Below are 128,374 nucleotides of genomic sequence, written 5' to 3'. Positions count from 1 at the left end.
AGAGTCTAGGGTAACACCCCCTCCCCCCACACCATAAGCTCCCTGTGAAGCTCCTTGAGGTGGGAGGGGGCGTCATCAGCACCTGGAGGCCCCACACACAGCCAGGCCTGAGAGCTTTGGGACAGAAGCCAGCTTGGCCCCTGGGGGCATGCAGCCCCCCTGGAGCACACACCCTGGCGGCATCATCACAGTGGCCATGGGATCAGGGCTGCTGGGCTGGTGGGGGCGGGGGAGGGGTGTGGGCATCGGTTTCCCTTCTCACCCTCACAGGGCCTGGGTAGGTACACTGTTCATGCGGTTCAGATGAGGGGACTGAGTCACAGACCTTGGGTCTGAGCCTAGGGTCACAGCTGGCTGCTGTGAGGTAGGGCATGTGCTCCAGCGCATATGCTGGGCCCCCCAGTTGTGGCCCCTCAGGAGCCACAGGCCTTTCCCCCAGCTCCTGGGGGTCCATGAAGCCCGCTGAGAAGGAGCTGAAAGAGCTCCTGGGGCTCCTGTGGCTGTCCCTCAGTCTCATTCCATTGGCTGGTGGGGAGGCCCTCAGATGCTCCTGAAGCTGGGAGGCTGCAACATGCAGGCAGAGGGCAGGCAGACCCCCAATATGGAGGTAGAGGAGGCACATTCCTGTGGAGGGCCAACCACAGGCTCCTCGTTCCCACGCCCCAAGTGGTGAGCTCCAGCGGTCCTGGACCTTGGTTCCTGGCACTGATGGAGGAGCAACCTTGAGAACCGATTCAGTGGGGATTCCGTCATGGTCACAGGAACACACAGGAACAATGGCCCTTACAGGCCCTTAAAAATCAAGAGAAGACAAACCTGTGAGCTGTGAGGTTTCCCAGCCGGGAAGAGGAGGGCAGGAAGCCTTGGATGCTGGCCAGGCACAGCTGCTCAGTCTCCACCAGCCCTTCCTGGCTGCTGGGGGGTGGTCACCCGCCCAGGTCTGGGTGCACCTTCAGTGGCTTTTGTCCGGGGACATGCAGGGACCGGGGACATGGTCTCACTGTCCCTTAGGACATGCCAGCCTTGCAGACACAAACACTTGCTTCTGCTTTATTGGCTAAAGCACTTTAAGGTTTAAAAAAAACCCACACCACTCCTGTCGGCAATGTAAGGCAATGCTTCCTCCAGCAGTATTGATAGATCTATTCTGACCATATTATTACCCTCTCTTGGGAATGTAATCTTCAGAAAATGTGTTTTTTTAGCTGTGTTTTGGTGGGATTTTTTTGGTTTTGTTATATAATAAAGCCCGGGTTCCAATGACTGACGCTGATGACTGAATCGGATTCAAAGACAAGAGCACAAGTGACTCAAAACACTCTGCGGGCTCCCCATCTGAGTTTGTCCTGTTTTCAGTGTGTGACACACTCAGGAGCCCTCCTCCCTGCACCTCAGAGTCGAGTGCTCCGTGGGGATATGCAGGGACTTGAGTCCAAGGATGACCTGAGGGGTAATACCGGGTTCTGTCCCAGTGCTGCTGGCTCAGCTCACGGGACTGGCTGTGGCCCGGCCACCTCAGGCCTCCTGGGAGCAGGGTCCAGAGTCCCTCTTAGAAAGGTCTCCCCAGGGTCAGTGTAGACAGCCCTCACGCTGTCTCGCGTTGAGGTTCACGTTTCTCTGCAAAACTCAGGAGCTCATCCAGTCAGCCAGGCTCAGTCTCCAGGACACGGGGCTTCATTCTGTCCCTCAGGTCCCAGGTTCCTGGATGTCAGACCTGTGAATGAGGGACTGGGGTCTTGTCACGTCAAAAGGAGCGCTCTCAAAACCCATTCAACCTTGAGACGGGCTCGGGGCTTTCTAGACACGTGGCTGAGACCAAGCAGAACAAATTGAGGCGGAGCCCCGCCCACTACCCGGCCCCGCCCTCACCCTGCCGTCCTGGGCGGGGCTCTTGGCGAGCCCTTCTCCACACACCTCTCAGAACAAGGTGAGATGGAGCTCCGCCCACCTTCCTGGCCCCGCCTCCATGGGCGGGGCTTTTGGCATCCCCCACTCCTCCAGAACAGTCACCCTCCCTGTTAAAACGAAGTGACCCCACCCCATCGCGGTGACAGGAATCCGCATCACAGACGTCAACACCTCAGGACAAGATGGCAACAAGGACTTAATTAGAAAGAGGCTGCCACAGACATGGCGACAGGGTCTTGAAACACGCACTTGGAAGGATGAACACGGTAGTGTTCACGTGTTCAGCACAAGGCGATTTTATTATCTCGGTTTAAAAACTCTTTTCAAAAGTGGAGTTACAAGCAATACACAAGAATTATTTGCAAATATACAAAAACATCTCCAATAGGCTGGCATGTAATTTTAGAAAGAGAGCCTGAGTTCAGAGCATATCTGCCGCCTTGCAAGGCACTGTGCTCTGGGGACAACCTCCCCACTGCCTCCCCACCCAGCAGCTGCCAAGAGAGCGCAGGAGGCCACGGCCCCTTGGGAGGAACAGCATCAGCTCCTTTTCCCACAGACACCCAAAGAGAAAGGCTATCTTCAGGCAAGAATTTAAAAATGATTCATTAATGTCAGTATGGTACATGAGCTTCCCAGGTGGTGTTAGTGGTAAAGAACCTGCCTGCCAATAGAGGAGATGTGGGTTTGATCCCTGGGTTGGGAAGATTCCCTGGAGAAGGGAATGGCAACCAACTTCAGTATTCTTGGAGAATGGTACTTGAACACTTCATAGGAATAGTGCTGCATAATATATTAAGTGCAAACTCACTGATTCTTCAGTAAAGTTGTTTGGCTTTTAAATAATGCTACAGGGACTTCCCTGGTGGTCCAATGGTTAAGATTTCGCCTTCCAATACAGGGGATGCAGGTTCCATCCCTGCTCCAGGAGTTAAGATCTCACATGTCTTGTGGCCAAAAAAAAAAAACCCAAAATGTAAAACAGAAGCAATATTGTAACAAATCCAATATAGAGTTTAAAATAAATAAATACTGCTACAATTGCCCCCAAGGCCCTGGGGAACTTGCAGATTGCTCCGGGCACAGAGTACATTGTCTCAGATGCTGAACTAGCCTTTGCTCTGCTTGCCTCAAGAAGAGGAGCCGCTCAGAGCCGGGGCTGTGACTTCTGCCCAGTTTACATGGTCTAAGTCCTGCCCTGTGTTCTTCCCAGGACCCCTGCAGAAGGGTGTCCCTCACTCACCAGGCACAGGCTCCAGACATAGCAGCAACCGCAGGCTCTGTCTCCTGGCTCTGTCGTTATGCCGTAAGCAATCCCATCACCCTGGTAACCAAACACACTGGGTCTCCAAATGATAATGCCACCTAAGGTCCCATCCCTCTCAGCACCGGGTACCTGGGGATGGGCCTTCAGGTCTTAGGTGGGGCCCCAGGTTCGAGCTGCGTGGTGGTTCACGGTGCTTCTGTCTTAACCGCAGAGATTTCGACTGCTTCCTGCCACAGGTCCTGCCACAGGCTGACCAGCTCCACCAGGACGGTTGTGCAGCTGCAGTCACTGGAAGGGCCCTGGGAGCTTCTCTTACAGGTGATTGCAGGAGCCTCTTTCCCTGGACAGAGTGTGTTTAAACAGAGTTAGGGCAAAAACCTAGATCCCAGCCAGGGTCACGACATTCCTCCTCTGGCTGGGGATATGGGGACATGGAAAGGTCATAGCCTCCAGGGTTGGTGCACCAGGGAGACCCCGCCGCCTCTATTGGACATGTCCCTCTCCCGGGATCACTTGGTCTCCCTCGCCAGTCACTTTCTTCAGGTGAAAAAGTGAAAGTCACTTACTCGTGTCCAACTCTTTGCAACCCCATGGACTGTAGCCCATCAGGCTCCTCTGGTAATGGGATTTCCCAGGCAAGAATACTGGAGTGGGTAGCTATTCCCTTCTCCAGGGGATCGTCCCAACTCAAGGATTGAACCCAGGTCTCCTGCATTGCAGGTGGATTCTTTACCATCTGAGCCACCAGGGAAGCCCAACCAGCCCCAGAAACGGCCCCAGGCAGGAATTCTCCAGGAATTTAGGCTCTCAGCTCCACTCAGCAGCTGCTATGTTTCATTGACTCAGACAATAAATCCATCGTCAACGCAGGAGACCCAGATTTGATCTTTGGGTTGGGAAGATCCACTGGAAAAGGGAATGACAATCCACTCCAGTATTCTTGCCTGGAAAAGCCCATGGATAGAGGAGCCTGGCAGTCTACAGTCCATGGGGTCGCAAAGAGTGGGACACAACTGAACGACTAAGCACATGCTTTCTTCAAGGACATGTGAAATTCGCTCAATCCCAGGAACTTGGAAGTAACTGTCCTGTTACCTGTTTCAAAGCTAAAACACTGTTTATGGCACTTCAGGCAATGGGGTATATTCACATAACCCTAAAGAGACACCTACAGCTGGGTACCTAAAATACATACAAGGCTAATGATTATTCAAAACAAACAACTTTGAAACTGATTCTGGCATTGGCAATTCGAGTTCCACTTTGAAAATGACATGCCCACTGCACTGCCCATAACTTAATATTATTGTTGAAAGTCAGCACAGCCCCAGGACATCCCTGGTGGTCCAGCAGCTAAGATTCCATGCTCCCAATGCAGGGGGGCTTGGTCAGGGAACTAAGATCCCACATGCTGCAGTGAAGAGTCCTCATGCCACAACTAAAGACCCTGAATGCCACACAAAGCTCTAAGATGCCACATTCCACAACTAAGACACAGAGCTGCCAAATAAATAAATATCTAACATTAAAAAATGTCAGCACAGCCCAGGCTCCTGCTGAGAATGTCACCGAACATGAAGGTTCCCGAGAAAGTGTCTGTAGAGCTCTTGGCACGCCTTCAGGAAGCCCCCAACCTGGGAGTCCAGGGAGAGGGGAGAGGTCAGCTGGAGATGCCCAGGGGGACCTGATTATACGCCTGTGAAGGTGCCCCTAGCTGTGCATTTGGAAAGTGGTCAAGGGAGACCTGAAAGGGCAAATGGTTAGAGATGCATTGTCCAGGAGGTGACAGCTTGTACAGGGCGGGGCAGGTCACAGGAGGGGGGACATATGGCACTGACCTTCCAAGCCTGTTTCCACTCTATACTACGACGTGCCATGATGCAGATTAAGCTCTGTGTGTAACGACCAGAAGGCCACGGGGATCTTTGATATAACAACCTACATAAATATAGGAAAAGCACCTTCAGGAAGACAGTTTTTTTAAACATCATTAGGACCAAAGAGTGAATCTCAGTCATCAAAGGGTGAGAAACTTGGCTCTTACCAGAAGAGTCTAAAAGTACTTTTTTAAAAAAGTACAATAGGGACTTCCCTAGTGATTCAATGGTTAATATTCCATGCTCCCAATGCAAAGGTCATGGGTTCGAGTCCTGGTCAGGGAACTAAGATCTGGCAGTGCCACACACAACTAAGATCTGATGCAGCCAAATAAATAAACAAAAGCTTTTTTAAAGAAGTATTTATTGAGCATCTACTGCATACAAGGTGCTGCGCTAGTACGGCCCCTCTGGCGTGCACTCTGAACAGAGCACGGCTGGATCAGAAGAGCTCTTCCCTCCGTCAGAATGAAATACTTTTATGTTTCACAGTTACAACTGGCTGGGGAGTGGAGAGGGGACGGGGGGGTCACCTCCAGTCTCTGGTCACAGATTCCTGTGTGAAGCTGGCTGATGTCCAAGGTGACCAGAGACCCACCAGGGAATTTCATGGTGATCACCACAGTGTCTGCACTGTTTTTATTTTTTATATAATTTTTATTTGTTTATTTGCCAGTGACGGGTCTCAGTTGTGGCACGTGGGATCTTCGTGCTGTCATGTGGGACCTTTCATCGCAGCACACAGACTCTGTAATTGTGGGCTGGGGGCTCAGTAGTTGTGGTACCTGGGTTTAGCTGACTGGTTACACGTGGGATCTGAGTTCACCGACTAGGGGTGGGATTGAACCTACATACTCTGCATTGCAAGGTGGATTCTTAACCACTTTAAGGAGGTCATATCTATTAATAGATAGAAGGATATTTTAAATGTTACAGAAGTTAATCTGGGCAAAGTGTAGAGCTTCTGATATCCAAACAGCAAGTAAGTTTTCTACACAGGATACAGCTTTACAGCAAACAGAAAACTGAGCGGAAAGGGGGTGGTTATGGCTGGTGAACCAGTCCATCTAAATGTGTCTCCTAAGCACAGATGTGTGGTCGCCCGGGGCTCAGTGTGGGCAGTGCTGCACGAGGACTGAGTCACCGTCCTGCCCTGGGGAGGGGCCCGCCTGGCCCAGGACAGCACAAAGTCCCCACCATGTGCAGTAAAGATGCAAACACCTGAAGATCGAATGCCACAACTGAAGATCCTGAGTGCAGGTCACTGCAGCTCAGTGCAGCCAAATAAATTGTGGTTCAGTCGCTCAGTCATGTCCGACTCTTTGTGACTCCACTGACTGCAGCACCCCAGGCTTCTCTTCTATTACCAACTCCCGGAGCTTGCTCAAACTCACGTCCATTGAGTTGGTGATGCCATCCAACCATCTCGTCCTCTGTTGTCCCCTTCTCCTCCTGCCTTCAATCTTTCCCAGCATCAGGGTCTTTTCCAATGAGTTGACTCTTCACATCAGGTGGCCAAAGGATTGAAGCTTCAGCTCCAGCGTCAGTCCTTCCAATGAATACTCAGGGTTGATTTCCTTTAGGATAGACTGGTTTGATTTTCTTGCAGTCCAAGGGATTCTCAAGAGTCTTCTTCAACACCACAGTTGGAAAACATCAATTCTTCAGCGCTCAGCTTTCTTTATGGTCCAACTCTCACATCCATACATGACTACTAGAAAAATCATTTGACCATATGGACCTTTGTTGGCAAAGTAATGTCTCTGCTTTTTAACACACTGTCTGGAGTTGTCATAGCTTTTCTTCCAAGGATGTCTTTTAATTGAGGAGCCAAATAAATAAATAAACAAATACTTTTTAAAAAGACCAAGAGTGATTGGGAGCCTGGAAGTGATGCTTGTGTCAACTACAAATTGGTGCTTGCCATCTGCCTCTGCAGAGATTGAGCCCTGTGTTACTGCAGCTGCTGACCTTTGACACACCCTGAAGACAGTTCAGGGTGGAGAGTGGGGCACTCTATGCTCCAGGGAATCTGGTGGAAAGGTCTTTAGATGGTTAGGTATTTTCAGGAACTGATTTTATGATCAATCTTTGCATCTCTTCATATCTAAAAAGAGCACTAAACCCCTTCATGGTGACATCTACCCCTTGTGACTAGCAGAAAACTTTTTGTAAAGTAAGCATTGATTGCACTGAACTCCCTCTTCACCAAAATCTTATTTATTTACCTTCCCCCACTACCTTTTTGGAGCAGTCTCTCAGGGCTACCTGAGGGTCTCCTGGGCTGCAGTCCTCATTTTACCCCAAATAAAACTGATCTCTCAGCTCTCACATTGTGCATCTTTTTAGTCAACAGCTGAAAACTCAAGTTCCTGGGTTCATGGAAGATTTATTCACAAGAACCAAAATATGGAAGCAATCCAAGTGTCCATCTATGGATGACCACTGGGATAAACAAAATGTGGTCTATTTATACAATGGACTATTATCCAGCCCTAAAAAGGAAGGGAAGTCTGATCACAACTTGAACATTAGCAGACCCTCTCTATTTAAAGAGCTCTCTGGAAAGCGAATGACTACTTTTGCATGGCTGGGAAATGTCTTAGCAGGGTTAATCCCTGCCAGGCTTAAAACCAGGGATCTGTTTACAGAAAGAAAGGAATATTGGATAAGCAGCTGCCCCATTAGTGATCAGCTCCTATTTCTAGATTCTGAATGAAGGATACATTCATGGGTCACAGTTGAGTAAAATAAAGGTGAAGACAAAATATCTCAGGCCAGGGGCTAATCTCCAAGGGAACAGATGTCTCATTTTCACCTCACTATCCCTGGCACCAGAACAAGCCTGCTGTTTTTCACTGGTTGGCCTTAAGTATTTAGTGACTTAAAGTTTGAAAACAAGCTAGAATGTCCTCAGCTTTTAACTGCATTTTTCATCAGAAATTCTCATAAGACAAAACTGATCATTCGTGCATTCCATCAAATACTGCTACATGCCAGGCACGTTTCAGGTGGCCCGAGGCTGGGGAATCTGGACTGGAGAGCACTCTGCACTTAACATTACTGATGAGGGGAGTTGTTATGGGTTGAATCTTGTCTCCTAAAAAATTCATGTGTTGAGGTCCTAACCCCCAGGACCTGTGAATGTGACCTTATTAGGAAACAGGGTCGTTGCAGACGGTAAATGGTTGTGTTAAGGTGAAGTCACGCTGGAGTCAGGCCCTTAGTCTAATAGGACTGGTGTCCTTATAAACAGGGACAGGTGTACACAGGCACACCACCCGGGGAGGTGTCATGTGAAGACAAAGCAGAAGATGGGGTGATGCTTCTAACAAGCTGTCAGCTACACAGTGGCACTTGCCATTGACCTCTGTAAGGATTGCGCCATATGCTGCTGCAGCTGCTGACCTTCAACAGGCCCTGAAGGGGTTTCAGGGTGGAGAGCAGGAATGAGGCACTCTGGGCTCTGGGAAAAATGGGCAGAACAGGCCTTCGGATAGTTAGGTATTTTGTGAGCCCTATCCTCATAACTAGCAAAGCGCTACATCCCTTCGTGGTGACATCAGCTCCCTGTGACTCACAGAAAACTTTTTTGCAAAGATAAGTGCTTGATAACATGAACTCCCCCTTCACCAAAATCACATATACATTGACCTTCCCCTCCCTCAGCCTCTTTGGAGCAGTTTCTCAGAGCTCTCTGAGGTGCTGTCTCCTAGGCTGCAGTCCTCATCTCACCCCAAATATAGCTTAACTCACAACTCTCACGCTGTGCAATTTTTTCTAAATTGACAAAGCCAAGGAGCCCCAGGGGACTGGAGGCTCAGTGAGAGGCCTGGAGGCACCTCCTACACAGCCTGAGAAGGAACCAGCCCTGCCGACATCTTGGTCTTGGACTCCTGGCTTTCAGAACTGGGCCAGTGACTCTGCTGTGTGAAGCCAGCACCTGGGAGACCAGGGCAGTAGTGGCTGCCACTGGGGGTTCTGGCTCTGTTAGGGGAAGCACTGACTTGAACCGGCCACCCTGGCCGGGCGCCATGTAGTAGGAACCATCTACGTGAGTTATGTTACGACAGGAGGTCCTGGTAAGGAACACGGAAGTAACAGGCCATCACCAACCGGAAGAGTTCAGGGAAGGTTAAGAGGAGACACCACGTGTCCGACCACCTCCCAGAATCCTCCTCACTGGCACCCTTCTTGGCTGAGCAATGCATGCGCCACCGGGAAGGACTCTGAATCAGAGTGATTGGCCAAAGACAACCCAGAAACTAATCCCATCATCACAAACACTGGAGCCTGTGAGCCTCTGGGTTTCCTTACCCCACTGCTCTCCAGTGGGGTGCCCCTTCCCAATAAAGTTTCTTGCTTTATCAGCTTGTGTGTCTCCTAGACAATTCATTTCCAAGTGTTAGGCAAGAGCCCGCTCTCGGTCCCTTGAAGGGGTCTCCCTTCCTGCAACGGCTCCAGCCCAGATCTGTGACATTGTCCTAGTGGTCATTCCGCATCACAAACAGCACAGGCCCCAAGGATCTAGCCTCTGCTGCTCTTGAATAAGCCCCCCTGGCTTCCACCCTTGATGCCAAGCAGGGCTCTGTGCGGCTCCTGGGCCTCTCTGTCCCCCATTTCTTATAGGCAAGAGTCCAGCCTACATGATCTTCCCTGACTTCCAAAGGGCAGATTCAACCTGTTGCTAATCAATGGAGGAGCAGCAGCTAGGAAACCACCTGAGGCAAGATAAAAGGGACCAGAGGAGCTCATCAAGATTAGGAGACTCTCAGTTCGGTTCTGACTCTACGACTCCCTGGACTATAGAGTCCATGGAATTCTCTAGGCCAGAATACTGGAGTGGGTAGCCTTTCCCTTCTCCAGGAGATTTTTCCAACCCAGGGATTGAACCCAGGTCTCCTGCATTGCAGTTGGATTCTTTTCCAGCTGAGCCCCAGCTCAGTTCATTTCAGTCGCTCAGTTGTGTTGCACTATTTTCCACCTCAGGAACCACAGCATGCCAGGCTTCCCTGTCCATCAACAACTCCTGGAGCTTACTCAAACTCATGTCCATTGAGTCAGTGATGCCATCCAACCATCTCATCCTCTGTCATCCCCTTCTCCTCCTGACTTCAACCTTTCCCAGCATCAGGGTCTTTTCCAGTGAGTCAGTTCTTTGCATCAGGTGGCCAAATTACTGGAGTTTCAACTTCAGCAACAGTCCTTCCAATGAATATTCAGGACTGATTTCCTTTAGGATTGACTGGTTTGATCTCCTTGAAGTCCAAGGGACTCTCACACCACAGTTCAAATGAAGGTGCTCAACCTTCTTTATAGTCCAACTCTCACATCCATACATGACTGCTGGAAAAATCATCACTTTGACTAGACAGAAAATTTGTCAGCAAAGTAAGGTCTCTGCTTTTTAATATGCTGTGTAGATTTGTCATAGCTTTTCTTCCAAGGAGCAAGCATCTTTTAATTTCATGGCTGCAGTCACCATCTGCAGTGATTTTGGAGCCCAAGAAAATAAAGTCTGTTACAGTTTCCATCATTTCCCCATCTATTTGCCATGAAGTGATGAACCGGATGTCATGGTCTTAGTTTTTTGAATGTTGAGTTTTAAGCCAATTTTTTTCAGTCTCCTCTTTCACTTTCATCAAGAGGCTCTTTAGTTCCTCTTCATTTTCTGCCATAAGGGTGGTGTCATCTGCACTTCTAAGGTTATTGATATTTCTCCCAGCAATCTTGATTCCAGCTTGTGCTTCATCTAGTCTGGCATTTCACATGATGTACTCTTCTTATAAGTTAAATAAGCAGGGTGACAAGATATAGCCTTTCCCGATTTGGGACCAGTCTGTTGTTCCATGTCCAGTTGTAACTGTTGTTTCTTGATCTGCATACAGATTTCTCAGGAGGCAGGTCAGGTGGTCTAGTATTTCCATCTCTTGAAGAATTTTCCAGTTTGCTGTGATCCACATAGTCAAAGGCTTTGGTGTAGTCAATAACGCAGAAGTAGATGTTTCTCTGGAACTCTCTTGCTAACCATACTCTATTTATGAGAGATACACTTTAAATATAAGACACAAATAGATTGAAAATGAATGGATGGGGGGAAATAGAAGCATAAGAAGTTAAGACTGACTATCAGATATCAGATAAAACAGACTTTAAGGCCAAAAAGATAAAAGAGAGAGGTCTTTCATTAATATAAATAATTGACTCATGAGAAAGATGACCATCTTAAATGCTTATGTGTCCAGCAATAGAGCTCCTAAACACATAAAGCAAAATTTACAGAACTGAAGGGGGAAATAGTTCTGCACCACAGTTGGAAGATTTTGATAACCCTTTCTCAGCAGAGGATAGCGGTAAAAATCACCAAACCAAAGAGGATCTGAGGAACTCCTTGGTGTTAGGACTCAGCACTTTCACAGTTGTAGCCCACATTCAGTCCATGGTTAAGGAAATAAGATCTCACAAGCTGCACAGTGCAGCCTAAAAAAGAGAGAGAGAGAGAGAGAGAGAGAGAAAGATGATCTGAATAAGACCATGGGTTCGCTTTACCAAAGTGCTCTATATAAAACACTACACCCAACAGCAACAAATGAAGCAGGGTGGAATTGGAGGCTGCTCCTACCCCAGGGCTGAACCACTCAACAGACAGACTTAAGACACTTGTACCAGAGAGATACCAAAACAGAAGAAGAAGAAATTAGAAAAGAATTTAATAGATCCCAAAGAAAGCATTGGCTCAGTGGGTAAAGATTCTGCCTGCACTGCTACCAAAAAGTCTACAAACAATAAATGCTGGAGAGCATTTGGAGAAAAGGGAACCCTCTTACACTGTTGGTAGAAATGCAAACTAGTACAGCCACTGTGAAGAACAGTGTGGAGAGCCCTTAAAAAACTGGAAATAGAACTTCTATACAACCCAGCAATCCCACTGCTGGGCATACACACAAAGGAAACCAGAATTGAGAATGACACGTGTACCCCAATGTTCATCACAACATTGTTTACAATGGCTAGTTCATGGAAGTAACCTAGATGTCCATCGGCAGACGAATGGATTGTTGTGGTACATATACACGATGGAATATTACTCAGCTATTAAAAAGAATGCATTTGAATCAGTTCTAATGAGGTGGATGAAACTGGAGCCTATTAAACGGTGAAGTAAGTCAGAAAGAAAAACACCAATACAGTATATTAACACATATATATGAAATTTAGAAAGACGGTAACAACGGCCCTATATGCGAGACGGAAAAGAGACACAGGTATAAAGAACAGACTTTTGGACTCTGTGGGAGAAGGTGAGGGTGGGATGATTTGACAATAGCATTGAAACATGTATATTACCATGTTTATAATAGATGACCAGTCCAAGTTCAAAGCATGAAACAGGGCACTCAAAGCCGGTTCACTGGGACAACCCAGAGGGATGGGATGGGAAGGGAGGTGGGAGGGGGGTTTGGGATGAGGTCACATGTACACCCATGGCTAATTCATGTCAATGTATGGCAAAAACCACTGCAATATTGTAAAATAATTGGCCTCCAATTAAAATAAATTAGTTTTTAAAAAAGGATAAAAAGAGGTAAAAAATCTGGCAAAAACAAATAAAGTCTGGATTTTAGTTAAAAAAAAAAAAAAAAAAAAGAATCTGCTTGCAATGCAAGAGACACAGGAAACCCAGGTTCAGTCCCTGAGTCAGGAAGATCTCCTGGAGAAAGAAATAGCAACCCACTCCAATATTCTTGAGAAAATCCCATGGACAGAGGAGCCTGGCGGGCTACAGTCCATGGGGTCACAAAGAGTCAGGCAGGACTGAGCACACACACACATAAAGAAAGCATTAACATAACCATCTGGGAATGACCGATATTTGATTTTCTTACATTTGTTTCATGATTCAGGATTACCCTTGTACTGTCTGTATCTCTAGTGACACGAGGCAGACACCAAAGCCTTTGCAGTGTTGCCCCTCATGCTCTCATTGACACATTTATTCCTACAGGTCCCTCCAGGATGGCACACGGGCCCCTGCTGGCTCTCAGAGCCTCTGATTCCAAGAGGGACCCTCTCCTTTTAGACTCAAGATAACAGTCAGGAGTGGGAACCAAAATGGCAGATTCAACCTTCTGTGAAATGCAGAACCCAGAGCTTCATGTCTAGACATGTCCCTCGAGTGGACCGGAGAAAAAGCAGCAACATGTGACTCTGAAACAGGCAGGAGACCACAACTCAAAACAGTGTTCCAGTTTCCTTTGAAACTCTGAGCTGGGCCAGACCAGTGGATGGTGTGGGAATGAAGACCATGCTGAGCTGTAGGACACATGGGGTGACCCAAAGGGGACTGGACTCTGGGAAGACAACTTGGTTCCTTTGAAAGAGAGTGAGACTGCTTAAAAACACAGCTCTGCCTGCTGCTGGCAGGGGCTGGCATCTTCCAGCTCCCTGAAGGATGGACTGAAAAAATGTAGCCTCAAACTATTGGCGATTTTTAACTTAATTTTTAAAAAAAACTGTAGTTTGAGCCTACATTCTTTCAACCCATCCTTCAGGGAGTTGGAATATGCCAGTACCTGCCGGCAGCAGGCAGAGGTGTGGGTTCGATCCCAGGTCTGGGAACTAAGGTCCCACATGCCAAGCAGTGTGGCCAAGAGAAAAAAAAAAAAAACAACTAAAAAATAGTATGTTTAAAGTGTGGATTTTAACCGAAAAAGTTAAATTTTCACATCAGAGCCATTGATACAGTGTCAGATTTTTAAACAAGGGGAAATACTAAAGATGATGAAAAAAGGAAATAGGAGAATGGGTGGCTAGTGAGTCAGGGCACTTTCCTGTGCTTGTAACATCCTGATATTGTAGTGGAAGCAGTTTCTTCTTCCCCTTCCCAGCAGAAAATTAAGACAGATGACAGGCCCTGTCTCTATGGAGACATCTGTGATGCCATACACTGCTCCCAGGACCCCTTAGGACGTGGAGCTTGGGAAGCTGGTCTTCTGCCCACCTGTGTTTGGACCTGCATGTTCACGCTCGGGGCTGCGACCCGCTCAGCACCCAGCTCCAGACCCGAATCCCACAGGATTGATCCGAGTCATCCTGCAGGTGACCACCCTTGGTCCTTGCCTCCACACTCCTGATGTTACCCATCAGAGCCAACAGGCCCAAGAAGAAAAGTTTGGTGCCCAACTTGATAGAAAAGGGCCTGATTGTCCTCCGGAAGGTGGCCAGCCGGGACGAACAGGCCCCAGAATGGAAATTCAGCCAACAGCAGCGCTCCCAGAGCAAGTCGGCTCAGGCCATCTGCCACTACTACAAGAAGCTGGTACGGGGTCTTGGGAGCATGGACGGCCCTGCCACACACAGTCATCTGGAGATGACGTGCTTCTTTGCTGGATCAAAGGCCTCGAGGGTGGAGGGCCGATGGGGTATCCTGAATCTGCTCGGGCAGTGGGTTGTGATGGAGAGATTCCGGGGGTGGATGGGGTCTGGGAGAGAAGATGATGTGTCTGCCTTGGGCGTTCCTTAGGGGCATTTTTGAGAAGGAGGGAAAGGGGGAAGAGAAAATAAGGAAGAGAATGTGCAGGCAGCAAGTTTCATGTGGGTGCTTTGTGTGGTGGGGGGCGGGGGAGACTGGGGAGCCAGCCCCACTCCCCAGGGGCCCGCTAAGTGGACAGCAGCTCTAGGCTCAGCTGACTGCCACTTCCCAAGCAGGGCTCCCATGGCCCTCATCGAATGGCCAGCTTTCGGGGAGGAGACAGCCTGTGTGGTTGGCACACAGAGCCAGGCCCTGGAGCTCCACTGGTGGATGGGGTGGAGGGCTTCCTGGGCCCCTCCTTTCCTGCTGGTCTCATTCTCCCCGCTCCCCAGAGAGACGTCAACCAGGACGCTAGCCCCCAGGACAGCGGCTTCATGTCTGAAATAGAGGAGCTTCGGCGCAAGTTCCTCAAACGTCCCGGCTGCCCGCAGTTCAGCACCAGGTCCACATCCATGAGCCACTATGGTGAGTGTGTCCGACGGGGCCCTGTGTGCACATCCACCCCCACTCCATCTAGCCCACCTGCTGGAGTCCAAGACAGCCTGCGGGTGTGGCCAGAGGAGGGGGCTTGTGTGGTGGCCGCAGCTGCTGCTTCTGAAACTGGCTCTCAGCTACGGCTGGGGTTGGGCATCGGGGAAGGGAAGGAGGGAAGGTCCTTCTTCCTTCCAGTGGGCACATTTGTATCATTGGTCTCACAGCCCACTTGCTCTCTCTGGCTGTCAATCACCAAGATTCAGTAGGGTTGGGACACGGGAGGAGGAGGTAAAGACTCTGGAAGCTTCAGTGACGAGGTCCATAGGTCCAAAGCTGGGTCATTAGGGACCGAGCCCTGTAAGGAGCCGCAGCAGCCTCTTGTCTCACCCCACGGTACTCTGATTCAGTCAAGAGGCTCTGAGAGGGCAGCTAAGGTGCTCGGCCATCACCCGGTGGCACTGATCAGGCCAGGTGCCATCCCAGACTCCTGCTCCAGGTCCTGGGCTGCTTTTGTTCCCTGACACACGACATTATCCTCACGGTGGTGACAACAAGGCTGAGTGCCTGCAACCAGCAGCTGGGGTCCTTTCTGTGGATCTCAGGTGGCAGTCAGGCAAAAGTGGGGGCTCACCCTACTCGGCAGGCTCTAAGCCTTCCTTTCTCAGTGCCGGAGCCTCAGAGAGTAGCCAGCACTCCAAGACCAGGAGGCTGGGGGTGCCTGGGGTGGGTGGGGGGACCACAGAGCATCCTGGGGGCAGGGCTGAGCTCATATACTGCTCCTAGGGCACTCACCACCATCTGATTTTTGCCGGCTTAGAGGACGCGGGTCTGACCCTTGGAGTGAAGGGGATCCTGCAAGATTTTGAGGAGGAGACAGTTTTACAGGAGGAATGGGGGTCATCCTCTGGGGAAGGGGTGCACTGATTTGCAGTGACTAAGTTGCACCTGGTCTGTTTTGGGGGCACATGCCAGGCAGGCAGGGGGACAGAACCATGTTTCCATTCGGTCCCGTAGTCCAGTCCCATGCATCCACTGAGCAAAGGCACCTTGAACCCCACCCAGTGTTTTGAAGGAAATACAAGTCCCTGTTCAGAGGTCTTGGGGAGACTTGCCTCAGCTGTCCTCCACTTGCCATCCTGCAGGTTCAGCCATGACCCTCTCTCTGCCTGAAGACACAGGTGTCAGCCCTGAGACCTGGAAGGGGGCCGAGAACCTGCTCTCCAGCCAGCAAGGCTTGGACATGAAGGTGGACGGTGAGGGCGGGCCGTGTGGGACACTGGGGTGTGCATGGCCCATGGGGTTCTTTCCTTGGCACCCCAGCTCTGAGGGCCCCTGTTCCCTCCATTCCTATGGTGCCCCATGGAATTGCCTTCCCAGGACCAGCTGCCTGGCTCCGTGTTCCTCACACGGGCCCTGGGACGCATCTGTCCTTTAGTAGAGGGACACCCATGCACCGTTCCTACAGACACATACTTTTGTTTATCCAGAGATGAAATCCACACCCAGAAGTCTGCTTCACTTCAGAAGTGCCCCTGTGCACAGGCGGCATCTTGTCCTGACTCCAGCTCTGGGACCCTGAAGGGGGCTCGGATGCCGCTTATGGACACTGGGCTGGGGGTGGTGGGGATGAGTGCGGGAGAACTGGGAGCTGGAGAGGAACCCAGCCAGGCAGGGAAGGGCTTCTGGCGGAGTCTTAAAAGAGGGATGTTACAGAAGATCCAGGGTCGCTCAGCACGGGAAGAGTCTGACCTTCCCCCCCACCCCCCCCCCCCACCTCCCCTGTTGACAGGCCGCCTCCTTCCCCTTAGCAAGAGTGCCTGTGAATTCAACTACCTACGGAAGAAGAGCAAGTCCCAGGTGCTGAGCCCGACCCCCAGCAGCCCCGACCTGGGGCAGAGCTACCGGAGGAAGCGGGTACCCTGGTACATCTCCGTCATCCATGAGAAGGTATGGCCGGGCACGGAGCCTGGGCACAGATCCTGGTCCTCTTGTCCCTCCTCTACGTCCTGCCAGAGGGGATGCCTGGTCCTCGGGGCTCTTGTTTTAGTCTCTTGTCCCAGACGCAGTCTGAACTGACCTTCAGACCCTCTCTCGTGGCTTCTACAGGCCAGGTTCCTATCTGTCTTCTTCCTCATGGGGAGTAGTTTAGGCTGGCCTGAATGTTGCCCCCTCTTACACAGCTTTGCCCCATGTGTCAAGACCTTCAGCATCCATAGGCTTTCAACCCAGTCATTCCACTTGGGAGACTGTATTCCTTAACACAGTAATAACAATCAGCTTGATGGGCAAAGATCTGCCTATGGGTTCATTCATCATGATATCATCTTTTTCATCCTCGTTTGTGAGAGAGGCTGGCCTGTAATTTACCAGCCTTCTCATCGCATTGTTTGCTTTTGAGGTCAGAGGCTTCTGGCCGAGTAAAAACAGGAAAAGTTGAGAAGCATTCCTTCTTTGTCAATTCTCTGGAAGAGTTCACCTAAGGTTGTTGTAGTTTCTTTATTAAATTCTGATTTCATTATTGAAGTCATCTGTGCCTGGTGATTTCTTACAGGTTTTTTTTTTTTTTTTTAATTAATTCCTTTTAAAAATATTCAGATTTCCTTTTCCTGCTTGTTCCAGGTTTGGAAAGCTATGTTTTTCTAAGAAGGTGTCCAATTCATGTCAGTTTTCAAATCTAGGAGCCTCACTCTGTGCACAAGACTCTCTTAGTATCCTTCCAGTGTCTGGAGAAGATTCTGAAGAAGACTGATTTTTTGTTTCTGACATTGCTAATCTGTGTCTTCTCTCTTTTTCCCTCCACCGGTCTTATCAATGTAAAAAGTCTCTTAGAGTCAGTTTCAAGTTTTTTCAAAAAAATTTTTTTTAGGCTCATGAAGCACTAACAACTGTGGAAATAAGTCACACAAGATGCTGGGTGGTTCGTCATGAGCACACAGTGGGGACTCGTGAGCCCTGATAATATGGGTCCATGAGTATTCATTTTATCTTTATTCCCAAAACTGTACCTGTAATTTTATGATAGATTTCACAATTTGGTTTTTTAATTTTTTAGATTTCACAATTTAAAGAGCATTGATACCATTTGACCAACAATTCCACTTTTGGAAAATAGCCTGAGGATATAATCAGACAGACTTACACAGACATACTGTTCATGGGGTTCTCAAGGCAAGAATACTGAAGTGGTTTGCCATTCTTTTCTCCAACAAACTGTGGAAAATTCTTCAAGAGATGAGAATACCAGATGCCCACACTTGCCTCTTGAGAAATCTGTATGCAGGTCAGGAAGCAACAGTTAGAACTGGACATGGAACAACAGACTGGTTCCAAATAGGAAAAGGAGTACGTCAAGGCTGTATATTGTCACCCTGCTTATTTAACGTATATGCAGAGTATGTCATGGGAAATGCCAGGCTGGATGAAGCACAAGTTGGAATCAAGATTGCCAGGAAAAATATCAACAACCTCAGATATGCAGATGACATCACCCTTATGGCAGAAAGCAAAGAACTAAAGAGCCTCTTGATGAAAGTGAGAGAGGAGACTGAGAAAGTTGGCTTAAAGCTCAACATGCAGAAAACTAAGATCATGGCATCTGGTCCCATCACTTCATGGCAAATAGATGGGGAAACAATGAAAACAGTGGGAGACTTTATTTTTGGGGGTTCCAAAATCACTGCAGATGGTGACTGAAACCTTGAAATTAAAAGACACTTGCTCCTTGGAAGAAAAGTTATGACCAACCTAGACAGCTTATTAAAAAGCAGAGACATTACTTTGCCAACAAATGTCCATCTAGTCAAAGTGGTGGTTTTTCCAGTAGTCATGTATGCATGTGAGAGTTGGACTATAAAGAAAGCTGAGTGTTGACGAATTGATGCTTTTGAAGAAGAGAAGACTCTTGAGAGTCCCTTGAACTGCAAAGAGATCCAACCAGTCCATCCTAAAAGAAATCAGTCCTGAATATTCATTGGAAGGACTGATGCTGAAGCTGCAATACTTTGGCCACCTGATGCGAAGAACTGACTCGTTTGAAAAGACCCTAATGCTGGGAAAGATTGAAGGCAGAAGGAGAAGGGGATGACAGAGGATGAGTTGGTTGGATGGCACCAACGACTCAATGGATATGAGTTTGAGTAAACTACAGGAGTTGATGATGGATAGGGAGGCTTGGCGTGCTGTAGCCCATGGGATTAGGAAGAGTCAGGCACAATTGAGGAACTGAACTAAACTGAACATAGACATATGTAAAAGGATGCTCTCTGCAGTTTTGTCAAGAAAGGGAATTCCAGGGGAAAGACTGCAGGCTGGGTTGTCTCCAGGGTCTCACACCGTATCTTTAGGGTCTTCTTTCTTTCACCTCTGTCTTCATTGGCCCTGTCGTAGGCAGCATCACTTGCAGCAGCAAGTATGTGCTTTTGCAAAGTTAGCATCCCCACTGGAAACCAGCATCGCCTTCCAGGACTTGCGTCTACTCTGGACACATTTGTTGTTATTGTTCAGTCACTAAATTGTGTCTGACTTTTCATGATCCTGTGGACTGCAGCACACCAGTCTCCTCTGTTCTTTACTATTTCCCAGAGTTTGCTCAAGTTCATGTCCACTTAGTTCATGATGCTATCTAACCATCTCATCCTCTGTCACCCTCTTCTCCTCCTGCTCTCAATCTTTCCCAGCATCAGGGTCTTTTCTAATGAGTTTGCTCTTTACATCAGGTGGCCAAAGTATTGGGGTTTCAGCATCAGTCCTTTCAATGAATATTCAGGGTCAATTTCCTTTAGGATTGACTGGTTTGACCTCCATGCTGTCCAAGAGAAGATTCTCAAGAGTCTTCTCCAGCACCACATTTCGAAAATATCAATTCCTTGGTGCTCAGCCTTCTTTATGGTCTTACATCCATACACGACTACTGGAAAAATCATAGCTTTGACTATACAGACCTTTGCTGGCAAAGTGATGTCTTTGCTTTTTAATATGCTATCTAGGTTTGTCACAGCTTTGCTTCTAAGGACCAAGTGTCTTTAAATTTCTTGGCTGCAGTCACTGTCTGCAGTGATTTGGGAGCCTAAGAAAATAAAATCTGTCACTGCTCCCACTTTTTCCCTTTCTATTTGCTGTAAAGTGATGGGACAAGATGCTGTGATCTTAACTTTTTGAATGTTAAGTTTTAAACCAGCTTGGTTCCCCAACCAGGGATTGAATCGATGTCCTCTGCATTGCAAGGCAGATTCTTAACCACTGGACCACTAGGGCAGTCCCTCTATGACAATTTTAACTTAATAGTGTCAGCAATTCCCATATACCCTCCAGATTCTCCAAATGTTAAAATGTTGCCAATTTGCTCCATCCTCCTCTCCTCCCTCCTTTCTCTGTTTCCCTATGTCATTCATTCATTAAAAAAAAAAAAATTTTTTTTTTTTAATTTATTTGTCTGCACCTGGTCTTAGTTGTGGCACAGGGGATCTAGCTCCCTAATGAGGGATGGAACCTGGGCCCCCTGTATTGGGAGCACAGAGTCTTAGCCATTGGACCACCAGGGAAGTCCCTATGTCACACATTCTTGCCCTGATTTTTAAAAATTCCCTTTTTGCTATGTTCTTTAAGTGAAGTTCTTTTTTTCCAGTTCTTTTTTCTGAATGCTTGAGACAGATACTTAGATCATTGATATTCCATTGGTTCCCCTAATTATTGCATTCGAAGCCTATAAATTTGCCCTTAATCACAGTTTTTGCTACACCCCATGTCATGCCATGTCCAAGTATTTGTTATTATTCCGTCTTCAATACCTCATAATTACTTGCGTGGCTTCTTCTTTGACTCGTGGGCTCCATGAAAGCCTATCATTTAATTCTTAGATATCTGGACAACCTCTTAGTTATCTTTTCCTCAGACTCTATCTGGGACCATCTCCCTCTTGCCTGAAGAATCCCCTTTGCATTTCTGTCAGTCGTTCAGCTCTGATGATGACAAATTCTCTCAGTGACTGTCCAAAATCACCTTTATTTGGTCTTCAAGTTGGAATGATGGAGGGCTTTGAGACTCTGAGGGGCAGTAGACCCAGCCCAGACAAGCCCCTTGGAAGTGGTCTTTGGAGGGTGCTGCTGTTTACGTGTCCTAGATCCCACCTGGGGCTGACTGGGCCCAGGGCCTGGAGGGGAGGCTGCCAGGAGATCCCGGGCAAGGGCGGCCCTTAAGCAGGAGGGGGCTGCAGGTGAGAAGCCCTTCACCTTGGGCTGGGGTCGCGGGGTCCTCCTGGGCCCGGAGCCGCTGCTCTAGGGGGCCAGGGAAGGGTGTGGCAGGGGCGTCTGAGTGGCTGAGTGGCCTCCCGGGCTGCCCCGTTTCTCCTCAGAACCAGAGCCTGTTGGCACTGGGGGAGGAAGTCCAACGCCTCTCGGAGATGGAAGCGCAGGTTCAGAAGAGACAGGAAGAGATCCTGGCTCTCCAGGAGGAGAGGGAGGCCCTGAGGAGGCAGCTGAAATGCCTCCTGAAGAGCAAGAGCCTGGAGGCCGTGCGCAGCCACGTCTTGCAGGTGAGCAGCGGCAGGCGCTCCGTGGACTAGCCTAGCCTGCTCTGGCTCTGGGACGGGGCTTTGCCTGTAACGTGGGCATGGCATGCTGACCCCCTCAACCCCAGGTGTAGGGTGGGCACTGGAGGAGGCAGCGTAGGGTGGGGACCCGGGGGCCGTCACCTGGTCTGAGACCCGGTTTCTTTCGCATCTGAGGATACAGCCTGCATTTTCGCTGGATCCACACTTGAAGTGGGGGTAGGGGCTTCAGACCCCTGCTGGATCCTCTGGACACCTCCAGAAAAAGCTACCCAGACACCAGTGGTGGGGGACTGGTGGGCAGGGAGGCAGCAGGAGTCTGGAGAGCCTGGAAGCATGGTCCTGTGTCCCCCCCATTCCCCAGACTTCCAGGGGCTGTCAGCAAGCAGGCAGTGGGGGGCAGTGACCTGTGGGCCTGTTTCAGGTTGGCCCCCCCGAACTCTTCCAAAATAGTATGCTTGTTACTGCTGGGCCACTCACCAGGGCTACCCCCAGGCTGTCAGCTACATGGCATGGGCCCCTGCCCACCGACAGGGCAACCCCACTGGGGGAATGGTGGGCCCCCTTCAGGGAGGACAGGTCTTAGCGACATGGGCCCTGGAGGAGCCGAAAGCCCAGGTTGAAACCCTGAGGCTGCCGTGGGCATCTCTCAGGAGTGGCCGTCGGAGTTTGTGCCGAAGCTGCACGGGAGACAGAGCACCCTCAGAACCTTCCAAGATGAGGAGGACGCGGAGCACTGGCGGCAGGTGTGGGCTGGCCAGGGCCTGGTGCCCCAGGCTGCCCGGGAGATGCCCAGGCCGCAGCGTCCCACCCGCTGTCCTAACCTGTTGGCCCTCACCCAGGCTGAGCCCTCAGTCACATCAGGGGAGGGGTGGTGGGGCAGACCCTGGAGATGTAACCCGAGAGGAGCTGGCCGATGGCCCTGCAGCACCGGCCTCCCAATGCCCCCATGAAGGTTCAAGCCTCCCTCCCGGGGCTGTCCGCAGCCCTGTCCAGCATCCCCTCCCCTCCCCTCCCCCAGCTGCAGGAAGAGTGCAACAGAGGCAAGGAGCTGGAAGGAGGCGACTACGAGGAGGAAGAGCATCTGGAAGGGCAGGCCAAGAGGGCAGCGGACAAGGGGGCAAGGGCTAGAGCCAGCAGGAGGGAAACTCTACAGGAGAGCAGAAGTGAGGAGGAGGCAGTGGCCGTGGTAACCGCGCAGGAGGATGAGGACGAGGACAGGGCCGGGCCCGGGGCTGGGGAGGTGGAGGAAGAGGACAAGGAGGAGGTGATGGAACTGGATGAGGAGAAGGAGCTGCAGGAGGAGGAAGCCATGGCCAGGAGGCGGGGCGGCTTCGTGGACGACACCTTTGAGGAGGAGCTGATGGCCCAGCTGGAGGAGTACGAGCAGCTGATCCAGGAGTTCCAGTTCCAGCTTGAGATCACCAGGACCAGATACTCCCTGGCAACAGGTGGGGTGCCAGAGGAGGCCGAGGTGGGACCCGCAGCGAGGATGCCCAGGACCACCCACTTTGCCCTGGATCCCTCTTGGCCGGGACCATGCGGGGGCAGCACTGGACCCCTGGGATGGGAGCAGGCAGCCACTCCTCAGCTTGGAGCTCTGCAGAGCCCTAGGGGTACAGTGACTGGCCCCCTCCTCCCTTCTTGCTCTCACCTCATGCAGGAGCCATCAAGTCTTTACAGCGACAGGTGGAATTCCAAGAGTCGCAATTGCTGAAAATCAACACGGAGAATGAGATGCTGCAGAAGGAGCTGCGAGAGCGGAAGAAACAGCTGCAGGCCATGTCTGACAAGGTGACGGCGTCCTCTGTCGTGCTGGGACACATGCCATCCATCCCTGCCCCCACCCCCTGACAGAGATGCTGGACTCAGGAGCTGAGAGTGGTGGGCCTGGGGTTCACAGTACATCATGCTCTATGCTGGGCTGCCCTCTGGCCTCAGTGGTCATCTCTATCTCCTGGACCACTAGGCTTCTGGCCATTTCTCAAGCATCTCCCAGTCCATGGTCCCAGGACTGAGAACACCACGACCTTAAGTCCTTGTGAAGTACTTTTATTATTTTATTTTTGGTCATGCTGAGTGTCCTGTGAGTTCTTAGGTTTCCCGATCAGAGATTGAACTGGCATCCTGGGCAGCGAGTCCTAACTACTGGTTGGCCAGGGAATTCCCTGAAGCACTTTTAGTTTTCATTTTTATCCAAGTTTTCCATGCACAAAGCTACATAGTTTAAGGAACCAAGCAATTCTGTAAGCTTATTATGTAAGACAGGAGTCCAACCCTTTTCTTTCTCATTTGCCCATTCCCCAAGACAAATGCTTTCCACTCTTCTAGCTAATTCTTGACAACTGGCTCTCCACGTTTCTAGACAGCATGCTTATAAGGCATTCTAGATATTTCTCTATCTTGGCATTATCTAATGCTTCCCTCTTTCCTCCCCTGCCTCCCCACCCCCAGGAACTCAGCTCTCCATACTATTTCCTCACAGCATGAGTGAGTGGACACAGCATTTATATCACTGAGACAGTTATTGGGCCTGTGATAAATGACAGAAACACAAATCTTGTGAAACAGTATTAAGATCCATAAACCACGTTTTAAAGCTGCTGCCATCAACATCTTTGTTTCTTGGTCTACCCTCACATTTTCACTGGAACACATCCTTTAGTAGTTTTTTGAGAAAGAGGAGTGGAGGTAAAATTTGGGAGATACCATATTCTGCAAATGTCCTTACACATTAACAGAAGTTGGTTGGAACAGAATTCTGGTTTGGCAACTGCTTTTCCTTGGCAGTGTGAAGGCATCACTTCGTGTCTCTGAGCTTCCAGGGTTCCTAGAGGGAAGCACAAACTCAACCTGATTCTTGAGCTTTCTTATGACATAGTTCTTGGTGGTGGTTGGTTCCTCTCTGCGAAGTTGCAAGATCCCATGTTTATCCCTCATGCTCAGAAGCTTCCATGAAAATATTAGTCGCTCAGCTGTGCCCAACTCTTTGCGATCCCATGGACTGTAGCCCGCCAGCCTCCTCTGTCCATAGAATTCTCCAGGCAAAAGTACTGGGTTGCCATTCCCTTCATTAAGGGAATCTTCCCGACCCAGGTATGAAATTCAGGTCTCCTGCATTGCAGGCAGATTCTTTACCATCTGAACCACCAGGGAAGCTGCCATAGGTGGACCTTATTAAGGGTCTGTTCTCATTTGTCCTGGGCACTCAGTTGCCAGCTAGAAACTTGTATCCTTCTGTTCTGAAACTGTTCTCTGTTTACATAGTTTTTAGTCTCTGTCTCTGTTTTCTCTGAACTCTCCTTCTGGCAACCCCATCAATCAGCCAGCAGACCTCCTCTTTAGGGTTCTTTCTCCTTCCTGTCTGTTCCTTTCACTGTGTTGTCATTTTGTTCTACTTTTAGATTACCTTACCTTTATCAGCAGTCCTCTTCCTGAGGATTTTTTAAAAAAAATAATTTTATTTTATTTGTTTGTTTAATTTTTGGCTGCACTGAGTCTTCATTGCTCTACAGGATTTCTCTAGTTGCAGCGAGCAGGGGCTATTCACTAACCGCAGTGAGCAGGCTTCCCATTGTGGTTGTGGAGCACAGGCTCTAGTGCCCGTGAGTTTCATAAACGTATTTACTGAAACATGAGTTTCAGTAGTTGCAGCTCCCAAGCTCCAGAGCACAGGCTCAATAGTTGTGGTGCAGGCTTAATTATTCCGCAGCATGTGGGATCTTCCTAGAGCAGGGATCGAACTCACGTCTCCTGCATGTAGGCAGATTCTTTGCCACTGAGCCAGCATGTAAGCCCTCCTCTTGAGTTTTAACTTTGTTTCATTTAGTTTCTAAGATGTTGCTTTTGTTCTCTGAATGTTCCTTCCCCACTCCTTTTTATTTAGAAGCACACTCGTGTTTTATTTCTTAATGGCCATATGTCTCTGACCTCCTTAACAACTTAAGTGATAGTTATGGGAGATGCCAAAGGGATTTGACTTCTTGTGCTGTTTCTATTTCCTATAAGCTCCTTTTGTAAGTCTGTTTTCAGTTTCTGTTATTCCTTCAAGAATTTTGCTCCAAGGTCAGAGCTGCCTGGAGTCTCTCAAACTGTGGATGACCATTTTGGGTTTCACGGCAGAGAACTGTGCTTGGGTACATCAATGGAGAGTTAGTTCAATGGTCCTGCCATTGGCACCTTCCCCTTGGCTTGCTCAGATTCTCCTGGGATCTGGGAAACTGGAAGAATTCCTTGCCCAAGTGTAGCAGTCCAGCTGCTGGTGTTTCAGGACAAAGTGGAGCAGAGGCTGTAGTCTCCACGTTCAGCCCCACATCCTGCATCTGTCACCAGGGGTCTCCACCGCTTGGCTTGGCATCTCCCAGGCCAGAGATCCTCTCCCCTCCTCCCCCAGCCCCGCCTCCTGTCTCCTGACAGATGGAAAATGGGGCAGGTGCCCGGCGGCTCCAGGTCAGGGCTGAGCCTGTGGCTCCTGATTTCTGATATGATGTTCCTCCTCGTGTCGGCCTCCACGTCCAGAAGAGCCCGGCACCATCCCCCACTTCTGAGATTTCCAGGGACTCTGAGCTGTAAACTGGGCTTGTTTGCAGCTCTCCCCACAGCTGGCTTGGGACTCTGCTTCCTTGGGTTTGCCTCCCGGCTTCCAAAGTGTGTTTGATACCTTCCCCTCCTCCCTTCCCCCTTCATCAGAAATTCCGATGCTTCCCTTCATCTTATTGAGGTTCAAGGAGGCAGTCATCTATCTCCCCCCATCAGCCCTTGAGCGAACCCCTGTTGCCTTGCAGTTCTCCAACCTCCGGGAAGACAAGAAGTACCAGGAGATGATGGGCCTCATCGAGAATGACAACCTCCTCCTCAGACAGGTGCCCTTGGGGTGGCTGGGGGGCAGCCACAGGTCCTGATGGCGGCAGGGAGAGAGCAGCTGGGTGGGGGCCCCTCATTTCAGATGGTATCCTGTTCAGTAAATCCGGAGCCCCAGACACCCACTGGGAAGCTGGCCACAGCCAGAGCCAGGCTGGCTGGAGGACCTCAGGGAAAGGTGGCTGCCTCTGGGGGAAGGAGCGGTGGGGAAGTGGACCTACCACTCCCCGCCCCCCAGCAAGTGTCGGAGCTGGAGAGTGAACTGGCCAAGAGGGAAAAGACCATCTCGGAGCTGGAGGCCAAGGTCAACCAGCTGCAGGACCAGGTGAATCAGAGCCAGAACCACCTGCAGAGGTGGAAGCAGCTCCAGGAGGAGATGCAGAACAAGAACGAGATGATCCATCATGCAGAGCAGCAGGCCCGCGAGGCCCTGGAATATGCCCAGGCCAGGGTACGCCTGACTCCTGCCTCCTAAGGGCCTGCACTGGGGCCCTTGCCCACCACTGCCATCCCTGGGAACCGCCACCCTGGGGACTGTGCACCAAGTGCTCTGAGTGCCCCTCTTGCTGTGTCCAGAAATGCTGGTGGAGGAAGGGGCGAGGGTGTGATGTGGCCATCTTGGTCAGCTGAAGTGGCCGGAAAGAGCTGAGTGCAGGGGCTTCATTTATGGAGGAGCCCCTTGAGTTGTGCTGTGAAAGAGACCCAGGGATGTGGTGGCCAGCCAGGGAGGGTCTGAGGTGGGAGGGGTGTAGTAGTAATAATGCCGTCTATTTATAACTTAGAGAACATTTGCTATGGGTCAGGTGCTGTTCTGAGCATTTATTAAAGTCATTCAACCCTGTTAACAAAGCCATGACGTGGGTACCGCTGGTGTCCTGGCACCTGCAGCACAGAGAACGTACAGCCCATCTGAGGTTCCAGAGCTGCGTGGAGGCGGTGCTGGGGTGTGAGGTCTCAGGTCCTCACTCTGAGCCCCTGATAGATGTGAGCAAAGGTACAGCAGGAAACCATCAGTCAAGAGCTGACTTGCTTTAGAATCTAAAACCAGCAAAGGCAGAGGCCCTGAGTGCGTAGGCTTTTGAAATGACATTTTCCCCACTAGCCAACCAAGAGTGCTGGCTCTAACCAGCTGTGTTCTCCCTTCTGCTGGGGCTGGCCTCCTGCTATGCATGAGGCTGCCGATGGCTGCCAAAGACTAGACAGGCTTGGGGGCTAAAGCTGCTTAACTCCTGGCTAATGCCTGGTTAGTGCAGATGTCCACAGCATGGAGTGCTTCTAGGTCACTTAGAGAAGGAGGATGGGCCGGGAGTATAATGCCCATCACAGGGCTGGCCAAGTCTGCAGGTTGTCTGCTGTGGGTCATTGGGAGACTGGCTAAAGCTCCTCTGGGGGACGGAGGATGGGGGGTCATTCAGAGTTTTGTTTTGACCATGTGCAGGTTTTACTTTTTCAATTAAGAAACAAGCAAACAAACATGGTGTAGTAGAGAGTCTTTGGGTTTTGGTGTTAGGTCTCCTGGGTCTGGGTTTTGATCAGGTCCCTTCCAGCTCGCAGGAGACCATGCTGACCACTCGCACGCTGTTTCCAGCTCCTGAAGCAGGAGAATTGAAGCCAGGTCCACCTCTCCTGGAACCTCAGAGAGGCGGCGGGTGTGGAGAACGCTGTCTCCTCACTCAAGGCGAGCTTGGCTGTTTCTCCTCTGTGCTCACAGCTCGAAAGACTGAGGAACAAGATCATCCAGGCCACCTTCAACACCATAGGGATCAAGAACTTGGCCACTGAGATCTCTGACAATGACATCCTGGAAGGCTTGCAGGTATAAACGGTGCTCAGAGGCCTCCTTGTGCCTGGGGACCCATCTCTAGGCCAGAGCTCCTAGATCTGCAGCTGGGAGCAGAGGGGAGAAGACTGGATGGGAGGTTAGGAGCCCCCATTCTTGTCCTGGTGGTGTCTTGCTTTCACCGTGACCCCAGCATGGCCCTTTCTCTCTGCTCAGGCAGAGGGGACTAGATTTCCCTAAGGGGTTAGGGAACAACATCCTGGAGCTGCTGTCAGTGTTCAGCAACCATCAGCAGCTGCTGAAAACCAACCTGGTGTGGTAGGGAGGGAGCCAAACAGCTGGGTCCTGGGTTTTCCTGCAGTGGGAGCCCAGCCTTAGGCTCTGTCCAGCCCAGCTCCCCCAAGGATGCTTCTTTGCATCTCAGCATGGCCTCAGCTGGAATCGCTGCTGAGCTGGGAGCCTGGTATGGACCCCCTGCCCGGCCTTAGCCCACACCAGCTCCTACCCAACAAGCAGAGGTTTCAGAGGGGCAGGGAGGTTTAGGAGAAATAATATGGCTTTGGGGTTGGCAGGAGTGTCGCCACCCTGGGACCTTGGCTTCACAGCTGTGGGCTGGTCACTTGACTTGCTGAGCCCTAGAGCACCCCCTCTGTACCAGGGAGAGGGCGCCTGCCTTCCAAGCCTCCTCCAACAGCATGGCCCTTGACCCCAGCAGCTATCTGTGACCTGCCACTGGCCCATTTGTCCCTGGGGCCTGGCTCCTTTCTTCTGTGAGGCTGGGTGGGCCCCTGGTTAATAGCACTCTTGTAGGGTGGCCAGTCCTCAGGGCAGAGGGGGACCCCTGCATGGAGACCTGGGGAGAGGTCTCTGTGACTACTATTATTTGGGGCACGGGAAGGAGGTGGGGGGTGGGAAGGAGAAAGAGGAAGGCGAGGGATGAGAGTAGGAAGGGGGAGAGAGGTTATGAGAGGGAGAGAGGGACAGGGGATGATGGGGGTGGGACAAAGAGAGTGGGGGAGAGGATTATGAGGAAGGGAGGGAGGGAAGGGGATAGGAGGAGTCATCACCACCCACCAGTAGCCAGGGAAGAACTCCTTCTCTTGCCAATACCTGCCCCTCCCCACCCCGCACAAACCAGCAAAAGGCCAGAGAGAAGGAAGGAGGCTAAGGAGGGTGCAGGGCAGCTTTCCTGCACAGAGGGTAGAAGAGACTTTGCCCCGAGGGTCAGACTTGACAGCTTCTGATGTCTCTGGGAGTCTAGGCTCCTGGTAATTCCCAGAGGATGAAGAAGTGTATCTGGCCCAGGCTCCAGGAGTGAGCTGGCCTGGATGGTGGGCATCTCTACCCAGCTCTGAGTTCTCTGGCTTCACCCTATAGCTGGATCAGCCTTGGTGGGAGTGGTTTCAGCACAGAAATTGGCAAATGCTACAAAGCAGAGCTTTTCCCCCCCCTTCCTGGAAAGGTTGTAAATATTCACCAGTACAGCACTGTGGCAGTAGGCCCTTCTTGGGGAGAAAAGGGTAGTGTCCCAGGAGCTGGCAAGGCCTGTGTTGACACTGCTGGGTGTCTTTTCTAGAGGATCATCTCAGACAGAATAGACTACTACAACCAGCTGAAACAGAAGGGGGTCAAGGTGCCCCCCCTGCAGCAGATGGAGATCTTATCCTCACCCAACAAGTCCAAGAAGATAAGCTCCAAGGAGGCCCAGCTCAGACCCTAGGTGCAGCCAGCACAGCAGAGGCCAGGGCCCAGCCTGGGTGCACCCTGGGTACCCTCTTTCCCTCCATCACCCCCTCCCCCACCTGTGGCCCCACCCTGGCCCTCGGATTCAGAATTACACTTGCTGCTGGCTGTGGTCTCACCTTCTCCTTCACTAGTGCACAGAGGGGAGCTTGGGTTACATGAACACCCCTTCCCACTCCACAGCTCACTGGGGGTCAGCACAGCAGCTTGCACCCATGGCTCCTCCCTGGGGACACCCCACACTGAACACGGTGCCCTCTGGTGGTCCCAGGTGTAGGAGGCCTGAACTGGGCTCCTGTCCACCGCATTTGGTTCACACCCCCACAGGGGTCCTTTTCTGACGCCAGCTGCACACACCTGCGGGGCTCTCCCGCTGGGGTGCCCCGCCGGGGCACTGCTCTGCTGTTGCGACCCTGCGGAAGGAGGAGGGTTGACCTGCGCACTTCTCTGACCGTCCATGGCTCTGGTGATGACAGCTCTTCAGAGCACCGGCTGGCCTGTCTGTGCTGTACACAGAGGTCTGTGCCCCGCACACAGACACGTGCTGAGTAGACTGGGTCCTCTGCCTCTTCTCTTTGCTCTCCACCCCCACCTGTCCACGCATCCTTTCGTTCCTGCAGCGCCAGCCCGCTGAGGGCGTCAGGTGCGTGGCCGTCGGGCCCAGCCCTTTAGCCTCTCCGAGAGAGCAGAAGGCCCCCAAGACCGGCGCCTAACTGCACACGGCCCGGTGAGCCTCCTCGAACCGCCCAGCGCCTCGGTTCTAGCCCGGCAGGTGCGCCCGGGACCCGCGTTTGCGCTCGAGCCCGGCTCCCGGCAGGGAAACTGCGACAGTGGGGAGACGATCCGGAAATCCCGGTCGCGTCTAGGCACCGCCAAGCGGCGCGCTCAGGCCCCTGCAGCCCGAGGAACTCGACTCCTGGAAGGCCTGGGGCTCTGGCTTGCTCCGCCCCCGCCACGCCCCCAGGAAACGCCCCGCTCCTCCTCCAGGCCCACCCCTGGTTTAGGAGTCCTGCGGCCACACCCATCCACCCACCCACGGCCCCAGGTACGTCTCCGTTTAGGCCCCGCCCAGTGAGCCAACGCCCCGCCCCCTGTCCGGATCCCACCACCCACCGCCTCCCCCAAGGCCCCGCCCCCGCTCAGGCCTCGCCCCGCCCCCGCTCAGGCCCCACCGCCCACCCGACCACGCCCCCTCTAAGCCCCGCCTGACTCCGGCCCGGGACACGTCTGCGGCGCGGAGCGGCTGGGGGCTGTCGAGCCAGGTGAGACGCGGGGTCGGAGTGCAGCTTCCTCGAGTAGCCAGTGGGAGGAGGTGGTGGGCTTGGTTTCTGCAGCCCCCCGCCCTCGGGGCCGCGGTCCCCCTAGCCTGCGAGCGCCGGCCCGGAAAAGTGGAGTTGCTCGGGTGGGGGCGGGGTTGAATGGTCCCCCGACCCACAGACCCCTGAGGCCAACTGCCGGGCGAGCTCCTGCTTGCCACTTGGGACACCCCAGGGCCCCTTTTCCTTCCTTACTCTTGCTCCTCTTCACTTTTTCTTTATTTTCTTTTTCTTTAAGGTTGGAGAATTCTCAGACTCCCCAGACCCGGAACTGCGAGCTGGGAGGTGAGATTCACTGACCCGAGCTCTGACCATCTTCCTGGATCGCAGAGGCCTCAATCCCCTACGTCAGGACTCTCCCCTTGTAAGTCGTGGGCTCCTTGGAGGTGCATTGGGGTGAGGGGGTGTTAATGTTTGTATAGTCCCTGTGTGCCCAGAACTCTGTCCCCACACACTCCCAAGAGGCAGTGGTACCCGTGTGAGTGAGGCTTCCAGGGTTTAGCAGGTGTCCCTGCCAGACAGCACAGCCCCAGGGTCCTGTGACACTGTGGCCATCAGGTGTGGGTTGGTCAGGCTGCTACAGATGAGTGAGCAAAGCCTTCAGACCTTGGCTCCAGCACATCAGCAACTTCTGGTGTCTTTGTCCAGCCAGGTTGACTTGAGGGCCACAGTCCACATCAGTCAGGAACCTGTTCTAACAAACACCAAGACCCCACTATCCCAGGCTGGAGCAGATTGGGCTGGCCATCCTCACACCAAGAAACCCACAGGTGGGCAGTGGGTGTGCATTTGAAGACTCAGCACCACCAGGTAGTGTTGCAGGATATCCAGACTGCAAAGTGGCTGCTCAGTTCCAGCCATCACATCAAGGAAGAGAGAAAGAGGTGGCTATTCTCTTTCACAAAAGCAAAAGCCTCATGCTCCTACTGCTCTCCAGCACCTTGCTCATATCTAGGTGTAATGGGAAGTTCAGTTAAGTTCAGTCACTCAGTCATATCCAACTCTTTTCAACCCCATGGACTGCAGCACGCCAGGCTTCCTTGTTCATCACCAACTTCCAGAGCGTGCTCAAACTGATGTCGGTGATGCCATCCGAAGCAGCAATCAAAGCTTGTCTTAGCCCATGAGCATCACTTGGGGCTGGGACACTGCAGCCTGGAACAAGACAGGGGCTTGGTCACAGGAGGGAGGGGTGGACATTAGGTAGCTCACAGAGCCAGCTCAAAGCCCCTTTGCTGGACACACTGTGGGAAAGCAGAACCCACAGTCAACAAATGTTTGGCCTCCCTGGGGCCTGAGACCTGGCCTGCATGGCTGCCCCCAGAGCACAGGCTCCCACGGGAAGGACAGGCTTTGTGGCTTTGAGACAAGCTCCCTTCCTTCATCCTCTGAGTCTGAGATTTGGGAAAAGGCAACTTGGAGGGAGCTGAAGGGGGTTCAGAACCGTCTGGTTTCGTGAATTTCTGGGTTGGCTTCTTGCTAAGTGGCTCACTGTGCCTTTAAGCCTCTGTGTCCCAGATTACCTGGAAGACAGGTCAGGTTTTCGCAGCAAAGTTTCAGGCCTCTAAAAGTGAGGGGCCTCTCAAGCCCCTTGACCACCAGCAGGGCATAGCAGTAGGTGAGGGAGGGGTTGCAACTGTGACAGGCCAGAATTCACAGCTACTGCCACTGCTGCCAAGCCCTACCAGCTGCCTGCAGGCCTGCCTCTCTGCAGGCCCCAGCCCTTTGCCTCCCAGCCTCCAGGGAAGGCCCTGGGGTCTTATCTGGCAGGAATGGGAGGAGGTCAGGCTGTTATCAGGCTTGGTGACCTGACCCCAGCCAAGGGCCCTGCAGGGTTGCAGCAGCTGTGTCTGCCTGACCCCCAGGGGGGAGCAGGCTGGTGGAAACACAGCCTCTCACATTCCTGAGGGCAGGGTTTGGCAGACTTTCAGACTCTATTGGAATTCCCTCTTTGCCTCCTCCCATGTGACCCTGGGCAAGTGGCCTAACCACTCTGCACCCTTAAAGCCAGATGAAAGGATGTGGTAAGAAATTCTCAGGTGGCACAGTGGTAAAGAATCCACCTGCCAATGCAGGAGATGCAGGAGATGTGTGTTTGATCCCTGGGTTGGAAAGATCCCCTGGAGGAGGAAATGGCAGCCCACTCCAGTATTTTTGCCTGGAAAGTCCCATGGACAGAGGAACCTGTTCATGGGGTCGCCAAGAATTGGACATGACTGAGTGAGCACACAAAGGAGCCAGCCCACCTCAGTGCCTCTCTGCCCTGGCCCTACCCCCGGGCAGACCCTCACCCTAAAAGCAATGGCACATGGAACCGGACCACTGGCCCCCTGGGGTAGAACAGGCTTCAGGAGGCCTCAGCACACTCTCTGTCTCTCCCACCAGAACCCTGTGCCCCCATGATGGAGCCCCAGGAGAGTAACATCAGGTACAGCAGGTGGGACAACAGCCGCCCAGATGAAGTCCATGTGGCCAGCGGGCCCAGCACAGAGGAGGCCTCAGGCTGGCAGAGGTGAGGGGCCAGGAAGGAGGGGCCCCGCCTCTCCCTATGCAGACCCCTCCTGTCCTTCCTGGCAGCCACCACATCCGCAGACCCGGACCCCACACTTTCCCTGACTTGTTCCTTCACTTGCTCCCTCCTGTCTTCTGAGTTCAGAGTGCCCAGGCTGCCCTGCTGCCCGGGGCCTGCTCCTCCTCCTCCCCCAGCTCCCATCCCCACTCCAGTTTGGGCTGCCTGGGGGTCACGTGCCTGCGGTTCTCACCCTAGGGTCTCCCAGAAGCTGTGCTCGGGCAAGCTGGGCATCGCCATGAAGGTGCTGGGGGGCGTGGCCCTCTTCTGGGTCGTGTTCATCCTGGGCTACATCACCGGCTACTACGTGCACAAGTGCAAGTAAACGCTGCCCAGACATGCCCCCAGGAGCAGGGCTGGAGGGACACCCTGTGTGCGAGAACCCTTCCATGTGCATGGACCCACCTGCCTACACAGACCACAGTGTGCTCCAAGTCCTGTGTAACAGCCCTGCTGTCTGTACACAGCCCCGTGTTTATACACAGCCCCCCTGTTTTATACACAGCCCCCCCATGTAAACACAGCGCCCCCGTGTATACACAGCCCCCCCGTGTATACCCAGCGCCCCCGTGTATACACGCAGCCCCCCCGTGTATACACAGCCCCCCTGTGTATACACAGCCCCCCCGTGTATACCCAGCACCCCTGTGTATACACAGCCCCCCCATATAAACACAGCCCCCCATGTATACACAGCCCCCGTGTTTATACACAGCCCCATGTATACACAGCCCCTCCGTGTATACACAGCCCCCCGTGTATACACAGCCCCCCATGTATACACAGCCCCCGTGTTTATACACAGCCCCATGTATACACAGCCCCCCCGTGTATACACAGCCCCCCGTGTATACACAGCGCCCCCGTGTATACACAGCCCCCCGTGTATACACAGCGCCCCCGTGTATACACAGCCCCCCCGTGTATACCCAGCATCCCCGTGTATACCCAGCCCCTCACCATGTATAGAGGTGTTCCTTGCACCAATGCACAGATTCCAGGGACTTGCATGGACACCAGTGTGCACAGCTGTCACAGGCACCCACAGACATACAGCCAAACAGGGACACAGGTACATGGGGGCACACACATGCACGCTTGGCACATACCCACCCAGGGACCCACGTGACTGTGAGACCAGTCCCAACTTGACTGCAGGACACGCCCAGGCTAGGCCTGCAGCCCAGGGCCCCCAAACCTCCCTTCTCTCCCTACTGGGGTCCTCCCTGGGTGGGCTCTGTCCTGCCTGGCAGGCTCCTCCCCTCTCTAGCCCTTCTGACTCCCACTGTGGAAGGATGCCTCTAAGGGCAGGGGTATGTATGCCTCTCTGTCCATCCACCCTCCCCAGGGGCTGAGTCTTTTCCTGAGAAGAGGGTGAGAGGGGCCTCAGCCCTTGTCCAAGACCCACTGCTGTGTCTTCCCTCCAGGAACGTGAGCGTGTTCCCCGGGGCTGTCCACCCCGCCCCGGGGGGCTCTGCAGGAGCCTGGCCCTTCCGCCTGCACCCTGTGGGAGGCCCGAGACCCTGCACTCGGAGGTGGTCATTAAATGTCTGTTGAACAAAAGCATGGATGATGGTGTCTCCTGTGGGCCTCCTCAGTGAGGCGTGACTGATGTGAAACTGGCTGGAGGGCATCTGGACAGCGACTGGGAGGCCTCTCGCTGAGCTCTGGCCTTGGGATGCACCCAGTCCTGGCCAGGCCCTCTGGCGGGAGGTGAGAACACGGGGCAGGGTGAGTTTCCATATGTGGCCAGGCCTACTCCTGCGTCTCCTGACCATGGATATCGTCTCCCTGCCTTCAGGCCCTCCTGTTCCTGGCACCCTTGTGAGAAACACCGTCTTAGGACAAAGTCCTCACTCTAGAGTTGAGGGCGGGAAATGAAGGACAGTCAGGACCCTCATGGGCTCCGCAGACCTGCTCCCATGAGCAGCCAGGGAGGGCTGAGGCCCCATGGGGCTGGCTGCAGGCCTGGGTCAGGTGAGCATGAGGTGGGGCTGCACCACCCAGGTGAGCCCTCGGCTTTGAGTTCCTTGCTGGGCTGGGGTTCCCCCAGCAGTGATGCTTCAGCAGGGCCTGCTGCTGGGGGGCGGGGGGGGGGGGGGGCGGGTAGGAAGGCAGGGTAAGGGGCCATGTTGGAGGGCCTGTCCAGCACCCTGGCCTCTGGGGCCTCAGCATCCACCTCCAGAGAGACACCCCCACCCCCACCCCCCACTCGGGGAGGGGGCACCAGCTGACCCACACCTGTCTGGCCTCTTTCTGATGCCCCCTCTGGGAGTCCCTTCTGGCCATCTCAGGACTAGCACTGGGGTGGGGACTGTGGGGAGGTGGGCAGGGGCCACCAGCCTGGCAGGTTTAGGCTGGGTGGCCTCCCTGGGCTCTAAGTGGTCAGCAGTCCAGTCCAGCGGTGCAGGGGCTGGGCCTCCCCAAGGCCTGCTGTAGCCTTGACCAGGAGCGGGGCAACGGTACAGGACCGAAGGGAGGAGTGACCCTGGCTGTCCCCTGCCCCCCACTCTCTCTCTCTGAGGCCGGCTTGGCCTCCCTGGCTTCTGAGATGGCCTGCAGCCTCCAGGGCCACATTCCTCTGGTAGCCCCCTCCCTCCACCACAGAAGCAGGTCTGCCGATGCACAGGTCAGGAGTGTCTTGCCTGGGGCAAGGCAGGGAGGTGGGCAGGGGCTGCCAGCAGGCAGCTGTACACAGTGCTGGGGTCTGGCCAACCCTACCCCGTGTGCCACCATGACCCAACGGGTCCCAGAATGGAGAGCTGGGGGCACCAGCTCACGCCCTGGTGGATGCTCTGTGCCCTCGGCCCCTGGGCTCTGCTGGCACTGCGTGCCTGGCCCATAGTGGGGGCTGCAGGCAGGGGCACACGGGGCAATCCCCCCTGCCCCACAGGAGCCACTTGAGGCCCCTCCCCCTAACCTCACCCCTCCGCCCAGGGCCCCAGGGTGGAGGCCATGTCCTGGCAGCCCTGGGGGAGTAGGGAGAAGAGGGGAAGGGCTTGGCCCCTCCCTCAGCAGGTCAGGATTGGGGTGGTCTGCTGGGGTCCCAGCCACTTTACTCCTTCGTGTTTGCCCCTGGGTGGAGGTCCTCTGGGCACTGCCACAGGAGCTGGTTCCAGGACCAGGAGGGGGTCGAGGGCAGCAGCCTCTCTGGGCCAGGCCCGTGACAGGAGGTAACTGTGTCTTGTTTTTTGTGGCCAGGGGGCCCCTTGTCCTCAGTTCTCCCACCGATACTCCCCACACCCTCCTCCAGAAACCCTGGGAAGGATTCACCGAGGAGCCCTGATGTTCTTATCGAACATTTTTTATTAGAGGACTGGACTGACAAAAACATCAGAGTTTTCCTGCTGTACATTAAATATGTTTCCAAACCTCACACACAATCAAGCTGCCCCAGAAAAAAGCAGAGGGCTGGCAGCCTCCCCCCCATCAGGGAGATGTGATGACATGTGGCCGCTGAAGCCAGCTGGGAGCCAAGGGAACAGCTTGGCTGTTGCCCCGGCCTAGAGCTCCCTGCAGGGCTCTGCTGTGACGTCCGCGCCCATCCCAGCCACGGCATCAGCGGCCTTGACGGCCAGAGGGTCACAGTGACAACGTGGAGGCATGACGCAGGTGTCCGGTAGGTTTGGGGAACACTGTCACGGGGGCCCTCTTCTGCCTGGCCAAGTGTGGCCGCCCCAGGGCTGATGACCGGCAGTCATGCTGGTGACTGCAGAGCTGGGTCGGGTGTCAGGGCAGCCCTGCCCCATCCTTCCAGGTGGGCTGGCCGGGCCCTGGGAAACCCATGTGGCTGTGTAGCAGGCCGTGTGCGCGGGGGGTGGGCCTCTGCTGCGGACGGCTGCGCACTGGGGTCTGGTGGGGCTCTTGCTAATGCCTTCCCCAAACTGTCATTCTGATAAAACACACTAACTGTCCTTCACAGGTCAAACAGCAGAGAAGCCACAGTGTCACTCCACGATGGGGAAGCTGGCAGGTCCCACTGTCCTGTCCTGGCTGCTCCTGGAACAGTGAAACCTGAGAACTGCCGGCCTGGAGCTGGAATCACCTAGAAGCCTGGATGATGCTGAGTCTCTCAGGGCACATGCCCCGTGGTTCCAGGTGTCAGACTCCTCACGTCTCCTCCAGGTACCATCAGCTCGTCCTGGTTCGAGCTGACCACGGCTGACCATCCTGTCCACGCCAGGCAGCCCGTTTTGTGGTGGGAAACCTACACACTGTCCTCCAGACTCAGGGCATGACACCTGGTGGTGCTGGTTTACAAAAGAGTGAGCGCTCCCTGCCCCCCCCCCCCGCCCCCGGGTCTGGCCAGCGCAATGGGCGGGGTGGGCTGTCACCCCCCGCAGGCTCTGCAGCCCACCCCCAAACCGTCCAGCAGCACTAGAAAGAGAAATGATTTGACCAATTCTAAGGTCACATTAAAAAAATGTTTTTATAAAAAGTTGATGGTTTACGGCACCTGGAGACCCTGATGTTGTCCCTTGTCTCTAAGCTGCAGTGCTGGCGCCAGAGGACTTTAAAAGACCCTGAACTGTAGAAAAATAACTGTGCAGTTCAGTAAAACACACATGGTTCAGTTTCTCAACCTAGAGCTGAACATTCACACCAATTACGGTGTCCTTTTCCCCCTGAATACAGTGATTCGCTGTGTGTCTACATGACTGCAGAACCCTGTGAGCAGTTAATTCCAACATTTGAGTGACTTCATAAGGAGCACTGGCAGTAACCCCGGCTGTGAAGGCGGAGTGACTTGAGCACACAACACCGTGGACTCCCCCCACGGCAGGCGGATGGAGAACTGAACAGAGGGTGCATATATCCTAAAAACACCGAGGTGAAGAACTGTTTAATATCACCCCACGGAAGCCCTGAGGAGTGGCACGGCGGATGGCGCAACCCGGGAGCCTCGGGTGGCAGCCTGGCCGTCAGCGCAGCACGGTCACGTGGGCAGCAGCGAAGTCCAAGTCTGTCTTGGATGGGTACACCACCTTCAGGTGTCCCTCCTCATCCACCACCCGGACCTGCTCCACCACCAGCGGGGTGCCCCCCGCCACTTCAGTACCCGGAGTCGATTTGGGATCCAAGCTGTGTCCAGAGACGGCGTCAGACTCGGGGTCCGAGAGGGAGCCTTCCTCTCTGTTTTCCAGAGTGTACTTGTTGATTTCTGCCATTTTCTGCAAATAAAAAAGATCTTCTTAATCGAGAGACAAGAGCCAACCCAGGGAAGTCATGGTAAAGGGCCATGGATGGGCCATCAGTCCTGTGGGGCCAGCACCTTGGTGGGCGGCGTGTGCAGGGTGGGGCAGGGCTGGCTCACCAGAATGAGTGCGTCCATGATATCCTTGCAAATCTGCAGGCTGGAGGCGCTCGTCACTTCCAGGAACAGATCACTTGTGGTTTTCTTAATCTTAAAAAGAAATTGGGAAGATTTCAGGAAAGAACCAAGTTATCACAAGCAGACACCATCAACGCTGATGTCCCTTCTGCAGAAAACCCCATGGTGGCACATGGGCCCAGACGTGGCCTCCCCGAGGGGTGCAGCGCACATGGTGGGTTGTGGGTGGCCACGAACGCCAGCAGCGACGTAGGTGAACAAGACCCATGACATGGCCTCAGACACACTCCGACGCTGATGGCAGCCCCCACCTTGGTCTTCTCACTGTTCGTGACCGGTGGGAAGGAGATCACGTCGCCATCTGCATCCACGAGGCAGGGGTAGTGCTCCTTCCCGTCCAGTAAGTGCAGGTACCTGGTGGGAGCACAGTCTCAGGCTCAGCAGTAAACACAGGCGGGGGGGCTCTCTGTCAGGGCAAGGGCACGTTCCCTGGGCCTCCAGGGGCCTGATCCCAGCCGCGGGGCTCTGTCCCCAGGCACTGAGTGCATGTGCCAGTGGCCACCCTTCCCCAGACGCGCCTGCCAGGCACTGATTCCCTAAAGCCAGGAGACGCAGTGCTGACAGTGTGAGTGCCCCGAGCAGAGTGAATCCCCGGAGGAGTGAGTCCCCCGCCGACCTGTGCAGGCCCGACACGTTTTGCCGCTTTTTCTGCTTCCTGTGCTCCTCGGCCTCCAGCTGCAGCTGTCGCACCAGGTCCTTGGCCTTGACCTCCCGGCGCCCCAGGGGGATGATCTACACAGGGGAGAACTTCACATTGGCCTGGTGCTGCTGTGGGTCCTAGCGAGAGGGCCAGTTGGCCGAGGATAGCCCGCCCCCCACGTCACGTGCAGACACAAGCCTTCCGAGGTCACCTAGGGGCTGAACCTGAAACCCCTTAAGGCACAGCTGCATCCCCACGATGTGGCTCTGAGGCGGCCATGGGAGGAGACGGGCCGGCAGTGCCTCGTGTAGGAACTGAGGCTAGGAGCAGGACCTTGACAGGACAACGCACACTGCAGTCAGCCCCAGATCAGGGGTTTGCAACTGGGATGTAAATGGCAGTTTTCAGTTAAGTTAATGGGCAAGTGAAGGAGTCACTTTCAAATCACACCTCCTTTGATGAATTTGCTTTTGAAAGTAACTGTGGACACAGCCTGCCTTATCCTCTTGCAGCAGAGCAGGGTCACATTCTAACCAGGGTGTTCTGACAATCGCCCACATGTACACTTCTCTAAAAGCACAGACGGGACACTGGGCTGTGAGCCTCACCTTGAAGTCCTGGGGCGGGCGGGCGGTGTAGAGCAGGGGCCCCCGGACAGCTCCGAGGTCGTGGGTCGCGATGGTGGCCACCGTCCTCTTCTCACAGAGGTCCTCGTGCAGCTTTGTCTGCAGCAGGGGATCCAGGGCGGGAGCTCAGCGTGAGGCCCCCCATCACCCTGGCCTCCAGAGTGGCCCTGCCCGCTGCCTCCTTTCTCTGCCTCCCCAGCCACCTGTTTCTCTTGTGGAGCCTTCCTCAGCGAACTGTTATCTGCTTATTAGCAGGACTTCCTCTTTCCCCAACTCTTACTACACGATGCTCAACACTCCCAAGGACCCATCCCGAGCTAAGTTTCTGAGTGAATGAGCACAAGGGTGACTTCACAAGAAAAAGCAGCCCAGATCTCAGGTCCTGGCTCGGCTCTCTCCCTGAACGCATGGCCTTCCACAGGGGGCCTCAGCCACGCAACCATGCTTGGGGTTTCCCATGGGCAAGGATGTGCTGTTTATTTTAAAACCTGGGCAGCTGTCACATAAAGACAACAAATTCCTCGTCTAGCTAAAGTTTCACAGAAACTCAATAGCTCACCTAAGAATGTACTGGCGGGAGCTGACAGTCCTAATACCAGCTAACGTGAGATCAAGTGTGTCATTTACTACACAAGTGTAGTAGTGACATTTCAGGACTCAGGACGGAGGCCCCTCCCTAGCTACCCAGGCTCAGGCCAGGTCGGGGGGGCAGGGGGCAGCCCAGGCACTTTGCAGGAGTGACGCCCAAGGTCTCCCGGCGCATGGCCCATCCTCCCCGCTCCACGCGCACAGCTGTGGGCACCCACCTGGCAGGACAGGAACCGCTTAAGCGCGTTCCCAGGCCGCAGATCCATGCCCCGCACGACAGCGCCCACGAAGAACGGCCGCACATCCCTGACCTCAGGGCTTGCCCGAATGGTCAGCAGGGCGGGGTTCTCTGACACGTGCAGGACGCGGAGCAGCAGCCGGCTGGCCTCGTCCACTACCGAGTCCGTACCCTCACCACTCTCCCTCTTCTTCCGCTCCCGCCTCTTCCGCCGGCCCTCCTCCTTGTCGGGGCCCTCGGCCTTGCCCCGACACCTGCCACGGCCCCCAGCACGCAGGTACTCCAGGATGGACCTGGTCTGGCAGCCGCTGACCATCTTCTCCAGGCGCTTGTCTCGAAGCCTGTTCCCCCGGAAGTTGATGTCCTTGAGCTTTGGGCAGTCAGCCAGCTCCGCTGGGATCTCGCTCAGCTGGTTGTTGGACAGGTCCAGCGTCTGCGAGGGAGACCAGGACACATCAGACCTCCAGCTCTGCTCTGTTGCTGGGCCATGAGAGGCCAAGGCCCACCCTCCTTGACCGTCTGCCCTGTATCAGCAACACAACACATGCCATGCTCGCTCCTGCCCCAGTGCCCAGTATGGACACATGGACTGTCCATTGAGGGGAGGTGTGGATGGCCTGCCAGTCCTCTCTAAAGTGCTGCTTGACCACTGTGTCCTTCTGGTAACAACTATAGCACAATTTCAGGTCGATGGTTAGGTTGAGGAAAAAAAGACAGCAAGGAAGGAGGGGAATGTTTGGTTAAGAACAAGCAGGAACTTCACACGAGAAACAAATTTCCCACAATAGTGATAAAGTTTTTACCATTTTCAATATTTATTTGGTGGCCTTAGTTGCCCTATGGCATGTATGATCTTAATTTCCAGACCAAGGATCAAACTCACATCCCCTGCATTGCAAGGCAGATTCTTAACCAATGGACCGCCAGGGATGTCCCAAGATGTTTTAAAATTTTTAAGTAAATGAGAAGAGAAAGAACAGAGCATGAGTAACAGTGTCACGCTCCATGCTGAGATGTGATGTTTCCAGCACACAGGGGATTCTCCTGTATCCCCTGATGGATGGTGAGTTTGCATCAGTCAATGCTGGGAGGGCTCTGGGCCCTTTGCTGTGATGTGGGAGGAGGGAGTGGGGGCCACTGCTGTCTGTGCATCAGGAGGCCCGTGAGAAGGGACAGGAAGATGAAGCAGTCATGAGTGTCGCTGACCTGGGGTAAGAGGTGGTGGGTGGAGGGCAGGGTTCTGTGCCCTGGGGGGGGGGGGGGAGGTGGGAAACAACTCAGTTGGTGGTAAAGAGGACAGTCCCTCGCAGGAGACTGGCCACACCACTGTCCCAGGGGCCATCCAGCCCTGCAAGTAAACGGCTTCTTGTGGGCAACTCTAGCGAGACCTTGCACAGCTCTGCTTACACCTGACCCGGGCTTAGGGACTTGACAGGGTGGCCTGGGGAGAAGCCTGCTGGCCTGGTTTAGCTAGAGCAAGCACAGGGGTCTGGCCTTTGATAAGTGAAGCAGTGACGGGTGGCAGGGGCCTCCTGAGGACTGAGGACCACGGAGTGCTTGGGTGAGACCACTGTGGAGCTCCAATGACACCCAAGTGGGCAGGCTCCTCTGGACACTCCTAGAGCAGCACTCACACCAGCGTGGCCTGCGAGGAGCGCGGTCCTGACTGGGACACAGTAGTCCCAAAAGACCCACAGCCGGGGGCAGGGTTGTCACCAGCTGGCATGGTGGGCAGGGGCTCGAATGATGCCGTCTACTGTGGTTACACAGAGGGCACCCCCAAGTTACAAAGGGACCTTTCTTTATCACTCCTGGCTGGGGCCCTCTGGCTCGGCAGTCAGGTTGCAGTGAGGCTGGGACAGCAGTGTGGAGGGGCATGGCAGATGGGTGTGCAACAGAAGAGCCTCTGCCTGGCAGGACCAGAGGCCTGGGGAGAAGGGAGCAACTGCCAAGCAGGCTCTGATCCTGCACTCAACCTGGAAACAGAAAGAAAAGGTGAGCCCAATGCAGTCTCCAGGTGTCACCGGGCTGCAGGTTAACTCAGCAGTCACAGTGCCGCCTCTCTTGGCCTGCCCCTCCATGCGGGTGAGACTGGGCAGGTGGGCAGATGGGCTGAAACGTGGACCTCCAGGTCACCCTGTGACAGCCCGACCCCCCCCCGCCCCCAATAGGACAAGGCGGTGCCCCCGTCCCGCATATGGGCAGTGCTGAGCCCACATGCCCTGCATCAGAAGACGCCTGCTTGGGAGGACTGGCCAGGGCCACCTAGACTGATGTCTGCGTGTGCACACTCGGCCAGGCTGGGGCCAGATGAGTTGGGTCCCGCGCCCGCAGGGAGGCTGTGAGCAGGGACACCTGCTGTTTCACCATCAAGTCTGACCTGCACACCCAGCCTTGGGGTCTCCTGCACCATCCAGAGGCGCTTTGGCCAAACAGCTTGGACTCCACTGGCACCTCTGTGGTGTGAAAGCACAGCCGCCGACGGTGGAGTGCGTCTGCCTCCGTGGTAAGACCCTGAGACAGCAGCAGGGGAGGCGCCAGCAAGGAATGGGGGCAGGAGGGATCCCCAGTCCTAACAGAGTCGTGCCAGGCCAGCAGCCTGGTGAAGGGGTCTCCACAGGGCAGGTGCAGGGGTATCGGGGCGGGGTCGCACAGGGCAACGATCACTAACACTGGGTATTTCTGAGCAGCAAGTGGTGGCAGCTCAGGACCTGCCCTGAGGCTCTGGGCAGAGGAGGGGGCTGGGTAGCTGCCGGGTCTCTGGGGGCCATGCCCAGCAGAAACAGGAGACCACTAACAAGCAGAGACTGCCCCCAGCAGCACCATGTGCCACAACCAGCCCCACCTAAACTGCAGATTTGATGTGGAGTGGAGTCCACAGGTTTCCCAAGTGGACCAGGAGCGCTGGGGAGGTGGGTGGGGGGGGGGATGGGAGGTGGTGTTGGGGCTCCAGGAGATGGGAGAAACCCGGACATAACATCCACACAGGGAGTTCAACTGCACAGGAGGACAGGAGAGAGGAAATGCATAATCACCAAGGGGAGAATTAAGTGCACTTGGAGGCACCTCCTTCAAGGCACCTTCCCAGGACACCCACCCATTCCCTCCCTCCTGTAGGTGACACTGGCTGGGCACGGCCAGTCTCCGCCCTAGACGACAACTTGACCACTGCCAGGCCACGCTGCAGGGGAAGGACCCTAACTTCCTGGCTGAGACCACAGACATACACTATCTCTGGGGGTGTGGAAGAACCCCTCTGCTCCAGGACCCACCATCTCCGGCAGCAACTGAGAGAATAAAAAGCCAATACTTCTTTGTGGAAGCTGATTCTGGGAGGAGTCCTGTTACGTGAGTGACACTGAGCCTGGCACTGGCAGGACTGGGACAATACTCCTTCAGCTGACGAATGTGCTGTCCCAGGACAGCTGGGGGCACGTCTGTCCTGCCCATCCCTCCAGCAGTCCCCAACGGGAGCGCCACGGGTCTGGGGAGTGGTCACTGACAGTGAGGGCAGAGTGCTGTGTGGGGGCCCATCTCTGGCTCATCACAGTCCAGCAGCTGAGTCCATAGGTAATGGAACCCGGTGGGGAGAAGCCTGGCTGGGGGCCCTGAGGCTAGGCCGATGAGGAAGCTGGGCTCTCCAGGCAGCGTGGGCTGGGAAGGGGAGGACAGCTCTCTGTGCAGCCTCCTTGCCACCGGGCTGCAGTGGATATGAGGGTCCGGCCTTCACGACTCCCAGGTGAGTCGACACCAAGGCACTCACATGGGCCCTCTGTGGACTGGGGGGGTGAGCGGGACAAGCAGAGGCTGTGTGCTGTCACTCTGGCGGCCCCTCCCGGTGTCCGCATCCACGTGCTGCGTCTCCCACGATTCTCGACTGAGCTCTGCTTACAGAATCAGCAGGATGCAGTGGACCCAGTGGGCTGCGGGGTCTAGGTCTGCTTCCTGAGAGGGCCTGGCTCCGGAGCCCTGAGCCACCATGTGAGGGCAGACCATCTGGCTGAGGCAGGAGACGTCCCGAGATGACACAAAGGAGTCAGCCGTGTCAGCTGAGCCCAGCCCGAGCCCACAGCAGCTGACTGTGGCCACACGAGACATCAACAGCCAGGCGGCGTTGGTCCAGCTGGGCCGGCCCAGAGTGGATGACAGGGAGCAAAGAAAACCGTTGTTGTTGTGTTAAGTCACAACCTTGGTACGACTATAAAGCCCCGGAGGACACACACCAGCGCTGTCACCACACTTTCTTCTTGACACCACGGTCACCCTCACAGTTCTCACGGGGGAGGGGACGGGCAGGAGCCCAGGGTGCTGCTACAAGACGCTGAACTGAACCCACACTTTCCTGTTCTGAGCTCAGCTGTCCCCCACAGTGTAGGAAGAACAGAGAAGACTGGTGTTCTTGCAGCTCCAGCAGGTGGAGGGACTCTGCTTCACCCAGTTTGGGCAGCCGTTCCCCAAGGAGGCATCACTTTAGAAAGCCTTTAGAAAAGGCCCCCAAAGGACATCCAAGTCCAAGCAGATTCCCAGCAGCTCTGACGTGACGCTCTCCAAGAAATGGCCTCTTCATGTAACAGAGATGGATGGGAATCTAGAAATAGGAACAAGGTGGGCCAGGAAACTGGGGGATGAGCAGTGAGACATTCTCTCTGACCTGAGTGAGGACATTCTGGGCACAAGAAAGACAACTTTACTAAGCAGGTATGCAGAGGTACACAGAACATTAAAGAAACAAAACAAACCCAAACTTTCACCTTCTGTAAAATCAAGAGAGTAGGAGAAGGGTGACGGAACAGAAACGGCTTATGCCATGTGTCACACCAGCCTCTTAGGGAAGTTATGAAGCTACAGCCCTGGGGACCAGTGCCCGGGAGTCGTTCCAGGAGCTTCCTGGGCGCCTTCCTGGAAACACCAGCAAGTGAGCGTCACTCTGTTCTCATGACCACATACACGCACTTCTACCCTGACACAATGTTGTTGTTTAGTCACTAAGTCATGGCGTGTCACTCTGTTCTTGTGACCACACACACACACACACACACACACACACACACACACACACTTCTATCCTGACACAATGTTGTTGTTGTTTAGAAACTAAGTCATGTCCAACTCTTTGCAATGCCACGGACAGGCTCCTCTGTCCTCCACCATCTCATATATAACGAGTTGGTGATGCCATCCAACCATCTCATCCTCTGTCACCCCCTTCTCCTGCCCTCAATTCTGCCCAGCATCAGAATCTTTTCCAATGAGTTGACTCTCCACATCAGGTGGCCAAAGTATTGGAGCTTCAGCTTCAGCATCAGTCCTTCCAATGAATATTCAAGGTTGATTTCCTTTAGGATTAACTGGTTTGATCTCCTTGGTGTCCAAGGGACTCTCAAGAGTTGTTTCCAGCACCACAATTTGAAAGCATCAATTCTTCGGCCTTCTTTATGATCCAACTCTCACATCCCTACATGGCTACCGGGAAAACCACAGATTTGTCTATACCGACCTTTGTTGGCAAGCGATGTGTCTGCTTTTTAATTCTGACACATAGACATTTATAAAATGAGTTGGCAACATCTCAAGAGCAATTCCCACTGCCAAAAGGTCAGTTGCTAAACTGCATACACATTTGATTGTTTAAAAAAAGTCTGCACAAAAGGGATGGAAAACAAGTGAAAGAAACAGAGGCCTGCCTCTTTAAGGACAAGAGCCTCTAGACTGGACTTAGGCCATGGTGCCAGCAACCTCTGCCCTTCTGTCTCTTCGTCAATAGATCTACTAGGCCCTTGTTATGAGCCCAGCATTGTTTGACCTGGGGTCCCTGGATAAATAAAACAAGCAAGCAGTCCCTAGACAAAACAGTATAGATAGAGAATACTGCAAGCTATTCGCTGTGTACTCTGGGCAATCCTTCCCGCATCCTGTAAGACAGGAATAACCACCCCTGCCTTGAAAAGTCGCTGCTGGGGTCAAGTGAACTATCCTGTGAGATCACACGAGGGGCCTTAAGCAAATTCCAGTCACTTCACAGCTTCCTGCCCTGTCTGGGAGGCCCCCGCGCACAAAGCTCACTGTCTTTTCGCAAATATTTGGAGAGAAAAACATTTAGCAATGAGTCCCTGCTGCTGATCTGCTTCCGACCTGAGCGGGAAGCCCACCCAGTTGGCAATCAAGAAACACAATCACTTGTGTTAAGTGTTAAAAGTCCCGCTGTGGGCAGAATGTGATGCAAGCCGCGAGACCGCCAGAGGATGGAGGTCAGGTGAGTGGGAAGGGACCTGGGGGTGAACCGGCTTCCCAGCGGTGCCGACGCTGCAGTGGCCATTCCCTGCCGAGGAGGAACGGTGCGGGAGAAGTTCGCTCACCGCGGCTACCAGAGGGCCCGCCCCGCTCGCCCGCCCGCCCCACTGACCTTGAGCGACGCCAGGTGGGCGATGTCAGGGCTGAGCTCCCGGAGGCAGTTGTCGGCCGCCGCCAGTTCGCTGAGCAACGGCAGCGCGCCCGGGAGGAAAAGCGCGGCGGGGAAGGCGTCCAGGCGGTTGCCGGTGAGGTTGAGGGTCTGCAGCCGCGGCGCGCAGCGCGCCAGGTCGGCCGGCAGCTCGCGCAGCCGGTTGCCGCTAAGGTTGAGGCTCTGCAGCTGCGGGAGGCCCGGCGGCTCGGCGGGGCCTAGGCCCTGGCCCGGCGGCAGCGCCTCCAGCGCGTTGCCCGAGAGGTCGAGCACACGCAGCGCGGGCAGCGGACCGAGCTCGGGACTCAGGCCGGGCCCGAGCGCGTTGCGCCGCAGCACGAGGCTGTGCAGCTGCGGGAGGCCTTGAGCCAGGCCTGGGCCCGGCTCGCGCAGGCTCCCGCAGCCGCTCACCTCCAGGTAATGCAGCAGCGGTAGGGTGAAGAGCCGCGGCGGCAGCCGCCCGCCCGCCGCGCGCACCCGCTCCTCCAGTCCGGGCCCGGTCAGCAACAGCTCCCGCCGCCGCTCCCGCTCCGCCAGGTCCAGCTCGGGCCAGGGTTCCGACACCGCAACCGCAGCCGCCGCCGCCATCGCGCCGCCGCACCCGCAGCCCCTGCAGGGGCACTTCCGGGGCACGTGGCGTAACTTCCGGTCTGAGCCGGAAGGCGCCATCGAGAGCGGCGTGGACGCTAGAGCGCCACCGCGAGCGTCTTAAAGGAGCCGGGTAGGGTGGGGGGGGGGGGGAGGCGTTAATCCCTTCAGCCCCTTGGACCGGGTTCTCGCTGTGGGCATAGGACTTTGGAGCGTCAGGCTGCCGGTCGAGCCTTCCCACCCGCGAGGCTGTCGGGAAGCAGCGGGGACGACCGAGTCCCTAAGAAAGACCGGAGAGCGAATCTGCGGACGCGTCGGCCTCACGGCCCGGGGCAGGTGCCCGGGAACGTCGTGACTCCCCGGGCTAAAGGCCATCTACAGGGCGAAGGGGAGGAGATAAGTGGCTTTTAGGGGAGATGAACGGGCCTTAGAATGACAGACGGGCGGGAGGACCGTGTAACACCGTCTATGTTGTCCTTCCTAGTCCCACGGGGGTCTCGGGCGACTGAGTTCCTTTGGGAGGCTGTGTTTAGGCAAGAAGGGGAGTTCAGACAAGGCTCTCCCTGCATTGACTGATTTTCAGGGGCTCACAGCTCAGAATAGCCAACGTACCGAGGTACACGTTTCCGGGTGGCATAGTCTGCCACCCTTCAAACTCAATCAAGTTCATCTCGGTTGTTTCCCATCTGCTGGCTCCCTTTTCCTGCCCTGTGGCCATAATCACCTCTGTGCGTGCCTACTCAGTCGTGTCTGACTCTGCAACCCCATGGACTGTAGCCCGTCAGGCTCCTCTGTCCATGGGATTCTCCAGGCAAGAACAGTGCAGTGGGTTGCCATTTCCTCCTCCAGGGGATCTTCCCGACCCAAGGATTGAACCCGCGTCTCCAACTTCTCCTGCATTGGCAGTTGCGTTCTTTACCACTGCGCCACCCAGGAAGCCCTATAAAGCCCCAGCCGTCCTGTAATCAGAGTTGAGATGACTTTGCCTTGTCGCAATCGTCAAATAAGTCTTCTTTGCTGTTTTAAACAAGCACCTTGTGCACTTTTTTTCTTCATAGGTTAGTGGTTTGTGTATTGGAGTCACCAGGAAATTACAAATGAATGATGCACCAGCCCCTTGTCCAGAGATGCTGGACTAGCAGTCTGGGCTGCAGCTCGGGTGTGGGGATTTACACGCTCCACAGGCATTTCTGTTGGGCAGGCAAGTTTGTGAGGCTGCTTGGGAGCAGACAGTTTCCCTGTGTTAGGACGCACCAGCGGGAAGTGTTTGGAGGAGGGGGTGAGAGGAATAGTGCTGAGGTCGACTGTACTATTCTCTGCTCCTGTTTTTGTTAACCCCTCACCCCAGCAGAATTGCCAGTTTCATTTTGTTTTGAAATTTCTGAACATTGTATTGAAGGGTGATGGACTTCCAGAAAAGTGTGCACACAGTGTTAAGTGGATTTAGTCCAGACCGAACACATCTGTGAAGCCATCATGAAGCTCAAGAAAACAGTGATCACCAGTCCCTACAAAACCCCCTTGAACCCTGACACTGTAGTTTTGCTGCTTTTTTTGCGCTTCCTGTATATGGTGCAGGGCCAGGCCTAGGTCTGCAGGAGTCATCTGTGTGTGGGTAACACTTGTGCATTGTCTTCTGTCTGATGTTTCAGTACGTTTGAATGAGTGTGTGTGTGCTCAGTCGTATCTGACTCTGAACCCCATGGACTGTAGCCCGCCAGCCTCCTCTGTCCATGGGGATTTTCCAGGCTAGAATACTGGAGTGGGTTGTCATTTCTTCCTCCAGGGGATCTTCAGGACACAGGGATTGGCATCTCCTTCACTGGCAGGCACATTCTTTACCATGGCGCCACCTGGGAAGTCTTGTGAATATACCATGTTTATTTCTAGCAGAGCCTTTGTGCTGCACTGATTTCATCCTTGTCACTCTGTGACCCCACACATTAAAGACACGTTTTTGCCTTGGTCACTGTTGTGACCAGTTCCATCTGTGAAGGACAGGCAGTGACTGTCCCAAGGTCAGGAGAGGTGAGGGTAGGCCCCTAAGATCTCATCCACCCTTGCACTTCCCTCTGCATGCTGCTGCAGCCACACCCAGAAGAGCTTTCAGTCTCCTCAGTGATTTCTTGGAAGATTGTGCATACATACTTAGTATCAGTGGCTTTCAGTTCCTGGGACCTGCATGTCCTCTTGCCTGCTTAGTTTCCTGGAGTAGGTTTCTGGGCGGCTGTGCGACAGCTTGTGCTAACACATGCCATCTTGATACGCAGTGCGGGTAGTAACAGTTGTATGGGAGCTGACACTGGACACCACCAACCACCATCAGCAGGAGGGAGGATAGTCCCTCGTGAGACAAGCTGAAAGCAGATGGCCATGTGGAGAACACGCGCTGAGCTGCACATGGCGGCATGAGTATCAGATCACAGAAGGATGGTTCCGTGTGCACAGCTTAAACGTGTCAGACTCGGATTCCATCATGAAGGGATCCCCGCCTCTGTGGTGAGTCCATGAAGACAGCCGAGGTGGATCCTGGGGATGGTGCGAGCAGACCCCAGCGCTATTGCTGCTCCTTCCCTAGCCTGGCCCAGCTGCTAGGTCGGCCTGTGGGGGCAGCCAGTCCCGCCAGACCCCTCTCCGTCCCCCTCCCTACCTGAGTCCTGGTTCCATCACTGTCCATACCCTGGTTCCTGCCCATGTCCCTGCCCTGGTTGAGTCTGGGGGCTGGAGGCCCTGGGCGCCAGCCTCACTTGCCCTCCTGCCTCTGGCCCAGCTTTAGGATCCCCAAATTTGGTGAACAGCACTCCCAAGTGTTGTCCCCTTACCCCTGGGGGAAGGAAGAGCTCGATCCAGAACCCTCGCAGTGGTGCCAGTGGTCACCCCACAGCATCAGACGGGATGCTGCTCCCCTCCATTTCCAGGACTGGTCCCCGGACACCAGGAGGCACTAATAGTGAAGGCATGGCCAGATGACTGGTGCAGAGGTGGCCGTGGGCTACTCCTGGGGAGCCCTCAACCTGCAGGATAAGGGTTGTGAAAGGGGGCCATGAGGATGAGCCAGACCCAGGCTGCTTGCTCACAAGACCACCACTTTCAGAATCTGACTCTGCTCACCACTTGCCCTGCAGGATACCTCTTGGTGGGGAGGGGCCTGCACACTGCCCCTGCACTTGAGTGTTCAGACTTCGGTGGGGATGGGATAGGGGCTGTGGTGTCCTTCATCCTGAGGCTGGGTGGGGCGGGGGGGGCGTTTGTTCCCTCCCCATTGGGAGGCATCCCCAGATGCCTTGGGCCAGAAGAAAGCCTGGAGCAATTTCAAGGCCATTTGGGCAGGTGGATGGCCCCGCGCCTTCAGTCTCCCCCATCCCTGCCGTGGGCTCAGCACCTTCCCCACCTGAGCTGAAGGAGTGGAGGCTGCCTGGGTGGATCTGCTGTGTGCATGGGGGTAGGTGGGGGCCTTGTTAGCACCTTCCTCTCAACTCCATTCCAAGCGGGGACCGAGGCAGAGACAAGCAAATCTGGACTCCACTGCCTGGAACCTGTGCCCGCACCCCCGTTCCAGGGTGCACGGAGGTGCAGGACATAGCATTGACGTCTGGGTGAGGGTTTGGGTGCTGAACTGGTCTCCCTGCCTACAGTGGAGGTGAGAACAGCTGCCCCGCAGGTCCTTAGAGTTCCAGAACACCCAGATGGGGGCACAGGACCTGCACAGAATTGCTCCCAATGCAGCAGCTCAGGAGGTTGCTGCCTTAAACCCTGACCCCAGACCCAGGAGCTGCAACCCCCACCCAGGGCTTCCCTGCCCCCGGTGGTGGCAGCAGTGGGGGAGGGATGGGTGCAGGCCCCAGGGCTCCCAGGACTCGGCGCACGTTGCTCTGCAGGCTCTTGTTTTTAGTGCTGATCTGGTTTTTAAGAGCAGATGAGAAATGGCACAGATGGACACCTGAGAGCAGGTGGAACCACTCTGCCAGAGTTCACACCAGCTCCCCCTCCCTCCTGTGCACAGGCTCGCTCACACCCCCTGCCTACGCAGGTAAGAACCGATTTTTGCTGTTTAAAGTGTAATGCCCCTAAATTTCAAGTTTATGTATATGTGCACCCGTGTCCAACTCTTTGTTACCCTATGGAGTGTAGCCCACCAGGTTCCTCTGTCCATGGGGATTCTCCAGGCAAAAATATTGGAGTGGGTTGCCATGCCCTCCTCCAGGGGATATTCTTGACCCAGGAATTTAACCCAAGTCTCCTGCATTGCAGGCAGATTCTTTACCTGCTGAGCCACATGTGGAAGGCTTCCCCTTCCACATATAAGGGGAAGCCTTATATATGTGTGTGTGTGTGTATATATAAATGGAAAAAACTAACTTCAGAATGGAAACAGTCATAAAATCAAAACTAGTAAAAGCTTAAAACCAGTCTACAGCAGAGAAAATACTGTTTTACTTACTTGAAAAGCAAAATAGCCTTGCTGGCTGGTAAAAATCCCCTCTTTCAAAAGGAATAAAAAATTACAGGAAGAGATTAAGAGGTATGAACCTCTGATGGGAACACAACTGGGGTGTTTATAAAATGTTCTCTTTATCCTGTAGGATAAAATTGGTCACTATTTCTAATTTATGTGCAGCTTAAAATCTTTTAGCTTCTTCAGCAGTAAACCCACAAATAACTTATTTTAGGAGCTAGACTCCCTCCTGGCAGCTTAGCGCCCCCCGCCCCTTGCCCAACGAACCTCAGCGACTCAGTGGCGTCTCGGGGCTGCATCACGCTTGCATGCTTACACAAGATGTAACTTAACCATAAGCTTTTCAAGTATAGTCTTAAAAGGGACAGAACGTTTAGTAATCTTTTTATTATATTCACATGCTCAGGGTGAGTGCACCCCTAAGCCCTGAAACAACAACAAAAATATATTACTTAGATGTTTTATAATTTTGGTACCCGAAATAAAGACAAATAGAAAACTATGTCAAAACATTAAAAAGTTGCAAATTTTCATTAAAAGTATTTACATTTGTATTCTAATGCCAAATTTATAGATAATTCTTTTAAATTAGAATACTCTGAAATATGAAAATAATAAAATAAATATTGTTAAATAGCCACAACATATTCATGAATGAAATTTCAGTTATTAATTACTGTTCCAAGTTTAGATATTTATGAATGGCCAAGACAGCTTACAGTTCCTTTTTACTTTTTTATCCTTTATTCTTGGTTCCTTAATAGCATATAACTCTGTAAACCTTTTAAATGGCCACTGATCACTGCCAGGAATCATTTGAACATAAACACATGATTCTTCTGTAATCAGCAAGATCGACCGGTTTTAAATGCAATTAATTTTGTCAATCACTAAAAATTAAGTGTTTTTATAAACATCTTCTTTACATTACATGTATGTTTCTTACAAGTTTTGATTGGCGAGAAAAGGATAATTTCTTGGTTAACTTTTTTTGTTCTATTTAAAGGAGTGTTTTATGTGTACTTTAGCAATGGGTTAGAAGGTCATGGCAACACCTTTTTGAACCAGGAAGAATCATTTTATAATTACCTTGGCATCCATACTCTATCTAGTAAAGTTTTACGTTATTTCTCCCCCCGTACTTTTAAATTTTTTGAGAGTATATTTTTGAAGGTAATTCTCTTTGTCAGTCAGCCACATGAGACAGTATCAGTTCACCAGAGACTGACTTCTATAGGTTCACTGTCACTAACTTACCCAGGGAGTACCTTGCTCAAATAGCTATTAGTTTTTTTTTAATTACATATTTTGTTATTTTACATGGTTTGGAATTAAAATTTCTTACATTAACTGTGCAGTACAAATTCCATCAGTTCTGTAGGTTTCTCGTGGGCATCCTAGAAGCCTGCCTGTCACAGAGGAGGAAGGCGTACCCCTGGGCACACGGCTGGGTAGGGAGGGTAGGGTACCCTCTTTGGGTCTCTAGTGGGCTGGGCACCTGGGGACCATAGGCCTGGACATGAAGATGGCCTTTCCAAGCACGCTTTGGACAAACGCTGGCCTTCCATACAGCTACCTGGCTCTGAAGCGGAGCAAGCCACTTCCACAGGCTGAGGGGGTTGGGTTGGTTGGGGGCTGGTGAGGAGAGGTTTGTTTGGTTTCATCATTTTACTTGGCTTTTATTAAAGTATGGTATAATGTGTTGGAGAAAAGAATATACAGTTCCAGTTTCCACAGCTCCCAGTGGGTCAGGATGATGGGCTGGGCAGAGGCTGAGAGGCTCCTCTGAAAGTTACACGGGGTGGGGGTCACTCCATCTGCCCCAGGGGCTTAAGGAAGGGCCTTGACTGGCATACCTGCTCAGGTGAGTGCAGGAGCATCAGGGAACGTCTCATATACTTTTAGGGGTCCATGCATGTAAAGGACTTGAAGCCACCTGAGGAAGGGCCTGCTGTGCAGCCATCAGCATTACCCTCTGATCCCCTTGGGGTGGGGGCCTGCATGGGGGTGGTGGTGTCAGGTGGGCTGCGCCCAGAGCACCGGCAGGTGAGAACTGAGGGGGCTGGGCAGCGACCTTCTCCACCTTGACCTTACTTGCTGCTGCTGTGGACGTGCAGGCTCTGCAGGCTGATGGCGCCCCGACCTTGAGGGGAGGAGGGGCTCAGGGTGACTGACAGGCACCAGCCCACCTTGTCCCCCACGCTGAGAGAGACCCACGTGCAAGAGGTTTAGAGGGAGCAAGGGTTTCGTGGAAATCACTCCCAGCAAATGTGGAGAGGTCGCTCTGCACGAGCCTGCCCGGTGCCGCTCTTTCGGCAGAACCGTCTCTCTGTGTGACCCTGGGCCGGGAGGGTAGAGACCCGACCGTGGAGCCGCAGGGAGACAGGGCCGCACTTGGGACGGGCACAGCCAGGAGCCCGGGGCAGCAGGGGCGGAGCAGGGGTCAGCACGCCCAGGGATGCTCTGAGGAGACACGGCTGCTTCATGGGAGGGGCGTGGCCCTTCTGGAGGCGGGGAGGCGGGCGCTGCGTCGTGTCACCGCTTCGTGTATGTCCTGCTGGAGCTTTTACTCAGGCCCCCCTTCGGGGTGGGGATCTTGCTTCCCACCTTGGATCCTGAGGTCCCTGCCCTGGTGGCGGCTGGGCCTTTACCTGCAGTGGACATGCAGACACACAGCACGGGGGACGCATGTGAGCCAGGGTGCAGAGCCCAGTGACGGCGTGAGTGGCAGGTGTCACCGGGCTCTGGGATGAGGGGCCAAGTACGAGGGGCCTGGATGCACCTACCAGGGGGTCGGCCGCACACGGTGGTCACGCAGCCCACAGGCGGCTGGGCCACCCACGAGGACGCATGTGTGACGGCAGAAGAGGAGGAAAAAAGAGCCAGAGGAGAAGCCTGACGCGTGCTCGGAAGGAAGAACCAAGCCATACACCTCATTTTCAACTTCAAAAACTCGGCTCCCAAGTGAAAAACCAGAAGCCACGTGGCCAGGGCCCCTTCCTGGCTGAGAGGCTGAGGCGGCTCCCCCAGCGTCCACGGTCCTCACTCACCGGGTGGGGCGGGGGAGGCACAGCATCGCATCAGCCGTACAGCCACCCCGCCTGGCACCCCACCCTGACTGAGACGGTTCCTCATGTTCTCATTGTTCACGTGCCCCCAAAATAAAAGTCCGGTATCCAATACTCGCTCAGGTCAAGAATAACCTTCTAATGAAAAATACTAACTTTTCTGTAGAGCATTCTAAATCTGACATAAAGTAGCCAAAACTGATCTGGAATCAGGTCGTGGCGCCATCTGTGGCCTGCTACTGCAGTTCCTGTTTCTGGACACTGGTGTGGGTGGTCTGGAGGGACACCAAGACTTGAGTATGCCTGTGAACACCGTGGTTTGGTTTGGATTGTCAACTCCCCGAGCACCACCACGGAGCCTGGGGGAAGCAGGGTCACACGGAGGGCCTTCAGCCAGAGCCGGTGCTGCAACATGACGAGCCAGGGACCCAGGGACGGGGCCAAGACCGCGTGGACACTTACCTGGTGGCAGCACGGGCGTCTTGTGCAGCACGTGCGTCCGGCGCAGGTTCATGGTGCAGCCGGCGGGGCCCATGAGGTGAGCCTTCCACGCCTGAAATGAGAGGCATGCAGTGTGGCAGCCAGGCCACCCGAGGGGCCACCAGGTGACCAAGCCAGAGGCAGTGACTGCGCATGGCAGTCTCGGGGTTCCCGAGCTTTGTGTGTGTCCTGCCTTGAGCCCCTGAGGACAGTGCTCCCAGAGCACCTGTGGCTTGTGAGCTTGAGACATCAGCCCACACGTCACATGCCTCCCGACTCTTGCACAGCACCACATGCTGAGGCCACTGTCACATGTGTGTGGTGATGCAGGGGGGGCAGGAGTCAAGGGAGGCCCTGCCAGCAAGGAAGCAGGGACCTCAGTCCTACAACCAGTAAGAAAAGGGTGCTGCCAGTGCCTGCAACAGGCCAGGAAGCGTCTCCTCCCCCAGTCGGGCCCACAGATGACAGCATGGCCTGGCCAACACTGGAAGTGCAGCGCTTTGAGACCTTGAGCAGAGGACCCAGCCAGGCCATGCCTGGACTTCTGACCCATAGAAACTGTGACAGAATAACGAGTGTTCAAGCTTCTTGGTGGGTGGAGACTGGTTAAGAAAATATAGAGGAAACAGAGGGAAAAGGAGCATAGCCTGCTGCTGCCTCACCATGTGGCCCGAGGCACCACGTGGCCTGACTGAGGCACCATGTGGCCTGAGGCAGGTGCTGTCCCCTCCAGGCTGGAGCTGGGGTGGGGGCGGGGGTAGGAGGGGCAGAGGCCACTGCAGATGCCAGCACTGCTCAGAGCAGGGGGTCAGCTGGTCTCCACAAGGAGGGGGCTGGTCACATATGACAGTGACAGTGCAAGGTGATGACAACTAAGCGCAGAGGCACCTAACCTGTAAAACTGAACAGGGACAGAGAAAAAGTGTACACATTTGAGAGCTGCCTACATTTAAGGAAAAAATTAAGCCATTAAAAAACCCTTGTCCTGTAAGGAATAGGGAGCAGGGGCAGGCCGGCAGATTCTGCCTGGTCTTCTCTGAATCGGCCTCACTTTACAGACTTCAGAGCCATCTAAATACCTTACATAATTGCAGAACTTGATTTTGAAAACTGCCAGGACCTGAACATAAACTGAAACAATGAGGCTGAACTGTTACCAGCCAGCAGTAGAGCAAGTGTAGCGACCCCAGCGCCCTGAAGCAGACGCCGGAGCCCACGTCTCCAGGGGGACGAGAGGGACAAGAGGAGCTGGGATGGCCGGCAGCATTGCCCTGCTCGTAATGCCCGGGGACCCTGGGGCCAAGAAGAGCCCACCGTATGATGGTCTGATGGGCATCTCTGGGGGCTTTGGGAACTGATTCTCGGCAGGATGAAGACTCTGTCCTGAGACCCATGGGGTTAAAGCAACCCCTGCAGCTCAGATTCTGAATCAGCAATGTCAGTGTGAACTTTACATGGATTTATCTCCATGTTTTCCTGGCTCTGTCTGCAGAGAGGCCCAGAACGGTACTGGTCCACAAGCAGAGAGCACCCGAGGGGGTCATGGAATGTCATTTCCAGTGAAGGGAACCAGGAAGGGAAGGCTCGGTCGGAGCCAGGAGGTTCTGCGTCCCCAGGGCCCGCTCACACTGCCAGGCACCCATCTGCAGAGGCCCCACTGGCCAGAGGCTGGCTCATCCACACACCACTAAGCACTGTGATGCCCACAGCTGAACATATCACATAGCCTAAAGCTGTGGGTTCACAATAATGCTAAGATCCAGACAAATAAGCTACCGCCAGAAGATGCTGGGCACACAGCTAGTTATTCTGAAAACTAGCTGACAATGGAAAGGGAAGGAACTAAGCCTTTATGTACCTTGCACACATAGCCAGACCCATGGCCGGGAGGGCAGAGCCGCCTCCCTGAGAGCTCACAGATGTTCTGGGGTTGGGGGCGCGGCATAGAAACCTGGAGACAGAGCTCCAGAACCACCTCTTCCTGACACCCTGTCTCTGTGCTGGCCCAGCACCATAGCAGCCCTGATACTGATCCTCGAGGTGCCTGGTCACTACCCCCACTTCAGCCCCTCCCCCAGTCCTAATCCCACATCAGCCCCCTCCCCCACACCAGTCCCCGCCCCACGTCAGCCCCCTCCCCGTAACCCTTCACCTCTTCTCCAGGGCTGAAGTTCTCATGGCACAGAGGACACCGGTTTGCCAGCTTCTCTGACTTGGCAGCTGAATGGTTTGAATGAGACAAGGATTTCTGGTCACTCCTGTGGGTTGTGGCTGGGGCACCAGCACCACTGGCAGATGCGGGACCTGACCCCCAGCCCCGCAGCTGGGCCCCCGGGGATGACACAGTTTGGGGTCTCGAGGTCCGCAGGCACTCACGGTTACAGTCTCTGGTTTTGACGTGTCTGGGAAGCTCCTCCTTTGAAATAGCCTCGCTGCAGCGGTAACACCTCCCAAAGCCGTCCTTCTGGTCACACTCGGTCAGCAGGTGCTCCGTCAGGCTGGAAATCTCCACCACCTGCAGACAGAGAGGACACAGCACGTGGCTGAGCACAGGGTGGTGCTGTCCCGGAATTTGCACGAGCGCTGCTTCCTGGGGTAGATGCCTGCCTGTCACATCCATGGTCATTTAGGATACTTTGCTGAAGACCCCCTCGCTGCCCCTGTGCTTGTTATGTGACGCCAGGAGTATCTAGAGGCCATGGCTGGGGGGGAGGGAACGTGAGGGTTCACCCCACAACCCTAACCCTAACCTGAACCTGAAGAGCTCAGAGGCTCTACGTGAGGCCTGGGGTTCCATCCTGGCTCCCAGCCATTTCTAAGAATACGCTGGAAACACAGGAAGAGTCCCTCACACCACTGGGACACCTTTGCCAGGAGCAGCTGGTATGCACCTGAGAGCTTCACTCCACAGACTGGCATACTGCCCAGGAGAAAGGAGCTCTCAGAGTGGGATCTGTCCTCTGCGCTCCCCTCTGCAGGCTGGAGAGCCCTGAGGACAGACAGGGGAGGGGTTCTCTCCTGCTTCTCCTCCTCTGTCTGAGCAGGGTTGGCTCCATCACAGGAGATGAACATCGGGGGCGTGGGAAGTCTGCCTGAATAGGATGTGAAAAGCATTAGCCCTGAAAGGGACCAACAGGGAGGGCAACATTAAAACAAAAAGCTCCCGCACATCAGTGAAAACGCTGGACACAGCGGGCACCGCCCATTCAAGTGTGTCGGGGATGCCTACACATCAGTGATGATGAGTCAGCCAATTCAAAAGCCGGGCGCGACACCGGAAGTGCTTTGCAAAGAGGGGAGCAGCAGGCCAACAGGGGATGCGGCCGCCCCCCTCAGTTTCATCAGGAAAGCGAGACGGGGCACACGGCGGGTGGCATGGCTCTGCAGGAGGGCTCGCTGGACGTGGGCCCACTCCGTAGCCCCACGAGGTGTGCACCCAGAAAGGTGCATCCACACGCACAGAAGATGCACACAAGAGTGGCTGCAGCAACGCTCTTCCTCAGTCTCAACCCCACCACACGCAGGAGAAAGGACGGGTAAATTGTACATTCAGACAGTGGAATGCCGTAAACAAACCCCAAACCCAGCATAGGAGTCCACTTCTATAAAACTCAACAAGTAAGAAGCAGGAATGAGGACAGTGAGGAGAGGAGGGTGGGGTCCGTGGGGTATGTGTCCTGGTGGTGATTACACTGAGGTGTCTGCTGCTGCTGCTAAGTCGCTTCAGTCGTGTCTGACTCCGTGCAACCCCATAGACGGCAGCCCACCAGGCTCCCCCGTCCTTGGGATTCTCCAGGCAAGAATACGGAGTGGGTTGCCATTTCCTTCTCCAACTGAGGTGCCTACTGTGTGCTAATTCAGGAGCTGTAATACCTATAGCTTGTATACACTTATACGTGTGTTACTCTTAAAAAAATCAATCCCAACTAAACAGGGTGATTTACATTCAGTAATTTTCCCCACAGCTTTCCTCTGAAACACTAAGGCCCCTGAGCCTGACCTGTCTGCAGTGCTCGCATCTCGTCAGCATGAGGCAGTGCTTCCAGTAATGGAGGTCCAGGCCTTCTTCGGTGAAGGACTCGTTCCTCTCCCCGCAAAAAATACATAAACTGAAACGAGACAGAATGGTCAGAAGTGAGGCCCAGGTTTAGGTTGGCCGTCCCTATTCTGCTGGCTCGCAGGAGCTTCGTGATCTCCAGACCACAGCCAGTAGCCACGGTCATGGTCCCGAGTGGGCCGCAGCTGGACCTGGAGGCAGGGCCACACCTCACCTGAGGGTCCTCAGGGAGGGCTGGAATGGCTCCCTGTTACAGATGTAAAAAAAGTCTTCACCATGTGGGTGTCTGAGATAAACTAGCTTAGGATCCCTTTGAATTCTGTCAATGTCATTAAGTAGAAAGGATATTTTAAGTCACAAAAGTAGACTCTGTGTGTGTGAGCGCTCAGTAGTGTTTGACTCTGCGACCCCATGGACTGTAGCCTGCCAGGCTCCTGTCCACGGGATTCTCCAGGCAAGAATACTGGAGTGGCTTGCCATTTCCTATTCCAGGGGATCTTCCTGACTCCGGGGTTGAACCTGGATCTCCTCCATGGCAGGCAAGTTCTTCACCACTGCGCCACCAGGGAAGCCCTGAGTAGACCAAGACCTTTTCCTTAAATTCCTTGTAGATTTGTCTTGGCCACTGCACAGCAGAAAGCATTTTGCTACTGTAAAATTGAGCCTGACTATATTCAATACCCTGTGATAAACCATAATAGAACAGAATTTGAAAAAGAATATATATACATGCATAACTGAGTCACTATGCCATACAACAGAAATTCATATATTGTAAATCAATAGTACTTCCATAAAACATCAAAAATTTTTTTGAGTATGTAATAGGTCTTTTGACAAATAGGCTGCTCACTTCTGTCAGGGAAGAAAGAGGTTATCCTGACCAGAGCTGATGCTGCCTGCTTTGGAGGGCCCTTCCCAAGTTTCTAAAGTCACTGAAAAGAGCCAGTCAGTTCACGGAACCCTAATGAGCCAGGGAGAGTATTATCTGTCTCATAGTGTTTTCATGTGGTTGGTCCCTCTAACCACCCCACAGTGGGTTAGAGGTGGCTCTACTCACTTGTCTAAATAGTGGTTATCTGGAATTTCTGGAGCGTTTGGTGGGGCTGCTTTCCTTTCTTGAGTGTCTAAAGAAATTAGAAAACTATTTAAGTAATTTTTTGTAGAAAACTACTTTCACAGTTTTAGTAATCAGCTGGATATGAAATTCTGTTTAAAAGTACAAGTCAGTAACCGGCAATGTTTTACACTTGGCTCTGCAGCATCTGAGACGAAGACGTTTGCTGAATACACAGAGGTGGTTTCCATGCAGGGTTTTCACGATGTGCATTCTACGTACCCTGGTTCTTGGCCTTTGTAGCTTCACTCTCTTTTTCCTAAAACACAAACACAGAAGGCTCAGGTCAGGTGGCTGCAGTGCCTATGAGAGTCTATCCAGAATTCAGTGTGATCCTCAAAGTGTGACCTCAGGGTCTGAGGCAGAATTTCCATCCGCAAACAACATACTTGTCTGAAAGTGTCACCCACACTTGACCTTACACCATCTCCTTCGTCCTGCTCCTCCATGGCCCATCCCTCGAGGCTCCTGCCCTGTCTCCATGGAAACCAGTCTTTGTCAAGGCCACGTAACTCTCTTCTGGGTCAGCTGCTCACCACTGATGTCCCCTGTGGGACATTCTGTGGGCTCCTGGAGGCATGTGGCTCCCCACCCCGCTCCTCTAGGCTCTTCTTAGTTGGGCTCCCAGGGTGCCCCCCGCTCCTCTGGGACTCACTCCACCCCCCGTCTGTCTGTTCAGATCCTGAAGGTGCCCCTGTCCAGTTCCAGGCTGTACACCCACCTCTGTGCTCATGACCTGGATGTCTGTCCTGTCCAGCAGCCTCTCGGCTGCTCAGAACGTACTCGGGTCTCTGATATCATGTGAACGTGACTTGACCAGACCAAACTCCTGCTCCCAGCCCCCTGCCCTGTGCTACGCCCATGCCCGTGCCCTTGCAGCCTCTGGCGTGGAACCCTGCATAGTCAGGAAACCTGGACACATCACGCCTCCTTCCGCTCCCCATGTGGCCTGGCCTAGCCTATCCGCCAGCCTGCAGGCTCTATTTTCACACACCCGGAGGCCTGCCCTTGTCACCACCTCAAGTACATGGGCCAAAGGGACCCATCAGACCCAGTAAGAGATTCACTTCCGCTCAAAAGCCCTGCTGACTTCTGCATCAGCCTCCAGGAGCTACTCCCACCCCAGGCTTTCCTCTCGCACCGGCCAGTCTGCTCGACCTGAGCTGCTAGACCCGCCAGCCTGGGCTGCTTGCTGCCCTGGCCCAGGGGAAGGGTGTCTCACGAGGGCTTGCAGTTTCACAGGAGAACAGAGACGCGCCAGTCCCCTATCCATAGCCTTAACTGCACTGTATAGACACTGTCTATCGTGATAGTAGAAAATCACAGTTTACATGACAGTAAGGAACTTCTTTCAAACTTCATTTCTGAACATAAAAACCACACAAAAATACTATTTTAGGGCTAGGGACAGACTTAATAGATTGATATTGAACTTGCAAATGGGGTTCACATGATTTATACACATATCTAGAGAACGTAAACTTATATAGATGGGTTCTAGGTAATGACGGGTTAGTACATTTTGCAGGGAAACAAACTATGCCCAAAGTGAAATTTTAGTTATAAATTTTACCTTAATCTATGCTTTGAACAGATTAGAAAACTGATTAGTAATTTACATCTTTTCCCTAAAACTCATGAACAATCAGGTGATTTAAAAATATTCTGCCATTCTCAAAAGTTTTGGAGACGGCTGGTGGTGGTGGTGGTGGTTACACAATGAGGTGAATGTGCCTAAAGGCACAAAACTGTAACCTTAAAAATGGTTAAAATGGTAAATTTTATATATATTTTACAATAATAAAAACTAAAAAAAAAAACTGTCATTCTCCTGTGAGACGCCATTAGCAGTCATCTCAGGGCAAGGATAGGGGCCCCTGCGGTGTGGTCCTGGGGCACCTCTGGAGCCCAGGAAGGGTGGGTGCATTGCAAGTGCTCAGCAAACACTGAAGCACACAGAGGAGCCAGTGAGGGTGCTCTGGGGGAGGTGGGGGATGGGCACCCTCGTGCTGTGACCACAGACACTGCGGGGAAGTGGTCACAGCAAGCCCCCAAGGCACGTGACAGGGGCCACGGTGGCTGGACCCCCGCTACTGTAAGATGGAAGAGGCGGAGCTCAGCCACCTCCAGCTCCTGACCTCGTGTGAGCACTTAGCTCTCTGCGCGGTTTCCGCATCTGTATCAATATTGTGATGGGAAGCAGCAGCAGCAGCCTGGCCTGCTCCAGGAGGCCTCAGGGGCCGCTGACCGTCCAGGAAGGTCCCTCGTGGGCACGGGCCTCCTCCCTGTTCCGGCCAGGTGGCCGTGTTCCTGCTCTTCTCGTGGTTCTGATGCGCTAGCGTCACTGTCACCCTCTGTCACAGGCACTTCGACACGTATTCTGCCATGCTTCCTTTCCTTTTCACCATTCTTGGCCACTTATTCTTTTTTACAAAGCGGTGGTCAGAGCACTTCCCAGGAGACCCGCTGTGGACACGACTGGGGACTCCTCGGCTGTGTAGCCAGCTTAGATGCCCATGGCCTTGCCCTCTTACTGTCACCTGAAGGACGTAACCACAAAAGCCAGAGTGATGACATGCGTGTATATGTGCTGCTGAAGCGAGCACATGACAACACGCGTGTAAATCACAGAGGCAGGCCCTTCGGAAGGGACACGCTTCCATGGGACCAAACGCTGTCTGATCCCCTGTGCATGGGGACTAGGGCTTCCTGATGGAAGTGTCTACCTGAAACCTTCTGTTTCCTGCACAAGGAAGGCAGACCTTCGAGTCAAGCTTATATTCCTCCTTAGCCTCTGAAGGAGGCGAGGACCTGTGGGTGGGGGACCTGTCCTTGCCCGTCCACCCCCCGCCCCTCAACAAGTTCCTGCAGGCCCAAGTGTCCTGTCTGCTCTAAACACAGCCAGGCCAGCAGTGCGTTTCATCCCCAACAGGAATGACGAGCAGATGATTCAGCAGGGGAATCCTTTTATTTCCCCCTGAACTCACTGAAGAAACAACAAAGAATAAAGATGTCTGTTTACAGAATCCCACGAAAAGCAGACCAAGCTCGCTGTTCATTTATGTAAGGAAATAACCGCTCACAGGATTTTGACCAAGAGCACAAGGGTGAGAGAGACAGACTCCTGCCAACCTGGACTTCAGCCTGCATCTCCTTTAGGGCCGCCAACTGCCCTTGCAAAGCTTTGATTTCTTCTTTCTTTCGTTTTTCCGCTTCTTCGGCAGCAGCTCTTTTCTGTGCCTGGTATGGAAAGATTTTCCATTAGAAATGATTTTTAGGGTGGCCTTGAAACTGAGTGATAAGCTATAGCATATATATTATGTCTCTCATACACTACAATCCTCACTAAGACATTCGAAATATATAACTAGGATTAAGAGAAAGATCCACCAGGTTCATCTAATAAATGTTTACTGTTTTTCTTTAATTAAATATAAAATGCTTTACTTTATACTGAGCCTAGTTGGTGAACAAGTGGTGCTAAATGTCTACTATGGATAAACCTGAGGATGCCCTCATATGAGGCCACATCACCCCTGTTCACAGACACAGTGGAAGAACAAGGACCAGCGTCCCCTGTGTCCATGCAGCTCCTTGAAACATGCATCAGTTTACTCTGGCACCAGATCACTTCTTAAACATGGGGTCGAATCATAACTCTGGGAAAGTTAGCTCACCCTCATCTCGGCATCTGTGGGTCTGCCGTCTATTTTGGCAAACCCCTCAAAGATCGTTTTGTAGAGGACGTTCCTGCGGGTGGTGCTGTCGTCGGGCGGGAGGTACTCTAGGACTAGGGCCCGGTGCTGCGCGTACAGGTCCAGGATCATCCCCACGGCCGCCTCACGCACCTCTCGCACCCTGTGCTCCAGGGCCTGCACTGAAAACTGGGAAGAGGGCCGGGACGCGCTCGTGTGGCTCAGTTGTAAAACAGCCACGTTTAGTTCTTCTGGCGTAGAAGAAACATAATGTTAAGTCACTCAGTCATGTCCAACTCTTTGTGACCCTGTGGACTGTAGCCCACCAGGTTCCTCTGTGCATGGGATTCTCCAGGCAAGAATAGTGGCGTGAGTAGCCATTTCCTTCTCCACCAGATCTTCCCAACCCAGGGATTGGATCCAGGTCTCCCACACGGCAGATAGATTCTTTACCATCTGAGCCACCAAGAAAGCCCAAACATAGGGTCAATATAAACACTTGAAAATCAAAGAAGACATTGCCCACAGAATTCCAGCTACTAAGATGCAGAGTTTCCCTCACTTATTTTATACTGGAACTTGTGTATACAATTATTGTTTTGCTCTCTCCTACTTCAGATAATAAATGGAAGTTTTAAAGTCATATCCTCCCATAAACCAAGTATTACAAGGCGTGTCTGTTTCAGCTCTTTCTAAGAAACAGAACGCTAGGACCACTGCACAAGACCCCTTGGAAGTCTCCCCAGCTCCCTGCCCCTTCCACCTGCCCCCTCCCCCTCACAGGCATCAGTCCCTGAAGCTGGAGGACACGCAAGGCCCAGACATTCTCTTTAGCTGCACAGCCTACATGCCGTGTGTGTGTGTGTGTGGTGGTACACACAGGCTTTTGTTTGATATCATAAATGGGCTTCCCAGGTGGCCCAGTAAAGAATCTGCCTGCCAACACAGGAGACACAAGAGATGCGGGTTTGATCTCTGGGTTGGGAAGATCCTTTGGAGGAGGAAATGGTAACTCGCTCCTGTATTCTTACCTGGAGAGTTCCCATGGACAGAGGAGCCTGGTGGGCTATAGTCCACAGGGTCGCAAAGAGTGGGACATGACTGAGCACACACATACATAAATGGCTCACTATGCTTAACATTCTGACACTTATTACTTATTCAGTGTTCCTTTTTCAGGATCTGTGCGTGACCTTGAAGTAGATGAAGGATCCGATCCATCCATCCTAAGTGCTTTAGGGTCACACGAACCTATCACAAGACACCAACGTTCCCACACATAATGGCCTTTCAGGCACTGGTCTCTCTTCCTCACTTCCTGTCCCCACCAGCCCAGCCAGGTTTTACCCTGGACCTTGTCATCCTCAATCCTGTAAGAACCTTGAGATGTTCTGACTGCAAGGAACCCGCCACCCCCTACCTGGGATGGTGACCTCCCACCTCCCCAGCCCACTCATCTGTGCTTCCTCCCATCTGTCACCTCCCACGAGGTCCTCCCGCCCTGGGGGGGGTCTGTCACCGAGTGGGCATTTCTGCCCACTCTTAAATCTGGGGTCCCCCTCCTGTTCTGTGTTCACCAGGCGAAGCAGAAGGTGCAGCAGGCTCCAGTGCCCACATGTGTCAGACGAAGCAGGAACGTTCTGAAATCACGCCTCCCCACCCCACCCCCCACTGACTTGCAGCTAGCACTCCCCAGACACCCACGCGCTCCAGCCACCAGCTCGGGCCTGGCTGTGGCGGCCACCCCAGGGCGCTCACCCGCATCACACTGTCCATGGTGAAGCCCGCACCCTCCGTGCCCAGGTCCCGCAGCAGTCGCGCCAGCAGTGCCATCTGGCTCATGGCCAGGTGAGTTGAGGAGTTGGCTTTCAGTGGCTGGACCAGGTAAGATGGGATGACCTGGAGAGACTTCACTTCCTTAAACAAGGCTATCTCCTAGAGAGAACAACAGCATCTGCTAAGTTTTACCGGAAAATGTGAGGTGTAACTTATTGCCAGCTGTAAAGTAAACACTGAGGAAAAAAATGGGAAATAAAAAATGAAAGTGACAAACGACAGTAAAGTCATTTCTCTGTAAGCTCCTATTTCTATTTAAGATATAACAATTAAGAATAAAAGCCTGAATCATCAGAAGTAAGGGGTGAAATCATCAGAAATCATCACCATGATCACTTGGAGATGAATTAAAGCTTTACAGAAAGTGTGATTAAAACCTTAGTTCTTTTCTCAGGATCTCACAACCTCAAGAAAAATATTTTCTAATTTCTAAAATGCTAAAAGAAATTAGTCTTGCTGTAAGAACCTCTATTTCAGTATTTTTAAACTATAGCCAAGCGTGTAACAGGCATATACTCAGATGAACTGATCCCTGATGGGTTGAGATGAAAGAGGGTAAGTGCCTCCACACGCTCTGTTGTCTCCACACAAGTCTTTCTATAATTAAGATATTCTTCACTTAACTAACCAAATGCAGAAAAAGAAAAAAATGATAAAATATTAAAGAAAAAGACTGAAGAAATGATAAAATGTTGATGAAACATGAGCTGTAACAGACAGAAGTCTGTTTTTAGCAGGTATGTGGCCACAGACCCAAACACCTTCTCATTCTGGCAGCACTGTTAGCTCTGGCTCTGGGCCCACGAGTGGTTGGACACCAGTGGGAAGGAGGAGGAGGGAGGGGAGCCCCCGAGAGCAGCAGGAACATTGACCTTCCTGGGACACACAGATGCCGCACACGTGGGGATGCACATGGCAACCTGGCACAGGCCGTCGGAGGCTGGTGCAGGATGGGAACGCCCACACACAGAGGACGCTCAGCACCACTGCCGTCCCAGAGGTGAACGTGGCTTTAAAATAATTAGGGGCACGTTCAACGCATCCTTTGAACGAGTTCCCCCAAATAATACCACTCACTCATTTTCCCTGAATGTTTTAGTTCATTAAATAAAACAAGATCGGTGGTTCTTCCTGGTGGAGAAATTATGGAAGATTTGGCTTCCTTCCCTAGAAAACCGGCCTGCTCATGGCACTGGGTTCACGTTCGGAGGAGCTCACAGATACCTGCACTTTAACCTGAGGTCCCCTGGCCCAGATGGATTCCTGACAAGAGAGCAAAGCACAGTCCTGTGCTGCCTGGCTCAGCGTGGGCCCCAGACTCCCAGCGGCTCACGTGCGCCTCGGCTCCCCCAGCGCCCACGCCAGAGGAGGTGTGATGGTAGAAATAAAACACTTCATCAAGACTGTGAAACGATTATTACTTTTTTTAACTCCACTTTTCTATTCTGGTCTGGCTCTCTCTATATTTTTATTTATTAAAAAAATTAAAAGCCTATGTTAAATAAGAGAAACAAAGAAAAACTGTATACTGTAACCATGTTTAAGGCAGCATTTTGCTGGGTCAGAGGAGAAGGAAGTTATGATGGTGAATCACATGGCATAACCTATGATCGGCTTGAGCAGACGGGACCTTGTAAGGTACTATACTAAGAAAGTCAAGTATCTCCGGTTATGTGTTTATTATTGACGACTTCAAACATCCCGGGGAAATCTGTACCTGAATAAAATTAGAAGCCATAACACGGAGGCGAGCAGAAGAGTCTCCAGTTCTCGTGAGCAAGACAGGAATCGTCCTTTCCACACAGTGAGCCGTCTCAAGCCTGCCCAGTTTGTGTTTAGGAATATACTGTGTAATTATCATTTTCAACAGTTTCAAAGATGCCTGAAAGACCTAAGAAAAAAGTGATAAACATGGATGAGTCACTCTTAATTCCACTGAAAGGAAATATGAAATTTACTCTCAGTAATCAACAGGAACATTATGCTGAAAACTACACGCTGTCTGAAGGAGAGAAAACGGCCAACTGCCAACTGCTGTGAACACAGCTCCCTGCACACAGAGGGCACGGGCTCAACTCCGTGTGGTGCGAGGTCTCCGACACCTCCCTGTGAGACCGAGGGTATGACGTTTCTGCTGAACTGCATGAGGTCTTGCGTGAGTGCAGACAATGTTGTATCTGGGGATGTTCACTCTTACGGCCCTATCAGTTAGGAAAATTCCCCGGTAACTCCAAGCTCCTCAGGTGTCAGGAAGATCAAACACGTGAATGCAGCGTGAATAGCATGGTGGCCAGGCCTCTGCGCACACAAGGCCAGAGGGCACGGCCCATGGGAACAGAGCCGAGCCTCCTCGGCGGCTGGGTTTCTTACCCAAGGTCTTCACCCCAAGTGACCTCGTGCTTGGTGATGACAGTGAGGGGACCAGGCTGCTTCCTGGGCTACCCTGACCTCCAGGGGATGGCCCGGCAGCTCTCGGCAGACATGGGGGCCCCCGCGGGGTGGCGGAACTCACTGGGGTCACGATGTCGCGGATGGCTCTCCTGACGAGGAAGACGGCAGCCCTCAGCGTGCTCTTCAGGTCCTCTTTTGGGGTCCCCAGGGGCGTGTCTGTCAGCTGCTTATGCAGGGTGAGGAGCGCATCCTCCCGGTGCGACCACGTCCTGGAGTAGGCTCCGGCTACCTGGGAGGGCAGGGGCAGCCTTCAGGTGGGCGGTCGGTCCTGTCCCTACCCCAGCACCCCTGGTTTTGGTCTGTTTCAACAAGACACAGCTTTTCTAAACACAGGACCTCCACCCTCTGGGTACATGGGTTTGGAGAGACTGCTCCTAGCATGGAAAGTTTTAAATCTGTGTCCATTAAAACATGGACAGTATTAAAAGCTCCAGCAGGAGAACTTTTCGAGGCCAATGATGTGCTGGTATATTCTGTGCCCTGCTGTCCTCGATCCTGGAGCCAGCAGGGCTCTGGGCAGGAGCTGGGGCCGGGCCCGAGACCTGTGAACACTGCAAGGAAAGGCCCTGACTGGGATGTCCGTGGTGGTCCAGTGGTTAAGAGTCCACCTGCCAGTGCAGAGAATGCAGATTCAATCCCTGGCTGGGGAGCTAGGATCCTCCACAGTGTAGTGTGTGAGCAAATAATTAAAACAGAAAAATATATAGAAACAAAGGCCAGGCTCAAAGGGACGCCATCAGGAGACCTGAAATCCTAGCTGATGCTCGTGCTGTCCCACATGATGACTGATCATTAGGACTTTCCCACTGGACGGTGAGGACATGGGTGGGACTGGCAGAGGGCCAGGAGCCCTGCGGAGCCGCCCGCCCCACCCACTGTCGGCCTCCTTCCTTACCAGGGTCTCTCCCAGCACGTCCACAGCAGAGCTGGCTTCCCGCAAGGCTTTCTCTGTCAGGGGCTCTGGCTCGCCTGTGGTGTCTGCCCTGCAAGCCTCGTCGCCGAGCGCGTCCCTCCTCTCTGCCTCGGAGCCCGCCACCCCAAGCTGCTTGCGGGTCACGGGGAGAGGCCGTTCGTCGTAGGGCAGGGACTCGGGCTGTGGGAGGACAGGGCAGCTGCAGGCCCCGGCGTGGGGTCCCTCCTCACATGCTGATCCCCATCTAAACCCACAGGCTGACTGCTTGGGATGTGTCCAGTCTGAATGACGGTATTTTGCTGAAGTATCAGTTTCATCAGGTTAGAATAATTTATGAATAGGGTGTAACTGAAAAAAATCAGACAGGAGTTTCTATTCCCTTCTAAGCTTGTTACAGACTTAATCAAGAAGCTATCTAGATTCTGCTGCAATTACTGCTTAACCACTAGAGATTTCAACTGCCAGCAGACCACTAGAGTAAAAGTTATTATATTCTTCCTCTGGAAAGACCTCTGGTATTTTCTCAGTTCGTTAGTTTACTTCTAATTATCAAGCCTCCTCTGAACGCATTCATTGTCCAGCAGCCCTGCACTAACATAGGTGGCGGAAGCCGTGGGTCCTTCTGTCACTTCTGTCCAGAGCCTGTAAACCTACAGCCCTCAGCAGGCCTCCTGGGGCCTGTCCTCAGTGACCCACATGAGCAATGAGGTTGGCAGGTGATGAGGCTGGTCTAACCAGGGTAAACCTGGGGCCTGGGGACAGGCTCAGAATGGGACAGATGCCACCCACCCTCCCCCACCTCCCCGATGGCATAACGTACAGACCGGAAGCTGAGGCCCCCGGGACAAGTCCAGGCCACTGAGAGGGCATCCAGAACCAAGAAAATGGACCCGCAAGATAGGAATCAAACCAACCCTGAAACCCATGTGGACTCTTAAGACTCCCATTTATAAACGCCAGAAACCCACTGGAAACAGGCTTTCTGCCACCTGCCACACAGGCAGCTCGAACAGGGACGGCCTCGTACACGACTTGTCCTGAGGCTCTGCTGAGGTCCCGTCAGGGTGGGAACCTCACTCATTCCCAGAAACACCCTCTCCCACACATCAACACGTCTTTGCAAAGAGAGGAGCAGAGGCTCAGAGGAGGCAGAGTCTCAGTCACTGGTGGTATTCCTGGATGCAGGGCGGGAAAGGGGCCCCCCCGCCACTTTTGTTCCCCAATATACTCGTTCCCTAGGAAAGCCCCCACAGGACACAGGGCCTCCATGCCTGCCCACGGCGGGAACCTGAGTTACCTACGTGGGTCTTGGGAGGGGGCTCAGTAGCGGGAGGTGGCCGGTCCACTGTGAGACGCTGAGACACGTCCAGGCGGTGTGAGGAAGGCTTCTCCTGAAGGAAAGGGTCCGCACGCCGGTTTTCTGTCACCCTCTCCTCTGGCTGTGGCAGGGAGCGCATGGGTGGCTGGTGGTGGGGGCTGCTGGGACAGGCCAGGGGCTGCAGGGGCAGGTCGAGAGGCCTTCTCATCTGGGGGAAAATGGGCCATTCAGCTCCCAGGGTCCCCGCCACATAGACCCCGCCTTGTTCTCCAGGGGAGCACTGGCTTGGGAAGACACAAGGTGGAAGCTGCACTAACAAGGCCCACGTCATGGCCCTGACTGCCTGAAGTTACCGTGTGGACCACTCAAGTGACACAGCACCAGAAGAGGGTGGTGGCCCACATAGCGGGCACTGCAGCACGGAGGCTGCAGGTGGGCAGGGGGCACCTGGGCTGGACCCACACGGCCGGTGCTGGTCCCTATGTGTCTGCAGAGCAGGCTACTTCATGTCACTCTAACCAGTGCAGTGGACTCAGTTGTGGTCAAGTGCTGGGCTGGTGGAAAGTGCTTTGGGCAGACGACCAACTCTCAGGTTTCTTGTTCTCACGGCCGTGGAAACAATGGGGAAACTGAGGCCAAGGGAGGCTGAGGAATGAGTCTGAGACCACAGAGCGGGGCGGGTGGAGTAGGGCCAGGGGCCAGCAGGGACAGCCAGAGCCTGCACTCCCCGTGCTGTCCCCTGGGCGCCGGGACTGTCTCCTGGCCTGGAACACAGGTCTGGACACAGGACCCTCCCCTACTGGCCTGAGCTGTCGGGGGGCCCTCTTCTTGTGCTCCCTAGGACCACATGGGCGGGGCTGCCACCGGGAGACACAGCCAGCTGCGGGGAGGCTTCTCTGCCGACCTGCCCCATGGGCACCACTGCAGTCCTCCTGCAGGAGCCTGTCAAGGCTGAGCCCCTGACGCCTACCACGTGGATCCCGAGAACAGCACTCCCAGCCCCTGACCCTGGGCCCCGCTGCAGGCCCTGCCTACCGGCTCAGTGTCCACCAGTTCGTGCAGCTGCAGTTGCTCATACACGCGGCTGCGGAAGCGCTCCATCTGCTGCTTCTTCTCCTTGGCCAGGTCATAGTCTTCCTTCTCCACGGCACAGCGCTTCTCCACCTCATACCTGCCCAGGCGCTCCCCCACCTGGAGCACACAGCATCAGCTCTCGTTTCACAGACTTGCGCCCAGTGAAGAGACCGTTTCAAAGTTAACACTTCAAGGACGGTGTGGGTGACCTCACGTCCGGGAGACAGGGGAAGGATAAAGGGAATGGAGGGAACTGGTCACGGTCGCCTGCAACGCTCGGGGCACCTGCATACTCACAGCCATTTAAGCTTCTCAGCTTCCTGCTGCCTCAGATGGCACGTGGTCCTGAGGAGGGCTCTGCAGGACTATGTGCTCGTGGTCTCTCTCATCTGCTTACACCCCTGAATCCACGCTAACCCCGTGGCCTTCTGAGGCCTGGCCCCTTCTCTGGGCAGGCGCCAGGGTAATCAGACACAAAGCCTATCGTGGGTGACAGAGGAGCTGTTCCCCAGAGGCAGTACCTTCTGCAAGTCAGCGATGGCTTGTTTCAGCTTCTTGGCGTAGTCGTAGCGCTCCTTCTGCACGGCCTCGCGCTTCCGTTCGTCTAACCGGCGGATGATCTGTGCCACTTCTGGGTCCTGGTACATGTCAAAGGCTAAGTCGTCCAGTGGAGAGATATAATCAGACTTCCTACAGGAAAGAATAGAGTATTTTAGAGCCAGTTTTAATCTACGTGATACTGCGGGGGAGGTGCTCCCCCCACACCCAGGGCTAAAGATGGACAGCCCCCGCCCCTATGGCATTTCCTGAGGACAAACCTCATTTACTCACTCACTCTCTCATCTATCACCTGCTCATTCAGTCTCATTCACTCACTCGTTCACGTTCACTCATGCTCTTACTCACTCACTCATCCATCACCCGCTCATTCATTCTCATTCAGTCACTCCTTCACGTTCACTCATGCACTTACTCACTCACTCACTTGTTCATCTATCACCCGCTCATTCATTCTCATTCAGTCACTCCTTCACGTTCACTCATGCACTCACTCACTCACTCGTCCATCACCCGCTCATTCTCATTCACTCACTCGTTCACGTTCACTCATGCACTTATTCACTCACTCACTCATCCATCACCTGCTCATTCATTCCCATTCACTCACTCACTCATTTACTCAGCTCTTTCCCCACACATTCACTCTCTCACTCATGCACTCATTAATATTCACTCATTTCATTCACTCACTCATATTCACTCTCATTCATTCACTCACTCATTCAACAGGTATCTCAAATGCAGACTGTGTCCAGCCCTGCTCTGGGTGCTGGGACAGGACAGTGCACGAGAATCAGCTCATGAATCATTTGGAGCTTTGGGAAACCAACATCAGAGCCGGCCATGACTAGGCCCTGGCCCTGCAGAGGCTGATTCGGGGGGACCCAGGCTGAGTTCAGGCTTCCATTTCATGCCACAGTAACAGTGACAAGCATTAACGATGCTACCACTGGGTTTGTACTTCAAAGTGTCTAACTGTACAACACCATCCGGTACTGCAGATAAAAAAGATCCTTCCTGGAATAAATGATCTAAATGTGATCTGAATGACCTGTTCTCATGAACTCTTACCTCCATTCCTTCCTCCTAGTTCTATGACAGGACAGCAGCTCCTAGGCCTGATGTCTAGAACCATGACACTGATCTAACTCCTCAACAGAAGAGTTAGGGACATGGTTCAGAACCTCCCCAGCTGCGACATCAGATGCAGAAAGACACTGCCTGTTAACTTGACTTGGGAGTCCTTGTACACTGGGAAACTTATTAAAGATGTTATCTGTCATGTTTAGTTGATTAACGATAAATTCAAGCAGGACAGGGGACCATGTCCTACATGTCCTACATCATCCTACTTCCGCATGCCTTGACTCAGGTAGTGGTGGGCAGAGCAGCAGGCATGGTGGCCGTGGCACCTCTGTTAACCTCAGTGAGGACTGACCAGCAGCATGTCTCCATGTCCCCAATGTCATGGTGACTATTTTTACCTAAATACACACCATATTCTCAAATCTAACTTGCTCTGCCCTGAAGTTCCAGAGATGAAACCAACACTTCATTCCACTATAGAACCCTACAAAGGACGAGATGATGTTGGAACACCCAGCATCAGCAGAGCCCACCACCCACTATGCCCCAGTGGTGCCGGTGGACTCAGCCTCAGGTGCAGCCCGTGGCCTGTCAAGACCTCACTTCACCTTCAGGGAAACCCTGGGTGGGGGTGTAGCAGGACAGGAAGCCGCAGTCTGCTGGCCCCCATGGCTAACTTGAAGAAAAACTGATTTAAACAGAAGCCACCATCCCCTAGCGGGCTTTTATCAGAGATACTAAGCCATCAGTGAGCTTGGTCACCTCTGGTCACGAGGGCAGAGCCGCAGGTGGGGCAACCGCAACACTGAAGGTAGTGGAGACGGAACCTGCTGTCAGGGCCCGCCGCCCCCGGGTGCTCCTCGTGCCCACCTGACAAGGGGAGGCATCCAGCAGACTGGGAACAGAGGCGTGGCCTGTGTGGGTGGGATGGGTCGCTCTGTACTGTGCCTTCTTACACTGAGCTGTAAGCGTGGCCTCCACTCCAAGGCCCCACATGTACCACCACCTGAGGCGACCCCTGGCCTGCCTCTCACTCGGGCTGCGGGGCCCAGGAGGCCTAGGCCTGTAGGGGCTGGGTTCACTGTCTGCTGGGCGCACGACTGGTATCGCCATGGCTCTGAGCGACAGGGCAGAGAATCGTTCCCACATTTGGTGCAAAAAGAAAAGTCGGCTGCTCTGACCATGTGCACATGAGCAAGGAACCACCCACACCAAGGTCATGGGCAGATACCATCTACTAACATCTAGGCACCTTATCTTTTCTAAGCATCTTATACTTTCACCCTGGGGGAGCTGCTGTCAGAGATGGGGTCCTGGGTGTCATCTTGAATTCCTCTCTCTTTAGGCCAGGTGGTGTCAGGCAGGGTGCTGAGGACTCGGTCCCAGAGGTGTGCTGGGACACAGGCAGGAAAGAGCTGTACCCTCAGCTCTGCCCTCCTGACCTGCTAAAGAGGCGGCGGGATGGCTAAGTCTGCACAACTGTGTGCATGCAGAGTGTGGAGAGGCGCTCAGGAGAACCTAATGAGACGGGCAGGTCTCACTCCCTTAAGGACTGAAGCTGAGTAGAGGGGAGGTAAAGCTCGGTAACTGACCATCTTGGTCAATTATTCCGTCTATGAATTTACCTGTGCCACTAAAACATCAAAGGATGGCTGATGGCTCTTTTGTTTGGTGATACTGAACCACACAGGAAATGAAGTCCTCTCTGAAGGGTGCCGAATGAAGACGTGCTAAACAGAAGGGTGACCTTAATCTGCAGTGTATTTACAACAATCCCATCAGTGGCTTATTCAGCTCCAGCCTGCACTTTGGGGCCCCTGAGTCCAGGGTCCTTTAGAGCTGGCTTCAAGGGAGGAAGTCACAGAAGTTTACAGCCTGGGGCGGCGGGGCTCTTACCCAGAGCAAGTTCCTTCAAGAGCTGGGTCCTCCGCATTGTGCCCCAGGTAGTGATCAATCAGCTTCTCTCTGGAGGTCTGCGGGGAAGTTCTGCTTAGTATCTCAGAGGAAAAAGGAACAACATAAAACAAACAGATGATATGATATGAAGGGGCTTCGGTGATCCCGTTTGCTGGAGGGACAACTAAACTTCCCGAGTAAAGGAAAGTTAAAAACAGCTGCTGAAAAATCAGCTGCGAGCTGGTCACCAGACACTTCTGTGAAAATTTATAGGATGACACTTTTGTGACAAAAATGAATGACCCTTCCTTGTTAGAAATAAATGTCTCTCTTTAGGAATGAAACTTCCTAAACTTACAATATTGCTTTCATCGCCAAAGTCTGCAGGGTCTCCAATGATATTTACTGCAACCAAAGCAACCTAAGAGAGAATTCACCAACGGAAATTAAGTGTAAATGTTAGATAGGACTTAACCCCTTTATAACACTCTGATTCATCAACATTCATGCATCAAATCGGATGATGCACATCTAAATGCATTAACTGCAAAGTCTCATGCTAACAGAGAATTACTAATGATTTTCAGATTATATAATACTCTAATGTTAAACAAAGTAACTTTTTTAATGTTTGAAGGGTGTTAAAACAGTAACAAAGTTTTAATGCAGCCTTATATTGAAACATCCACCTGAGTTAAGAATGGGATCATATCTACCTGATAGTGGTAAGTTAGACAATGAATGAAAACCGACATTAACATAGCTCAGTTTGTCCAAGGTAGTGATTCTCCTGTGACATGCCCCTGCCCTCAAGACTCACTGAGGCTGAGTTAAAACCCAAGGAACTCGTGGTGAACAAGGAGATGAAGTGGAGGAAAGAGATGGTTCAGGACTCTGCTGTCATGTATGGACAAGGCACCTGACTCTGTCTCAGACCTTCCTCCAGCTCATCTGCTCAGCATAAACTCTGACTGGCTGGAACACTTGCATGCCTCTGGAAGGGGCAAGGAGTGTTATAAATATCTGCTTCAATTAACAAGACTGCTCTGACACCTCTGATTTCCACTGTGTTAATTATGCCAAAGCAACAGAAAGGAATCAGAGAGATTCTGGACTGCATGCCACATGAAACCACCTTCCCAATTTCCATCAGGGGATTTACCTTACAAAAGTCTACCCTAGAACAGTGTCGTCCAATAGAAATATGATGCCACATAGATAATTTTAAGTTTTCTAGTTGGCAGAGTAAAAAAAAGTTTAAAAGAAACAGATAAAATCGATTGTAACAATATATTTAAACTTAATACATCCAAAACGTCTCATCTTGTTACGGAGTCTGGGTGACACACACAGCCCATGCCCGTGGACCAGTCACGCCCCCAGTGTACACGGCCACACGCGACTGGTGGCTCTGAATCGGAGGAACAGCTCCAGAGAGCCTAGCACGTCCCCCAGACACCACCTTGAAGGAAGAGTCCAGGTGCTTTTATGAAGGGAGACACCGCTGAGGGGCAGGCCCATGCGTCTCACCTGGTTATACACATTGTACTTGTTGACGTGGTTTTGGTGAAAGATGAGCTTCAGAAACTGCCCCACTGCGTCCACATACACTGACTTCAGTTCCCGGGCTTTGCAGCCTGTCTTCTCATTGTCACAGAGAGACACATAGCTGGAAGAAAGAACACAAACGTGGAACCACGTCAGTGTAGAAATGTGCTGCCCTCGCCTCCCACTGAACTCCACAGGTTTCAAGGAAAGTTAGGCTTGGAATGAAAAAACAAAACAAAACAAAAAACCTTGGGCAAAGTCCAGAAGTCAAATGCTAAACAGGGTTTGCCAGACAAGTTCTGCATCTGAAAAGCAGCCTGAACACGACCGATCAGTGGGAACGCTGCTCAGTAAAGACGCTCAGCACGCGGCAGGTGTGCAGTAGTGTGTGAGCAAGCGCCACGGCAGGGGGCGATGCTGTAGTGTTTACCCACTTTGGGGCAGAACTGTTCAGGCTAGACACCCCCACCATGCGTGCTAAACTCCACCCTTACCCAAGCCTCCGGAACCGCTCCGCTTGGTACGGCGTGAAGTACTCGGGCAGACTCTCACTGATGTAGAACTCAACTTTGCTGGGGATCATGTACTGATGCGCGAGCAGCTGCAGCTTCCTTATTCGACATCGCTCCACCATCTGAAGAACAATTTCTTGTGGGAACTGGCAAAACCTGAAAGCAAGCACAGTCCTGGTTTTCCTGCAGGATCACCATGGAGGGTTTCAGGCAGTACCCGCCCACGCGTCCAGGTAACGGGGCAGCTCTGTGGGTTCTGATGCTGTAAGGGCCCCGGTCCTGGCCCTCTCAAAGCCTTCCATCACAGCTGGAACTCAGAGTGGGGTCTGCTGGGCCCCCAGAGTGAATCAAACTTGGAGCGGCTAGTCTGTGGTTTGAAATGAAACCCAAAGTTTATCATGAGATAAACACAAGAGATAAACTAGAGGCTGTCCAAGTGAGCCAGAGGATTTCCTGCTGGAACCCACACACTTGAGGAAACCCCTCGCTTTATAGAACCCTGAGTGGAGTGAGCAACGATCAACACGTCGTGAGTGCCTCTCACGCTCCCTCGGCAGCCCGGAGGAGAAGCCTGTGGCTGTCCCCGTTGGAGCATCAGTTTTGCTCAGAAGGCACACAGCCATCAGAAACCTCACGCTGCAGTAGAAGGTCATGACCAGGGAGACAGCACAAGGCTCTGACAGTGGGCGGGGCATGTGCCGAGCAAGCCAGGCTGGGTGTGCCTAGGAGCAGGTGTCCACGGGCTACCGCAGCCGGGGAAGTCCCGAGGATGGGGCAGCAGGCAAGGCCCCGCCAGCACATGTCACGATGCCTGAGAGCACAGCGGTGACCTGGCTGCTGGCCCGCCTGGCCCTCTCCCGCCTCTCCTCTCAGCCGCCCCACTACACCCCTCCAGACAGCTACACACACACTCCAGACAGCCCGGGGAGCCTCCTGTGATCCATCCCCTCTCCAGGCCCCACCTCATTTCTTCGTTGCCCACTCAGCCAACATCACAGGTCACCACTGACCTCCATGAGGCTGAGCGCGACATGCACCTGCTGGTACTGACCTGGCCCTTCCTGCCCTGTCTATGCCCTGGGTAGGGTTCCAGGCTCCCTTCCCTATGCAGACTCACTGTGCATGGGGCATGCCCCCGACCCCACGGCTTTGAAAACTTCCCCTCGGGGAGGAACCCCAAGCACACACCACCCTAAGCCTGAACTTGCGCATCTCATAGATGACCTGACGCTGCACACAGGCATCTGAGAGGCGTAAGACACCACACAGACGAACACGCTCCCCAGCTCCCCGACCCGCCTGCCAGCCTCCTGCCCGTCCTGAGAGAAGGAGAGCACAGGGAGGAACAGTAGGCTGAGCAGATGGGGCTGTGCGCATCTCTGTGTTTGACTGACAAAGTGCGGCCAGTGATGACGGACAGAACGCTCTTATTCTGGGGTGAGATCCCTGGGGTTTTATGATTTTTCAAAATTGCCACTGTTGTTAACAGAGACACATGTGGGGCAGGACAGCCAGGAAGTGGGGAACCTAGAAACTTGAGCTTCACATACCCTTTGGCCAAGCACTGCTATAGACATTTAAGATGTTTACTGTTTCTTAATGCAGGGCACAGACGCTGTTAATTGGTGGTGAGGCCACTCTAGACACAGTAATCTGTGTTTAACAAAATCATTTATTATTAAAGAAAAAAACAGCAACAAAACTGTTTAAGGAAAACTAAGACTACTGACAAGAAGTTGTGTATTTTAAAACCCTTCAAAAAAAAAAAAAAAAAAAAAAAACGCTATGGGAATTCCCTGGTGGTACAGTGGTTAGGATGTGATGTTTTTACTGCTGTGGCCAGAGTTTGATGTCTGTCCATGCCTGTTGGGAAACAAAGATCCTGCAAGCCATGCAGTGCGACCGAAAAAAAAAAAAAGGCTATGATTTAGTTATTCAAAGGTAGCTTATTGAGAGTTTATAGATGAATCAACACTACCCCTCAAACTCATTAAAAGAAAGGACAACACACTGAAAAGCAATGAAGGGAAACCCCATGCAAAATGGAGCCAGAGAAGACTTGAACAGACGTTTCTCCAAAGAGGACATAGAGAGAGCCAACAGGCACATGAAAAGATGCTCAACATCACTAATCATTAGAGCAATGCAAATCAAATCCACAGTGAGACATCACCTCATCTCAGCCAGAATGGTTATCATAAAAAAAAATCCACGAACAATAAACGCTGGGGAAAGTGTGGCGAGAAGGGAACACTCCTACACAGTAGGTGGGAATGTAAATTGCTATGGATACTATGCAGAACAGCATGGAGGTTCCTTAAAAAACTAAAACTAGAGCTACCATATGAACCTGAAACCCCACTCCTGGGCATGTACCTAGAGAAAAACATGATCCAAAAGGATACATGCACCCCAGTGTTCACTGCAGCACTGTTTACAATAGCCAGGACACAGGAATGGATAAAGAATAAATGGATAGAGATGGTACACATATACAATGGAATATTACTCAGTCATTAAAAAGAATGAAATAATGTCATTTGCAGGACATGGATGGACCTACAGAGAGTCATACTGAGTGAAGTAAGTCAGACAAAGAGGAAGAAATATCATATGACATACCTTATATGTGGATTCTAAAAAGAAATGATACAAATGAACTTACTTACAAAATAGAAAGAGACTCACAGATTTAGAGAATGAACTATGGTTGCTGGGGAGGTGCGGGGGGAGGGACAGTTAGGCAGTGTGGGACTGACCTGTACACATCGCTATATTTGAAACAGATAATCAACAAGGACCTACTGCATGGTACAGGGAACTCTACTCAATGTTATGCAGCAGCCTGGGAGGGAGGGGAGTTTGGGGAGAATGGACGCGTGTATGTGTATGGCTGAGGCCCTTTGCTGTTCACCTGAAATTCTCACAACGTTGTTAATGAGCTACACCTCAACACAAAACAAAAAGTTCTAAAAAATCTTTAAAATTTACATACAAAAAATAAAATGGAGCCGGGTCCCTGAGGGAGCCCTTAGGCACGCCCTCCCTTCACCCCAGCCACAGAGACACTGTCACCACCCTGAACTCCCTCTCTCCTCCAGTGGACTGTGGTTCAGAGGAGCCCCCCTCTTCCCTATAAAGTGAGGTTCTTCTCTCTCCTTCGTCCTGACTCACCCATGCTCTCCCCAGCGTGCCTGTCCCAAAAGCAATTCCTCTGCCATTCTGCAATCAGCTCATTCCACGGGTAAAACCACGGACTGACTGCTTTATTTAAGGCTGACGCCACATGGTGTTCAGAAGTGGGGTCTGCACCTCCCAGAATATTGGAAATAAAAGCAAAAATAAACAAATGGGACCTAATTAAATTTAAAAGCTTTTGCACAACAAAGGAAACTATAAGCAAGGTGAAAAGACAGCCTTCAGAATGGGAGAAAATAATAGCAAACGAAGCAACTGACAAAGAATTAATCCCAAAAATATACAAGCAACTCCTGCAGCTCAATTCCAGAAAAATAAAAGAACCAATCAAAAAATGGGCTAAAGAACTAAATAGACATTTCTCTAAAGAAGACATACAGATGGCTAACAAACACATGAAAAGATGCTCAACATCACTCATTATCAGAGAAATGCAAATGAAAACCACAATGAGATACCATTTCATGCCAGTCAGAATGGCTGCTATCCAAAAGTCTACAAGCAATAAATGCTGGAGAGGGAGTGAAGAAAAGGGAACCCTCTTACACTGTTGGTGGGAATGCAAACTAGTACAGCCACTATGGAGAACAGCGTGGAGATTCCTTAAAAAACTGGAAATAGGACTGCCATATGACCCAGCAATCCCACTACTGGGCATACACACCAAGGAAACCAGATCTGAAAGAGACACGTGCACCCCAATGTTCATCACAGCACTGTTTATAATAGCCAGGACATGGAAGCAACCTAGATGTCCATCAGCAGATGAATGGATAAGAAAGCTATGGTACATATAAGCAATGGAATATTACTCAGCCATTAAAAAGAATACATTTGAATCAGTTCTAGTGAGGTGAATGAAACTGGAGCCTATTATACAGAGTGAAGTAAGCTAGAAAGAAAAACACCATACAGTATACTAACGCATATATATGGAATTTAGAAAGATGGTAATGATAACCCTATAAGGAAGACAGCAAGAGAGACACATGTATAGAACAGTCTTTTGGACTCTGTGGGAGAGGGCGAGGGTGGGATGATTTGGGAGATTGGCACTGAAGCATGTATATTATATGTGAAACGAATCACCAGTCCAGGTTCAATGCATGAGACAGGGTGCTCGGGGCCGGTGCACTGGGATGACCCAGAGGGATGGAATGGGGAGGGAGGTGAGGGGAGGGTTCTGGATGTGGAACAAACACATGTGCGCCTGTGGCTGATTCATGTCAATGTATGGCAAAAACCACTATAATACTGTAAAGTAATTAGCCTCCAATTAAAATAAATAAATTAATATTAAAAAAAAAGAAGTGGGGTCTGGCAGAGATGAACCTTGGAACTGCGGGGGGCAGCTGCCCTCGCCCCATGCTCCCCTCCTTCAAGTCCTCCTCCTTGCAGGCCAGCCAGCAAGTCTCCTCTCAGGTCGAGCTCCTCCTTTTGGTTAAGTTCTTGACTTTACCCGGGACACGCTTTTTTTCTTTTGGGGATGGCTTTGTCCTTCTGGTGGGTGGTTGTTGTTCAGTCGCTAAGTGTGCCCGATTCTTTTTGACCCCACAGACTCCCACCAGGCTCCCCTTTGGCTGGTACTCCCCCATTTGTCCTCCCTGCTGGAAGTGTGCTGGAATTTTGGTAAAATTTCATTGAAATCAGACTATTTGGGGATTTTTCTTTTGCTCTTGGAAAAAGCTGAGATATGGGACCCCGGTCACCTAAATACTTCAGGGTCAGCCTTCCTTTCAGGGATCCTGGTTGGTTTTATGTTTAAAAACTATGGTCCTTCCTCAGGCACATTTTTAATTATATGAATTGACTTCACCCTCACGTAATTCAGAATATCAACAGCCATTTTGGGGAACTTTCAACCGCCCCAATCCTGTTTCTCTCAGAACCAAATGAAAAAATCTTATTGGGATGCTTATTCTAATTGATACCTTGGAGCTCCCAAACAAATTCCGGACTCAAAAATTGCCTCTTTATAAAATACCACTCCTAGGCTAGTGGGGACAAACAAACAATTGAAAGAAGACAGGACGTCTTCTGAGGCCCCTCCCCCATCCTGCGCTATCTTCCCTCCCCCTCTGCTCCTCGTCTGCTCCTCTGCACCCCCAACCCCCACCCCTCTGGCTGAACTTCCCTTTTCCTCCAAACCCCTCCCCATTTCCCGCTTCCCTGAACTTAAATCCTGCCCCTTGAAAGCTAACCCTTTTAGGGGTCTGATACTAAATCCCTAGGTTCTTATCGGTCCCTGGACTAAAGGTGAACTTTGAGTTACAGTCAGAGATTCTCCCAAAGGAACTGAGGAACCCCATGAGTTTGCTGAGGAGTCCAGCACACTTCTGAAATTAGCGACCTAGCTTCTCAGGTTTATGTCAATTAGGCCTGACATTGCGTGAAACTTGCCTGATGGGAAAATCCTGAAAAGGATTTGGAGAAACCGACACTGACTGACAGCAGGAAACCCAAGAACTTGCTAGAAATTTTCACTGAGCAGTTTCCAAAGGTTTTCTTAATCCTGATGATTGGAACAAAATTCAGGCTTGCATGCAGAAACTTATGAACCCTGCTCACGACCACTATAGTTGACTTGAGAATGTTGGGTCTTCTTTTGGATATTGAATCCACTTGGGTTGCCTCAAACTCTGTGTTCATGAATAGGCTGAATGGGGATTCTCTTTCAGTTAAAAGGACCATGATGGAATGGAAAACCATGTCCACTCTAGGTCTGGGTTACTTTGGTAGATCAGCTTGTTTGAACCCTGGATGATTCAACCAAAAGGAAAGCCACTAAGATCCTTAATCTTCAACAAACAGAGCCCCCATCACACCTCCAAACAGAAACAAAACCCCTGGTCTCTGCTATTACTGCAAAAAGCCAAGCACGCTGGGGGGAAAAAAAAGACCTTTAGGGCTTAAGCACTGCAGGTGCCTTCCACCCTCCAAACCACCTTTCCATGTCCTCCTAATGCAAGAACCAGGCTCCAAGGAACCACAGGGATTCTTCCCAAACCCCCTTCTAACTGGCTTGGAGAAACCACCCTCCGGACTGGGAAGGAATCTGTGTCCTCACTGACACCAGAGCCACACTCTCGGTGCTCAGCCCACTGCTCTCAGGCAGCTCCTGCCTCAGAGTACTGAAAGTTGAAAAAGCGGGGGATCTCTAACGGACCCCAGAAGGGCCCCATCTTGGAACCTGCTCCCTTTCGTTCAGGCTGTTTGAGAGACATACACTCTTCTTCAGCTCTTTCACCCCTATTTGAGCAGGGGCAGAGTTTCATAGGAAAGTGCTGTGCTGGAATTTCTTTCTCCTGAAGGGAGAAACAGTTCTAGAATTTGAACTGTTGGCCATCAAAATAGCCAACCAGGTGAACTGAATGACCTCCACTATCTTTTACTTGCTCGGTCTCAGATGCATTAGAGCTGATTTCAAGGACACTAATCACTGGTCACCACTGAATCGGCTACTGCTCTCCTTATGTGAAAAATCTCCAACTGAAATTCACAGAATTTAGTGTTCTCCTATTAATATTTAAACATATCCCTCAAAACTTCTCCCCAGAATTAATCAATACCTTATAATTAAATAGAGGTCCTTAGAGGCATCAAGTCCATAGCAGAAGATTTCAAAGCCAGGACCACATGTTCGCTCATACCAGTCCCTGTAGCATTGTTTTGCCCATGAGAAATGCAATGGCTGAGGATGGAGGTCTGTCCAGGATCTCTGGAATCCATAACATCGTTACCCCTGGCACCCCATGGTCCCTAAACCCATCTAAGACGAGCATCTGTTCCTACCAGGAACAGAATCACCCTGTGACTGCTCTGTGGACTGCTTCCTGAGGGTGAGTCTTAACCACTGGACCACCAGGGAAGGCCCTGAAAGTCCCTCTTACTTCTCCAACCTTAAAGGCTCATCTGGACAATAAAGTTTTCTGTAGGCTCTACTTGGTTAAAACATATGGACGGTTTGCTTCTGTGCTCTCTAAAACTTCACAGGAAGACAGCATTCACTTGTTAAACCTTTAAACGGACACAAGGTCTCTAAGGAAAAACTGCCATTTGCTCAAACTCAGGTTCAGTATTTAGGGCACCTGATCTCAGAATGAAGCTACATTTAGATCCCCATAGGCTGCACAGTATTATCAACTTCCCCAAACCTGAAACTCAGCATAATTACAAGGTGTTCTGGGTAGCTGGTTACTGTCAAAACTGAATTCCAAATTTCTCTCTTAAGGCCCAGCCCTTATATGTTTTCTAAAAACCAACAAACCTGGTCTTTTTATTTGGGGAAATCAGGATGATATTGTCTTTGGAGCCTTAAAGAGAAGTTTAACAAGGGCCCTGCCCTTCGACATCCCAGTTATCAGTTTCCTTTCCTCCTCTCTGACATGAGGAGGATGGGAACGCCTTTGGAGTACTCGCCCCAAAACACAGGGACCATCATCGACCTATCAGGTATCACGGCCAACAGCTGGACCCTGTGCCATGGGGACAGCCCCCTTGTCTCAGAGCTACTCTACTCCGGCACCAAAAATCCCCAGGTTCCCTCTACCCATCTCTGTAGCCTGTGCAGCTGACGCTCTCCCGAATTCTCACCATGCTGGTCCGCCAGCCGTCTCACTTCCTGGGAAACCCTCCTTCTGACTGCTCCTGAATAACTCACTCTTGCTGAAATAACCTCACCCCTGCTACTCCTCTCCCGCTTCACTGACAAAACTCCTTCAGACGGCTCACACCGACATCCCCTTTGACTCTCTGTGGTAACTTACAGGAGACTCCTCTGACCAATGCAGATCTTCCATGGCTTACTGATGGTTCTTATTCACAGGATGAAAAGGTAAACATCATGTGGGGTTGCTGTCGCAGTCCCTCTTTAAACTGTCAAGGCAGCACCTATACCCTTGGCTGCTTCAGCCCAACAGGAGGAAGCACACCCTCTCACTGGCATTTATACTCAGAGCCTATAAGCCTGTGCAGTTGCCCATGACTTTGGGACGATATGGAAACAGCAAGGTTGACTTACCTCTGATGGGAATAAAGTTTAAAATGGCTCTTATGCCTGAGATTTATTAGCTGTCATACTCATGCCACCTGCTCTGGCTGCTGTCAAGGTCCCTGGGCATTCCTAACTCGACTCCCTGGAAGTGAAAGGAAATGACCTTGCTGGCATTTCTGCCAAAACGCTGCTCTCAAAGGAACCTCTGGGTAAACCTTTATCATGGTCCAAAGTGACAGTCCCACGTGCCCCAGAGAACATTTTGGGAACATTGACTAGAAATGCCCAACAACTGGCCCCAGAAAAGGAAAAAAAAATATTGGGAACTGAATAACTGTTGGCTTGACAAAAAGAGAACTCTTCTTGGTTTGGGCCAAACCACAGTCTGGTCTGAGCAGAAGCTCCAGAGTCCCCATCACTGCCCACTGTAAACACATGATGCCACTGGTCTACTGGCAAAAACGATACAGCTCACGAGCCAGTGTTGGAGGGGCGATACTAATAAGGCTGTGAAAAGTGTCCCCCTTACTTGTTCATCTGTCTGAAACTTAATCCAGGAAAGCCTGTCTGCACTGAATTAAACTGCTCACAGACCATTTGAGGCCTGGCAAAGGGATTTTATTCAGCTGTTCCCATCTCAGGGAACATAGGACATAACTCAGGACATAAACATATTTAGTTATGAGCTGCATGTTTTTTCACTGGACTGAAACTTTCCCCTGTAGACAGGCTACTGCTTCTTCTGTGGCTGAGATCCTGTTAGAAAAGACCATTGATACCTGGCGAACCCCTTGAACTTCAGTAGCTGAACACTTGGACAGGTGGGTCTGTGCTGTCTGGTCGGTTTTACACTTTTACTGTCTTACCATCCTCAATCCCTAGGGCTAATCTAATGCATTAATGACATTATTAAGACCCAATTGAAAACATTTGTAGAGACCTTCCAAATACCTTGGCCAAAAGCATCGCTGCTGGTCCCTATATATCCCCAGATCCACCCCTTTGGGAACTCAAACGCTCACCCATTGAGATGGTCAGAGGATGCCCAGGACAGCCAGTCCTGCCTCTTCTGACCTACAGCTGATAAACAGAGATGTGCTTCAATACTGCAGGGGCCTTACTGTTTCCACTGACAGTAATCGTGCTTTAATAGCATAACCTTCTCACAGTGGGCTCCCGGGAGATGAATGCTGTGAGCATCACACCTTGCAACCTAGAGATTTCACCTACTGGAAAAGACACCTCCAGAAGGACTCCCTTCAACCTCACTGGAAAGGCCCCATCAGGTTCTTGCTAAACAACCCTTGTGCTGCTAAGCTCCTGGATTCATGTCATACCTAGAGAGAGCACCAAGCCCCAAGTGGATGGCCCTGCACGCCAACAAGAGGTGATGTGAAAGCACTGATTTCCAGGAACGGACGCAGACAACATCTGACGAGACAGATGACCAAGACTGACCAGGCCCACATGCCCTTTTTTCACCACTGCTCCTTACCTTATTTCCCCCTCTCTTCCTTGGGCAGACACCATTTTTGTACACATTCCCCAGTCTACTGTGAAAGAGGGGTGCCTCTCTGATTGCTGGATTTGTCACCAGAAACCTTGACCTGTCCATGACAGCAGTGACCCCTTACACCCCCTGTAAGGAACTTCTCTGGAATCCCAATGCCACTCTGTACCTAACTGTTCTGTAGGTCCCTCTTATAAGGTGAGAATAGTAAATCCATGTGCCCTTGTTCTGTGGCTTAATTCAAGCTCTCTTGGATATACACGCAGAAGACACTGGAGCGGCCGACGTGAGTCAGACCGTGTGTAAGCTGGCTGTCATGTCCCTGTATTTAGGAAGACTCTCAGTATATGGTAACATCATACTTGAGACTTGGCTAAATGACGCTAATGACTCCTTGATATGGACAAACGAGTCCACAAATGCTGCTCCTGAGGAGGCGTCCTATGTCTCCTCCTGGCTACTCTTCCACAGGTGGAGGTCCTGGGAATGGCCCCATGCTTGGACACCTCGTTATCTCCACAGCTGGAGTGTAAAACAGCATGCTTTTGCTATATTCGCTGTTCTACTTTCTCTTCGTAACAAAATAGAAACCCCCATGGGTCCATGCCATTAAACCTCCTTAGCTGCCTTACATGGAGCTTCTCGGAGGCACAGTATATGACCCTGGGTTTGCCTCTGTAGGGAGAGTCCTTCTCCTCCCATCAGAGTAGGTGTCAATGAACATGATTAGAAACCTCTTCCCACCATTAGAAGAGCTGGCCGATTCCACAGCCAAAGGAGTAGCCACCCAATGGTGATCACTTAACTTACTGGCCAAAGAGTGCATAGCCCCCAGTTACCTATTTGCTGAATAAGGAGGTGTTGGAACAACAGCACATACCGCCTGTTACACATGGATAAATGTTCCAGGAGAGGCAGAAACCCAGTTACGCAAAATCAGGGAGCCAGTGCACTGGGTGACAATTTTCACTGGATATTCCATGGTCCTTTCACTTGTTCAGCTGGCTACCTTCAGGCCCACGGTCATGGGTCAGAACCATTATACAATTTGGAACTGTAACGTTACTTTAAATTTTGTTTTTCATAATCATTTCTCAAAAACTGCAGAGGGAAAATGCATCTGAATTTTAAATAGGATTTGCATCCAACTTTTCAGCAACATACCTCCTGAGGAAATGTAAGTCACGGGTACATGACTGAGTATAAATGTCATATAGATTCACACGCTCATGACTTAGGAGCAACAGTCAGCCTTCTCCTGGAACCTGGAACACAAGGCATGAGGAGCGAGGACCCTAGAGGTGAGTGGCCTCAGGCGGCCAACACTGACAACACGCGGGAAGCCCGATCAAGCCCTGGGGCAGCTCAATAACCAACTCTGCCCCACCTTTGGGGAAGAAAGAAGGCTTCTCAGGAAAACGTTTCTGAAAAACACTCACTAGTGTTATATCACTCAAGTAACAAGCATTTTTAAAGGTGTACAAATAAACATTCCAGGCGAATCTGAAAGAGACTTTCTGGGTTGAGGTCCTGTGTTACATGCCAGTGGTGAGATGCAAAATCCTTACCAGCCAGCACGGAGAATGCAGGCTGGCCCTCAATCAGAGAACTGGGGGGTCGGGGTGGGGGGGCGGGCAGTTCTCCTTCTACTTTTCTGTATGTGCACACTTAAGTGAATGTGGGTTAAAGTTACAGAGGAAAAGTTTCAACAGATTTTCATTAAAAACAGAAAGGAAAGAGTCCAGCATGTAACTAGATGGGTGAGGCAGCAGCACAACCCCATCCTTGCATGGTCCTGCGTCTGAGTTGTAACAACATTAGCGCTTAGACCAAGAGAGTCCATGAGCCCCTGAAGACCCACCCTCCATGGCCCCTCATCCCACCCACCTCGGTGACCTCCATCCGCTGACGGTTGGTGCGTGGATCATCAGCTCCCGGGCACTGAAGCCGTCTTCGTGTCCAGATGAGCTGACGACGACGAATCCAATCTTGTGGGGCATTCTGCGAGCTGGGCTGTGTACGAGAGCAGGAGAGATGGCTTCAAAATCGAGGGACTCAGTGGCACAGAGTGATACTGTCACAGGTGTCACTTAGGTGTTAGTTCTCGCCTCGCTAACACACAAGTAATTCATAGCCCAGTCAGACTGTCCCATTGCTTTCAAACAGTCTAGTTCCGACTATGTAATTTCTAAGGCGCCTCTGATGCTACTTAAGAGTATCATTCAAGTTACCGAGACTTCTCCCAAATACGCTAACATGTCCAAAGAGCCTGAACAGCATCGCGGGCTGCACTGTGTCCCCAAAGTGCTCTGAAGCCCTCCCTCCCGGGACCACTGACAGGACGTCGAGGAACAGTGTGGAAGTTAGCAAGTTAAGAGGAGGTCACATGGGGGTAGGGAGGGCCCTGCTCCAACACGACTCTGTCCTTATCAGTAAGGAGACAGGGACACATACTGACAGGAGCCAAGTGACAAGGGCCAAACAGCTGCAGCAACACACCTACAAGCCAAGGCCATCAAGATCCCCTGGCCACCTAAGCTGGGAGGGGCCAGGACAGGTTCTGCAGAGGGAGTGTGGCCCTGCTGGACACCAGAGCTAGGAGGGGCCAGGAGGGGTCAGCAGAGGGGGCGTGGCCCTACTGGACACCAGAACTGGGAGGGGCCAGGAGGGGTCAGCAGAGGGGGCGTGGCCCTGCTGGACACCAGAGCTAGGAGGGGCCACGAGGGGTCAGCAGAGGGGGCATGGCTCTACTGGACACCAGAGCTGGGAGGGGCCAGGAGGGGTCAGCAGAGGGGGCGTGGCCCTACTGGACACCAGAGCTAGGAGGGGCCAGGAAGGGTCAGCAGAGGGGGCATGGCCCTGCTGGACACCAGAGCTGGGAGGGGCCAGGAGGGGTCAGCAGAGGGGGCGTGGCCCTACTGGACACCAGAGCTGGGAGGGGCCAGGAAGAGTCAGCAGAGGGGGCATGGCCCTGCTGGACACCAGAGCTGGGAGGGGCCAGGAAGGGTCAGCAGAGGGGGCATGGCCCTGCTGGACACCAGAGCTGGGAGGGGCCAGGAGGGGCTGGCAGAGGGGGCGTGGCCCTGCTGGACACAGAGCTGGGAGGGGCTAGGAGGGGCTAGCAGAGGGGGCATGGCCCTGTACAAGTGCACCTTGATTTTGGACTTCTAGCCTCCAGAATATATTTCTATGGCTTTAATTCATCCAGTTCATGTTACTCTGTTATGGCAAAAACAAGGTCTTTTGCTAAGATATGAATACAAAGTTGTTAAAATTAGTTGTGAGTGAATTGAAGTGGCTCAGTCGTGTCTGACTCTTTGCAACTCCATGGAGAGGAGCCTATCATGCTTCTCCGTCCATGGGATTTTCCAAGCAACAGTACTGGAGTGGGTTGCCATTTCCTTCTCCAGGGAATCTTCCCGCCCAGGGATCGAACCCGGGTCTCCCGCATTGTAGGCAGACACTTTACCGTCTGAGCCACCAGGGAAGTCCGGGAAACTAATAAACCAGTGTGTCAAAGAGCTATACAAAGATAAGGGGAAAGGGGGCAGTTTAATCAACAGCATAATCATTGCTACATGAAAAAACTGACCAGCAGAGGGAGAGCAGAACCATAGACAGAACCTTCCATGCACAACCATGCTCCTGGAGCCAGGCTGCATAGTCAACGGTGGGGAGATGGGTAAGTATTGCCTGGATGATTTTTCTCTCAGGATGTTTTAGTGTACCTGGCTTGGCTCACAGCTACCTACTATTGTGTTAAGAGTGGCTGTAATGATGTCCAGCTCTGCCCACTCCTTTAAAAACAGCACCTCAACCCTGATTTCCCTCCATGATTCTGCCCTCTCCACACCCTGCACCCCTCAGCCCCCACCTGTGGGGCACATTTCCTGGCTTGGTCAGTTCAAGACTTCCACCTTCTCCTCAGGAACTGACTCAGGGATGGAGTCATGAGAACGGGACCAAGCTGCTCAGTCCCAGGACTCCGCTACGGGGGCTGAGCTGCAGCACAGCGTCAGGGGTAGGGAGTGAGGGTTTGGAGGAGGGTGGCTGCTAGAGCAGGAGGAGCTCTGGACAAGGGGCGGGGCTGACATGGGGAAGCAGTACTGAGAGAGGCAGGGACACCCACGTTGTGAGCATCAGGACTTAAAGCCCAAAGGACTCACAGACTTCCACTGACTCCCCAGTTACTAAGGCTGTTGATGCTCTGCAGAAGGCCAATTTGGATGAAGGGTCAGTATGCAACCAAGAGTCCTCAAAAACAGAGGATAAAGTTTTCTCCAGAAGGTTCTCTGAGATGGGACACAGTATTAACTGAGATTTTCAGGAGGCAGTAACGCATGAGCACACTCCACGTAAGACATGCTTGTTTTAATGTGCTCGGGATGGATCTGGATCCTCCTCTGACTGTTATTGAGACCCTGAAAAGGACTATGTCAACAAATTAATTACTGGCCGGCACTTGCTAAGGTTTCTTGGACTACATGAACAAACACATTAAAAATAGAAAGAGAAACCACTATTAAAGATCCCGGTCATTCGGTATACAAAGCTCACTGAGAGACGTCACAGGATAGCAGAGGAACACCAAACTAACCCAGAAATGGATGAAACGCAGGCACAGAAAACGGACGCGTGTGTGACTTAACCCACAGCAACTGCAGAGCCTGGCCTGTGTTCCAGCTCCCACGCCAGACAGGCACCAGCCTCACCCAGTCTGCAGCTCCTCCCACGCGCTGGGATTCAGGTTCACAGCCAGGGCTGACTTTCCCCTCGGCCTCCATACCTCCCCCAGCCCATCCATTTCTAACCCCACCCCTCTGAGCCAAGTGTCACTGGCCCCACTTTGGAACAATGACTGAATACATCCCCTCTTAGGGATCCCATTGTCTTCTTTAAAAGACAGTAGCCACGCCTCCCGACCTGGAGCACTGCCCTGCCTGAGGGACCCTGCTCAAGCCCAATCTGCCGTTCTAATCCTCTTCAGGTGGTCGACTCTAAAGTCCAGTCAAACTTATTGAAGCTCAGGGTGAGAGCCCTGTGCTGGGGATTCCCCACATCCTTCCAGCATCTTTAAAGGTGCTGTTACTGTCTATCCCACCGTGAACAAAAGAGGTTATCTATTCAATATTCTCACCTGAGTGTGACCATGTACCCTGAAATTCTGCAGGTCTGAAATGTTATTTATTCATCTTGCTATGTGTGTACAGACCGACTTCCTCTCACTGTGTGTCTGCATGCAGATACACGTGTTTACACCCTCATGACAGTTCTGACAGTCCTGATGTAGAGATGATGAAACTGAGGCACAGCGAGGCCTGGCCCAGGGTCATCAGCTATGAAGCCAGGCAGGCTGGGTTTGTCCTAAGGCTGCTCAGGCTCCAGAGTCTCTGATCTTGACCAACACCCTCGGCCATGGCGCTAAGACTCAGAAATGGGGCCCTTTAAAAGGGAATAAAGGATGTGTCCACTATACAATCCGGCTTCAATAAATCCCAAACACAACCCTGGCATCTAGGAGCCAGGTAGGAGAAGTGCCGAGGAACGGCAGAGGCAACGTTATTACCTCGGTTTGGGTATTTGAAAAGGATTCTTTCTCGGCCACCTCCGTCCACCCTGTACTCTAGGATCTCTTCTGCATAATCCTTCAAGTCTTCTGTAAGAGACTTGGGGTGTCACTGAGGACACTAGTATCAGGCACCACAAAATTCACCGTTAACATTTTCGGGAGAACCGGAGCTCTGTCGGGCCCCAGCTGGCCGGGTGCACAGAGGTCTTCTCCCCACAACGAGCGCCGGCTCCATCTCCGGCATCCCTGCGGAGTCAGCTTTTCACTCTGCACCAGGGAAACTGGATAGCTACGTTAAACACTGAAACAATTCAGCAACTTCCGAACGTCTTGCTACAAGGTTTAAGAGACGAAACTTGTACTCACTTTTCTTCTTAGGAAAATGTAAGTAGTACACAGTTAAACGGTTTATGGTAAATAGCACACAGTTAAATGGCTTTTGGTGCAGCAACCTCAAGGTTCGCAAGTGCCCCAGAGAGTCCTCGGAGCAGACGAGGTTCAAGGGCCGGCTCCTTCCCACCTCGCCCCCACGGAGTCGGGGTCGCCAGGCTCGCGCAGCCGCCCAACGCAGGGACCGAGCGCAGGCACCGCGGGCCGCCCGGACGGTGACGCAGCGCGCGAGCCGCGCCCACGGAGGCCCGTGTGGATCCAGCCCCGTCGCTCCGAACCCCGCACGTCGGTCCCGCCCCGGCCCGCTCGGGTACCTGTCAGGACACTCGCACGACTCGGGCTCTCCGCCGGCTCTCGGCAGCGCCGCACCCTCTGCGGAGCTCAGGCAGCGCCTCCACCGCCGCCCCGGGGCAGCCCGCACCCCCGAGCAGCAGCGGCGGTGGCAATCAAGGAGCAGCTCCGGCGGCCAGCGCCCATTGCCCGGGCCGCGGCCGCCGCTCTCATGACAACCAGGCCGGCCCGCCCGGGCCTCCGCGCGTGCGCGACCCCGCCCTGTAGCGCTGCGCCTGCGCACAAGGCCGGGGTGCGCCTCCGCTTTTCTGGCCTTCTGGGTAATGAAGTTTCCGGCGGCGACGCCTGCGTACAAGGCGGGGACGCACCGCCGCCTTCCTGGCCTTCTGGGTAATGTAGTTTCCGAGGGCGGCGCGCGGCCTTGGTTCTTCCGGAACCCGGAGTGGACACCAGTGCGATCCGCCGAGCAGGTGCTGCCCGCGGGACCAGAGTCTCTGAGGATGTCGGCGGTGCTCCGGAAGCCCAAGACGTTCAAGCTGCGGTCCCTGCATAGTGAGAAGAAGTTTGGGGTGGCGGGCAGGAGCTGCGAGGAAGTGCTGCGGAAGGGGTGCCAACACTTGCAGGTGCCCCTGGGGCCGCCGGGTGGGAGCCTCCACTTGCAGGATGGGACCGTGCTGACCCGTCGTCCTGTGGCGTCGGGATTACCCGAGCTCAGGCTGCCCTGAGCCACACAGTAGGCCCCCGAGTCCTAACAGTGGGAGGGGACGCTGTCCACAATCTCTGGGCAGAGAACCTGAGCCTGACCACTGCCGATGGCCACGTGCCCGACCCTGGGCTCTGTCCGGGCTCTTTACATGGCTTTGGTGGAGTTCAGGTGCTCTGCTCTGAATTGGGTGCTTACATCCCCATTTCACAAATGAGGAAATTGGGGCACTGAGGGACTGAGTAATCTGCTGTAGCCACCAAGGAAAGGCCGGTGGTTAAACCCAACCCAGTACTAGGTCCACCCAAAGCCTCTTAGCTGAGCCTCTGATGGTGTGGGCACTGCGGGGAGGGTTGTGTGTGTGATAGGGGGTGGGCTGTGATTGGGGTCCTTCCGGGCTCCTGGGTCCTGGTGCCATGTCTCAGCAGACGGCCTGAGTGAGTGAAGCCTCTACCCCTGCACTCAGGAGCCCACCCGCTTGGGAGATATCTGGGGAGAATAAGAGGCACTGCTTTTGTACTTCCAAACCAGGGATGTGGGAGACATCTGGGTTGCAGAGATCCTCATTTCCTGTGCTGGGGTGAAGTCCCCAATGCCCTGTCTGGCTCAGGGGCCAGTTCAGAGCAGGGGGACTTTGTAGAAAACTAGGATGGCTCTCCTGCCTTCTGACTGCCAGGCTGGGGACAGCTCTGGCCTGAGGTCCAGGGACCTGGTTCTGAGACCCAGGTGCCCATCGGCTCATGGCTCACATGCTCCCTGCCTTGGTTTCCCTGGTATAACATGAAGGGTCAGGCTCCGAGGCCTCTCATGGCCCTTAGGCACTACTGTTCTAGGGCTTTCAGCCATCCTTCCTACCCTTGTTGTTAACTTTCTCCATGGGCCTAGACCAGCGCTGGGTGTGTGTGTACTTGCATGGCATGGGGGGAGGGAAGGAATTAGGTATAAAAACTTATGAAATGGATCAGTGTGGCATGGCAAAGGAGTAAACCTCAGCAGGTTCACAGTCCCGTGAGCTGGTCACACTTTCGTAGACAGAAGAGAGTCCTGTTCAGTAAGTTTCTCCTTAATTAATCAGTGCCAGGGAGAGACTTGAGCCGTAGGTACTGCGTGCTGACACCTCTCAGGCTGTGTGCCTCGTTGATGGGGATGCATTTACAGGCTTAGTGCAAGCAGTCAAGCGTCATTTTTGGAAACAGGCTTGGATTTTAAAGTGCCTTAGGGGAGCTCTGTTTGAAAGGGTCTGAGTGGTGAATCCTGCAAAGCGGTCACCAGTGTATATTCATCTCTGTGACTTTCCAAGTCTTAGAACGACCTATAGTAGGGGCCCTTGATGGACCTGCTCCATACGCGCAGACTGCATCTCTGGCAGGATTCTTTACAACGTGATTCCTTCTTGTTTTCTGTGAGAACTGCAGATGGGAAGACTTCAGCTGGCCACCCAAAGATTGGGCCCCCCTGAGGCCCAGGAAGTGAGCATCCCGCCCCGATCTCACCTCCCTCTTCTCCCCAGCTCCCCGTCCCTGGTTCCCGCCTGTGTCTCTATGAGGATGGCACAGAATTGACTGGAGATTACTTCCGGAGTGCCCCCGACAACTCGGAGCTCGTGCTTCTCACTGCCGGCCAGACCTGGCAGGGCTGTAAGTGTTGGGGATCTGGAGACTGATGGGGAAGTGGGTGTGGTTGTGGAGGTGCAGAGGGTCTGCTAGCGGATGCCAGCCCTGGGAGGGAGGGTCCCTGTGCTCTGGACCCTAAAGGAAAAAGTCCCCAGAGGAAGACTCACATGGCAGAATTGTCCATCCTCTTGGCCAGGAGCACACCTCTCCAGTTGGTTGTTGTATGTGTCTCTTTAGGAAATTCCTTTAGTTTTATTTATGTTCATTTGAGGTGTCCTAATAACTCCTAAGGGCAGAGGGTGGGCTTTGGGGTTCAGGGGCTGCCCAGTTTTACAGGAGAAGCAGAGCCTGAGAGCAAGGTTGTCCTGTTTGCTGGGCTTTGTTGACGAAAATAATCAATAAACAGTTGATAATAAGAATAGGAAAGTTTTATTTGAGCCAAACTGAGGACTGTAGCCCAGAAGACAGTCTCTCAGATCACTCTGAGGATCTGCTCCGGAGAAGCAGGGTTTTCAGCACAGTTTGTGTCTTCAGAACAAAGACTGTTAAGCAAGTCAGGGATGCCTTCCTTTAAGGGTTCAGAAACAGCAGATCAGCATGTGCACGGAGAGTCAGCGTGGCCTTGGTACCGGCAGAGAGTCTTGACCATCGAAGGAGTAACCATCATTGGCGTCCCAGGAACAGGGGCATTTAATCTTTATATACTTACTTTGCTGCATTGCACAGCTTGTGGGATCTTAGTTTCCCAACCAGGAATTAAACCACGGTCCTTGGCAGTGAGAGCTGAGTCCTAACCACAAGATCGTTAGGGGATTCCCCAATCATTTACTTTTAACCTGGACTTTCTTTACTTCTGGTCATTGCACCCTTTTCTTTAATAATTAAGGCAGATGCACACCATATGTATGATCTACCACAGACAGGCTGTTCTAGTTGGCATCAAATTCAAGTTAACTCATGTAGAAGTCCAAACGACTCCCTGTGTCTCGGTCGGTAAACATTTCCTTAATCCATTTTCTAAGGGACGGGCAGGTGACTGACTGTACGCGCAGCGCCTGACCTCTGTCGGGTTGGTGGACACCCATCCATCCTCAGGTTCCTGTTGGCGCTGCCTTAACTGGAGCCAGTGCCCTTGGAGGTGGGTCTTTAGTGATGTCTTTGCTGGGTGACAAGTGCTACTATGGAGCCGTAGGCCCCTGGCCAGGCATGTGCATGTCCCCCAAGAGGGTCGTCTGGCCCCTGCAGAAAGGGGCTTCCGATTCAGGTGCTGTGGGAAGGCAGTGGAACTCTGAGCACTGAGATTATCCCGCCTCCTCTGCTGAAAGGGTGGGGAGAGAGAGAGGCCCAGCAGGAACGTGGATGTGACCTCAGCCCTTGGTTGGGATTCTGCTGTCAGCAGTGAAGGTGACATGTATGGTGTGGTGAGCATCCTTCCTCTGTCGAGCCTTATCCTTCTAGAGAATTAAATCTGAATAATGTTGTTACCAAGAAAAGGAAGGAAACCGCCCCCCCCCCCCCCCCCCCCCCCCGCTTCCCGCCCCGCCCCTGGCCACGCTGCTTTCCAGAGCTATGGTCCTGGCTTATTTCCGCAGCAAGGACAGGAGCAGGCGCCTGTGGCCTCATCAGCCCTTGACCTTGTCACTGTTTCTGCTTTAGCCACTCCGGCAGGCGTGTGGTGGTGTCTGAATTCACATGTCCCTCCCAGCTGATGATGTTGGCCATCTTCTCCTGGGGCGATTTACCATCTGTAAACCTTCTCGCCAAGTATCTTTTGTCCGCTGTGTAGTTGGGTATTTTTCCTGCTTGAGTCTTGCGGGTTCCCCTGGTCCATTCTGGACATGAGCCTTTGTCAGATGTGTGGTTGGCAGATAGTTTCTCTGCAGCTCATCTTTTTGTTTTCTTAACCAGGTCCTTTACATGGAGTAGAAGTTTTTACTTTTGATGTAAAGTACCTTTTTATCTTTCTTTGTTCTTATTTTAGTCGCTAAGGCGTGTCCAGCTCTTGGTGACCCCATGGACTATATAGCCCACCAGGCTCCTCGGTCCATGGACTTTCCAGTCAAGAATACTGGAGTGTGTTGCCATTTCCTTCTTCAGGGGATCTTCCCAACCCAGGGATTGAACCTGCATCTCCTGTATTGCAGGTTGATTTTTTATCACTGAACCATCAGGGAAGCCCCTTTATATTTCTGTAAGTATACTTTTGCAGTTCAATCTGAGACTTCTTTGACAAGCTCTAGGTCTTGAAGATTTTTTCTGTCTTTCTGCACCAGTTGCTGTTATCACATGGCTTTTCTTGCTTAGCCTGTGGAGGGTGGATCACACTGATGTTTGAACTCCTAGCAGCCCCAAGTCCCTGAAATGACCCAAGCGGCTGTGGGGCTTGTTCCTTGTGTGTCTGGATTTCTGCTAATAGGATGAAGATCTTAGTTTCTCACGCTTTCCTGGAGGGCTTGCTGCTTTCGGGTGCGTGTGGAAAGCTGGGGAGTCTGCCGGATAGTGAAGGGATGAGCTGGAGCCTGAGGTCTCGAGTGAGGGCCCAAGACCAGGTGGTTTCACTTGGAGGAGGGGAGGCCGAGTGGGAAGGGCAGCAACTCTCTTTGGTGTGTTTCATTTCCCGTGCCCTCCCCATCTGTCCTCCTCACTGCCACCTTAAGTGTGGGGGCCAGGCCCCAGGCCTGGAGCACTGGGCTGGTGGCTGTCGGGGCAGGGGAAAGAGGCGGTTTCCCAGAGGGTGTGCTCCAAGGCCTGGTGGCCTCTCTGTTTGTCCCCTTTGGTGGCAGTTGTGAGTGACATCAGCCGCTTCCTGAGCGTGTTCCAGGAGCCGCACGCGGGCGTCATCCAGGCTGCCCGGCAGCTGCTCTCAGACGAGAAGGCCCCACTGCGGCAGAAGCTGCTGGCCGACCTTCTGGGCACCGTCAGCGAGAACATCACGGCCGAAACCAGGGCCGAGGACCCGCCGTGGTTTGAAGGTACCTCATGGATTCTGGCCTGGAGGGAGTGGGCGCGGAGGGCTTCCCTGGGACCGACTCTCTGAGACCCGGGCTCTCCATCAGTCCCCAAATCCAGGGGTTTCCCAAGCACGGGGCCAGGGTCCAGGCAGCCCTGGGGTTGGCCGTTTTATTTTTCAATCGTGGAGAAGTAAAATTCACCATATTCACCATTTTTGGGTACATAGTTCTTTGGGGGTATTGAATATATTCCAATGTTGTGTAGCAGCCCCACCACCTGTTCTCAGAGGTTTTCATCCTCCCAAACTGAGGCTCTGTCCACAGTAGGCATCACTCCCCACCTCTCTCCTGCCCCTGGTCCCCCATCTTCCTGTCGCTGGAATCTGACTCCTCAGGAACCTCATTCATATGAGTAAGCTCATGCATCTTCCTTCTTTACTCAGCATAACCTCTTTGTGGTTCATCGTGTGGAAGCAGGTGTCAGGATTCCCTTCCACTTTAAGGCTGAATGATATTTCATCTCATGGGTGGACTATATCTTCTTTATCCAGTCACCTGGACCTATCTCACCTTTTGGACTGGCCTTCTGAGCCAGGAGGAGCAGCCCCCTTGGGAAAGGGGCTCCCCGGTGGCATTTGAGGTGCTCTGTGCTGGTGGACTGGAGACGACTTCCTTTGCAGAAGGAGCAGGTCCCCATCAGAATGTTTCGATGGAGCCGAGTCAAGAGCCCTCCTGTCCGCCCTCCCAGGAGATAACAGCCCCAGGCTCCAGGCATCTTGTCTCTCCTTCCGGCAGGCTTGGAGTCCCGGTTTAGGAGCAAGTCTGGCTATTTGAGATACAGCTGCGAGAGCCGGATCCGGAGCTACCTGAGAGAGGTAGGTCCTGGTGTGCTGGGCAGGTTTAGGAAGCTGGTTCTGCCACTGGGACTTGGCTTCCAGGACCGGCGTGGATGTCAGAGGAGTGAGGGCTGGTGTGGATGTGGGTGCAGGTGAACATGAGCCAGCAATGAGTTGCTTGCCCTGGGAGCCCCCTGCCGTTGCTCCTATACTACATGGTCGGATGTCAGCCAGGGGGTGTCATGTTCCATTCTTTACAGGCCACCCGCTACCCCCACACTGTGACCTTGCTCCCGGTTGTGTGTTCTGGACTAGAGTTTATCATTGGTGGTGCAGAACTGCCCACATGTGCTCTGCTGAGAGCACAAAGGAAACCTCAGGACTGGGGTATCTGAGGCCCTGGGGCCTGACCCAGCCCCCCCTCATCCCTGCTCCCACCCCTGCTGACCGTGGTCACCCTTAGGCTCCTTCTGCTGGTGTAGTGCTCTTCCCATGCTGGCTGAGGGGTGTCTCCAGGGCGTCATTCACAGACCCCGCTGAGTGCCAGCCCCATTCTGTGATGACCCGTCTGCTGTCCTGCTGTCATTCCCACTGGGCCGGGTGGTCCCCTTGCCTCTGCCCGGTGCTCAGTGTGGGCCCATGGGTGCGAGTCCTCACCTGCACTCCAGTGGGTAGTGATGTGGTGGTCGCTTTTCACCTTCACCCTTCTTCTCTGGTTTCTTGCTGCAAAACACTGGGTAGCGCTTGGGAGACCGAGCGGCCAGTGTGCCTGGAGCTTGAGCTTCTTTTCTGATTGTGACCAAAGTTCTGTCTCATGGGCCCAGAGGAACTTCCCAGAGACAGTTATGGGTAGGTGTGAGCTCTGACCCCCTGACCTCAGGTCCCTGCTGGGACCCCAGGGGGCAGGATCCAGACCCTCTAACCTCAGGGCCCTGCTGGGACCCCAGGGGCAGGGTCTTTGAGGGCCGTGGCATTCAATGGACTGGGAGCCAGGCAGTGGTGGGCTTTAGGGTGTGTGGCCAGTGCTCTGTGATGCCCCTGCCTCTCCAGGTGACCTCTGGCGCCTCCCTGGTGGGCGCAGAGGCTCGTGAGGAGTACCTGCGGCTCGTGGGCTCCATGCAGCAGAAGCTCCAGGCCGCCCAGTACAACAGCAGCTACTTTGACCGAGGGGCAAAGGCCGGCCGCCGGCTCTGCACCCCTGAAGGCTGGTTCTCCTGCCAGGTGAGCTGCGGGCATCTCCTGGGCCTCCCTGGCCAAGGCCTGGTGAGCTGGGGCAACCCTCGGGTGCCAGCTTGGACAGAGTGAGAGAATGGTCAGCCCCACCAGTGTTTCCCAGACTTTGGTGGCATCGGAACCCCTGGAGGGCTCATGAGGACGGCTGGGCCCCTTCCGGGGCTGTTGTTCAGCAGCTCCATGGGGCCTGAAAACCTGCCTTCCTGACGAGTTCCCACGATGCTCATGCAGGGAGGGGTCAGGACACGACTACTTGTGAGCAGAGACCTTGTCCTGGCCTCAGAGAAGGGAAGCATTTGTTTGGGTGGTCGCTGATGCATGGTCTGTCCTGTGGGAAAGCCCGGAGGAGAGAGCCTGCCCGGATTCAGGGTCATGGCCAGACGTGACATCTCGTCACTGGTACAGCTTGGTGCCCTGGCGGGGTGGTGTCAGCGGCGTTCTGAGCTGTGGGGCAACGCAGAAGCACCGCTTGCTTTGTACAGCTGTTTGCTGGCCAGGTGTGGGTGGATGTGAGCTGCATGTAGCATTTCCAGTGAAAGCCCTTCCCTGCCACTGGCAGTGGGCCAGTCTCCCCCCCATAGCCCCCCGTGCCTCTGTCCCCCCCCAGGCAGCCCCTTCCAAGGGTGATGTCCCAAGCACCCAGACACTGCTCCTTCCCACCTGGCTTCACGTCACTCTCATCTGACCACTTCCTTGTGACCTGAGCCTGGCAGTATGTGTGGCGGGGACAGTGACCAGAACCTCCACCCCAGCCTGGGCAAGCTCTGGGTCAAAGGCCTATGAGCGAGTTGGGTGGTGGGTTTCTTGCAGAGAGGCTGTGAGGGCCCTCAGGGTGCCGACCAGGTCTCTGGGTGGAGTGCAGCTGGGGCTTTAGGAGGAGGTGATGCTTTAGTGCGTCTGCATGGCCCAGCCTGTTCAGGCAACAGGGAAATGCTGGGACGCCGTGGAGGAGGCAGAAAGGGAGCACTGATGGAGCAGCGTGGGGAGGGCTGGGGGCACAGGAGGCACACAGCAGGGATCCTGGCGTTCCTGGCGGCTGATGGGTTAACTGGTCCCCTCTGCAGATGCACTGCATCACTGGGGTCACCAGGGAGCAGGGTGCCATGCCAGGACAGAGTGTCTGCCTCCTGAGCACAGACTGTGTACAGGGCCTGACCCCCGACTGGGGCTCCTCCGACTTGGGGGAGTGGCTCTTTGGCCTTGGGGCCATCACCTCTTCTTTTCTGTCCAGGGTCCTTTTGACGTGGATGACTGTACCTCCAGACACTCCATCAACCCCTACAGTAACCGGGAGAGCCGTGTCCTCTTCAGCACCTGGAACCTGGACCACGTGTAAGTGCGCGGCGTGGCCCGTGTGGGCACAGACTGCAGAGCGCCTGCTGGCCTGGCCCTGCCCGGCCTCCGGGGCTGATGGTTGCCTGGTGTTCCACACACCTAGCTTCTGGATCACAGACCCACAGATGTCCACCGCTCACCTGTGTGGTGGTGTCTTTCAATGCGGTGGCTCAGGTCCCCATCCGTACCAGTGCAACCCTCCATGTCCCCTCGCCCACCCCCAGCTCCCACCGTGGGCCAAGCCAGTGGTCGGCAGCTGAGGGCCCAGCCAGTTTGGCACCTGTGGGATCCCTGCCTGTCCCAGGGCAGGGGGTGGGGGGACTGGGCAGTGATGTGCAGGGCGTTTCCCGCTTTAGCCAGTGTGAGTGCGTCTTGGGTGGCTGGATCGCTTTTATGTGTATATTAGCTCATTCAAAAAAGAAATGGAAAATTTTACTATTTTAACCAAGACGCTTTTCTTGTTGACTCTTGAACAGCATGGGGTTTGAACCATGCAGGTGCACTCACACACAAGGTTTTTCAGTAGGAAATCCTACAGTTCTCCATCCACGTTGGTTGAATCCACTGATATGAAGGAGGCACAGATATGGAGGAACCTGCAGGCAGAGCCCCCCCATAAAGGTATCCTTGGGTTCTTGCCTGTGTGGGGCGCTGGCTCCTAGTGTCCCTGTCTGCCCCCACGAGTCTCAGGGTTGCTCTGCAGGGTAGAGAGTCCTCGGGCCCCAGCACCCCCCACCCTTGGTGTCTGGATCTTCTGCATGCTCCTCGTCTGCTGGGTGGGGAACAGCTTCTCCGATCACAGGTCAATTGCCTGGTTACTAGGAAGGTGGACTGACCGTTTGTTTGTTGGCCATTCGTGTTCTGTGAAGTGGCTGTCGCTGCCTCTGCTCGTTTTCTGTCTGGATTTGGTCTCCTAATTAATTTGTGGGGATTCTTTCTACATCCTGGACACTGGTTCTTTGAGGGTATGTTTTTGCTATTTGGGCTTGTACACTGGACCCGGGGTCACGTCTCCTGAAACACATCGGTTACATTTCTGCTCTTTCTCTAAATGTATGTACATCCACATAGATACACATACTGGCTTTTAATTTAAAATGTGGTTTTGACCAGGAGGCAGCCAGGGTCTGAAAACATCGGCTTCTTTTCCTGAGATATGGCTTCAGGCCCACCCTGACTCTGGTGGGGCTGAAGCCACGAGCCACATGTTTAAATAGTGAAACACAGAGGAGTAACAGACTCTCAATGCAGCATACATCGTCCGCCCTCCTGGACAGTGTCACCGCAGCCCAGGCCGGGTTCCTTGTCCCAGTTGGTGGCCTTTTCAGGGCTCTGGGACATTTCTGCGGTGGCCAGCTTCCAGAGTCTGCCCTCCTTCCCCACCGTCAGGCCCCCTCACACCACGAGGGTGCGCGCACCAGGTTGCTGTCTGTCCCGGGAGTGATGGCTGGGTGGCAGGGCAGGGGTCCAGGTGGGCTTCAGGTGGGCAGGGCTTCTGGGCCCAGAGGCCTGCTCCCTGCAGCAGGGGCATTGGGAGCATGGGGCCAGTCCCACAAGGGCACCCCATCATGGCCCCATGTTGTGACAGGTCTTCCTTCTGGAACCAGCACTTCCCTTCCTCCCTTCAGAGCTGTCCTTGGCCTCTTCTTAAACTTCATTCAGTTGGCTTTTATTTTTCATTCGTTCTTTCTATTTTAGAGGTTTTTTCTTGCTTATCAGTTACTTTGCAGCTCTCTGTCCTCTAACATACACATTTCAGGTCGGTGTCTGCTTTAGCCACTTCCTGTCAGTTGGTAACTGTATTGTTATTTGGGTCTAAGGACTCTGTCATTTCCGTCGCGATTTTATTGATGCTTTGTGAACTGTTTGGTGTTAGTGTTAGCTGCTCAGTCGTGTCTGACTCTTTGCAACCCTGTAGACTGTATGTAGCCCACCAGGCTCCACTAGCCCACCAGGCTCCTCTGCCCGTGGGATTCTCCAGGCCAGAATACTGGAGTGGGTAGCCGTTTCCTCCTCTAGGGGATCTTCCTGACCCAGGGGATTGAACCCGCATCTCCCACATTGCAGGTGAATTCTTTGCCGTCTGAGCCACCAGGTGTAGAGGTAGGCATGTGTCTTCAGTTGCTGCCGGATTCCTGGCTGCCTCTCCTGGTGCCTGTTCACTGCCGCAGTCACTCACGACTCCTCCGAGCCTGCATGGTGTGAGTGTTTGTGGACTCAGATCCACATGGCCTCAGATATGCACGGCTGGATTTAACCTGATTTGCTACTCCCAGCCCGTCCTGTCAACCTTGACGTGTCCTTTGGTCTGAGGGCTGTCCCACTGGCCATGTTATTGCTCTTATTCCCATGGGTTTGAGACGGTCCCATCTGAGCTGGTAGCTGCCAGCTTTGCCCGTGTAGTGAGGCTCAGTCAGAGGCTCTCAGATAACTGCGTGCTGATTCCTTGCTGGCGGCTTCCATACCACCTGCAGCGGTATGTGGTTGGATGTGTGTCTGCGTGAGAGGTGGGCTGAGGGGCCTGGTTTTCCACATGACTGGAGGTTCACAGGGTGCAGATGGCGCGCTGTGCACAGCAGTTGCAATCCTTACCTCGAGCTTCCTTCCCACTCCCACGTTGCATCTACTTGGCCAGCTGCTCCAGCAGACAGGGAGCCAGGGAGGCCTGGTGTGGGCTCACACATGGGTACGTCCTCTTTGAATGCCATCACCACCACTCGAGGAAGCCCAACCCGACCTGCAGGGAGGATGAAAGACCCTGTGGGGAGAAGGGCCAGCCCCCAGCCAGCCCAGCCACAGAGCACAGCCCTGAGAGTGGCCCACCCCCAGAACCACTAAGGGGGGTTGGTAATTCATACAGAGGCTTTTCCTTCCTCCTCCCGAAGACCCAGACTCTTGACAGCTTTTTTGTGCCTCCTCTAATGTCCAGGGTGGGGGTCTCAGCCCTACCTCTCCTGGCTTTTGGGGCCCCTGGGACTCCAGCAGGACTGGAACCCTGGTGGGCTGTGGAGTGCAGTGCAGTCCTGTGGTCCAGCCATGGTTTCTGTGTCTACAGAGGGAGCCACCTTCATTCTTTTATTCCCAGATACTTACTCACTGTTGCTCAGCATTTCTGTGTCGTGGGGACAGGGCCCTCTGTGCCAGTTTGGTGGCCCCCAGCCCCCATCTTTGTGGTTTCTGGTCCTATCTCTTCAGTGTACAAGCTTCTCCACTGGGTCCGTGAGGTCTTTTGAACTGTTATTTATACATGAAATTGGGTCACATAAAGTGATGTCATAGTTGTTTTAAATGGACACACATGTCTGCAGATAAGATTATAGGATGAGGTCTGGAAAGGCAGATGTCAGACCCTTAACAGGGATTGTCTCTGGGAAGTGAGATTAAAGGCTGTAGTTGGAGGTGACTGTAGCTTTGTTTGTAAGGTTCTATTTTAAAAAAATGCTCATATATCATCCTATAATTTTTTAGTGAATTTGCACATAGATAAAGTGTGAGCTAAGGAAGTCAGAATGTTGTTCATGTGATGGGACTATGGTTGACTCTCATTTTTTCCAGTGTACTTCTCAGTATTTTAACTAGGCACCATCTACTTTTTACAACGTGAGATGGCTGGGTGGCTGGCCCAGTGGGCGGGGGCCATGTACAGCGATGGTGCCCCTGTCATTCTGTGAAGGGGTGTCCCCAGCATATGTCGGTGGCTGCCGGGTGAGCCTGTTCCCAGTGCCCACCCGCCTCTGGCTGTGATGGTCCAAGGGCGGCTCCTCTGCAGAGCTTCACCCTCCCCACCTGTCTCTCCTGGAAGCAGCCAAATCTTGTTTGATGGCTCAGCCGAGTAGACACCTTGTCCACCCATCTCTGTGGTTTAGCAGATGAGGCGCTCACTAAACGGGGGCAGGTGGCGGGGGCATTGTGATGACAGATGACGTCCCTAACCTTGCTTTACAGAATAGAAAAGAAGCGTGCGGTTGTACCCGCGCTGGCCGCGGCCGTCCACGACGCGGAGGGGAGAGAGGTGGACTGGGAGTACTTCTACCGCCTGCTCTTCACCTTGGAGAACCTCAAGTTAGTCCACATCGCCTGCCACAAGAAGACCACCCACAAACTCCACTGCGACCCCAGCAGGGTCTACTGCGCCCCAGCGGCACCACGGAGGAAGCGGCCTGCCCGCCAGCGCCCGTGAGGCGGCCTGCAAGTGTGTGCAGCCTTCCAACAGGTGCTACTTCACGCAGCGTGTAGGCTGAACCCGTGCCCCTGCATTGGAAGCAGTCTTCACCGCTGGACCTCCAGGGAAGCCTCAGGGGCTCGGTTTTTTTAGCCACTCCAATATTCTTGGAAAAAACTTGAAAACATTGTCCTACAAACTCTGGTTGCAGCACATTTCTGAAGTTGTTTTCTGACCTCCATGAGCTCAGCTGCCAGAGGACAAGTCTGGGGGCTCCCGGGATGCCTGGGGTCAGGAGCGGCGGCCCTGAGGCTTCACCCGTGTGAGTGCAGTGTCCACCATCAGGTAGATTGCCCCCTTGCCTGGCCACTTGGGCGGGCTTCGGGGAACTTGTGAGTTTAGACTTCAGCTCCATGGGCCTCCGCTCCCCAGGCAATGCAGCGCCCCTTCCTCAGGCCTCTTCTGAATGCTTGAAAGAGCTGTGACTCTTTTGAGGTAAAATACAAGGATATTTATTCACTGCTGTGCTGTTCCCAACAGCAAACAGTGGGAAATCCTCCAAATGTCCGGAGAGCTGATTGTGGCCTGACACTGGACCATGGGAAATTGCTGTTTTTATGGGTCAGAAATGGTCAGATTAATTTCATGATTCAACCTGATGCCTCTACCTAACACAAACGCTGTAGCAGTTTTAGGCGTTTTGTGAGATGTGGGAAGCTGGCTGTTAAGCGTCCAGGCGAGGAAGGTGGCTTGGCCATGTCCAGTGTGACATGCGTGTGTATCACACGCCTGTGCTGGTCATGCAGAGACTGTCACAAAGGGACACACAGCATGTGAACAGCAGGAATCCTGGGGGGTGGAGTGGGTGCTATTGAATCACAAAGGACCAATTTTCTAAACCATGCATTTTATGATACTTGAAGATTTTGAAATGATTTCATAATTTTTAAAAATTTACTTTTTAAAGTCATATTTTGTAATACCTGAATTTTATACTTATTTTATAATCACAAAAGCAATAAAGATTAAAAAAAATAAGACGTCAAAAAAGTTTGCCCTCATTGAGAATGACAAAAATGAGAAAAATAAGGGGTCAACGACTTAAAAAACTGACCCAAATCTTTCTATCTATGTCACTGAAATACACACACTTAATTTTTTTATTATTATTTCTTAAAGAACTTTTAAAATGTATTTATTTGGCTGCCACGGGTCTTAGTTGCGGCATGTGGGATCTAGTTCCCTGACCAGGGCTGGAAGCTGGGCCCCCTGCACTGGGAACTCGTAGTCTCAACGGGCCACCAGGGAAGTCCCTCCACATACTTTATGAAGTGCCAGTCCTGTGTGGGATTTGAGAAATGCTGTGTCAGCTCATGGTGTTGACCTGGTCTGATGGGAGGTGGGGACGTGGGAGGGGCTGGACGCCCCAGAGCGCGGCTGTCCTGTCTGTGCAGCGGAGTCACAACCACACCCGGGGGCCCTGGTCCCTCCAGCTGACCCCCCTCATCCCCCAACGCCCTGTGCTGCGGGGGTGCATCCATTCCAGCCTCTTCCTGACATTTCTGGAAAGCAGCTCCACAGAGCATCCTTAGGACCCGCCTCCTTATTCTACCCACCCCAGACACCCTGGGCAGGATGCACCCTCAGATTACTCAGAGTTAGAGTAATTTAACACGCACTGTGATATGCTTTTTGAAACTTTAATTCATCCTGGGCCTGATCCGCGCTCCTCTGGTCTTGCTCGTCACCCTGGGCTGGCCTGTTGGGGTGTTTTCTCTGTGCTGTCCATTAGTGTGAGTACAGAGCAGGTTCCCCAGACACATCGCATTGGTCTCAGCTCCTCTTCACAGGGACATCGGGGTTTTCTTCTGGTGACATCTCACTGGGGAGTGACCGTCAGGGACACAGACTTGCCAGCCGCCACCTCCAACACCCAGCAGAGTCCATAGGGCATTCCCTGCGCTCAGCGTGACCCTACAGTCTCCACAAGAGACCACAGCTGCGACTTAGGGGAGCCAGCTGGTGCTGGGGAAGTGGGCAGGACGACCCAACGTACCATCTATCATGGGTTAGAGACAGAAAGGCTCAGAACGTGTAAGACGCTGCCCAGAGCCAGGGCTTGGGCTTCCAGGACTGAAGGTGACATTTTGCATTTTGGTGGGAACACGAGGAGGCACATGTCCTGTAGGGCTGACGCTTCTCCCGAGAGCCAGTGTGCGTGAAACATAAAATCCCCTGAAATCGGAAGCAGGCTGGTCAACCCCCAGGCATCCCAGCGCTGCAGTCACAACCGTCATTCTTGCATAATCCTGTAAATTACTGTCCCTGGCTGCTGCCAGAATGCTTCACAAGCAGTATTGTCACATCATTAAAGCAGTCTGTCGTCAGTAAATCACAGAGCGGGGGCCGTCACGGCTGCCGACAGGACAGCGGTCACACGGATGTGGTGACTGTGGTGACAGGCATCTCGGGGCAGTACTGTGGACTGTCAAAGGACAGCGTGGAGCCTCACTGGGCATTTCAACTACACTTTGCTCCCAAACGTGGTTCACAGGACGTCTAGAGGCCATGATGATTGAACCAGAAGTGTCTACCAGCCCAGAAACAGCGACACTGCTACTCGCGCATGAAAACCTAGCTCGGCCTCTGGGACTGCAGGCCGCTCCCCTCCCGTGCCGGTCACTCAGGACAGGCTTCCTCCTGGACGCCCCTCCTGTCCTGTCCCTGGTGTCCTCTGCAAGCAGCCGGTGACAGGAGGTGGTGGCAGACAAGCAGGCCCCCGTCCCTCTCCAGAGCCCACTGGGAGGGATGTGACCCAGGTGTCCTGTGACACCGGGACTCTGGCGGTTTAGCTCAGCTGGGCAGCGGTGCCCGGCAACTCCACGGCACAGAGTGCATGGCCTCGCCAGAGGGGCCATGAGAGACGCACCAACGCCTGCCGCCTTAGAGACCCCACGGCCTCACCAGAGGGGCCATGTCCTCTCCAGTCCACAGCCCTGTGCTCGCAGCTGGGGGGACTGTACCCAGGGGCCCCCCCACTCTGGTTGCTGAATGGACCCATGGGCCAAGCCAGCCTTCAGCAGAGAAGACAGGATGGAATGAGCTTTCTCACTCAAGGAATACAGCTCAAGGGACAGAAAACTTCCTTAAAAACATTTTCAAAATATATTTTATTTCTTTTTCATATGGATGCTGCTAAATGTCCAAGATAAACATAAACTTTGTGTACAGAAATAAAGGAGAGTTCTTTAAGAACTGGCATTGAATCAGTCATAAGAATGATCAAATTTTGATTATGGAAAATAAACCTGCATGTTATCAAAACTAGAGAGCTTGAGTGAGGAGTTTTCTTGAGAGAAATGTCTCTCATTTATGAGAGAAGTTGGCTCGACCCACCACCACGTGTAGAGATGGGAGAAAACACATCACTGTGGAAACAGCAGCTTTATACCCGAGGTCATTTAGCCCCTGTGCACCAGCCTCCCGCAGGGACTGCCCACCTGTGTGGGTCAGTGCTGAGTGCTGATTACCAGCACGTCCTCTTGGAGATGTATTTTGAATAAACCCCATAATCTGCAAAAGAATCACTGTCAACGGTACTAGACGTGCAGAAATCAGCCTGTGCCTCTCACCCTCTACGTTTCCGCATCATCGGCGTCATCCTCATCGTCGTCTTTGGCTCTGAAATGCATTTTCCGAAATTCGCGTCTGCTCATGGAAGGGCAGGAAGGAGACACTGGCGGGAGGTCCTTGGAGGGCAGAAAACACCTGGCATAAGCCCCCTGGCTCCAGCCCCCACTGTGGGCTCCATTCCCCACTGCATGATGGAGGGAAGGAGAGGGACTGGGTTAAAGGCAGAAGCCAGCCCGGCAAGTGTGGGGAACTGCCCAGAGAACCACAGGCCACGGCCACGACCGCCCAGTGCACAGCGGGGCCCAGACTCACCCGGGGCCAGGCCTGCCCACACCTGCGCTCACCAGGGCATCAGTTCTCAGACTTAGGGCGTGGGGCCCCAAGTCGGCACCTGTTTTGCTCTCTCCTCCCCAGGGTGTGACCCGCACCGAGCAGCATGCTCACGTGTGGACTGAGGTCAGGACCGAGCGTGCGATCTGCTAGGGACACCCGTCCTGGGTCAGGAGAGAGGCACTGGCCTTACCTGCATGAGCTCCACGTTTCCAAAGAAGCGGCTCACAGGCATTGGCTGGTTGCTGTCGTCGTCCAGTAGGGCGCTGCCGTCCATGAGCAGTGGGGCCGCGGGGCCCTGCTCCAGGTTCGGCGCCGCCCCGTCCCTAGCGGGGCAGCCACCGTTGGACTCTCCTCCCACAGGGGCCCCATGTCTCAGTGGGGGCGGCTCGTCCTCAGTCTCTGCTGGGCTGGCATCGCTCTCGGTTCCGCAGTGCCCCGGGAGGGGACCAGCTGTCCCCCGAGGAGTGGAGCCGCCAGCTTCCTTTCCCAGAAGCGATGCCCCATCCTCAGTCGACACCAAAGATTCGTGTGTACCCGGGGTCTCGGAGGGCGTGGCAGCGCTGTCACTCCCGTGTTTTTGGAGTTCTGACTTCACAAGGTGACCTTTGTCATACTTGAACTTCTTGGACGTCCGCCTGTCGGTGGCTTTGTGTGATGAGGGAGTCTGTCAGGAGAGAACATGCAAGGGGACACCAGACGTGTCTTAGGGTACGAAGCAGATGGCATATAATTAACACGCCTCAACCCTGGAGGCTGGTCGTCTTGCTCCCGGCCAACAGTGTCCCTGCTGGCACCAGAGCTTCGAGGACAGGGTCCTTTCACTGTTCCCAGTGAAGGGGCAGTGTCCAGATGGATGCCTGGGAGAAAGTTCAGATACGCCCAGTGCTGTCCCCCGAAGGGTATTGTGATAAGTGAAATGACAACCCAAGAACCAGTTTCCGTTTGTCTCTGCTGGGATGTGGGCTCCCAGGAGACAGAGCTCTGCATCCCAGCGCAGGAACGGGACTTGACTCAGTGCAGCTTTAGGGGGCAGTGCCCTGGGAGATACGGGCCGGTGCAGCCGGACCCCAGGCTGTGGCTCAGGGAGCAGCTCCAGGAGCTGGGGCTGCCTGGCTGCCAGGCCTGCAAGACCCTGGACGGCAGACATGGGTCTGCCCACAATGGGGAGCAGCACAGTGCGTGCCCACGCCACCTAGGCTGCCTGGAAAGGCCGCTGAGCCCACTGCCCTCAGAGGGTAGCACAAGCCCTGAGGTGGGTCCTCCCACGGTCCCAGCACTGTGACCTTCATGCTGGTCTGTTGGCCTCGCCCCGGGCTTTCTATTGCAACACATCCCGTGGGAAGGTGGACACTCCGTCCAGCCCTGTCTCCGAGGGGTGAGGCTCACCTGACATGCTGTCCGGGCAGACGTGGCGACGTGGGTGTCCTGGGCTGAGGCTGACGCAGCTGAGCAGCTCCGGGCTCGGAGGCGCGCAGAGGACCGCACTCCACCTGCCAGCTGGGCCAGACCAGAGGCCAGTCAGAGACTGAGACGGCCCCTCCTGCCCCTAGGTTTTTATTGACCGTGGCAAGACGGCAGCCTGTGTCCCTGCTCAGAAAGTTCTCAAACTTTTACAGGGTGTCCGAGTTCTTGGTAAACAGTGAAAAAAGCAAAAGACACCCCTCCATGCCCCCTCCTTGAAATCTCAGGGGAGGGGTCCCAATCCCATCATCTTGAAGGGGCTCCAGCTGCTGGTGGACAGACCTCGAAGCCGACAAACCACCCCACCGCCATCTCGCTTAGAAAGCAAATTAAGTCTTCTAATAACAAGGAAGGGATTAATTAAAACAATAAAGCTTACAATCATTTTATTTAAGGGTAACTTTAGGTTTTCAGAAAAGCAGCGAAGATGACAAGGGAGTTCCCGCCCAGGCCTCCCTCAGCTTCCCTGGAGCCAACAACCCGCACATCTATCAAAATGAAGATGAGACCGGGCTTTATGCGACTCTCACCTGCTTCTTCACTAACTGCTTTCTCTGTTCCAGAACGGGGACACTTAGACACTTAGCAAACACCACACGAAAGCTCAGGTGAGAACTTGAAAGTGAGAAAGGTGGGTGACAGGGAGGAGGGAGTTGTGGAGGGCAAACTAGACAGCCCCCGCTCACAGCGGCCTAGAGTTGAAGTCACAGACCTGCTGGATGGGGGGCAGCACATGCCAAAGTGGAGAAGAGAGATCAGAGATCACACAAGCTCCTTGAGAAACCTTTAAGAGCAACTTCTCACCCATCCCTGCCCCGCCCCACCACTGCCCCCATCCGCAGAGCCTTAGATATAAGAGATACAGGTTCGATCCCTGGGTTGGGAAGATCCCCTGGAGGAAGGGATGGCAACTCAGTTCAGTATCCTTGCCTGGAGAATCCCACTAGGGGATTGTAAGTAGAAAAAATATTGGAGACCCCCACTAAGTTAGTGATTACTCAAGAAAGCGGGCTTGCTTAGCAACAAAACCATGAGACAGAAGTATAAGACATGTCCCCAAACAATAACAGTGGTGGCGTGAGCTCCACGTCCTGCCCAGTGAGCTCAGTAAGGTAATGATCCCTAGGATGTGCTCTCTGCACACACAAAACAATAATTTATGGACCTTACTTGACCATGTAGGGACAAGAAAACCCCCCTGCCCAACCTGGAGAAGGAGCTGATGATGGAAGCATGATGCCTACTCAAGAAAGACCAAGTTCTTCTCCCCGTCCACTTTTCCTTTGATTATGAAACTGTAGCCCACTAAATTCTCAGGGGGCAGCACCCTTTTCCACCCACTTGTAAACCACACAAGCATCCATTCTAATAATCACTTCTTATCTATCACTTTGCTCTTGCTGAATTCTTTTCTGGTACCAGAGCTCTTTTGAGCCCCAGACACGACACCAATGGGTCTCGTCCTTAAGAGTCCAACTTCAAATATATCGATACCGGGTCACGCCGGCTTTCTCAAGGTGAGGTGGAGGGGGAAATGAACTGGCCCTCGTGACAGCTGCCATCACCCAAGTGTTGACGCTCAGGTTCTGCTTGTGCTGAACAGCCTTAAAAGCAGCACCCCCACTTCAGACTCGGAAGAGGACCCTGCTGGGGTCACACACTCATTGGAGTCCCCCTCCCCGTCCTACCACCAGAGTTCCCACATGAAAGCTCTGGTGGCTTCTGGGGGCACTGAGCCAAGACTCTTGGTCGGTTCTGCGGCATGTTGCTGTGTAGGCTTTCCAGTAGCAGCAGGCACGTCTAAGTGCTTTCTACATAGTCCTTAAAAATCTTGGGGTGCAACCGCTCCTCAGAGGGCTAGTTACCACTCAGGGCGGGGGTGGGGGACACAGCACCCAGAGTTGCTATAGTAATTTCAGATGTCCAGTTTTCAACAGAAAACTAGGAAGCATGCAAAGAAACAGGAACGCAGACCCAAACACTAAAAAAGGTACAAACAATAAAAACAGGTAACAGAAACTGCCTGTGACAACGATCAGATGCAGGATTTATCAGAAAAGAACATCAAACCAGCCATTTTAAACATATTCAAGAACTAAGAGAAACCATGATTAAAGAAGATTTAATGACATATCAAATAGAGTTTATCAATAAAAAAATGGACATTATAAAAAAAGTCAAATGGGAACTCAAAAGTTGAAAATTACAATAGCTGAAATTAAAAATTCACTGGTGGGTTTGGGGTGGGCGGTGCTCAAGAAGAGATATGGACCAGAAGAATAAGAGAACTTGAAGACAGATTGCTAGGTTACACAAACCAAAAAACAAAGAGAAATAAGGATGAAATAGAATGAAGAGAGCCTCAGAGACCACTAAATGCACCATCATACATGTAATGGGAGTACCCGGAAGAAAAGAGTAGAAAAAATATTGGAAAAAATAAGGGCTGAAAACTTCCTAAATTTATTGAAGAACAATGTACAAACCCAGCAATCTCAAATAACTGAATTTCAAGTAGGACAACTACAAAGAGATCTATAATCAGATGCAACACTACAAACGCTGCAAGTCAAGGACTATGGAAGATCTTGCAAGCAGCAAGAGCTCATTCAGTCCTGTCCGACTCTTTCCAGGCTCCTCTTGTCCATGGGATTCCAGTATTCCAAAGATATTGGAGTGTGTTGCCATTTCCTCCTCCAGGGGATCTTACCCACTCAGGGATGGAACCTGCACCTCCTGCATTGCAGGAGGATCCATGGGAATACCCAAGCGGCGGAGCTAAACAATCCATCACACGTCAGGGAAGTCAGACTGGGAAAGTGCCATCCACATGGGGTCTTCAGGAGACCCACTTTTGAGTCAAAGGTACAAACAATAAAAACGAGCGCCGACCAGGAGAGCCCAGGTGCGGCTCCCAGCCCAGGAGGCCCACCTCCCCAGGCAGGGTGTATCCAGTACCGGGCCCTAGACCGCCCGACGGCAACCAGTACCAGGAGCTAGCGCCCCTCAATTCTCGGAGGGTGGACCCCTCGTCGTGGGCCCCAACTTGGGCTGACAGACGCCGGGCCGGGCAGCGTCAGAGTATCGAGGGTTCAGACTAGCGCTGGAGAGGGAGCCCCCCCCGGGAGCCCCCCCCAATCCCAGACTTGGTCTGGGAACATCCTTCTCAAAGTCCCCCAGCCGGGGGGCGTAGGGTACGTGCGCCTGTGTGTCTGGCGTGTGCTTGTGTATAGGGGGAGTCCAAGGGCGTGGCCTGGGAGAACCCCCCCTCCCGGGGGGCGTGGCCTGGAAGACCCCTTCCGGGGGTCAAGACGCAGGCGGAGACCCCTCCCCCTCTCCATGCGAGGCGTCCTGTGGCTCAGCCTCAGCTCCCACGCGGCCTCCGCCCCCCTCACCTTCCGGCTCCTCATGAGTGTGAGCGGCGCGCTGCCGCTCCTAGACCCGCCGCCAAGGCCCCGCGCCCAGACTAATCCTTTCCAGCGGAGCAGAGATCCAGCGGCCCTTGACTCGCGCCGCGGCGTGTGACGCCACCAGAAGGCTGGCCAATCACAGCTCGGCGTCCCCAGGTATGTGACCCAACAGACTCGGCATTTTACGTATGGGCGGGGAGACGGCCATGTTTGTGAGGGGCTCCTCCCTTGCGGATTCTCCAGCCGCCATGTTTAAATGGGGCGGCGGCCATGATTATAAAGGCCGCCTCCCAGGTAGTTTCTGCGGTCGCCATGTTTAAGTGGGGCGGTGGCGACCAAGTTTGGGGACCCTGGTTGCTGTCCCTAGCCACGTGCGTGGAGGTGGGCGAGAAGGTCCTGCGCGGTGGTCTCTTCCACGCGAGTCGGGCAGCTGATTTTCTCCGGTGCCGGCCCTGTCTTCTGGGCTCCGAGCGCGATGCTACAGTCCCTGGAATTGGGCCCGCGAGGCTTTCCCCGGCCGTGTTCGTACTGCCCGCCACCGGGTGCGGGTCGGGTCGGACCCGGGCTGCACAGCGAGCCCGACCGCGGGGGTTCGGAAGGGGACGGCCTCTCCCGTCGCGAGCGCCGTGGCGGCACCCTCGGGTGGAGCCCCCGGCGCTGGCCCGCACCTCCTGGCGGCGGCCGACAGGCGGAAACCTGCCCTCTGGGTCCCGGGTCTCGGGCGCGGGCGTCGGCGCCACGGGGCCAGGTCCACGGACGAGGCTGAAGTCCGCCGGGTTCTCGGGCCTCCAGAGCCGGGAGACACCAGTCTCTGTGCCCGCGGGAGGCTCCTTCCGAGAACCGTCCACCTTCTCTTAGGGACGCAGAATAAACGACAGTGCTGTGTACTTTTGTTATTACTCTTCTAACAGGTGAGAACATTTACATCAGGCAGTTTTATCAGAAACATTAGATTTTCCACTTAAAGTGTAAATGTTGAAGTGTGCGCCGCTCGAAGGACACTCACTCATGTGGTTTCCTGGCTCTTCCAAAGGTTTCATGCTCTGCTCTGACGGAATGACCCTCGAAGCCTGGAAATACAGTTGATGCCCGTTTTCAGTACATGAAAAGCAGGGTCCCTCAGGATCCTCCAAAAAGCCGTGCAGACTGTCCCGACTTTAGAAATCTGCCTTTTGTTAATTAGGGAGCCCCTTCCCATAGACTGTAGGTGGAGCTTTGCTTTCGGCAGTGCATCCAGTCCTAGGGTACACACTGCACACACCTGCACAAGCGAACCCACCTGACCTGTCCATCTTCCTTCCCAGTCCCCTGCTTTTCACTGAGTTGTTCCCCATGGTGCACAGGGAAGGGAAAAAAGACTAATGCAGAATGGCAGGAAATCCATTTGAAGAGGAAGCTAACATAATCACTGTCAGCTGCTAAGAAATAAGCAAAGTGATACAGTGTTAAATACCTAACCTGTCCCATTTTCTGGCTTCCCAGATGTCACAGTGGTAGAAATTCCTCCTGCCAATGCAGGAGACATAAGAGATGGGGGTTTGATCCCTAGGTGGGGAAGATCCCTTGGAGAGGGAAATGGCAACCCACTTCAGTATTCTTGCTTGGGAAATCCCATGGAGTTGCAAAAAGTCAAACAGGACTGAGCATGAATGTCCCATTTTCACTGGAGTGGGTTTCATAAGCTAAGTTCTATGGTTTTATTTCGGGCTCCTTAAGTGCTCTGAGTTCTCATTAACCTGGGGTTGATGGTCACAAGCCAGTGTTTGGCTCCAGGTGGTTTATGGTTAATGTCAGTTGAGATGAGCTGTACCACATCCTCTCAGTGTCACCCTGGTTTAACCTCTCAAAGTGCTCTTGGGCTCTTGTTGCTGACACATTCAGCTCTTCCCTCACCACGCCCCTGCCCCCAGTCTATGAGTGGTACTTCCAGCCACCCAGCAGCAGCTCAGGCCTGACCCTGAGGCCCTTACTGCCCGAGTCCCTCAGTGACCATTGCTGGTCTCCCTTCTCCTGCCTTGGCAGCCAGAATGGTCGTTGATCCGTGGTGACCTGCCCCTCAGCTAGCGCTCTTTAGCTCTTCCTCATCGCTTCTAGGATGAAGACCAACAGTCCTGATTGACCTGCATGGCCCAGTGCAGTGCCTGGCTCAGTGGCTACTCAATGAGCGTTGGTTGAGTAAGTGCACAGAAGGCCCCGGAAGTGGAGGTTGCCCACCGCTGCCCATCACCTGGGTTCATCCAGCCCTGCTGCCCCGTCCCCGCCCGCTCTGCTGTGCACCCCACTCCCCTATCTGCCCCTGCCCTGCATGCTCTGTTCTTTCCTCCTGGAAAAATTTCTCCCCAGCCCCCCCACCCATTTGGTCCAGCAAATTCATTCCTTAAACTTCAACTCAGATTCATTATCATGGTTGGGGGACATTACTAAATGTTCCCCTCACACCCCCAAATTAAGTCTGCCAATCAGGTTTTTTTTTGGCATGCCATGTGGGCATGTGAGATCTTAGTTCCCCAACCAGGGATTGAACCTGTGCCCTTTGCTTTGGGAGCTTGGTGTCTTAACCACTGGACTACCAAGGAAGTCAGTCTGCCAATTGTTTTTTAGTGTCATACACTGTTGCTCCAGGACACGGCGCCAGCTGGCTCTGCCCTCTCTTGGAGCACCACACGGCACACCCCTGCATTTGCTCACTCCGTGCCTGCTGAGCTCCCGTCGTGGCACCAAGCTGGGCCTGGGGTGGCAGTGATGATGAGCTCACAAGGAGCCTACCTCTTAGTGTCTTGGCCCCGCAGGGGGTGGAGTGATTACTGGTGGAGTAATCACCCAAGGACCCATAAGTCTGTGTTGGAGCAAGAGGCCATGGGGAGAAGCCACACAGGGGCAGCAGCTGGGATGTCAGACCCACACGGGGTCAGATAAGATTCCTTGGAGAGTGGGAGTGGATCAGAAGTCACCTCTTCCTCCAGGACCCAAGCCCCTTTCAGGTTCCTGAGGAGTCATGTAGGATCCCCCGCCTGGGCAGAGGGTCACACTTCCTGAGATTCTGCCCTGGCGGAGGAGCAGTGCTTGGACTCTCTGCTCTCCCCATTGCCCCAGCTGCCATGTCAGGATGTGATCCGTCCTGGAGGGCACACAGAACACGGAACAAAAATCATGCCTCGGAGCTGCCTTCTGGGCTCCTCGGTGGCCTTGGTCTCTCCTTTTCTTGCTCAATAGCTGTACCCCCTGCCTTTTCAGGGTTAGGGGCCCTGAGAGGCGTGTCTTATGATGGCAGGATGCTGGTCCTCGTTGGTTGGTCCCCCAGGTGGATTGCAAGCTCCCTGCAGGCAGGGACTGTGTCCTGCTCACAACGATGTCCTAGGACCCTGGCCTGTGGCTGGGATGTGCTCATGGGGACTCGGGAAGCACTGGACAAAAGATGGATGGTGGTGGTGACACATCAGAAGAAGCTGAGGATGGAAGATTCCGAGGAAGCTTTGTCTCCTGACTGAAGACACAGTCTCACTGCTGAAACACCTCTGTGTCCACAGCTCAGTGTCTGCATTTGATGAACACTACAGGGCAGGCGAGAAATCAGAAGAGAATTTTCCCCCGATTAGCAGTTCATTAACTGAGGCCACCCCTGATCTGAAGTGTGTCTAGTTATTCCCAGCAGATGCTGGCCTCTATGATGAGGGATTGACTCTTATACCCTGACCCTTTATATTTAAAAGAAAGATGGGAAAAAAAAAAAAAAAAAAAAACTCTCAGTAGGTCGTGGAGCAACAAGAACTCATTCGTTCCTGGAGGGATTGAAGCACGGTGCAGCCACTGGAAAATAGCTGGGCAGGTTCCAACAAACCCAGACAGAGTCTTAGCATCCAACCCAGCAACCATGCTCCTTGGTAGCTATCCAAAGGAGCTGAAAGCCTGTGTCCACACTCAGCCTGCACACGATGTTTATGTTAGCTTTATTCACAATCGCTAAAACCGGGAAGCAACCAAGATGTCCTTCGGGAGGTAAATGGATAATAAACTACAGTGCATCCAGACAATGGAGTATTATTTAGTGTTTAAAAAGAAATGCGCTCCCAAGCCTTGAAAAGACAAGGAGTATCCTTAAATGCATTTTACCAAGTGAAAGAAGCCAATCTGAAAAGGCTGCATACTGTGTAGTTCCAACAATATACCATTTTTCTGGAAAAGGCAAAACTATGGAGACAGTAAAAAGATGAGTGGTTGCCAGGGGCTTGGGGAAGGGACAGATGAGTAGGCAGAACATAGAGTATTTTTAGGGCTCTGAAAATACTCTGTACGATATCATCATGATGGCTGCATGTCATTATGAAGAAAAAGTGAAAAATGTTGGTTGCTCAGTCGTGTCTGACTCTTTGTGACCCCATGGACTTTGTAGCCTGCAGGCTCTGCTGTCCATGGAATTCTCCAGGCTAGAATATTGACTGGGTAACCATTTCCTTCTCCAGGGGATCTTTCTGACCCAGGGATTGAATCCACATTTCCTGCTTTGCAGGCGGATTCTTTACCGTCTGAGCCACCAGGGCAGCCTGTATCATTATAAAAGTGGAAGTCGCTCAGTCATGTCCGACTCTATGACCCCATGAACTCTGTAGCCCATCAGGCTCCTCTGTCCATGGAATTCTCCAGGCCAGAATACTGGAGTGGCTTGCTGTTCCCTTCTCCAGAGGATCTTCTCAACCCAGGAATTGAACCCAGGTCTCCCGCATTGGAGGTGGATTTTTTTTTTTTTTTTTTACTGTCTGAGACACCAGGAAGCCCAAGAATACTGGAGTGGGTTAACCTGTCTCTTCTCCAGGGGATCTTTCTGACCTAGGGAATGAATCCTCGTCTCCTGCATTGCATGCTGATTCTTTACCAGCTGAACCACTAGGGAACCCCGTTATCGTTATAAACTTGCCCAAATCCGTAGAATGTACAGCACTGAGAGTGAGGCCTAATGTAAACTGTAGACTTTGGGTGATAATGACATGTCAGCCTAGCTTCATGTATTGTAAAAAATACATCCCTCAGGTGGGGATGCTGATGGTGGGAGGTACGTGGAAAATCTCTGTGCTTTCCCCTCAATTTTTCTGTGAGCCTAAAAATTCTGTTTTAAAAGCCTGCAAAGGAAAAAAAAATGTGATAAATTTCATCAGTGATTAGAAAAAAGAAAAAGCTCACAGCCTGATTTTTAATGTTTTGATTGACCTGAAAGATAGCTTCCTTAGTAGTTTATCTCTCCTGCCTGATTCAGTTGAACAATCACAGCGCTACAGCTGTGCAGCCGTCTAATTCCTTGAACGAGTCAATCACACACAAATTTGCCAAGGTCCTGCCAGGCATCAGACATCTTCAGGACATGAAGGTTGCAAGGAGGTGCAGGCTCAGAGCCCCACAGGGCTCACAAGAGGTGCACATACCTCCTGTGAGCTGAGAAAGTGCCAATAAGTTCCAAAGGGCCACTAGTGTTGTGCAGAAAATTGTCTCTGTGGAGGGAGGATGGTCAGGGAAGGCTTTCTGGAGGAGGTGATGTTGGATGCAAAGAGCTGACTCATTGGAAAAGACTGATGCTGGGAAAGACTGAGGACAGGAGGAGGAGGGGACGACAGAGGATGAGACAGTTGGATGGCATCACCGACTCAATGGACATGAGTTTGAGCAAGCTCCTGGAGGTGGGGAAGGACAGGGAAGCCTGGCATGCTGCAGTCCACAGGGTTGCAAAGAGTCGGACACGACTGAGCGACTGAACAACAATCTGTGGGTGTGAGAGCCCAGGGCTGCCCTACACAAGGTCTCGCTGGTAGTTAAATATCGGTGCAGCTTCCATCAGCTGCTTTGCAGGCTAATCAAACAGTCTGTGACATTAAAGCCTTTGAGAATAATAGGTCATTTTCTGCTTCAGATCCCCCACAAACTACTGGGAAGAGGGGTCAGCGGTGGGTCTATTACGGAAGTTCACATTTCAGCAAATTCAGGCTCCACAGAGAGACCTGTGTGAGGGCGCCCACCCCCAGCTCATGGCTGCTCCCCACTTCTCTTTGCCTCCCTGACAGGAAACTTGGAGGCGTCCTTATTCAGAATTTCTTGATCTTGCTTTTCCTTGTTCACTTGGCTTTCCATGCTGGGCTTCTGTCTTTTATCTTCAATTAATCATGTGTGTGTTCTAAAAAAAAAATCTAACTGTGCTTCTGTTTTTACTGCTAGCAACTCTGAATCGTCTTAGGATGTAGTCAGGATGTAAATGTATATGAGGCAAAATCCTCCTGATGCCTTCAGTTGCCTCGACATCAAATGACTAGAAATTCACCAGGATCAGCCAGGGCTGGTCCCCAGAGGCCTTCTGGTTGCACTGTAACTGCCATCAGTATCCATTTGTTTCATTCATCCAACATTTACAGAGCTCTATGTGTGTACCGCGCTTCAGCACCGTAAGAAATACTGTGTCTATATCACATAGCTCGGCTGACAGTTGTAAGGGGGGGCTCCCATGAAGCTTGGGAGCTTGGGATCTCGGGGAACCACAGACGTTCACTGGAAGCCAGGGCAGAGATACCACCAGGCTGCTCTTTGAGAACCGCTGTGATCCCTGTTTTCCTTGACAACATGTGGCGCACACTCCCTGAGGGTATTAACGGAACCACAATCCAAGTGGGACATTTAGGACTGTATCCTGGCCTGGAAGTCCTGGTTGACTGTTGGGACAAAGCTGTTCGCTGGGCACGGGCATCACAGTGATCGTGTCCTTTGAGTAAAAGCCCAGGGGTTTGCAGAGTCTGGAAAAGGCTAAATTCCCAGTGAGACAGAGAAAGTGCTGTTTTATGAGGCCCTTTGGGACAGCAGGAAGAAAGACACAGAGGAGAAAAGGTCTGTTCTGAGAGCTCCAGGCCTGCAGGCCAGGGTGGGAGTAGTGGACCTTGGCTCGGTCACATGCTGGAGATGCTCAGGCCAGGAGGGAAAGCGTGAATTCGTCTCTCGCTATAGACTTACTCCTGCCTTTCGCTCCCAGGTGTCTTCCATCGCCCTCTCAGCTCGTTTGACTAAATGTCAGTGACAGGTTAGGAATAGCTGCCAAAGGTGTGAATTTGCATTGTTAGCTCAGTGCTTTCTCCCTCCTCGGCTGTGTGGTTGTGTGTGGGGTTAATAGGCTTGTAAAGTGCTGAGTTATGGGCATTGCCTGCATCCCAGCCAGAGCATCACGGGACCCTGCCTTCCCAATGTGATATGGGGAAGGCCACCAGGAGAGACTGGTGGTGGCTGCGGTTCTCACTGACATTACATTCTGGTTGGACATGGAGTCCGTTAGCACCGGGAACAGTTGACCTCAAATCTAGGTCTCAAGGGGCTAAATTTCATTGGAATCCAGATCCACCAAGTTCCACCTGGGCTGCAGAGAGGTTTTGAAGTGCTGCCCCTACCCTTGCTGTTAGGAAAGGTGATGAAAGCCCTCTGAGGGGCAGCAGGGTGATGGGAGTACCCACCTGGGGTGGGGTGGGGGGACCCAGACTGCAGTTTGTGACGCCTTCCTTCCAGATGCCCTCAGCCTCTGGAAAGACTTGAAAGCCATGAATATGCAGGTTTGCTCTCAGCGATGTGGGTGGGGCAGGGAGATTTGCGCCAGCAGCTTGGAAACAAGACAAGGTCTCTGGCACCTCGTCTGTTTCCCCATCCCAGTGGCTGGTGGCCAGACTCAGGACAGGGAGAAACGTACTCGATAGGGGAGGGGATTAATTCACAAAAACATAACCTGCATGAATCTTCAGGGGTCCTAAGGGATGCTGGAAGGGCCCCCACCCCATGCTGGTGAGCGGGTCTTCCCTGATCTGTGGGCACAGGGAGTACAGTGACACGTGGCCGCCCTGCCCGCACCAGCTGGCTCCTGTGCCCGCAGGAATCCCCATGTCCTTGAAGGGCATCTGCCTCCTCGCGTCCCCGCCTGCGCTGGCGTCCCCGTCATGCTGCTTCCTAAGCATCCAGAGCAGATTCAGGTTCCTGCGTTCTGAGGCAGCTCAGTGCCGGGTAAGTGTTACCATGCGCAGATTGAAGTGGTGCAGCCAGGGTTACCTGTGGCTCCTGCTCAGCAGCTAGCAGGTGTGAGCCGATGTCGTGGACATAACCTTGCTTCTCAGGGGTGCCTCAGCCATGGCTGGCTGGCTGCCCGGTTCTCTGCAGTCTCACCTGTCTCACCCGGGCGTGGGCTCCCCTCCTGCCTCGAGCCAGCCCTTTTTTCAGTCTGGGCGCAAAACGGGAGGGGGAACCTGCTTTGTTGTCTGGTCTCTGAACACGTCTGTTTGTGGGGTGCTGGCTCGTGGACAGGGAGCAGCTCAGAAGGTTTGTGCCTTATTGAGTCTTTTATGACTGAACCATCTGGAAATCTGGGAACGTTTCAAGCTAATGCAGTTGGCATGAGCTTAGAGGTGAAAAGGTGGGGATGATCTTTTCTGTTGGAGTTGCCAGTCCCAGGATCACTAACTTCCGTATTCCAGAAGGCAAATCTGTATCGGATCTGGGTTGGGACAGAAACTCATCTCTGTCCTCCCTTAAACACACACACACACACACATGGGCACGTCCTAGAGAGTTCAGTGTGTGTGCATGATCAGTCGTGTCTGACTCTGCCACCTCATGGACTCTACCCAGCCAGGCTCCTCTATCCGTGGGATTTCCCAGGCAAGAACACTGGAATAGGTTGCCATGCCCTTTTCCAGGAGATCTTCCCGACTCAGGGATCGAACCCAAGTCTCTCACGGCTCCTGCACTGGCAGGTGGATTCTTTACCACTAGTGCCATCTGGGAAGCCAAAGTCAAAGGACACAAGCCCTCGTTCAGCTGCAGATTGGGGGCCCCCAGGACCGCCCTTGGGGAGTTGCTGATTCTCCAGAAGGAATCACAGTGCTCATGAGAGGTATGATCCTCAGGATTTGGTTTCATTTCTTCAGAGAAGGGATGCAGATTGCGATCAGCCAAAGGAGGAGATGCCCAGGTAGAGTCCTGGGAAAATACCTGAGGAGGAGTGCCCTCCCCGTGGTGTGCTCTCCTGCACCTGTGTCCCATGCCCTTACTAGGTAGGCCTCCAATCAACTGATTATTGATTGATGATTGATTTCCCACATTATTGGCCTCAGTCTCCACTGATACCTTGAATCACGAGGTTGGTCCTTCTGGCCCAGCCAGCCCCACCCTGAGCCTTCCAGGTGAGCTCTTCCCCACCTACATCACATTGCGTGCTCAGTCGCTTCAGTCATGTCCAACTCTGTAGCCCACCAAGGTCCTCTGTCCATGGGGATTCTCCAGGCAAGAATACTGGAGTGGGTTGCCATTTCCTTCTCCAGGGGATCTTCCCAACCCAGGGATTGATCCCGAGTCTCTTATGTCTCCTGCATTGGCAGGTGGGTTCTTTACCTCTAGCGCAACCTGGGAAGCCCATTATTGGCCCATTAAGGGTGAACAGAGGCCCCCGGGAAAGCAAAGACACTCCTTCCTATCAGGCAAGATATCTTAGAAGTGATTGCCTGGAAAGGGGGGACAAAGGCCAGATTAAATTCTTTAACACACCCAGGCAGAGCAGGGGGGGAAATGAAATAAAATGTTGCTCTGTGGGTCTGCAACTCCTCCTTTCATAGACTGGTTGGAAATTTCTTATCTCTTTTTTCCCTGATTTCTGTTGAATTCCCTGGAACGAATCCCTATTGTCTGTATGTACCTGATTACAAAGGAAAAGGTTTTATAGAACATTTTTCCTCTCAGGAAGAAAAAGAGGCACCCTACCCATTTCTCAGTGAGAGATGAATGTTCTTTTGAATAATTTTTAATTTACTAATTTTTTTTTTTTGGATGCCATTGCTTCGAGGATACAATCTTCCAGCAGCGGGGCTCGCAGATAACCATGTTTTAATATTTGTGCTGCTGCAGAGGGCACCCAGCCATGGCTGTGGCGTGATTTGTAAGACAACTCCTGTCATCTCGCCGTGACCACGAAAATGGGACCCCAGGCTGCTCAGGTCAGTCTTGTCCCTCCCCATGGCCACCGGGACCAGAGCGAGGCTCCTCTCTGGCCCGACTCAGAATGACCCCAGCTGCTCATCCAGACCAGAGGCCAGCCTCCCCTGTCTGCTGAGAAGTTAATTATCCATATCCCCAAAGAGATGTTGTTGTCTGCTCTTCATTTTCTGCCTGGAATTTTAAAAAATAATGTATTTTAAGGTCAGTAAAGTTTTGATGGTTCCTTGTACGGCGGCTCCTGAGTCGGTGATTGCTCTGCGTCACCCACAGGGCAGAGCTCCGTCCTTTCTGCTTGAGTTTCTCAGCGATTGGTTCTTAAACTTTGCTGCTAGGATGCTCAGTGTCAGGTACCTCTGATTCTTGGAATTAGTGTCTGAGGCCCCGTGGTCCAGGTCGGGGGTTCCTGTCTACCTCTCAAGCCTTCCCACATGGACTGCGTTTGTGCCGTGGACACTGATTTGTGGGGTCAGCGTGCAGCGTCACACCCGAGGCTGGGGCTGGGGTGCTGAGTCAGGCAGGGAGGCCAAGCAGAGGCTGGGTCTTGGCCTCCGATCCTGGGGAGGTCTCATGGGGATGGCAGGGATACGGAGGTGAAGGTATCTGAGGGGCCGGGTGCCCCAGCTCTGCAGACACAGTCCCCCCAACTTCTGACCAGCAAGAGAGCTTCAGCTTTGCAGAGAATAGGGTGTCTAACTGCAACGGCAGCTGACACAGGTTGGGTGGGGTGTGCCAGACAGGAGCGGGGTCCCTGCCAGGTCCCCTGTAACAACTGAGTGAATAACCAAGTTGTGTTGATATTGGGGACGTTCCGGCACCTGAGCTCCATGCTGATGGGATGGGTCTGGTGAGGCCCCTGTTTTCTGAGCCTGTTCATGGGTGCATGGACAGCTCTAAGCCTCTTCCAAGGATTGCCTTCCCGTCTTCTCACACCCTCCATGAGACAGCTTCTCTCCAGGCCCCATTTACACCTGGAAACAGGCTGCAGAGATGGGATGTGACTTGCCCAAGACCACAGAGCACAGAGGACCTAGGGCAGGATCTGGGCCCAACGTCCCCACTTCTCCACCCCCTGGGGCTCTTCAGCGGAGGGACCTGTCCCCAGGGAGGGCTGGGTGCTGCGCTCGGAGTGAGGGAAGGCAGGCCGCTGGGAGCGTCGGGGCCTCCTTACCCACCAGGTCTGGTGTTTCGGTGTCTCAGGTCCCTGACACCAGGGGGCAGGATGAGACAGGGAACGGAGGTGGAGGTGGAAGAAGCTCCAGGCCGGCCCTGCTCTTAGGAGGGCGGTGGGTGCGGGCAGGCAAGTGGGGCAGAGAAAGTGGCTGTTTTTCTCACGACCTTCAGGCCCCTCTGGCAGGCTGGGTGCAGAGTGAGCAGCCCTACTTCTTCAGAAAGTGTGCATTTTCCGTTTCTCAGGTTCCCAACACCTTGGCGAACGCCAGGGAGTGAATTGAGAGAATTAAAAATGAATTAAAAAGAAGCGGCAGCTGCTTCCAGCATGGGGCTGTCAGGAGTGGAGTTGGCCTGCCGGGCGGTGCCTGCAAGGACACCCATGACCCCGCCTGCCCTCTGGTCTGGCAGTCATGTGGATTCCCTTGGGGTCCCCGCAGGTTCTGTGCCTCGTGGGGGTTTCTTGGTGGAGCGGGTGCTGTTTTTCTCCTGCCTGGAGTTTTGCCTCCAACCTGGGGCTGGCTCAGCCCGCCTCCTTTGTTGGTCTTTTGTTTTCATATACTTTTAAAAAATTGAGGTACAGATGATTTACAGTGTTGTGTTAGTTTCTGGCATACAGCAGAGTGATTCAGTTATGCATACATATATCTATTCTTTTTTGGATTCTTTTCCCATATAGCTTATTAGAATATTCAGTTCCCTGTGCTATACAGTAGGTCTTTATTGGTTATCTATCTTATATATAATAGTGTGTATATATGCTAATCCCAAGCTCCTAACTGATCAAATTCTTTTTCTTTTTAATTTTAAAATTTATTTTTATTGACTATAGTTGACTTATATTGTTTTGTTAGTTTCCAGTATATAGCAAAGTGATTCAGCTATATATATATAGCAAAGTGTGTGTGTGTGTGTGTATATATATATATATATATATATACACTATATAGTATACTATAATATATACTAAATATATATATTTATACTATATTAGTGTACTATATATTAGTATACTATATATAGTATACTAAATATACTATATACTATTATATATATAATATACTATATGCATATATATATGTGTTGTATGTATTCTTTTTCAGATTCTCTTTCCTTGTGGGCTGTTACAGAACATTCAGTAGTG

General features: G+C 52.9%; 6 protein-coding genes across 12 annotated transcripts; 3 read left to right on the top strand and 3 right to left on the bottom strand.

The window, feature by feature from the left end:
• Nucleotides 1-14,185: 14,185 nt before the first annotated feature.
• Nucleotides 14,186-31,600, top strand: CCDC27 (coiled-coil domain containing 27). Its single transcript, XM_065937145.1, has 18 exons — nt 14,186-14,371; nt 14,917-15,049; nt 16,201-16,311; nt 16,848-17,005; nt 21,435-21,587; nt 22,256-22,348; nt 22,624-23,053; nt 23,266-23,396; nt 26,387-26,464; nt 26,701-26,913; nt 28,174-28,278; nt 29,819-29,944; nt 30,606-30,628; nt 30,736-30,908; nt 30,950-31,030; nt 31,185-31,247; nt 31,351-31,387; nt 31,540-31,600. The coding sequence occupies exons 1-18, from the start codon at nt 14,186-14,188 to the stop codon at nt 31,598-31,600; spliced, it is 2,355 nt and encodes a 784-aa protein (XP_065793217.1).
• SMIM1 (small integral membrane protein 1 (Vel blood group)) lies at nt 31,185-34,451 on the top strand. 2 transcript variants are annotated; one of them, XM_065937414.1, is made up of 4 exons: nt 31,185-31,247; nt 31,540-31,665; nt 33,687-33,813; nt 34,069-34,451. In XM_065937414.1, exons 3-4 carry the CDS (start codon nt 33,701-33,703, stop codon nt 34,193-34,195), a joined length of 240 nt encoding a protein of 79 aa, XP_065793486.1. In that variant the 5' UTR covers nt 31,185-31,247; nt 31,540-31,665; nt 33,687-33,700; the 3' UTR covers nt 34,196-34,451. The 2 variants fall into 2 exon arrangements, with proteins under 2 accessions (XP_065793486.1, XP_065793488.1); XM_065937416.1 differs by lacking the exons at nt 31,185-31,247; nt 31,540-31,665 and adding an exon at nt 31,971-32,071.
• A 2,707-nt stretch (nt 34,452-37,158) lies between these two features.
• LRRC47 (leucine rich repeat containing 47) lies at nt 37,159-48,400 on the bottom strand. The gene is made up of 7 exons (XM_065935896.1): nt 47,758-48,400; nt 41,335-41,787; nt 40,511-40,627; nt 39,879-39,994; nt 39,514-39,616; nt 39,185-39,274; nt 37,159-39,041 (listed from the first exon to the last, which is right to left on the bottom strand). The coding sequence occupies exons 1-7, from the start codon at nt 48,379-48,381 to the stop codon at nt 38,793-38,795; spliced, it is 1,752 nt and encodes a 583-aa protein (XP_065791968.1). The 5' UTR covers nt 48,382-48,400; the 3' UTR covers nt 37,159-38,792.
• A 3,392-nt stretch (nt 48,401-51,792) lies between these two features.
• Nucleotides 51,793-94,612, bottom strand: CEP104 (centrosomal protein 104). 5 transcript variants are annotated; one of them, XM_065935892.1, is made up of 22 exons: nt 94,424-94,612; nt 90,038-90,163; nt 78,432-78,605; nt 77,920-78,058; nt 76,748-76,810; nt 76,390-76,490; nt 73,368-73,536; nt 72,808-72,963; nt 71,756-71,950; nt 70,437-70,634; nt 69,603-69,770; nt 68,808-68,981; nt 67,013-67,189; nt 65,237-65,443; nt 64,692-64,799; nt 61,782-61,818; nt 61,503-61,569; nt 60,386-60,494; nt 58,762-58,900; nt 58,538-58,605; nt 56,368-56,458; nt 51,793-55,488 (listed from the first exon to the last, which is right to left on the bottom strand). In XM_065935892.1, exons 2-22 carry the CDS (start codon nt 90,148-90,150, stop codon nt 55,373-55,375), a joined length of 2,769 nt encoding a protein of 922 aa, XP_065791964.1. In that variant the 5' UTR covers nt 90,151-90,163; nt 94,424-94,612; the 3' UTR covers nt 51,793-55,372. The 5 variants fall into 5 exon arrangements, with proteins under 5 accessions (XP_065791964.1, XP_065791960.1, XP_065791961.1 ...); XM_065935888.1 differs by having other exon boundaries at nt 52,195-55,488; nt 71,756-71,980; nt 94,424-94,611; XM_065935889.1 differs by lacking the exon at nt 94,424-94,612 and adding an exon at nt 94,086-94,222 and having other exon boundaries at nt 52,195-55,488; nt 71,756-71,980.
• A 94-nt stretch (nt 94,613-94,706) lies between these two features.
• DFFB (DNA fragmentation factor subunit beta) lies at nt 94,707-108,263 on the top strand. Of its 2 annotated transcripts, none has more exons than XM_065935894.1 (7): nt 94,707-95,023; nt 96,614-96,740; nt 99,500-99,688; nt 100,463-100,542; nt 101,554-101,724; nt 102,968-103,068; nt 107,017-108,263. In XM_065935894.1, the coding sequence occupies exons 1-7, from the start codon at nt 94,724-94,726 to the stop codon at nt 107,249-107,251; spliced, it is 1,203 nt and encodes a 400-aa protein (XP_065791966.1). In that variant the 5' UTR covers nt 94,707-94,723; the 3' UTR covers nt 107,252-108,263. The 2 variants fall into 2 exon arrangements, with proteins under 2 accessions (XP_065791966.1, XP_065791967.1); XM_065935895.1 differs by lacking the exon at nt 107,017-108,263 and adding an exon at nt 105,139-106,998.
• Nucleotides 108,264-110,384: 2,121 nt separating this feature from the next.
• C5H1orf174 (chromosome 5 C1orf174 homolog) lies at nt 110,385-116,205 on the bottom strand. The gene is made up of 4 exons (XM_065935887.1): nt 116,056-116,205; nt 112,586-112,696; nt 111,390-111,863; nt 110,385-110,982 (listed from the first exon to the last, which is right to left on the bottom strand). The coding sequence occupies exons 1-4, from the start codon at nt 116,068-116,070 to the stop codon at nt 110,869-110,871; spliced, it is 714 nt and encodes a 237-aa protein (XP_065791959.1). The 5' UTR covers nt 116,071-116,205; the 3' UTR covers nt 110,385-110,868.
• Nucleotides 116,206-128,374: the final 12,169 nt, after the last annotated feature.

Source organism: Muntiacus reevesi, chromosome 5, assembly GCF_963930625.1.
Source record: "Muntiacus reevesi chromosome 5, mMunRee1.1, whole genome shotgun sequence".
NCBI classification, from domain to species: Eukaryota; Metazoa; Chordata; class Mammalia; order Artiodactyla; family Cervidae; genus Muntiacus; species Muntiacus reevesi.
Note: the sequence above shows the minus strand (reverse complement) of the source record. Positions and strands in the feature narration are given on the sequence as shown.

Coding starts and splice junctions, on each gene's coding strand:
- CCDC27 (XM_065937145.1), top strand. CDS start 14,186: ATGTTACCCATCAGAGCCAACAGGCCCAAGAAGAAAAGTTTGGTGCCC. Junction 22,349..22,623: donor ACGCGGAGCACTGGCGGCAG/GTGTGGGCTGGC, acceptor CCCCTCCCCCAG/CTGCAGGAAGAGTGCAACAG. Junction 28,279..29,818: donor ACATCCTGGAAGGCTTGCAG/GTATAAACGGTG, acceptor TGTCTTTTCTAG/AGGATCATCTCAGACAGAAT.
- SMIM1 (XM_065937414.1), top strand. CDS start 33,701: ATGATGGAGCCCCAGGAGAGTAACATCAGGTACAGCAGGTGGGACAAC. Junction 33,814..34,068: donor GAGGCCTCAGGCTGGCAGAG/GTGAGGGGCCAG, acceptor TTCTCACCCTAG/GGTCTCCCAGAAGCTGTGCT.
- LRRC47 (XM_065935896.1), bottom strand. CDS start 48,381: ATGGCGGCGGCGGCTGCGGTTGCGGTGTCGGAACCCTGGCCCGAGCTG. Junction 40,628..41,334: donor AGCGGTTCCTGTCCTGCCAG/GTGGGTGCCCAC, acceptor CCCCTGCTGCAG/ACAAAGCTGCACGAGGACCT. Junction 39,042..39,184: donor TCATGGACGCACTCATTCTG/GTGAGCCAGCCC, acceptor TTTTATTTGCAG/AAAATGGCAGAAATCAACAA.
- CEP104 (XM_065935888.1), bottom strand. CDS start 90,150: ATGCCCCACAAGATTGGATTCGTCGTCGTCAGCTCATCTGGACACGAA. Junction 76,811..77,919: donor AGTACAATGTGTATAACCAG/GTGAGACGCATG, acceptor ATTCTCTCTTAG/GTTGCTTTGGTTGCAGTAAA. Junction 67,190..68,807: donor TGGCTTCTAATTTTATTCAG/GTACAGATTTCC, acceptor TGTTCTCTCTAG/GAGATAGCCTTGTTTAAGGA.
- DFFB (XM_065935894.1), top strand. CDS start 94,724: ATGAAGTTTCCGGCGGCGACGCCTGCGTACAAGGCGGGGACGCACCGC. Junction 99,689..100,462: donor GGACCCGCCGTGGTTTGAAG/GTACCTCATGGA, acceptor TCCTTCCGGCAG/GCTTGGAGTCCCGGTTTAGG. Junction 100,543..101,553: donor TCCGGAGCTACCTGAGAGAG/GTAGGTCCTGGT, acceptor CTGCCTCTCCAG/GTGACCTCTGGCGCCTCCCT.
- C5H1orf174 (XM_065935887.1), bottom strand. Junction 111,864..112,585: donor CTGCCCGGACAGCATGTCAG/GTGAGCCTCACC, acceptor CTCTCCTGACAG/ACTCCCTCATCACACAAAGC. Junction 110,983..111,389: donor GAAACGTGGAGCTCATGCAG/GTAAGGCCAGTG, acceptor CTGCCCTCCAAG/GACCTCCCGCCAGTGTCTCC.